Source organism: Trachurus japonicus, chromosome 15 (genome assembly GCF_045865225.1).
Source record: "Trachurus japonicus isolate A0001 chromosome 15, Traja_1.0".
Taxonomy (NCBI): domain Eukaryota; kingdom Metazoa; phylum Chordata; class Actinopteri; order Carangiformes; family Carangidae; genus Trachurus; species Trachurus japonicus.
In genome coordinates this window covers 15,129,173-15,273,351 of record NC_140921.1, presented here as the reverse complement: position 1 = coordinate 15,273,351, position 144,179 = coordinate 15,129,173, and the positions used below count along the sequence as shown (strand labels likewise).

General features: G+C 41.9%; 3 protein-coding genes across 10 annotated transcripts in view; 1 reads left to right on the top strand and 2 right to left on the bottom strand.

Annotated features, from left to right (window-relative positions):
* The window catches only part of LOC146973387 (protocadherin-15-like), a 236,431-nt gene extending 217,206 nt beyond the window's left edge, over window positions 1-19,225 (top strand). For 4 of the 7 annotated variants that reach the window (XM_085799887.1, XM_085799884.1, XM_085799885.1 and 1 more), the window contains 3 exons: window positions 189-365; window positions 2,615-2,833; window positions 3,224-3,399. In XM_085799887.1, coding sequence (XP_085656013.1) covers window positions 189-365; window positions 2,615-2,833; window positions 3,224-3,275 — 448 coding nt within the window. In that variant the 3' untranslated portion in view covers window positions 3,276-3,399. Of the gene's footprint in view, window positions 1-188; window positions 366-2,614; window positions 2,848-3,223; window positions 3,400-4,265; window positions 4,275-5,172; window positions 5,294-12,559; window positions 12,582-13,240; window positions 13,280-13,414; window positions 13,489-15,039; window positions 15,155-17,889 lie in introns of those variants that run through there. The other 3 variants (XM_085799888.1, XM_085799886.1, XM_085799889.1) reach the window with 2 other exon arrangements.
* A 31,117-nt stretch (window positions 19,226-50,342) lies between these two features.
* On the bottom strand, window positions 50,343-52,276 carry dkk1b (dickkopf WNT signaling pathway inhibitor 1b). Its single transcript, XM_085799879.1, has 4 exons — window positions 51,904-52,276; window positions 51,629-51,773; window positions 51,304-51,438; window positions 50,343-51,195 (listed from the first exon to the last, which is right to left on the bottom strand). Exons 1-4 carry the CDS (start codon window positions 52,117-52,119, stop codon window positions 50,930-50,932), a joined length of 762 nt encoding a protein of 253 aa, XP_085656005.1. The 5' UTR covers window positions 52,120-52,276; the 3' UTR covers window positions 50,343-50,929.
* Window positions 52,277-56,868: 4,592 nt separating this feature from the next.
* On the bottom strand, window positions 56,869-141,761 carry LOC146973385 (cGMP-dependent protein kinase 1). Of its 2 annotated transcripts, none has more exons than XM_085799882.1 (18): window positions 141,010-141,761; window positions 128,341-128,507; window positions 111,695-111,808; window positions 84,933-85,038; window positions 81,056-81,119; window positions 76,072-76,149; window positions 74,477-74,571; window positions 67,458-67,523; window positions 65,014-65,088; window positions 60,819-60,915; window positions 60,567-60,706; window positions 59,925-60,014; window positions 59,446-59,587; window positions 58,959-59,122; window positions 57,518-57,640; window positions 57,366-57,428; window positions 57,195-57,261; window positions 56,869-57,055 (listed from the first exon to the last, which is right to left on the bottom strand). In XM_085799882.1, exons 1-18 carry the CDS (start codon window positions 141,264-141,266, stop codon window positions 56,957-56,959), a joined length of 2,007 nt encoding a protein of 668 aa, XP_085656008.1. In that variant the 5' UTR covers window positions 141,267-141,761; the 3' UTR covers window positions 56,869-56,956. The 2 variants fall into 2 exon arrangements, with proteins under 2 accessions (XP_085656008.1, XP_085656007.1); XM_085799881.1 differs by lacking the exon at window positions 141,010-141,761 and adding an exon at window positions 133,627-134,459.
* Between the last annotated feature and the right edge of the window lie 2,418 nt (window positions 141,762-144,179).

Genomic DNA, 144,179 nt, shown 5'->3' with positions numbered 1-144,179 from the left:
CCAGAGTGCAGTACTTAAGATTGGTAGCGCTCATATTGCTTTGGGCATAGCAGTGCCAGAAATTATTTGAACTGATGTGAACCTGTATTTTGGCTAATGTAAGTCTAACCACTTCTTGCTTTTTTTTAGTATTGACATCTATATTGCTGTTCTTATGAGTTTGACTTGTGGTTTTCCGTTCATGTCAGTATTCTGGAGCGCCACGTCCAGGACCAGATTCCAGGTGCCAAGGTGATCGTAGAGGCAATTGGGCCGCGTCGCCATGGCGATGGCTATGAACTAGAGGATTACAGCAAGTCGGACCTGATGGTGTACGCCATTGACCCACTCACCAACAGAGCGATTTCGCGCCAGGAGCTTTTCAAGTGAGTGGGTGAATTTTATTATCAAAAGTCCAGTCCAGCTCTTGGTTTGATTTGATGTCCCCTGTGCCTCTGAAGTGCTGCATGTTTCCGGGCAGTCTCTCTTTGCCCTCTGTCCGTACAGTGAGTCAGCAGATATCTCTTTCTCAGGCTCCGCTTGACTGCATCTCCACTTTTCACTGCCTTTACCTTCTTGATAAGACTTTGATAATCCTGCTGGTGCACCAGATCTGTCATATGTTAAAGGAAAGGGGCAGATTTAAAGGTAAAAGGAAGAGGGGAGGTTATGGGTGGACTCTGAGTGAAGCAAGGTCTATTTCAAGCAGTCCCTCAATACAACCAGTCAAGACAGACTCAGAGGTTGTACAAATTGTTATTATTCCTATTTATTTTTTGTCTTATTCATTTTGTTTGGGAACAGATATAGAGAGAGGATACCTGTGTCCCCAGGGACTGTCTGAAATTGTTTGATAAAATACTGTTTGACCACAGAGAGACCATGTTCTCTTGATATTAAAGCACTGCTGAGAAAAAGTGCCAAGCAGATGCTTTTTCATCTCCTCAGAAGAAAAAAGAATTTGACCTAGGTTTGCACCTGAGGACAATCTTGTGCTTACCTTTTAATGTTTTTTTTAGCTCCCTGATCGATCTGACACCAATCTGAAAAAAGCCAGAGTTGCCAGTCAATATGAACCAGTTTATTCCTTCACTCTCTACAAATATGCTCTCCTGCTAACACTGCGTTGAAATATCTGACACCATCTTCTGTCTTCATTTGTCCGTGTGTGTTGCCAGTTCTGTTTTTCTGCGTGGCTGCTGAGAAAACTCACTTCACTTTTCTTTTCAATAAGAGTTGGACAGTTTGGAGTTGATCTGCAAAACCTCCTTTCAAATGACATTTAGAGAGCTGTGATTAGATTGAAATTTGTGGGTGTGCTGAATTAATCTATGAACATTGAATCAGTGTCCTTGACCATGTGATGAGTGTGTGTCACAGCCTTTTTTTAAGTAGACAGGGTGTTAAGCCTGCCACCATGTAGTGGGCATCTTGAGAATGGCTTTTTTTAAACCTTGACTAGTAATCATCGCTGCAAGTGGCAACTTCTCAGAGAATCAAGCTAATTTTCACTCCTACGTCTCTCCTTTATAAGAATCTTTCTCCTTTGAGAGACTGTCAGGAAAACAATTTAAACTAGACAAGAAAGGCTTTTTTTATGCATGCAGTGCGTGTCTGTCAATGTTGTGGGGTAATTGCATGTTATATATCAGCGACTTTGCTGTCGGATCTTAGAGGGGGGAAAAGAGAAAGACAATATAGGGAGTGGATTCCTGCATTATAAAGTGTCCTTATGCCACCTTGAACGCAGGACTCTCCACCGTTTGAGTTCTCTGGAGGATAGATTGCAAGAGAGGCCGACTAATAACCTTCATCTCCGCTCATTTATTCACCTATAGAAAAACAAAAATGACAGTAATTGAAAGTGACACTCTGCTCTTTCCATTGTGGTTTGAAATGTTTGAGAGCCACTTTGCAGCACCTGGTTATTGTAACAAAATAACACTGGAACAACAGTGGGTGGATTGCTTGGGTGCGCATTTTACTACAACCCTGATGCATATTCTGCCACAGGTCTGCAATTGACACGCTGTTGGACATGAATCAACACATGTTGCTAGAAAGGTCGCCCTGAGTTTGTCATTTATCTTTTCTTGTCAACAAAACCATTTGCACCTACATGAGGACAAAAATAAACATGTGCAAGCAATGTGCCTATCCCTGGCCGCTTTTGCACCACTCAAAATGTGATGATCTAAATTACCAGATGTCACTGACCTTGAAATAATTGTCTCCCAGCAAATGAGCTATTTAAGCAAATGCCCCGCTTTGTTCACCAGCTAGTCGGTAATTGCGTCTGTCTGCTATTTGTTGCTGAGCAGGAAGTGCACAGTGAGTTTTGTGAAGCTTTTTCACTGCAAACAGCTGCCTGCTACCACAAAGGACACTCTGAGGGTGGGGGGAGTGAACAAAATTTGTAAAGTTGTGAGCAAGACAAGTAAACAGTGAGCTACAACTTGCTATAAAGCCTGTTTTCATGTTACCATTTGTACATATTTAGAATTTTAAAAAACATGGGTTATAGAAGCAAATATGATCAAGAGTTTACATCATTGGAATAAATTACAGTGGGTTCATATAGCCAGAAAACCATTTTCCTCCGGTTCTCATTATTTGTAAAAACAAAAATTCACAGATTTCTGGATGGGAACGTGCTAGAGATCAACAAGGAGTTCCAGCCGTACCTTGGCGAAGGCGGCCGCATCTTGGAGATCCGCTCTCCGGACATCGTGGCCAGTGTGAAGAAGGCGGCCCAGGCCGTGGGCTACACAGAGGGAGCTCTTCTGGCTCTGGCCATCATCATCATCCTCTGCTGCATCCCTGCCATCCTCATCGTCATGGTCACCTACAAACAGTGAGTAATCTCATCTCTGGGATGATCACTGGCTTCCTGTAATCGATTAATCATCTTTAACTGGTTGTCATGATACCAACAGGGAAATATATTTTAATTAAGCAGGCCATTATCTCCGGAGATACTGTGCTACACTTGGTTTTAGTCGGAGGTTTGCTCCTCACAGACAAATCAGATATGTATTGTTTGTATTTTGTTTACATCCTCCACCCTGTGGCCTGTAAGAATAGAGCCGGCATAACCACAAACAGTGTTGTTGAAGCGTGTGTTTGTCAACTATTTAAGATAAAGTGACAGAGCTTCTTGCTTGTTTGCTACCTGCGTCTCTCTCTCTCTCTCTCCCTCTCTCTCTCTCTCTGTCTCTCTCTCGCTTCCTCTCTCTGTCATCAGACATGCTGACTGCGCACTCTGCTGGGCTAATCTCCCTGCTCAGGCTCTGTGAAAGCAGATTAATTAACACTCATTTGTGACAAATATCTACAGCCAATTGTGACCGTCACAGTGCGTCTTCACACTACTTAATCATCTCTGCCCGGCACACACGCAGTAAACAGGGCTCCCTCTGTCTCTCCGGCCTTATCGCTCTCATTCACGCATCACACACACTGTGCAGTTTACAGAAAGTATGAATTTAAAAAAAAGGAATCATTCACATCGATGAGGTGACTGAGCTCTTAGTTGGCGTTAGTCGGGTTCTTGCTCCCCTGTAATCATTGGTATGCTGCAAGTGTTCCATAAATGTCGGTGTTTGGGAAATGTTTATTCACGGCAGATGGGCGGAGTGGCTGTCCTTATGCAAATGCGCAGACCAAACACACGGCAGAAAGCTGTTGATGGTGACATTAGACCTAACACGCAAACTGCCGTAGCAGATGGCGCTTTGTTGGTGGCGACTTTACTTTGGTGAAATCGAATGATTCAGGAAATCATTTTCTCATTTCTGTGTCAACATAATTCACCGTCGTCCCCAAATTTGGGAATGAATGTTATATTTAAAACATGAATCTGTTTATTCATGTGGAATAATTGATTTTTTTTTTGTTGTGAATAAGTAATGTAAAAGATTCACTTAAAAGCAGTGGCTACTTTTGCATGTAGCCTTGCGGTCACTCCTTGAGGCTTGAGTGCTTCCTACTTTGCATAGAAATTGGGGGAAACGTACAGAGAGTTGTTTTTTTCCCCTCTCATTCTCCTGTTTAGTGTTTAAATTGGTGGAAGTAGTATTTTACACAAAGATCTGATGGTGCCTCTGTAAGGCTTCTATGAATAGCCTAATGCTCATTAATCCCCTAACATGTTTTGAAAAGACATTAAATACTTTGTATATGAAGTTACAGTTACGCCAAATGATGTAATTATGCATCTTCTTTTGTCTCTATCTCTCTCTCTTCTTGTCTCCTCTCATTTCTGCTGCGCCAAAACCCACCACCAGGTTCAAAGAGTAAGTAATAATTCCTCTTTGTGTCTAACAAGTTCTCAAGTGTGTGTGTGTGTGTGTGTGTGTGTGCATGTCTTTATTCAGTTATTTTAAGATTGGTTGAATGTGTGATAATGAAGCTAACACCATCCTTTTGAAATGTCTCCAGCATAATAATCCAAAGCAGCACTGATTCTTCTTGTAGTTTGTAGAATCAATGTTTGACTTGGCAGAACAACTGCACATAAGATCGCACAAGAAATCAACCCGAAACTAACAAGACTTCGTGGTTCAGAGTGCAGCTGCTAAACATCCTGTCACTCAACTCCAACGCTCCACTTATCGCTCTGTTCAAAACCTCCTGAAAACCTTCTGGTCCCCCTTCAGTTCTCTGGTGTCTCATGTGCAATTTAAAGGTGCAAGCAGCATTGATTAGACTCTCACACCCTTGTGCACATCAGGGGTGCTGGTAGGATGCCAGTTCACACAGCTATATACACCGGACTGGAATTCATGGCAGTGAATATGATGTTTACTAGTGTATCATGGGATGAGGTATAGCTGTATAGGACATCCACAATGAAATCTAAGTCTTTTTCCTATTCCCAGCATTTCTTAAGACATGATGGCACGTAACATCATCGCTAGATTTACCACCAGTGACTCCATGTTTCTCCTCTGTGCAGAAATATCTTGTGAAAACACATGGTTAATTCATGGCATTGACTTCATGCATAAGTGATGTGTGTGGCCTCTGCTTACTTTTAAACCACGCTGTTCCAGGAAGAGTTAATTCTTAACAATATCCAACGTGGAGGAAACAAAAGCCAGTATTTTCAGGGGGGGTTTTGTCATGGGTTTTGTTTTTCATGTGGTCAAAATAACACTTGATTGTGACTGTAAATGTCAACACTGTGCACAGGCGACAGGCAGAGTGTGCCAAAACCGCCAGGATTCAGATGGCTTTACCACCGGGAGGGAAAGCACCTCCTGCGGCTGCTCCCAGCGCTAACCTCTATGAAGAGCTGGGCGACAGCAGCATGTGAGTCAACCCTGACCCTTTGTTTTCCTTCTCCTATCCCACCCATCCCACCTTATCCCATGATGAGCCGGCACTGTATGGTGCTCTGCAGCCTCCTTTCTTTGAATCTCGTCCAATCTACCTGCTGCTACAGAGTATTAGTAGCTGCATCAATGGGTCTTTCTGCTCTTTGGCTTCCAAACCTTGATCCACTGTAGATAAAGCACTCTGTATGTCGCAGCACAGCTGGTGATTAGATTTTAGCTTATGTATGTGTTTCTAATTCGACTGTGTATGCATTTTTGCGTAGGCCCTGTCTCAAGGTAAGTTTGTGTAAAGTTCAATAAGTACCAACAAAAAAACATACTTTACTGGGACTAGAAACAAAAACACCATATGTTGCTTAATTGATGCTGTTTTAATTATCATAAATAGTTTATTAATATCCATATTGAAAGCTTCCAGAGCTTGCCAGGGTGTTTTTACCATCAGCGTGATCAAATATCAGCTTTCATGCTGAATATTACTCAGGTAATGTTACGCTATTGCTTATGGAGCAAATTAGGTTGAATTGAAACTGGAGCCCAGCAGGGTGAAGCAATTTTGATTTACAGCATGTTCAAGTAATACTGCTGCTAACATCACAATTGCTGTTAAAGGAAGAAAAAAAAAGAAAGAAAGAAAATGGAGAGTTAATGGCAAGCTGTATAGAGCTCGAGACAGGATGTTGACCAACACTCGACAACAAGCAGAAGCTTTTGGTCGTGTAGCAGGAGAAAAGGTCTCGTGGGGATTGTATGGTAGCCCAGCATTGTTTATTTAGGGGTTATTTTCCAGCCTGCTCCAGGAGTAAGTGGAGTTGGTCCTATAAACAATCCTATTAAAACACTTTGAAACGTGTGTCTGCAACACAAAGAGGGAGTGTGTTTGCGTGAGTGATTGTGTGCGTGTTGTGTTTGTGCATACTCTCAGAGGCACACGGCGAATAAATCAGTACAGTATTTCCCTGCAGTATGCAGAAACTCGACGTACCCCTGCGCTTCCACTTCCTCCCTGTCTTCATTTTTCGTTAACACCTCTGACATTTCTGCTTTAGTCTTCTTACCATCTGTCTGTGTTTCTATCTTCTCCATCATCTCTATCCCCCTGTGTCTCTGGATTCAGACTGCAGTAAGTAATCCCAACACATATGAAGTCCATGAATATGATCAATAGCTATTATTTGTTAATAAAGCACAGGAGCAGCGCCTTTGCTTTCGCTCTTGCTTAGAGCTTTTGCTGAGCATATTAGCTGAGTATATATGATTACGGTATGTACGCAACCTTTTGGAAAATGGTAATGTTTCTCTTTTTATTATTCATACTCTTGTGTGTTAACACAATTACGACAGGTAATTCCTGTTTTGTTAAGTGACCTTGGTGACTTGGTAGCAGTTGGAGCGCTTTTGTTTTTTCCTAACCTCAGTGAAACCCTTTTACTTCCATGTAGTCAGGAGAAAAGAAGCTTCCTTTGATTATAGGGCCTGCACTTTAGTAGCTATCGCTATTAGCTGTCTCCTCTCCACCTTTCCATTAGACAATTGTCTCCTTTAGTTTTCTGTTGCCTTTAGCATCACATTTCTTTCTTCCCATCTCTCAGTGCTGTGACTCATTGCACAAATGTATCCAGTATGGCTTGATATTGGTAATTTTTATGATCATACAATATATTAAACCAGATAGGTGGTCTAAATGTAGCCATACTATTTCTGTGTTAACATAACATATAACATCGGAAGTGTTTTATTTTATAATAAGTCACAGTATTGAGAGTCATCATAGTGCTACTGCTGCTTGCGCCTCACCCTTTTATCTTAAACCATCAATCTTCATTTGTTTCAAGTTTCTTCTTTCTTTTCCACCTCCACCTTTCACTGGGGCAGGGCTAAAAAGTCTGTCATTCAGGAAGCTGACCAGCAGAGGATTTTTAGCACCTTTGCCCGTCGCACCATCGCACCCCGCGGCAACGGAACACTGCACTCCAACTTACCCAAGTCAGAGAGCAACGTGACCTTCCTCTCTGATCGCAACCCGCTCACAACTCACAACCCTGTCTACGATGACAACAGCCCCCTCAGCAGCCCTGAAGTCTATGCACGGGGGGGGAGTACGTCTAGAAAATGGTTCTCCTACTCTCCCCCCCACACAGCAGGGTCAGGCGGCGTCTGGACCATGCCTGCTCGCATCCACGGAGGGCTGCAGAGCTACGAGGCGCCAAGGAGACAAGCTCTCATGGACCCGTCCGACTGGGAGCTGGAGATACTCCAAGCAGCCATGAGAGGCGAGGGAAGGCCGCAGAGCGCAGACACGCTTCGACTGAGCAGCAGCGCAGACACCAAGCTGTCGGTCCGTGAGCAAGCCCGGCAGTTTGAGCAACAGGCCCGCCAGGAACAGACCCTGAAGCAACACAGAGGCTCCCAAGGCTCACTCTCTACCATCCTTGTCAGAGACAGAGACAGTGATGACATGCTGGAGCTGACACCAGAAGCCCTTTTCTCCATCATGGATTACCCCTACAGCCCCACATCTGTAGGAAGAGACGTGCCTCCCAGTATTATGATTACTCAGGGAGAGGAGTCATGGCCCCTGGCTAGCCAGAGGCCGACTCCACCGGTCCTCCGCAAGTTCAGCTCCAGCATCTCCAGCTACATGACAGTGCAGCCTTGTCAGATCACGGTGGAAATCATACCAGACCCACCAGAGAATCCCCCGCCTCCCCCTCCGCAGAAGCCACGACCGCCTCCGCCTCCCCCACCCACATCCACATCCATATCCATATCTCCTCCCTCCAGTCCACCTCCCCCTCCCCCTCCAGCTCCGACCCCCCGCCCTCCTGAACTACGCATTCCCCCTCCGCCGCCTCCCCCTCCTGAAAGAATACCCCATCCGCCCCCACCTCCGCCGCCTCTCCCTCCCCCTCCCTCCCCCGCCATCAGTGATCAGTCGCGTCCAATTGTCCAGTTTGTTCCGACTTCTTTGCCGCCCGTGTCCTCGCTTCGCCCCGTTTCTGAGCGAAAGCACCCCCCTCCCCTCACCCCATCAGAAACCGACGCCGGGAGGAAGGAGCTTAAAGGGATCTTGAAAAACATCCAGAATCTAGCCGCCATAGAGAGGTCTGTTGCCAACCTGTACAGCCAAGTAGACAAAAATTGCAAGGTGCCCAAGTTTAACAAGAAACCGCAAGTGACTGAGGAATCAGAGGACGCAAACAAACTGCAAAGCTCTGATCCTGATGATGAGCAGAGCATGCCAAAAACAACCAACTCCAGCTCTGCTGTCCAAATCAACTCGACAGCAAGTCTGAACTGTTCTGAAACGAGTCAACTGAACATGGCAGCAGAGGATCAGCAGACGAGCCAACTGAACTCAAACAGCCCAAACACTGCTGAGCACAGTGAACACTTTTCCTCTCAGTCCACAGTGTTCTGACTTTTTTCTCTTTTTTTCTCCAAACTCTCATTATTTATATTCATACATTTCTATGCCTGTGTGTCTGTTCTTTCTAAATACTTTTCTTTTCTTTTGCACAGTTGGTAGTATTTTATATAAGCTGTAACAGAATGCTTTTTTTTTACTCAATACTTTGTGTGAAAATCAAATTTTAGTGCCACCTGCCAAGAAATGTGCTCAGTCCTGCCACACTGACTGTACAATATGCTTACAGGCTTGAATTAGAACATGAAAGAGGCTTGCATACTCAGAATCACTTTGCTTTAGTTTATTTGCATTTTGCTATGAGATCTGTGAAAGTGTAAAGTGCACCCCAGAGTTTCCCAATTAGTCAGTGCATCACATGATAAGTATGTTGTTTATGTTCATAATCATACCATTACCGTTTCATAACCAAAACTGTTTTCATGAAATTACACTTATCGCCAAATTTTTCAAATCCCACACCCCTGAGGTCTGTTTCCCAAACAGTTAACCTCGCTGCATTTTACTGATTTTAAATTTGCTTTCCTCCTTCCTTTACCGACATAAGTGCATGAATATCTCGGACGCTGTTGCTTCTTGCAGAATCCAATTTTAAGGCGGAAGAAAAAGAAATTATGTTAGTTTTTTTTTTCCCCAAATGAGGGAAAAATTACCATAAAAATTTTCCAAAGGTATGCAAATACTGTGAAATAAGCTTCACAGTATTCAGAAAGGATGATCACACATTTGTTGATGAAACATATTCATAAACCTGTTGCAGCGACTTCTGCTTGCATATTGCATTTTTAGGTGTACTTACCAGGAACTACGTGCAATGATGAATGAATGTGACAGACCTCATGAGATACATACACTGAAACATTCATCACAAGTCATAATAAAAATATTGGATACGACGACAGACTATTGAAAATCCTTTAATTTAAATGCAACACAATTCATTGCAGATATGATGGAGCCAGGCACTTCTAAGTGAAGACATCGTCTTATGTTGGACAAAGCATCAGCTAAAAGAATACATTGACTTTGGTTCCCCAACAGACTTGTGTTGAATAAAGAGAGCCAACCTCTGGGGGACCTGTCTGCTCACATGTGTGCAGAGATCCTCCCAGCATGATAAAGTAGTCACTATGATGTTCGGCTGCACACTGGAAAAGGCTAATTAGAGAGCCAATCAATCGTTAACCAGGGCCGCTGCCTGTGGGATTGTCAACTACTGTTACCCTCTCCTTTCCTTTTCCATTGCTCTGACCTTCTGCCTGTCCCATTTGTCTGTGCTTCTCTCGCTCACTTCTTCTCCCCCTGCAGTTAGTTCTAATACTTTCCAAGCCGTGGCGTCTTCTTGTTAATCTTTCCTCTTGGATCTCAGGAGATTCTATTACCTTCTTTGCGCTCATTGCCATGCGGCCTCTGTCCCCTCTTTTCCATTTTTTTCCTGCGCTCAGGTTTTTCACTTCCTCTCTCCTCTCTCTTTCTCCCACATACCCTTCATTCGTTTGTTTCACCCCCCTCCCCCCATGCCCTAAGGCAAATGGTCTTAGCATACCTCCCTTCCAGAGAAATGTAATGTTTGATTCATCACACATTGCCCTGATGGGCAGATCGAAGGCCTGCTAATTCTGTATTCCATGTTCACGACATGGGGTAATCTATTTTGTAAGGAGGCTAGCAGCTCACATACTGTTTCTTTTAACCGAAAGAGCAGTACGCTTGAATGGATGGTATTCTTTATGTTCCATTTTTTTACTATTGGTTTTTTATCAAACTCTTTTTTGTCCCCTGACTGATAATTCAGTGCAAGGGTATGAAAAAAATACACATAAAAGAAACAGAAATCTAACATTTTTCCAATTTGATGATTAAAGTAGTTTTAAACTTCATTTCCAAAGGACATGTCTATGGGCAACTTACAAAGCCACTCAAAAGTAACTGAAATCAAAGAAGCTCAACAATGAAAGTTGAGAAATGTAAAAATTACAGCACTAAGCAGGTCTCGGTATATTACTCTTCAGAAAATTCTAAGGCAGAATATATAGAAGTATTCAGACAGAGAGATCCTTTGTTGCATGAAAACATCCACCCTCTCTAACACCACATAATACATCTTCTACATGTTTTAGTTAAAGGAATAGTTTGGAAAGTTTAGAGATCGGTAAGTTTACTTATCCAGTTTTGTGCTGAGTTTGATAGGAAGGTCACTGCCATATCTGCAGCTAATGGAGCCAGATTACCTAGCTCCATCCAAAGAAAAGAAACTCTGCCTAAAAAAACAAACTATTATGCCTGTTTAAGAAATAGTCCTCCACTGCACAGGTCCTTGTAAATCCACTGTTTTTTTATGTTTTGGTTGTGTATAGTTTTGTACAGATTTAAGAAATTAAACATAGAATCTATTATTGAACCATAGAGGTGTTGGTTTTCTATGCAGAGAACAAGTCTTACCCCTGTTTCCAGTATGTAGTCTATGCAAAACTAAAGTAACTGGCTGCTGGATGTAGATTTATATTCAGTCTGCAGACATGAGGGTGATTTTTATTCAAATATTCAAATCTAACACTTAGAAGAAGACACGTTGCTTTGTTTTACCTTTAGCTGATTCCTGCCACAATGACTTGTCTTTGTTGGTGAATGTATCTGTTGGCAGCATAATAACACCTTCAGTGTGCAGAAAATCCACAGTGACAAACTCTGAAGCTATTTACAGCCAAGAGCCAAGATCCACCTCACCGTTATAGATATAATACACTGATTTCTTCAATATTCAAGTCTTGTTGAAATCCTGACCTCACCTCTCTCACCTCTTTTTCTACAACATTACCTTATCACACATCTTCCCCCAAGTCGTCTCTTGAGCAAACTTCCTATGGCTGCTGTCCACTGAGCCATTTTTCTTGATGTTGTATGAAGCAGCAGTAGCCGGCAGCCAAGCCAACAGGTCATCCATCAGATCCCACTCCCATCATCCACTCTGCCTGGGAGGTGTGGCCATATGGCGGTGCCCTGTCCCCTGGTCCCTGCCCATAATAACAGATTACAGCTCTCCAGAGGAAGCTCACATCATTGCTTGGCCATATATCTGAGTGTGAAAGTCGTCATTATTTATGGGCTCAGACAGGTTACAGTTGTACGCTTGTGAACCTGGAGGTTTCAGCCAGGCTGCTCCATTACTCGCTGTTTCTCATTGACTTCTGCTGAGTGCACTGCAGATGCACTGCCGTTCCCTTCAGGAGCAGCTCTGAGTTGTTGTTTTTTATTTGTTTGATAGAGTGGAATTCCTAAGATTTACTTACTTTAATTTAGAAAAACAAAACAGTGCTGCCTGTGGAGAGAATATTGCACATTATGACATGATAACCAAAGACAATTTTATTAACTTTCTTTGAGTTAGTAATTCCTCCATGAATCACAATGTCCTTTTTATATCTGCTTGGAGATGCTCTAGATATGTCTGTATAAACACTGACTTTTTTCAAACTCCAATCTTCCCGGCCTCTTTGATATTTGCGTTTATTGTATCTTTTTTTTTTCTCCTCCCTGTTTGGATGAGATAACGGGAGAAAAAAAACAGCCCACACCAGCGTGATAACAGTGTGGCCTTAGGCACCCTCTCTTTTAAAACTGAAGAATATCTGCAACTCTTTAATTTAACACATGAAAATGCACAGTAAGTAAAGCTGCAATTTCCTCACTGGTCAGCAGAATGTAGACACACTAGTCCCGTGTACTTAACATTTCTTAATCTAAAAGCACTTTAAACTTTGCTGTCAATCCATATTCATTATTTGTCTTATTTTCTCTTTTCTGCGGCACGCAGGAGGAGAGGCTACGGCAGGCAGGTAAGCATTCCTGTTGTGATGTGTTTTTATCTCATTGTTGTGCCAAGACATTTTGTCACTCTCAAGGCAGCTTGAGGCAGCTTATATCCTATTATTCTTATCTATAACTCGCTTGATGGAAAACACTGAATGAGATTAAGATGAGATCCCGGTGATAGCACTTCTAACACTGACATTACAGTTTAGGTTTGATTTGAAAGTCTGTTGTATTCTCCAATGTTCCTGTCCAATGGCAGATAAGCATTTGGATGAGTTTTTCCTGCTCTGTTGGGAAGAAAACATAATCAGAGACCAAACAAAGCCACTCTGTTTTACAACTTTGACATTAAACTCACTTTTTGTCACCTTCAAGTCATCTATGAAATGTTAACATCCAACAGATGCAGGATTTTTTATGTTTTTGTTGCAATTTCTTACTTTCAATTTCATACTCCATCGCTTGGTTAACTCGTTCCATCCTTTTCCCTGACTCTCCGTCGATATTTCATCAATATTTTCACCTCATGGTGTGTAAGATAGATTTAGCTGTAAACTTAAGAGAGGCCTGCATTTCCTGGCTTTTACATCTGAAATGTGTAGAGTTAACTCTTCCTATGTTTGTGTCTCTCCTGAGCATTCCTTCCATTACCTTATCCTTCTTCTGTACTAATATTTGGCAGCAACAGCAACTGCTGAGACCGTCTCTTCTGAGACCTGAGGTAGAAACTGCTTTTCTTAATTCACAGGGATTGTAGTCAATCTGCTGTATATTTACCCTGTCTGATGCTGCTGCTCTTCTTCTGCTGTCTGTCTGTAGAGAGTGCTGAGTAATTTCTCTTTCTCCCTCACTGCAGGAACTGTCCATGGAGTCAGGTATTGACCCAGGCCAAGACTACTACACACAGGACTACTATAATTATGACCAAGGGTGAGCATGCAGCCCACTGACTCTCTCGTCTCTCTCCACTTTTACTCTAATCCATGGAATTGATCTCCATTGATTAATTTCAAGTGAAGTGAGAAAAAAAAGAATCCATCATTACAACTTATTTATTGTGACCTTGCCTCCCAGCTCCCGTTGCTGGGGTCCTTGGGGAGTGGAAAGCATTGCAAAGGAGTTCAGACTAAAATGATGTGCATAACTTATGCTGCCCCTTCAGCATTATATACCACCACCAGAGTTTTTTTCCCCCATCAAATGAGATCATTTATGCTGCCTTCAATCAGGTACCTGAGGGCCTAAAAGTCTTTCCCTTTTCCCATGGTTCAGTGCTTTTAGGGTGTTTTGACTTGCCTGCTTCATTGCCTATACAGGCTAAAGAGGAAAAAACATCAAGTCAAAGCTGCAACAGCTGCTGAGTAATTGTTATTCATTTAATGCTCCTGCTCTCTTGCAGGTGACTTGCACAACTCTGGTGAATTACACTACAAGTTTATCAAAACAGCGAGAAGCTTTTACACCTGATATTGCTGAAAAAAAATTCTGACTTATGTTAATGTGTTGTAATTGTCTCTGTACAGACTCACCGACCTACCTCTCCTGTCATCTCTAATAACTTAAATTACTGTGTCTGAATCACACAGACCTTCATTTGCAATAGGCTGTAATTATATTTTAATGGTGTGTCACAAACTTCACAGTAAAATCTGCAGTTGCCAGCGAGTGTGTCATCACTCTGATCGGATTCCTTTGATCTCTTTCTATTTGCATTGAGGGGCATACTTTAACAGCAATTAAGCTTTAAATCCAGCCGTCCCCAGGCGTTCACATGTTAAGAGAGTGGCACCAACACCAACCTCTTTCCCTCCTCAAATTTACCGTTGAACAATTCAAAGTATAATTCAGATATTCAGTATCAATGGTCTTTGTCAGTTAAGACCAAAATAATGCCAAATGGTGGACGGTATTTGTCAATTGAAATAAGAAAAAGAATGAGTTATTAAATCTCACCTCTTTTTCTTGTCTCTTAGTGTAATGACAGTTAATTCAAGTGGTGCATTTTAATGTTATGTTCTGATTTATTGGCTTTTGGGCATTACATGTTTGCATTCTTGTGTTAGACTTTGACAAACAAGGACACTGTTACCTACAGTGAAGGATAGTTTGGAAACCATCATGTTTTTTTTCTCATTTATATCCTTCCCAAATTCTCAAAAGTGATTGCTGGGACTTGCAGCAAATTGCCACAACAGTTACTGCCCGTTTTTCAAAGACTGGCAAATCTACAAAAAAGTGAAATATAACAGAGGATTTTTTAGCAGATGGAGTTAAATAACCCTTCAGTTTACCAGCTATATTATGAGCTTAGTGACTCATTCTCACCCTCATAGCAGATATTTAATTTCCATGCTGCCTCTTCTGCTTCGGTCTGTTCCGTCTGTTAAATAATAACAGGTTAAGGCACTATACTTTTGGCAGATGGTTAAGGTAGTTCTTTGTTCATTCTAGAAACCACATTATCCATTATTTGTTCCTCAGGTATGACCTTCCGCAGTACGGCAGTCGGAGGAGGCTGATACCTCCCATGTATGATGAATATGGAGAGGTGATCATGGAGGATGATGGGTATTACTACAGTCCTCATGGCCCTGAGGTATTCAAGAGTAATAATATTCCCTTAATATGTTGTGTGTCCAGTGTAATATTGAAACAGCAGTATCAGCCCTATGTGACATTTCAACACTGTGGCTTTATCATCACAAAAGTTTGCTAAATGATATATGACTGTCTTAGGGCCGGGGCCGTGGCCGAGGCAGGGGCCGTGGCGGCATGCGGGGTAGAGGTTCATCCAAGAAGGTTGCATTTAGGGACGCGCCGCCAGAGGATGAAATCGAACAAGCTGAGCCAGCAGAGCAGGGCGAGCCTTCTAAGGCTGCCAAGAAACTGAAGTCTGTCATGAAACTCAGCAAACTCCTGGCAGCCAGCAAGGGAGGAGCGCAGCCATCTGATGCTGGTCCCTCTGGCGCGTCTCCATGGAAGAAAGCCAAGATGTTCAAGATGTTTGGCGCTGGGACGAAGGACAAGGATTACGCCAAACTGATGTCAGCCCGACGAATTGACAGCCAGGAGAGTCTGACTGACGGACCGGCATTCAGGGGACCAATCGACAGCAAGTCTGACACCCGCAGCCGTCTTGGCAAAGTTCTGAGGAAAATCAACTTAGGCAACAAGTTACAGGTCCGGAGGAAGTCGCAGAGTAGTGTGAGTCGTGGTTCGGCCACAGGCAGCGAGAGAGACGAGGAGGCCTCACAAGTAGCCAGTGAGGATGAAAGGAAATCCAAAGTGTCTATTAGTGTGACAGAAAGTGAGCCAGAAGCAGGTGCAAGTGGAAGCAGTAAGGAGAAAGGCTCTGATGAGGAATCCTCAGAGAAAAGCAGTGTTGACAGAGATCATCTGAAAGTAGATTTAGACCGGGATGATGCCAATGAAAGTACTGTGGACTCAGAGGAAGAGCCTGATGAAGAGCCGGGGGATTCTGATGAGGAAAGCAAGTCCAAATCTGAAGAAGAGGAGACTGAGAAGGAATCTGTCAGTGAGAAAGAATCTGGCACCGAAAAAGAGTCAGAGTCAGATAAAGAGTCGGAGTCAGAGAAGTCATCAGCTTCAGAGAAAGAGTCGGAGACGGAGAAAGAGTCGGAGACGGAGAAAGAGTCGGAGACAGAGAAAGAGTCGGAGACAGAGAAAGAATCAGGGACAGAGAAAGGGTCAGAGTCTGAGTCAGGAACAGGTACGGCAACAGAAAAGGAAACAAGCACAGAGAGGGGTTCAGGAACAGAGAAGGACTCTGATGAAGAGTCTGAAGAGGAAGAGGCTTCAGGAGCCACAGGAGAAAGTGGGTCTTCTGCCCGCTCTTCCATGAGATCATCAGCTACTAAGGCCAGCAGTGCCACAGATGTCAGCGGCAGCGGCAGCGGCAGTGGGAGTGGGAGTGGGAGTGGGAGTGGAAGCAAAGGAAGTGAGAGCGCAGGCGAGAGTGGCAGTGGCAGTGGCAGTGGCAGTGGCAGTGGCACCGCTAGCGGTGCTGAATCTGCACCCGAATCAAGCGTGAGATCTTCCCAGAGAACCAGATCATCAAGAAGTGCAGTGACATCCGAGAAGTCCAGCGAGGAGCTCAGTGAGGCCGAGTCAGGGACAGGGACAGCCAGCGAGCCAGAGTCTGGGAGCGAAGGGTCTTTGTCTCGTGAGTCCAGCCAGAAGAAACCAACCGAGTCTGAGTCCAGCAAAAGGTCTTCTTCTGGCAGTCAGGCGACCGATCAGAGCTCCTTGGGCAGCGAGGAAAGTTCGGCTGGTTCCCGGTCCGCCAGCGGTAGCCGGCGTTCCAAGAAGTCCACACTGAGTCACACTGGGTCTGAAGACAAGATCACAGAGGAGAGCGAAGAGGAGGACAAGGAAGAATCCGAGTCCGCCGATGAGAGCAAGGAGGCCAGCGAGCTCAGTGATGATGCTGCATCCACGACGTCCAGTGTGGCGTCCGGAGACCCGGGGCCCTCCGCCCCCTACACTGCGCCCCCATACACCTCTGAGGTCAGAAGCATCGGGGACACCTCTGTGGAGACATACGGGGGACTGTCCCCTATCACTGAGGTGGACGAAGACGCCATCTCCTCTGACAGGACCTCAGCCGGCGCCTCAAAGGACTCAGAGGCGACGTCGGACGCTGAATCAGAGTCGGAAGGAAACTCTACTGCCTTCTAGAGAGATATATTGTTCACTGTGAAGTAAGAGTGAATAAAATCAATTACCCTTGCATGGGAGTGAAGAAATATTACTTGCCACCACAGAGTGTTTCAAACATCCACCTTTTCCTTATTTCCCTTTAGCGACTAAGAACTTTGATGCTTTCCTGCTGCAAAATATGAGAATTTTGCTCTTTCTTACATCTTTGACTTGCTCTCTTCTCTTTGATGTTTCCTGTGTGACTTTTTATGCCTTTACTGTACTTCATGCTCTTGTTTCTGCTGTGATATTTGGCATGTTGCACTAGTGTCTGCTTTGACTGTTTCTGTCTGATTTTTAAAGTATTATGTCTCCGGAATATACAGTATCACGGATTTCCATGAAAATATTCAGCTCTCACAAAGAACTGCAGATACTTGAGGTTTACTCTGATTTTCTAAATATTCACATTAGTTGGTATATGAATCATTTTTAGCAATACAACAGTTTTTGTCAACAGTTCCTTCTGATCTACCATGATCCTAGTAGCTGATGTACAACCCATCTATCTGCAGTGATTGTGTTGAGAATTTGGCATGCTCTGCACCCTCTGGGAAAAAAAAAATATATATATATATATATATTTACTTTGACCCCTTGTCTCCTCCTCAGCCTGGGAGAAAGAAGCGGATTAAGCTGGTGCTAGATCGGGAGAATGAGACCAGCTCCACAGGAGAGGAGAGCACCACAGAGACCCAGCGGAACCGAATCCCCAACAGCCACAGCCACAGCAACATCAACGGGAATATCTACCTCGCACAAAATGGCACTATCGTCCGAACTAGGAGGCTGCTACACCCAAACAACCTGAAGTTGGGTTCTCCGTGCCGCCTGGGTAAGCATTTTAAAAAACTAGACAAGTTAGGTGTGACTCACGAAGAACCCCCGCCTGTTATTAGCATTGAGGGCTCAGGAAACGAGACAGAAAATGGAACAGGTACTTGTGTTCCCACTAACGTGGACGTCAACCTCAACACCCGGTCCTCCTGTGGCTCCCTGGGATCCACCATCACAGATCTTAAAAGTTTTGGGTCCAAGACCAGTATTGCCAAGGCCTTGATCGACAGAAACAACATTGGTCAGTGTGCCACGGAGGAGCAAGAGACTTCTGTCGACAACCACAAAAACAGTAGGGAGACACTGGAGTCCCAAAGTGACCACACGTTATCAGATGAGGAAGAGTTATGGATGGGACCCTGGAACAGCCTGCACATACCAATGACAAAACTCTGACTGGCCATGCAGAAAATTAATTTCCTTTTTTGTTGTTTTCCTACCTTTGTCATGTTGTTTTTCTTTAGAAAAAGATTATTTAAAAAAAAAAAAGATTGTGTGCCTCAACTGGATAATCTCCGATCACTGTCCACCACCAGCCATTGCACTTACAGTCAGTTTTTATTTAACCACAATACGTTGAAGCTTATTTGTACCAAGCATTTATCACCGACAGGGCTATTACAGACAGAAACATAGAGCTGCAAGGCAATGAGTGCCTCAAAGAAAAATGAAATTTTATGTGAACTGTGCTTGACTGTAATTTTATTATAATTTTTTTAAACACAGAAGATGGGCCTCTTTTGTTGAGCGATTCCATGTTTTGCTTTCCTCTCCCAATTCCCCAATCTCCTCAGTTTTTTATATCCCAAAACAGATCACAAAGAGATTGTCATTTATTTCACTACAGTGTTCAAGATATTTACAGAGAAATCATGGTGAACATATGAAGAAATCGTGATTATATAGTCTATAAAAGTAAAAAGAAACTTATTTTGCTAATAGAATTTTACTTGCAAATAATCAAGATTGTCATTGATTATTTTATGTTGTGATCACTTGACAATGTTTTTGAAAATTTATGGAAAAATATATGAAATTATTTTTGTCTATTTTGTATCTAACAGAGATGAAGAATCTAACATATGACATTAAAAACATAATATCCACACGAGACTGTCATCATTGTATTTCAGCATTGGATTGTGAATGTGGCATTTCAAACCCCTTTACATGATGCAGATTTACTCATTTATCAGGAACCCATGCGTGGGCTTAAGGACTATCCAAAAAATTCATCACACTCAAGAATAAAGATCAAACCTATTTACTGTAAATGTGTGTTGTGAAACCTAATTGCAAGCCTTGACTATATTAGCAACTTTTTCCGTCAAGGTCCTCCAACCGCTTGGATGATGATAATTGCAGCTCACCGTTTTGAAAGTGTCGAAGTGCATCATTGTTTGTCTTTATGAAAATGTGAAGGACATCTGGGGTGATAGAGATACAGTCCATAAATTGCATAACAGGGATGAAAGTTGAGTATAAGGTAACTCACAGCAGTGGAGCTCGACAGTATGCTCATAAAAATACAGTGTCTGCAGAGAGAGGTCTGTCAGAATGAGGCCTCCTCCGTGCAGTGGGCTTTCACTTAAAAGAAGAGCAATGACAGGTCACCAAACAGGGGGATGTGGATAGCTACTGTATCTCTGAAAAGCAGTGGGAAGTATGCCGGGAAGTCTGAGAAACTGACAGTCTTCCTGAGCGCACTTTCTCACCTGTCACCACAAACTGCACGAAAAAAAAAAAACCGAGAAGGAAAAAAGTGTTTAAAGGTGGGGGGTTGCAGTGATTGTAACCAAAAAGGGGGAAGGCAATGAAAATATCTGGCACACTTCTTTTCATTTGTTTCTTGCTATATCTGAGATTGACACATCTGACACATCCACAATGACATTTACAAAAAGTGTCCTGTAGTCAATCAAACCGTGGGAATGCCAATCAAGTTCACAGACTTCTTTGTAGGCTGAAGTTCACAAAGGAGCAGGAGCTGAATGCCAACGTGAAGTAGCATGAAAAGCTGCGCTGAAAATAGGTCACGAGGGAACCTTGTTCCCCCCGACAACAAGCCTGGTGTCCTACAGGATCAAAACAAACCTGTGCACTATGCTGATGGGAAAAGGAAAAAAAAATATGCCTGCAAAAAAAAAAGCATAAAATTCATTTAATTGTCAGCTGCTTTTTTTTTGCAACTGTTGAACATGTGGATTAATTTTTGTGTTCACTGTCTATCGAGCACCACCGGCTTCACCCTGCATTAGCGCTCACGGGAAGCAGCACTTCTGACAGCAGAGCTTGTTAAAAAAAAAAAAAAAAGCCCTTAAAAGGAGAACCTATTTCAAAATATCAGTCGTCTTAACCAGAAACAAAAGCAATTAGCAATAGATATGAAATGCATCTGTGCCCTCAAGGACGTTCCCTACCAATCTCTTTTTAGAATATCCTCCTGATGAATTTGATTAAAGCTTGCCAAACAAAAGATGGAAGCATTTCTACTTAGCATTTCCCTCCATCACAGGATTATGTCCCAAGCCCTTTTTTACTCTTCACTTTGATCATTTCATTCTGTAGATTAAATTGCAGCCCTAGAATGGACACATACAGTATCCCTGTTTTAATAAAAGGTTTTAGAGAACCCACAATCCAATGTCTCCTCAAATGGGATTTACTTGTCATTTGCATTAAATATTTATAGAACAATGCCATATAAAGATGATGATGAAATGTTGCACACCTACAGAAGATTTCGTAGCAAGTCACTACGTTTCACCATCAGTGTTGTCTGCCATTAACAAGGGCCTGTAGAGTCAAGAGACAGGCCAGAAAACACAAAGTGATCATTTGCAACAATACATGTATAATGACCCAATTTTCTGTGATCTACAAAGAACCACAGGCACCACAAGGTCTAGAACAGATTAAAGTCGAATGAGATCAAATTAAATAATACATCTGAACCTAATAAAATACAGAAAATAACTGAATAAAAATAAGTGGCAGAGGGCATAAAGTTTATATGAAAAAAAAGGCTGTATAATCCACTGAGCAAGACAAGATTTCAATATCAGAATCTGGTCAACTATGTTAAAGGTATTCAGAAAAGAAAATTGAATTTGAGTCCATTGTAGGTCTTAACATTAGTGTAATAACTCATCTATCAGACGATGTAGCCAAAACTTTGTGCAAAATTCTATTTTCAAGTAAATCCGGGATGAACGTGGGGTAGTTTTTTTCGCATTGGATAATGCAGGCACACAAATTATGCGTCACGATTCATCAGCCAATGATATTGGATCCGTCATCCGTCAATCAAACGTCTGAGAAACACACACACACACAGCAAGCTCTGTCTTGCCCCAAACATTGAATATCCCGCCCGCTTGATAACGACCAATCAAATTTGTTTTCCTTACTTTGGTAAACTTGTGCGCCAACTCGTGGAAACTTGTAGAAGGAGGCGCGACAAACAGGACAAACGGCCATTTCTGAACACCTTTAAAAACATTTTTCAACATAAAAGCTCTGTCAAAAAAGGGTGGAGCCGACTGCTTCAGTTAACAATTCAGTTCTGAAAACATCCTTATACCTATGTCCTAGAAACACTTGAGATGTGTTAGATTTCACTTCACTCGTTTTTCATCTGTCCTTGTTTTGTTCCAAAGGGGAAAGATTATATATTCCATATCCCATGTGCATCGAATAGTTGAGATCATGACATTTTGCACAAATGGTCAAGCCACTGCTGCTCTTAGCCTCACAGAGCCACTAACGTGACTGTAGACTTTTAAAATTAGTTCTCATGTCTTCCCCTTTAGATTTCAGTAGTATAACACGAGTGCACATGTCTGGGTGCATTTCTATTTATTCCAAAAGCAAATCGTTGAGGTGACAATAGTTTGTGAAAAAAACACATCTTTTCTCATCCTTTGCAGTGCACACATTTAAAAATGTATGACGCCTCCTCTGTGTTTTTGTCTTTACATTGTCATAGTCACAGTGTTCCCAGCTTCATAGTAAACCTCATATGTAAAATTTTGTTTTATGAGCAGATCACAAGCGGTGTTTCTGTACCTGTGTATCGCATAAGCCTCACCTTAGGGTTCATCTAAATGTATTTATACATCCTCTGGAACAGGTTCTGCCACATAAACACTGTTGTTTTTATGCGAAGTCATTTTATGCAACAGTTATTCTGTAATAGACCTATGGCTGTAAATCATGCCACAAAAATACTGCTGCACTTTACAGACATTCATAAATCTCATTAGGCTCTGTGGAGTATGATTATTCATACACCGGGGAATCTGCAAAGTTAGCAGCACTATGTTTGCAACAAACAAAGGTGCAGGGTCATGCTCTTTCTCTGTACTCGCTTGTGACAGCTTGCTTATTCTAATTGGCCTTTTGAGGCCTTGTTTCTGGCCCTTAGTTTAATCAGTGCTACAAGCTCATGCATCCATTCAGATACGCCTGATGCCTCTTTAAAAAGTGAACAAATTCATTTGCTTGCTGGGGATGTAGTATCGCCGCAGCAGATAGAGCCACATAGCTCCTGATACGCCAACATTCTATTTGACAGGAAGAAGAAGTGGGAGCAACTTCACAGAAATGCATCAATATTAAATCACCTTTTAATCAAATATTTATACCGCAATAGGAACGTAAGCTCAATAGAAATTGAGATTCAGATTTTTCTTTTCTTAAATATACAAGTGTCAGTATTGTGATGTGTGTAATAACCCTGTGGAGTAATGACTCCCTGCTGGCATTGTAAGGGCACATTTCTCATGCCGTCTCATTGCATTTAATGTTAGGAAACTATGGGTAGAATAAGGGTCAGGGAAGCACTCTTACATAATGTGATACTATTGCAAGGAGTATAACTCCTATTATCACCACTATCATCTGTTGCATTGGTAATATTCCATAATGAAACCAGGAACTCAGTCTTTCTATTATCATGCACAGATTGGACACACTATTAAGTTTCCTATTTGATTTGTTAGACCCATGTTTGCTGGTCTTTACAACACTGTGTGAGACAGAGCAAACACAGCAGCTACACTTTCATCACGTGTAAACACTGCATGTCATAAATGTGTGTGAGATGTTTGATAGCTGAAGCCATAACATGAGCATGCAGATTTGATTTTCTGTGTGCACAGGAGGAGTGGCTAATACATTAATTCCATCTCCACTTGCTTGGGAATATGCTTGGCAGGTAACAGGTAAGCACCGTTCTCATTCCAAGTTCACCGGTGAGCCTCCTGAGTTTCACCTATTAGCATAGCCTATATAGGATATCCTGGCCTACAGCAGGCAATATGGTAATCTACCCATGACTCATTCTAAAGGAGATTATCACAAATCCCCAACGGAGGCAGGAGGAAACTCCTCATAATACCTATCCGTCACCACTGCTTAGTGCATGCTCAGACCTGAAGGGCAGGACTCTTCGTTTCCTCCTATATCTAACTCCAAAATAAAATGATTCAGTCCCTCAGTTAAAAAATTAGCAGTTGCTTATTTAATTGCTTTTGCAAAAAAAAATAACAACAGCTGAGGATACAAACAGGACCGGAAACAAAGTGGCATGGGAAAAAATGTCATATTACCATATGTTTTTTAATCCAAGGCCCCAAAATACTGAGGTGTTATGTGAGCACACACTGCAGCTAGTGGGGAAATTACAGTTCACGCCATGCATCCAGTATGTTATTATTTTTGTTATTCAGTGAACTCTGGCTTTTTACTCATTAAACTAGATAAGGTCTGCCCTGCAGCCTGCACAGGGACAGATGGGAGTAGTTCAATGTTGCAGGAGACTGAGGCTGGTCGCTGGTTGGTTATTACAGCGGAGCCACATTAGAGGGTGCTGTGCATTACTGTTTATACCAGACATACACCATCTGGTGTAAGGGTAATTTCTTTGATAAATAGCATAACACTCTGGTGAAGGTGTTTTTATTAACATACCAAAACTTATTATTTTCTTTGTAGGTAAACAAGGTCCATGTAAGTATGTTTCCATAGATAGATATTTGGACTTGGATTTGGAGTGGTATATAAGGGGACCACTTGGACACTTGTCTTGTGTTACCATGTAAATTGTATCATCATTGTTGTTGGGAATGGACCCGAAACAGACCCACAACCTCAATCATACCATTGTGGTTTTTTTCATCTTTGAATACGTTTTGTTAAATACAGAGACTGCCAGTGTCATGAAATCAAAACAGCGAAGAAACAAACCATGGTGATCTTGAAAGGTTACCAAGACAACATTTAAGAGCCATTAGTCATCTTACCTTACCTTCAAGCTCAAGCTGAGGAGCTGAGACACAGGTTTGTATTGTCCTTGCTTACTGTCAGATGAGTTCACATACTGTATTGTCATCGTGGCCTTTTCTTTAGTGCTTACGCAGCTGAGACACTTATCGAGTTGTGATGTTTTTGCCACTCTTGATAGTTCATTACTCGTGCAGACAAGCGACGCTACTGAGCTTTGTCCTTTCCTGATCAATGCTAAATTCATCAAAGCTTCCCCATCGGCCATAACTACACTTAAATCCAATTCATAAACATTCTGTGAATTCTCTTGGGGGCACTAATTTTTACTGGTGATCAATTTGGCTCTCACCTTTTCAGTTTTGCCCTGCAGCTCAGCCACCTGTTAAGATTACACTTAACCCTGCTTCTTCACATTTTAGCACATCACTGCGTACTAATTAGATTTCCCTGGGAGTGCAGTGGAGTCGAAATTCTGATGGGAGCGATAGCAGGAGAGCTGAGAATAACTTTAGGAATCCTTGCATGACCCCGTGAAAGTATCCAAAACTGTTAATCCCACTGAGAGAGACTCTGAGAAATGATAAATGGCTAGCAAGAACATCACAAACTGTACTTTTTTTTCTTAAAGGAACAAAGTATTTGCAGCAAAAATGCATTAAGTCTCTCCTCACAGCCTCTTATGCAGGCCTTGCGTTGTATAACTTTTTGTCTCACCAGCAGTATCAGCAGCAACACTTCCAAAAATCCACTAGAATTTCCTTCACCTTTGCTCCTCTTCAAGTGTGACTGTGTGTTATGGTGCTTGATATTCTTTCCGTCGGCCACATTGAAACTTTTTGCACATCTGATTTTCCCACCATAAAAAGGTGAGGCAGCACAGAGGTGATAATGAATATAGCGACGATGTAGAAATGCTGTGTCATGTACTTTCAGACACATTAGTCAGTGTTACATAAACCTTTGCCTCAATGTCACTTTACAAGCTTTTTACACTGTGATGCATTTAATGGAACAACATTACCCCATATAGAGGTTTATAGAGGTTTACAGATGTTGTGCTCCCGTGGCCACAAGATGGCGCCTGTAACTCACAGCTGTGGCTTGACAGCTGCCTGCGAAGTGAAGCAAATGAAGTGATGAAAATTTAAAACATACAAAGAGTACGAGCAAAGGGGAAATAAAAGATAATATATTAGAATTTCTTTTCTTTTTTTTAGACACTAGAAGCCCTGCAGCATGAGCATTCATCTTCTGAGGGTTTATTGCTCAACTAAATGAGGACATGCTGATTCTCTTTACCAAAATCTAAGGGAAATGAAAATACTTTTTTAAATAGCTGTTTGATTGAAATATGTTGCATCTCATGACAACTTTTCTTTTTTCTTGTTGCTAATGATCTGTTTTTTTATTTCTTCCTGGCAGCCCATTAAATATGACTCAAATACCCATCAAATCAATCAATTTCTGATACAGTTATAGCTATGCTGATACTGTTTCACACTAGACTTGTTGCTGCCCCCGCTTGTCTAATTTGTTTACATTTCTTTCAATCTGATTATTTTGTTCCCTTCTTTGCGGCATGTGGAGGACAACAGATCACTCCTATTTTGAGAGAGCAGTGCTTAGGCAGAGGGTAGCTTCAAGTCCATCATCATCTCCTCATTTCCTGCAGCTATTTAAGACTGTGCCTCTCCAAAATAGGCACCCGATGACCGCAGCCAGAGCTATCTGGGGACCTGCCTTCAGACTAATTTGAGGATATTAGGATGTATCCAAATGTTTTGTTTTGACATTTCTATACCTTCATCGGGCAGTCGTGTGCGCAAGGCGTGTGCCATCTGACTTAATGCCATTTTAGAAGTCATCTCAGAGGTTTTTAGGTTTCCATAACTATATATTGTACATCTTGAGTGCTTTATAATTTCTATGCTGCACATTGTTATTTTGGAAATGTACTCAAAACCCAAAGTAAGGTTTAGCTAACAGACAGGTCGTACACACAAACACACACACACACACACACACACACTCAGTGTAGCTCAGTGTCCTGCGACATCCCGCCCAAAGGTTATATTCTATCCGAAATGTTGGGTGTGTAGTAAAATACATGCTCCACACTGTCTGGCTCTCCTAATGAAGGGGTTTATGACTGGTAGTCCTGTGTTTGTACCATGTATCATGCACCGCTCTATCACTGGCTACAAGGTCAGATCATATCTCAGCGTATATCTGCCAGCAGAGCAAGTCAGCAATAGGAGAGCTCAGTCTATTAGACACAGATACATTATTGCAGGGCATGCAGTCAGTTTTTTTTTTTAAGATGTTTTTGATGTGATGAGGTGTGGGTGTGTAAAAATAGAATTTAACACCTTGTGAAGAATTTCTATGCTCATTGTTTTTTTATTTTTATGAACCGCATGTGATGGAGTTCTTCACCAAAAAGGCCTCTTCTGTGTTATTCTGAGTCAGACACTGCTGTACGAAGCCAGACTTGTCAGACTGCGAGCTTTCAGCACCCACAGTGTTAATGTATAATGTCAACACAGTAGGGAGCCTTGTTAAAAAGCAATTAAGCCAAAATGATTTAAACATTGTGCGGTTTGGCCATTGGCGAGCCTCGAGGTACACACTGTGTTGTTGTCTTAAAATGAGAATTTCACTGTCTGCTCACACTGAAAACCGCTATTTGTGTGAGTATAGCTCTAACCACACTTTCCCACACCCGCCAAACCATACCAAACCACAGACTGCAGATGAGTATGCACACCACACACACACACATACACACACTCGCACAAACACACACACACAGTATTCACATGAGGAGTAATTGAGGGGTTTGACTAGTTTTTGGTGCATTAAAACAGTAGCTGTTTAAAATGACAGGGGCTGAGACATACTTGCATTGATGTCTGTGAGGCTGGTAAAGATGGCTGATTACTCAAAGAGGACGTGGCATTCAGTAACTCTTATTATATTCCTCTTTATTCAGTGGAGTTTGACTGAATCGCACCATTTAAGCTGTTCCTGACTGTAATACATTCCTAATCCACGGCTTTCTCGCTCGGTAGATTCATTTCTTGAGTGATTTCGGGCACAAGCCTTTCTGCAAACATTGTTATACTTGGTCTTATTTTTGATAATCAAAACATTACTGCTGACAGTCAAGAGTCTTCAACAGGCAACCCAGAGCTATTAAGTTGTTCGCCCTGTTTCCAAAGCAACAGCTCATCCCATATTCCATGTGATAATTTGCCGTTATGTGTGTGTGTGTGTGTGTGTCTCCCAGTAAGTCTACCAGAGTTACGTAAGCAGCTTCAGTTTTAGTTCCAGTGGCCGTTGTCTTAGACAAAGATTAGTGCTAGGCCATAGTCAGACACATTTTAGCTGTTGGCAGATTGTTAGCTTACACTCTGTGTGCAAATGTGCTCATCACAGCCAGACTGCTTGGATGTGGTTTGGAACATCTGTGTGGTCCCCACTGCAGAAGAAGACAGACAGGGGAGAGACAGGAGAAGGGAGGGGTGGTGGGACCCCAGGGCTGCTCAGAAAGAAGCCCTCAGTTTTTCCATCACTGCTGTTGCGTCTGGGCAGAGCCAGGGGACAGTGTGAGGCAGATGCAAAGTGTGTGTTTGTGTGTCTGCGTGGAGGGGGAAGGGGATGGGGGGTGGGGGGCGACAGAAAGATGGAGGAGCGAAAGCAAGACAGGGACAAAGTGACTGTGTGGGGAGCCGTCAGTCTAGTCGATGACTTATGAAGTTGAAGGTTAGGTCTGGCAAATCTTGGAGCCGCTGGCGGGGGTGGGGAGAGGGGCGTTGAAAGGAGCCTCGGTCCAAAACTGTGGTCGACTCCCCCCACCACCAGCAGCAGCAGCACCACAGCCCAGCTCCCTGCCTGTATGCGTGTGGTGTTTATTTACGAGCCTGTTTAACCACGGCGCGGTCCCTGTGGTGGACTGACACAAGATGACAGCAGCCTAAATGTCTTGCCCTTTAAATCCAGCCTAATGGTCGCTTAGCGCTGTGGAGACAGGCACTGGGATAGGCGCCTGGGGTCTTTTCATAGAGGCCCTCTGAGTAACACATCAGCTAACACATCTATGGGCCACCATCCAGAGCCTTATTACTACCTGCTTCTGCGGCTGTGGCGCCACTGATTTAGCCATGGCTGTGTGTGGAGGGACAATGCTAGCATGGGAATAGACACTATCCACCTATTACAGCTGCTCTAACAATGATTTTGGATGTGAATGTCTTTTTAATATCTGTGTCTGTGGTGTCTGGGACAGTTTGAATAGCCACTGGCTGGCTGGTTATATGTAGCGTTCAAAAAAGAGCAATTTAATATGATGTTTGGGATGTCTGCGCTCCACGAGAGCTGAATTCTTAATTCTAAACCTACAATTTAATTTTTTAGAGCAGAGAAAAACTGCAGTCTTTTTTTGTTGGTGTTGTTTTAAGATTTCATTGCTGTCCAGACAAGATCAGAAAGAGTTAAAATGCTGTATTTTGTAGCCCGAAGTAAGTGGTAAATTAATAGCAGATGTCAGTGTTATTGGGCAAATTCTATGCAATAAGAAAGCAAACATACACTTCACATAAAAACCATTCATAACTGCATACCATTCTGTGTGGGCTTGCCAGCCAATGCAATTAGACGCTTTCTGAGAGGAAGAAAAGATTATCATCCAAAACCTTGCGCCTTGCTCAACTCATGTGAAAAAAGCGATGTTTATTGTGAGTCAGATTCTGCCTGTCAATAATCCACAACAGATCTTAGTTAAAGTCATTCTGATCACACCTCTGGGATCTGTGAGAGGAAACAGGCAAAGGGGGGAAAAAAGTTGGCCACAAATCCCATGGGAATCCATCTCTGCAGAAGAGTCTTCTCCTGAATCACCTGTTGGCCTCGCTCGCTGTTGTTACTCCAACCTCAACTCGTTGCTCAATGCAGCGCACACACTTGCACACAAAGGCTTTGAGCTTCAATCTGCATGCTTCGGTCCTGTGCAAACACAGATCAGACCATACTCATTGGGCCGTGTCTCTGGCACTCATCAGGCTGTTTGTACTGCAATTTCCTCCCCGCTCTTATCCATGTTTTGTCCACTGTCATTCCAGCGGGATTATGGGATGCTTTCATCATGCAGGAACATCAACTGAGGCAGTGGGGGAAATGCAAAGGAGACATGTTGTTTTGCTCCTCTCATCACACATAGTGTTATCATCACATGCCATAATGAATGCCACAGTCTGGAGTTATCCTCAGAACTAATTATTATTTTGTAGCTGCTCTCCTGTCCATCTAAACAAACATGGTATTTATTCATTCCACTCTTCCAGCCACTGGGAAGGCTGCACATTTTCTACATGCCACTTGGTGCACAGGCCAGCATGGGTCCTTTAAAAGCAACAGGTTATACTGTAGGTAGAGATTGTGCAAGTCTCAATAACATTATCATACTTGTCATTATGTCTCGATATTATGTCATTTATGTTTTGCTTTTTTTTCAGCATTCACACAAACACATTAAACCTCAATTGTCACTTTGTAGATGCCTTTAAACCTTAGAAGATAACTATGAAAAATGTAATTTGTGTTTTCTTTGTTTAAATCAGAAGGAGAGTTTATCTAAAGAAAAAAAGAAAGAAAAGCATTTGTGTTTGAGGCTCATGATCCACTACAAGTTGGACCCAAAATACATTAAATTACCCATTAAACCAAACAATTCTCATGCTACTGCTCAGTGTTACCAGAGTATGACAAAAGAAAAAAAACAAAAGGAAAAATACTACCAGCTCCATTGAATTAGTGATTCAGCCAGAAGGACATAATTGCTCCAATTTGAAACCAGTTGACTTTTATAGCGAGTCACCTCAGGGTCAGCTTGGTTTATAATTGATTTTTTTTTTCCTCAAGATTACTTCTGAAACTAATCTATATCACAGAGCTTGAGGGTCCTGAGGCACATCTTTAATAGGCACACCAAAGTCTGGATTAAAAAAACAAGACACAATCTCTTTTTGCTACAAGTGTTTGAAATGAACTGCCGGAGGAGCTCACAACTGTCGTATGTGTCTCGCTGTTGACTTCATGCCGTCAACAAACCTTTATTTTATGCCGGTCGTCTGTTTATTTCTGTGCTTGCTATATTCGAAAGTGCTTTGGCTTTACATAAATTGTCATAAATGTTTTCTGCGCCTGTGTTACCAGGGTGCCTGTGTGCCTCTATGTGTAATCGTCTCCCTAAACTAGACCAGTAACGTCAGTATGTTCATCTGCAAGTTCTTAGAATAAGTCATCAGAGTAGATTAAGGCTCCGTCTAGACACAATCTGTGGTTAGTTTTGTGTTTTCTCTTCATATTAGTTAAGGCTTTGGTGAGGTTGAGATTATCCCAAGTCATTGCTTCGAGGCTTCGGCCACTCATGGCTCTAATCTGTGGGGGGACAGTTTAGTTGATTTAGTCTTTGATGAGGTGCCGTCCGTCTCCAATACTGATGAGCTGTTAGTCGTCACCACTGCCCAGCCTTGCTGCTGTGGTCTAGGCCTGCCGCCTCCCTTCTATCCAAGAGCCTCATTCATCCCAAGACAAACAGACACAGTCATTACAATTAAGCAGTGCTATTAAAGGGACAGGCCACTGGCAGATTAAGAGCGGAGAAATGAAGCGGTTCTTTGTGTTATTGCAAGCAGTCAACTCATTAAAGGTTGAGTTAGTGAAGTTGTGTTTGTTGTCCATGAGTCTAAATATACTTATTATCTTGCATGTGGGGATTTGTGCACAGCACAAAGTCACGCTGCTGGAAAAACAGCTTTGTGACTGGAGAAGGTTTTTCTAAGTTAAAATTGTGCCTTTTTTACTGCTTAGTTTTTCAAGAGCAAATGAAAACAGGCCAGAGGAGACACTGAGGGCTCAGACTCTGCTCTCAAGGGGCCTTGAGACATGAAGGATTAAGATTATGGGGGAGGTTCTTTTTAAATGACTGATAGAACAAAGTGAGAGAGGGAGCAAGGCAGGGCAGGAGCCTGTGTGGCGGACCAGCAGCAGCTTTAGTCTTCAATCAGTGAGATGAAAATTGCCACTCCTGTCAAAGTAGAGGTGTTTACTGAAAGGAGGACAAGGGAGAAAAAGAAATAGAGACCTCTTGAGAGGGAGAGTTATGCAACCTGCATGGTCCAGGTTCCCATGGAGCACCGCTGTTATATTTGACCAATTGAGGCAACAGTGCGTTCCTCTCAAAATCTGCAGAGGTGTTAAGAGGTAGGATTGGATATGATCCCGCAATAATGCGTATTGACACAACCAAATTGCACATCTCCGAATGTGGCAAACCAAATTATAGTTTTCTGGGAATAGAAAAAGGAGCATCTGACTTTTTGGACAGATGAAGGATTCACTCTGGATCTCTTTGCGAAAGCAATTTCACGAGATATCAGTGAAAGTGATGCAGAGGAGCAGCATCTGAAAACTGTTTAAGGCTAAGAGACGCTGTCGACATGTAAAATGTCACTCATGACCTCAGCTCTTAATCATTTACAGAGGTTTCAGCATAAGTGATTTCCATTAAAAGTAGCCTAAAGCAAAGCCTGGTGTGGTTTGGTAGCATGGTGGTCTCAATTGTGATTTATGATACAGTAGGGCCTTGTGGCAATGCTGCCCACAGTGTATTTTGTGTCTGTCTAGATCTCATCGATTGGTGATGTGATGGAGAGCTGCAGTGAGGCTCCTTTGTCAAGGCAGGGTTTCACTGTTAGGGCACTTCAGAAATGTGACAAGGATCACCAAAACTTTTACAACCTCTGTGGCCTTTGCGATGAGTTGATTGCGAAATGTATTTTTAAATGGGAGTTTTAAGCTTTCTTTCAAACTCCGGCGTCACTTTAAAGAACACCATGGCCTCCGTAATTCAGAGCAATTTGCAATTTGATGTCACCAACAAAGGTCGGTAGATTAAATCCTCATCCATTTAGCTTTTTGGGGAAAGTGGATCATATTTTTGCGGGGTGCATTCTGACATCTTCATAAATCAGCCTAATCATAGGGTTGCGGTACACCCCTGCCTTGTTTGTGTCTTTGTTAATGCCATGCACATGTGACCAATGACATGCTTGCATAGATGAGTGAGCGCCAGCGCTGTCTCTCAGCTGTGGAGGCGGTTAGATGTCTGCTTACATTCAGGAACGTACTGTGGGGGGAACATGCCAGACGTTGTTTGGATGTTTGGCTGTAGGCTTTGGCATGAAGCAGTACCCCCAGAGAAGTGAATGCCATTTTTAAAATTTAGATCCGAGCCAAAATGTTAGCTTCAACTATGTGGATTTATTTTGTATAATGCGAAGAATATATGAGTTTATCCTCACTGAAGCTGGCAATCACCTTTATTGCAGCAATATACTGTATTATTCCTGGAAGGACTTGACTTGCTTCGGGCAAAGCGCAGCTGGGCACCACATGCCTCATAACCTTGGTGCCTTCCTTGAACCGTTTAGAGACAAGATACTGCTCCCGTCTTTGTCCCTCTTCACCGGCTTCTCATCTATTTGTGTCTCTTTCTCTTATCCAAAGATTTGTATCACTCACCGTATGTACAGGCCCATCATCAGACACTGCAGTTAAGTTCAAATTCCCTTTAAACAGATCCACGTTGCCTAAAGTGGAGGCAGGCCTCGTTCAGATAGCGGCTGATGAGCACTGGAATTCTTTTAAGTCTTATCATGTTGTTGTCACGATCCAGCCAGAGCACGCCAAGCCAGGGACACACGAGCTAGACGCGACGCCGTCTTGAACTGGAAGCTTTCGCACTTCGCTGTGACTCGCGCTATAAATCAACACTTCCTGCTGCTGCATTTGCAAGCTTCAAGTCACATGCAGGTAATTCCTGTGAGAGCAAGGACAGGGTTTTTCATATCTATACGTAGATTCCTGCTGGAGCATTTAATTTATGTATTTCTGTGTTGAATATGGGTTACTTACTTACTTTACAATTCAGTATAAATAGCCCTTTAAAATGTTAATCTGTCATTTAAGTGCTGTGTGTGCGACACTTTCTGTATTTAAACAGGATGTAGTATTTTCCCTGTGAGATCTGTAGGGAATATTTTTGTTATCTTGTCAGGGTTATTGGGGACAATTTGTTGTACAAAATGCTCCCCAGAATCCTCTTCCTCATTAGTTTGAATGTGCCAGCATGTTTCTTGCATAACTCTTTCTCAGACTGAAGTATCCATTTACTTATATTACGGCTATTTCTGTGCTGTATTTTACAAGGAATGTTACTATAATCATTCGTTATAGCTGACCGCATGAAGAAAACAAAATATTGAATCCAGTGGGTGGATACATTTGGGTTAGTGCTTTTTCTTTTCATACCCAAGAGCGCTGGTGACACAGGCGACAACAGTACGACTGGCTGTCTGTCAAAGTTTCCAGCAGTTGTAGTCGACGGTGAGCATAGATCTGGTTGTGATTACTATAACGGAGACAGTAAATCATGACGCAGCATGAGACTAATTTGTGGTGGGGGGAAAAAAAAGACCTGGCCCTTTCTTTATGGAGTCGCAGTTAACCTCAAAAGACACATTAACATGCGTGAAAGAACGTTTCAGTGGCGGAGAATCCAAATGGTAAATGGAAAGAGAGGTCTACTGCTTTTTCAAGCTCAGGCAATAATATACAGATGGGTGACAAATCGAGGCAAATGCCAACATTAGGTGTCTTTGTAAGGCGCCGGGCCACCATGGCTTGAGGCCTCATGGGTATAAATCCTATAGGTCTCTGAACTTCAGGATCTTCCAAAATATATTCTCAAATTATATTTTAATGGTGGCTGCACCTCCTCAAAAACAGAGCTAGCCATCAGGGCCAATGGTGATTATAGAGATGCAAGCAAGAGATGTTGTAGTTTTGCATGTTATCTTTGTGCTTACTTCTGCAATTTGCTGATGCTGCAGGGGATTCTTGGGAGTGAAGACAACATGAGAAACTTGGGAAAAAAGGCTCAGGAACAAACACCTAACAAAGGCTCATTGTGCATTTGCATTTGTTGTGTCTGCTTCATTTTAGCAGCTTTTTCCTTTAATTTTGTGTGCGTGTGGTGCTGTGCGTATGTCATTCCGAAAAAGCCCTGACTCATCACTCGCCTTAATCTTCTTAATTGCATTACAACCAACAGGAAAAACTGGAAAAATGCAGAATGAGTCATGTTTGTTTGTTAGCTCACCTCACCTGTGCATTTAAACAAGACTCCCTCTGTCTCCGGAGCAGATCTAATAGTGTTTAAGTCAGAATTTTCCACTCTGGTTGGAGACCTAGTGAGTCAGCATCAATAAAAATTTTAGGACCATCATGGCCTCTGTGAGCCAAAATCCTTCACAACAAACAGCAGGCAGATAAAGTGGGATTGCCTCGCATATCATCTTTCTTGGACAGTTTGACTGGTTTATTAGGACACTTAATCCTAGTCTGTTTGTTTTGGAACAAAAATGTTTTTCTTTTTTGATGGCACAACCACAAAATGTTTGACATGGCTCAAAAGAGCATCCTTACACAGAGGCTACAGGGGTGCTGGATAACTAATAGGCATTGGAAAGACTCCTTAATTTTTCTTCCAAAGTCTCCCATAGAACACAAACAATGTTTAGAGAAGTGCTCAGTCTGCCCCTTAATCTTTGGCTGTTGAGATGTTTTTGTCTCTGCTGCTCTGCTTTTCAGTTTTAACTCCTTTGAATCTACCTCTCTGGGTCAAATGATTCCCTGGCTTCACAGCAGTTCTGTGGTGGCTCCACTAATGGCGCTGTAATTTTGCATCTCTTTGAAGTTCTCCCCGACCGTTGTGTTACCTGAAGTCTGCGCTTCTCTGAGGTTTTGGGATGGGGCAGGCTAGCTACCCTCTGCAGCCTAATTAAATGTAATTGCTCCATTTTGTAGTGGTGCCCGTGTGGAGAGGGGAAGCCTTGTAATAAGGGAGATTGCGTGAAGGGTCCGAGGATCACAGACGCCAAAGAGGAGCCACGAGGAGACGATCGGAGACGCTTCCCCCTCTGTCGCCTCCTCTGTCCTGAGCAGACCTAGTCATTACCCCCTCCACTCTTCTCGCTCTGGCTCTGTCTCTCCTTTCCAGTGTTGCTCTCTCTTGCCCCTTTATCCTCTCTGTCATCATCACTCTTTCTTCCATTCACATTCATCCATGCGCAAAGCAAAGAGTGTTTTGCACAGTCTTCCACTCGGAGACACGCTTCATGTGCAGCTCATTTGTTTTTCACCCTGATTCATGTCGCTGCTTGAAGATGAAGCACAGTGTGTGTGCACAGGAAGTGTCTGGTATGATCTGTATGGCATTCCCTCAGGTGGCGTCACAGTTGTGGGTGCAAAAGCTGGAATTCTTGGAATCCTGCAGGCACCTCTGGGACTCCGTAACTGAGTCAGACACCAAAATGGGCTGTTTAGCCCCCTGACACTGACTGGTGGAGCGACAGGAGACACATTCTTTCCGGGAAAGAGGAGAGGAAAAAAAGGAAATTACAGAGCAGGAGAGAGACAACATGACACAGAGAAAGAGGGAGCGCCAGCTTGACCGTGACCCTGTGGGATGATGGGCTGACAAGGGAAGTGTGATGATGTGTGTGCTGTGGGTGCAAAGGTGACTTAGATCGAGGGATAAGCGTCATGCTCCAACTCTGTTGTCTCTTTTTTTTTTTGGGTGGGGGGCAGAAAACTTTCCAATAGGGATGATGACATTCCTTCCTGCCGCCTTAGCTCCACATGCTATTCCTGCATCAGGGTGTCCAGCGATTTGCCTCCCTCTTCCTCCTCCTCCTCCTCCACCCGTCTTCTCCGCTCTGTGGTGCCAGTGCGTCTGCCACACAGCCCGTTAAGACTAATGCGACACAGGCTCCGGCTCACATTTCAGCCTCACATGAACACCCCCCTCTACTTCATCTCCCCCCCACCCCATCGTCATCCTCAACCCCCCACCCCCCACCCTACCCATTTCCTCTCTTCCAAGCTGACCAGGCCTGGCCCAGGAAGTATACATTTGATCGGAGAACACAGATCAATAAAAGTACAGAATCCCAAAGCCATCATTTGGCGTTTTATGATCCAGGAAAGTGTCCGCTAAATGATTTCTCTGCTTGTTAAAATAGTTTTGTGAAGCTGGAAATGGGTGGCAGTAGCCAAGCTTCTGCTACAGATGAAGAGCAAGGATGGGGGGGGGTGCGTGCGTGCGTGTGTGTGTGTGTACGCGTGCGCGCATGCTTTCCTGTCAGTGAGAGTAGGGGTCTCTGGAGGACCAATGATAAAAGTTGAGGAGGGAAACATCAAAAGTGCGGTGGGGAAAGAGTGTGGTGAGATCGCACACAGCGCCGGGCCTGCTGTCTCTCTCATGACCTCCCTGTCATGTGGCTTCCATGAGAACCAAACATCCAGCCACAGTTGTTTCCATACAAAACCAAGCCGCTTTGGTGATCCGAATGCTTTTTTTTCTTCTTCTTCTTCTTCTTCTTCTCCTTCTTCTCTCTTTTACTACCACAAAGCTAATCGTTTGGCTGTTTCTGCACGGCTGCTTTTTTCATCTTATCATGTGTGAACGTCTCAGTATCACACACACACACACACAGTGGCAGATGATATCACTCTCATTTGTTGTAAAACAAGCAAAATGTCACAACAGTCTGCGTCACCTCTGCATTGTGAGCCTAAGTCTCTGTGCTACGTGGTCCAAACCTCACACTCACACGTCACGTTTCTCTCATACCTTTACAGGAAAACGTAGTTGAAAGATAAAACAAAAACAAAAAACACTCAGTGCAGTGGTGTGTGCGTGTACTACCGCGCCATAAATCTGCCAACCTGATCACACTCCCATTCTAAACAGGGGGCAAAACCAATTAACGAGGCCCACACAGTAATTAGCTGTCTGCGTGTTGAATAACTTCTCGCTCCCAGTTCTCATTAGTGGCTTATAGCTGCAGAGGTTCATAATTATACCATGAATTGTATATGTGCTTGATTCGTAATTATACCATCTATGTAATTATAGATTCATGCTTCCTCTGAAACCTGTTTTGACACATATTTCGTGAACTCTTGTGATCAGACATATTGGTGTGTAAATGTTATTGAGTCAGAGATTGCAGCAGATCTTCTGGCAAATATTTTTGTTGTCTCCAAACATTGGGTAAAAACTGTTTTTGGTATTAAAAAAGTGGAAACGCTTCAATCCCCTCTGTGTGAGGATGATACCATAGCCAACCCTGAGATAGAGCAGAGTGGTTCTCACTAATAAAGAGGCTAATTCCCCTCGTTGATTTTTCTATATAATAGCAAAAAGTGTTTTGTTTTTATTTTCCCCAAGCTGATACAACTAGAGTTATGAAGTATATGCAAAATGAAACCGAATATTTTCTAATCACATGTCTAGTGCCTCTTGTCTCCACATTCAAAGTATAGTAGGTGCCCCAGAGTTAATGTAATTGTTTGAAGTGTAAAGTGTAAAATCAGCATCAGATGGTGTTCATTTATGGGCTTATCAAATCCAGATGGAGCCATATTTTACTCAGCATGATTCAAATATCCATCTCTTTGAGTCTGCTTGCAATTAAACCATTCAGTGAATGTTCAACAGCCTGAGAAAAATCTGGTCTTTTGGAATCAGTGCAACACAAAGCAGGGTGAGCCGTTAACAACAGGAAAGACCACCCCTGATTTTGACTGTAAATGATATTATACGTCCGTCAGGGCTCAACATCCTACATCAAAGCAAAGGAGACAATACAACTGTGATGGCTTTTTTTCTTTTTTCCTCCAGTGTGAGAAAATTTAGAAGTGTTTTGAGTGCTGTAGAGTTAATCTCCTCTTTGGATACACAACAGTGATGGCATTCCTCTGGAAGGTACACACTGTAGGCAACGTAGCCAATCAGGTGAAAAATGGAAGGAGTGCCGGAGGACCAATAAAAAAGTGTGTCATTAGAAACTTCAGATGTTTGTCGAGAATCGAGAAAAACAAGAAGAGTCACTGTCAGAAATTGTCCTCAGGCAACATGGGGTTGTAATTTCAACCCCATTAAGATGCATTAGTGTTAATTTGTTTAAAGACAAGGAGCTGTTGTACTGTGAGAAGAAGGCCTATTGTGTTGAGCGCAGGGTGCGGACAGCTCCAGTTAGATTTATCTGCAAATGTTGGCAAATGAACATGTCAACTCTTAATGGATGGAAAATGTTTGTGTGCAATAGCTTAAGAAAATGAATTTAGAATGAATCCACAGACATAGCTAATTAAAAATGTGGTGTGTTTTGCAACGACAGAAGAAAGGTGAGGAAATGTATTAACAGTGATAATGAATGACAGCATGGGGACTGCGTGTGATACAAATAATGTTTTAACCACATAATGAGATGGTATAAACACTTTTCTCCGTGATGACATGCTAATCCTTAAGACAGCAAATCTGTTGTGTATCTTTCTCATGGAGTTCAAAAGGTAAAGCCAAGGGTTTGAACCCTGCATTAAAGCCTCTCTGTTGTTTCCTTTCACTTTCAAATATTTACTGTTTCAAAAGTGGACATAATATAAGATTAGCCAGAAGAGCAGAAACACAGAAATAATGTGCCATGAAAACATGTAGTGGATTAATATTTATTCATTTGATCAGAGAAAAAAAAGAGTATAAAAAAAAGATGAAAGTGGTCAGCTGAGACACAGAGAGTTTCTCACAGGGCCTGAGGTGGACGACTGAGCACTGGATAAGCTTCACAGGTCAAAAGGGCAACATCTAAATGGAAAAAATAAAATACACACTGGCCTCTCTCATTAGCGTGCAGTGCACCGTGGGGACTTCCTGGGTTAATAACTGGGATGGGGTTTACATTACTTTGTGTCTCAGCAGCAGGAGAGGAACACAACCCTTTAATACAGCAGCTTCAATTACACCACATCAGGAAAACGATGTCCTCTTAGATCCCATTAACAAAAATAATACTCAGAATCTGTCTTGTGTGTGAGAGTGTGTTTTTGCCTGAAAGAAATACATTAGTTAATTAAAGTTGGTTTCTTAACCATTAACAATGTGGCTCCTTATATTCAGAGTAAAGCTCCAGAATTTAGAAATTTGTCAGAATTGTCCTTTACCCAGCAATGGAAAGACTGATGTGTTTAAAGGCTCTAACAGTGCCCCAACATCTGTTAAATTGCTGCCATTGATAATCATCACAACTACCGGCAAATTGCTGCATCTTATCGTGGGCAATTAACAAAATACGGAACTTCTAAAACAGCCTCCGGCTGTCTTTTCTCTTCCTGAAATTCTCTCTCTCTCTCTCTCTCTCTCTCTCTCTCTCTCTCTCGGCTACTCAGACATATGTGGCCTCATGTCAGGGGATGCCTCTTGTAGTGAATGCCCATTGAAGGAAGCTATTTTGCCAAATGCCAAAGCCATTGAGTTGCTTCATATCCTGTCAGATAAGCGGCCACAAAGAGCTCTCTTTTTTTTCCCCCATCCTGCTCCCAAAACGTTCTTAACATCTCAACATCCTCCTCTCTTCCTCCCTGCTCCCCTCCTACTCCTCTTGTTAGTTGATAAAGAGCGTTGTAATGTCAGGAAGGACACACATTCCTCCCGATGTACTCACGGATCTCTGAGAAACAGGGGTTAGTTTTCTTGCAATGTGTGTGACAGATCAGAGGGAAGGAGAAGAGGAAGAAGGGAAGAAGAAGAGAGACAGAGATGAGAGGAACAGCAAAGAGAGGGACAGAACACGTGGAGAAATGACGGGTGAGGGACTTGAAAACACAAGGGAAACATGAGAAATGTCAAAACTGAACTGGATTTACAACAAAAATAATAACTCAAAATCTAATAGCACCTGTCATGACTGCAGCCTGAGGCACTTCAAATTATAAATAAACCAAATTCACCTCAACTTTATCATACATAAGCCACTAATTAGCTTTTACAAATGAATCAGCTCTTCTCCTCTGTCGGGAAACTGCAGCTCGGAGGGCCAGACTCTTGGCACCCCGCTGAGCGTCTCACAGCCCTGCACAACATCCAAAGTGCACCAAGTTGAAAAATGTCAGTTTATGTGATTGCACCGCGGGAGTCAACAGTAGCAAGTTTGATTGTAAATTACATGCACAGCACAACAAAAAAGCCTCTGTGTCTCCAGCGAGCCAACGTTTCAAAACCTCCCCTGTGGCAAACTTTTGGACGTCTCGCAAGTAGAGCGCTCAATAAAAAGCAGGCTTGGTACTCAGCCCCAAACCATTAGTAGTGAGCTGAGGCACTCGACATGGTACACAGGCGTTAATTGCCTTGTTGCCTGTAACATTTTTTTTTTTCGATCCCTTTTTCACACTGTTGTTTTTGTAAACAAGGTTGTTTGGACAGCACTGTAAACACCTGTGTGCTGGAAAATATCGTATGTGATCAGAACACTTGCTGAAGAGGCTATCTCCAGCTGCAGCTCTGCTTGTTCACACACTGACAATCTGCGTTATCTCACAGAAGCTTGTGTTTTGTCCATTCCCAGATCTTTCATCAGTTTACTCTCTTTAATCTTTAGGCCACGCTTTGTGTTGTTTTGTTGTTGTTGTTTTTTACTCATCTTACATTCCAAAGCCGGAACTGATCTGGAAACTGTCTCCAGATGCTCCAGTTGTTGTCAGTGACTTTGGTTGTCAAGGCAGGAGAACAAGGAAACTGCCCAATAATGATGCCAAATGACACCATTATTTCATAGTACACCATTGGCGTCACCATTGTTGAGCTCCTTAAAATAACACATTTTTAATAGATCTTCACTCCATGTGGATTCAAATATGGACTTTTTAAAGAAAATTTCTTTCCATCCTTGCCTCAGTAAACCTCAGCTCTTGCTCATTAGATTTACAATCCGTAACCTTTTACAATCCATAACTGCCTCCAGTTTATTTTCATTTTATTTGCACATTTTCAATTTGTCAACATGTACTATTTCAATTTAGTTAGCCCAGCTGACTCTGCAGAAAGGCTGCTATATGTAGGACTAGCAAAAACAGTGTTACATATGAAGCCTTCCCAGTTTGGCTCCTATCAAAATGGCTGAGATTTTTGTGGCTTTGTGATTAAGCTGCTGCAAACCACACAGCCCAGGGAGAGTAAACCCAACATTTAAACCAAAACCCAGATACAGGCAGCCTGGGCAACAACAGTGGCATATTAGTAATTACCCCAAGACAAAATGTCCGTCATTTGTGTGTAACCCACATTCAGGCAGTTCGGCTTCTCAGCACATGGGATTAAGTCTGGGGGGCTTGAGGGGGTTTGGGGTAGTATTATGCAGCCATTTGACAGCCCTGAATTGTCTGGAGGAATTAAGATGACTTGTCGTAAAACTGGCGTGGGTGATTAATGTTCAGATTTTCAGCTTCACTGTGCTGTTGTCACAACTTTTTTTCACAGTTTCATTTAATGTTGTTGGTTTTTGTCTCGCTCTGTTTCCATTGCACTCACTGTCTTATTAATAGTCAAACACAGATCACCTGGTTGTTGGACTTCAAAGCCAGCAACAATTGGATATCAAAAGCGCCATCACTTACTAAGTCCCTGTGAATCCCTCTCTCTCTGACCAGTAGGACCTTGTCTTGAGGGGAAAACAACCCATCTGTCCGGCAAACGCTTCCATATGGACACAAAGAGTGCGGCACATTCTTGTGGAAATGAAAGCAGGTCCTTTAATCTAAGAGACATAATCAATAAATGATAAGGCCTGTAGCCGCAGGGGAAAGCGGTAGTTTGAAGATAACTTAAGACAAGATTAGTGATGGGACAAAATGAGGTGGTGGGGGGTGATGTTGAATTAAAACATTATGCATGGAGGACTGGAGTTAGTTGCTTGGTAATCATGGGTTCCTATCAGCTCTTTAGATCACTTCCTGCAAGCTTAGCTCAGTCGTATTCAAGTGATCATTGTTTTATCTGGAAGGAATGCTAATGAGGGTTGTAGAGAAGCCAGCCCTTGCCGACATCACCAAAATACATTATGTGGTCAGTTTAAATGAGACAATAGATGCTTTCACAACAACTATTATGCAAAGGAGACACTGGAGTACCAATTTGGAATGCAATGCCCATCTAGCAAATATTTACCAGCAGCCAAAGACGGGGGAAAGAGCCTAAGAAACAGCTAGCATGGTTAATGACTGAGTATAGAGAAGGGCTGAAATGTACATTTCAGTAACAGGGGGTTAGACTGAGGCTTCTGAGTGCGATTCAAGCCCCTTGGGAATGTGCTGCGTTGGACATTTGATGCGCAAGATAACCAGAGACGTGGGCATTTTCAATCAACGTGTCAAACCAAATTTCAGCAGAGAGATACAAAAAGAAGACCAAGGATGGAGGGAGGTTTTTGGCTTGGCTTTGATTTCATGGTACTATAGGCTTAAAGACCAGAATTATATTTGAGTGCCAGGAGAATTTGTTCATCTCTGGAGCTGTGTCTAATGATATGGAATGACCCAGACGGGTGCTACTGGTCTTAAAGTCCCTAAAAATAGAAATGCTTATTTGCAATCCCACATTTGGGCCATGCACACAGAGAATGGCAAACTGTGACACCAGGCAAGGAGTCTAATTTTCCCTCTTTTATGGTTATTGCTGAGAATTTGCTCTAACAAGCCTGGCAGCCTTTGAAATAATAAATATGGAAATATATCCTCTGACTTCTGTATTCCTCTGGTTCAGAACAGCAGCTGCACTGAAGCTTGAGACCTTGTGGCATCCACATTATGATTAAATCTTGAGTTACTGAACTGTAAAGAAACTTTTGAATTGTTCCTTTTTTCCCCTCAAACCCTTCTCTTTCTTATTTTACTGTGTGAGTCCTGTGGCTTTAGGATGATGTTAAATGTAACAGTGGATCTCTTCAGCAGATGCATGTGTAGGTTGTGGTTTGTACGAGCAGGAGTGTTTGTGAACGGATCCTTTCAATGTCCACGGTTTATCAAATTAGGGTTAAAGATGACATGCACAATGAACTTAATTCTTTGTTTCTGGCTGTGGCTGACAGTGGGTGCCGGAGTGTGTCCGTGTGTGTGTGTGTGTGTGTGTGTGTGTGATTTATATCTTTCTCTTAATGTCAGCTGTGAGAGTGACAGTAATATGATGTTTCCCACCCACAAAGGAAGAACACACACACAGGCTGCAACCTCAACATGGCTGTTTGCTGCAGCTATAGGGTGTTCCCAATCATTTCCTTTCCCACAACATAGACGATGAGCATACGGCACCATTAAGGGTTGGTCCTGTGAGTGGAAGAACGAGGCAATATTTAAGGAAATAAACTAGGTTTGAGTCAGGCTGTAATTTGTGGAAACCTTGCCGTTTGGAATTAACATTAAGACTTTTTAACTTGTCAACTTGGGGCAGGTTTACTTGTAAACATTAGCAGTGAGGAGGTGAAGAGCTGAGCACACGTCCTGTGGAGAGAAGTGAACTTGACCACTCTGCTCATTTACATTCACTGGGTGTTTCCTTTTGTCAGCTCATTTAGGGCTCCTCAGATGTTGGTGTGAACAAATCAACATTTAGATAGTGTACTAATGTGCCACTGAGAAGAACCCTCTGAAGATAACTACCTTTGATATGACCCCCTGCTACTCACACTGTCCCCAGCTTAGCCCCACCAGCAGGGGCAAGACAATCCAATCCATTTGCCCCCAAGGGAGATCAAAGCCCCGGCCTCCTCCTTTTTCATTCTATTACCAAAGACTCCACCTTCGCAAAGTCACACATGAGATTGTGCGCCGGCCATTTTTTCTTTGGTGGGGTTAAGGACAGTGTTTATGGAAGGAGGAAAAACAAGCAGGGACATTAAAGAGTTTGATGATGAAGGAGAAGAGATGGAGTGGATGAGAGGGTGATGGGTGGGGGGCATGAAAAAAAAACCTCTGAATAAGGCCTGATGACTGTTAGAGGGACAATGGTTGAAGCACTGGGGCCATTACTGTGCCATTGTCTGGTAGGATGCTTCCCTGTTGAGTGAAGGTATGCCATTACACAACAATCGGTGCTTTTGATGCTCTAGCTTAAGCACAGAGATATTTATCCATGTCTGAGGCAGACAGACTCATCTCCTGTTGTGGATGTTTTATAAAAATGAATAAAGGGCTCAGAGACACCTATTTCCTGCTGCTCATAAAAAGTAGTCTGTCTGCTGTGAGCATACTGGATTAGGCATGGTCACCACCACCAATGCCTACTCATGGCGTACGCTCATATTGGGGTTTGCCAATCATTGGTTAAACTGTCTCTCCTCAGTACTATAAGTTATTTTTCAAAGTATACGGTTTCTGTGGTCACCTCTATTCAATCAGCTGTGCTAATTGACTGTGACTCCATAAGCCTGCCATCTTTCAATGTTATATAACTGGATAGAACTTTATTTTTTACTGAATAGCGACTCAGTCCGTGTTAGTTTTCCACCAACTCTCTCACTCTGCAATATATTTTTTTGACTTGTTCGAAAACTTCGTGAATAATGAGTAAATTATATGTGTGAAGCAGCTTTGCGCAATGTGGTTGTGGCTGAAGCAGACTTTACATAGCAGCCAGGAGCTCAGCCAGCTCTGGCCTTGGCCCTTGTCCTAGCCCCAGACCCAGGCCGCCAGCAGCAAGCTTCTGGACCAACCATAATGAAGAGTAGGCATTTTTATCCCCAGCTGTAACTCTGCCCCCCTCCTGGTGCATTTGTTCACTCCCTGCTTGTCTGGCTGAGTGGGCAGACATCGCATATTGGATATTATTTGTATAAACAATGGGCAGATTGTTTGTTTGCACTGAATTGGTCGCAGCTGTGTAAGCACTGGGGTATGATGCACATGGTGGGACTGGAGAGAGTGAGAGAATCCACCTGAAGGGTGCAGGTGGCAGAGGATGAGAGTGAAGTGCCTACATGGTTCCCGAGCCATGCCACCTCTGGCTTTGCAGAAAGAGGCCAGCGGCAAAAGGAAAATAAACATGACTGCATGAGACCAGAAGGCAGCAGAGCATAGCAAAACACAGGGTATTGTGGTCAGGTATCTCTTTCATTCAGCGTTACTGTAACAGGCAGCTTGCTTAACATAATGCAACCACTTGTTTCTGTTTTAGCCCAACACGCTTACCAACCGTGTGGCCTTTTACAGCTGGAGTCAGAGCAGCGGAGTCTCCTTCATGTGGTAAATGGGGACTCAAACATGGTATGACTTCATCAGAGGGAGACCTGAGATCACAGAGGAGGTGTCAGCCAAAGATGGAAGGAACACCAGGAAGGATCAAACCAGTCATCCATGAGCCTCCCCCAGCGAGTGAACCCAGTGTCACAGCACTGTCTCTGGAATAGCAGTGAAAGACAGGCTGGGCCTCATGGTCCTCACTGGGAAAGACCCACACACAGATTAAGGGGAGATGTTTCACAAGAGTGATGTGGATATTTTAAAACCCCAGTTTAGCATTTTTGGGAAAGACACTCACTCTCTGAGACAATTGTGTTTCCCAAGACAAAACCAGCCTTTGTGCTATACTAACCCTATCAGCTTCTGACTGTTGCTTCATATTTAACGAGCAGATATTACAGCGGCATTTATTTTTTCGTCAAACGCATAATGCATTAAACATGCATAAAGATTTACGGCAGGGACAAGAAGCTTGGCTAACTCTTTGTAAAGTGAGCAAGACTAGGTCAGAACCAAGCATATTGCTAAGGTCAAATCCTGATTTTATAACTCTGATGACGTATGACAAAATCACCACACACATAAATTAAAGACAAAGACTGTGCTGTGGTTTCAGCTATATTTACTTGTAAAATGATCACTCTGAGAGAAAGTTAGCAGTGACAGAATATATTTCTTCATCCAGCCTTATTTACCTCAATGCAAAAATGAAACAGACTCTTATTTGTTGCCTCCCTTAGTTTGATATGTATAACTTGTTACAGTTGTATTTTGCTCCAAGGCCTCGTTTTAAGTTGTTGCCACGTTGAAATCGCTTCATTGCATGTTTGCAAATTTTAAATCTCTAGTGCTTCAGAGGGTTAAGCTTAAGAGTGACTTCATTGCTGTGTTGCAACAAGAGTATTTTCACATTTCTGGTTTTCTGGTTCATGCTCCCCAGATTTGGCGTATCTTCCTCCCTCCATCTTTCCTGCTCTCCCTGTTTGGTTCGTTAGATGTTTAGTCATTCCTCCACCTCCTTAAGTCAAAATGATCCATGTTGATGTAATGGAAGCGGTTTATTTGCTGTAATACAGGCAAGACTCAGTGTACCGGAAGTGCTCCTCCACTTCCCCGGTGCTCCCAAGCAGCCAGGAAACCAGAGCAGCCCAGTAAAATGCCCGTAAAAAGACACATAGCCCGCTGCGCCCTTGTGTATGCACACACAGTCCAGCTATATGCTCCGTTTAACCAAGTCAGTGGTCTTTGGCAAAAAGTCTCAACAAGGCTCTAAACTAGCAACAGTACCGGCTGTAAACACCGCCCCAATAGAACCTGTTAACCCGAAACTCCGTAACGTGGCATCTGGCTGACCAGTAGTGGAAATATGATCAGTTTGTCTGTCGATCATCCAGTGGCATTCCAAAATTATTGTGCAGTCCTGCCAAAAATAAACCTACCTGAATCAACACATTGTTTTCTTGTTTGTTCAACAATTTGTGGTTTAAGGCCTTGCTGTACAACTTGCAGGCGTGGTAACTGGGTGTAGCACAACAAAATCTGTTCTCACTAGCTGTACAGGGTGACCTACATTGTGGCTGGAGACAATGCACAAAATGTTGAACAAATGGGTGAAATATTCTTTATGATAAAATACTAACAACACATAAGTGTCCCCAGATGCACGCTTGCTGTATCCCCTCAGCCTCTACGATAAGCTAAAGACATCCTGACTCCAGCTTAGCAGCACTCATACATTAGTGATGTTGATCTTCTTATCTCACCCCTGGAAGGAAAGCTTCTGCCTTTAAAATTAGGCTCAAATCTGTGCAAATACAGAGGCAAAGAGAGGGGAAATACAATACACACATACACGGGAGGTGGGTGAAAACAAATGTCACTGGTGAATTACCTGGAGCATAACATGAAACCCAATCAAAGTGCAATACGTCATCGCCTCACTCTGTGAAAACCCTTGTTTCCCCTGTTGTGTTTACATCATTGAGAAGTTAAATCATTTGAGTAAACCTGTTCTCCACCTGCACTCACACACTCAACGCATTGTCCTCTATGAGTTCTCCTTTGTTTAATTATTATTTCCCAAGGACAGATAGATTTCCCCTTATTGCTCAATCAGGCAGATTGTCATCTCACAAAGATGAATAGTGAGCATTGTGCTTCTCGTCTATGAAGTGATTGTTGCCAGCACCCAGAAGTCTGACACCTCCCTGTGAAATTTTGTTTACATAAGAGCTTGGTTTTGATCCGAATGCTCATTCAAGAAGTATGCCATCTCTTTCATCTGACAAAATAACATGCATTGCCTCTGTGTACACTGCCTCATTTCTTTACCCTTTCATCTCTGATGGTTCACTCATGGGTTTGTTAATTCAGGGATGCCTGTCAAAGGTGTTTGGCAGCGCTTTTAGAATAACAATGGCAGATATGCCAGGTACTCAAGCAGAGAAAAGCTTTATTGTAACTCAGAGATTGGGAAGAAAGATAGCAAATTTCACAACAATAGAATAAACAAATATGCTTTGGGTTTTATTGCTTGTTAAGTGTTTACATAATACACTCAATAAATGTCAGATCAGAGTCTGGTTTGTTTTAAGTTTGGATTTTGCAAATAAAATATTGGTTGAATGCATAGAATGGAAACAGACTTTACAAATGTAATTCAGCATTGCCATAAATCGTAGCTTGCATGCTCTCTGCTGGGATACAAAGTTTGTTGTAGTTACATTTTTCCAGTTTTTGAACGTGTACAGTAGCATGAAAACGCATGTTGGATGGAAATGCTGATTCATTCTTGCGGTATGACAACACTAAATGTTGCTGGTTAGGATGCCATTGTGTGGGCGAGTGTGGTGTCACTCCAAAACCTCTCACACCCCAAGGTTCACCCTTATAAGGGTGTGTGGCTGTGAGTGTGGACATGTGTGGACATGTGTAAGTGTGTTTGTATATGCGTAATAGCTGTTCGGTGGCATGTGGGGGCAAGAGTGTGTGTATGTGTGTGTATGTCTGTTGTCGTGGATGTTGCTGTTGTTGCTATTGTTTCTCTGGAGTTCACACACACACACACACACACACACACACACACACACATGCACACACACATACGCTCACCCTGGTCCTCCTTGAGTTAGGGCACATGCCTGTGGCCTGTGTAAGTCTGTGGTTGTTGTAATGATGACAGACTCACACACACACACACACACACACACACACACAGATTCCAGGACCCCCACAAACATGACTTGGCTGAGCCGGCATGGTCTACTGTACTGCTGACATTTCTCCCATTATTCTTAATTACTCCGAAGAATGGACACTAAATTGTTTAAATGGAGTATGTCTCTCTGTCTGTCTGTCTGTCTGCCTCCTTGACAATTCATCTATTCTAAACAGTGGTGGCGCAACCACTCAAAATGTACCACAATGTAAAAATGCAGTATTACAAAAAAAGCCCTGTTGTTCACTGTGCAAGTACTGTCAGGGATGGTTTAGGCAAAACTGTGAAGTATCATACTGTTATTATAAGTATTGTACTCTGTTTGCGAGCAGAATGGCTCCTGACAGTGTTACATCTTTATATAATATAATATGTATTACATGTAAACAGCTGCTGTTAAAAACTGAATTGTATTTTATAGGTTCTTGGCAGCTGATCCTCAGTGCCACTTGGATACCTCATCTTCCGCAGACAAGCTTCAAATTAATGGATGTAAACAGATAAAGAGGTTATCTAGCCTGGTCAGATATCAAGAGAGTTTCACGCATCTTTTGATCTGACACAAGAATCAGGCAGAAAGTACAGTAATTTCCTCTCCATCTTCTAATCTAAAGAGGTCTAATTACAGACACCAAGGTGTATTTGGGTGTATTCATAACCTACACATTAGAGCACATCCATTGCACAACAGCCGGGAAATGGGACGTGCTGCGCAACTGTACGGACTTTGGAACCAAGATCCTTTTTTTTTTTTTTGAGTTGCATCACAAAAACTCTGAAGTCCTGCGGTGCACCTCATTTCATGAGCGCTGGTGTAGATTGAGTAAGATGAAGTAATTAGAGGCTTTAGCTTGGATAGCTAGCTATCTGCTCTGCTGCACATGAAGGCATGGAAGTTATAATTAGAAAGTAGCCAGCAACACCAAAGAGTTAGGTGGCAAACACTCACCGGGACACACATACTTTGTTATTACCTCCTTGCAGTTATCATTTGATACAGCAGCATCCTGTCCTGTTTTTAATGTTGGTCTGGCATCGCCCTGATGGACCATCCTCTGCCTCCATAGCAGGATGTGGCCTGTTGGGGCACTAGTAATGACTCATAAAAGTAGTATGTTTGTCGTAAGTGTGTTTTCTTGTGAGTGTGTGACGGCACATATTTCAGCAATTGTGCGTAATGGCTTTGAGAAGCGTATCTGGGCCAAACATTTCAACCATCCACTCTGCCTCAACCACTGATTGGGCTCTGAGTTAAACACTGCTGAGTGATTGTTCAAATAACTCTTGCTTTCCAGAAGGGGATGCTTGTCTTGTTTGCCAGATTTTTTTTTTTTTTCCCCCATCCGTACCAACTTTTAAGTGAATATCTGGACTAGATTGCAGAGATTCTGAACTGCTGCAGGAGAGATTATATTCTACACATCCTCACTGAAACAATTTTCTCCAGTAACATATCTTTCAGTTCAGTTTTTGTAGAGCAGTGACAAACTGCTACTACTGCCAAAAAATGAGGGGCAGAAAGAAGAAGTAAGGTTATCACATGATGTTTAATAAAACAAATATATTCAACTTTTCTATATATAACATTTTCTTATAAAACAATATATATAACACATTTACAATGCATGCAGCACCATGTCTTTATAATACTGGTGTTGACAGAATTCAATAGCTCAATTAAGTGCCACCTCCAGGATAATATTTACAATACAGTAATTTACTGTAATAACTGAGGCTTGAAGTTCCATAAAAAGAGAAACAAATCAGTTCTGCCATTACCGACGACATGAATCGATGTTCCAAAGATTTCTGAAATGTCACTTCCTAACTTCCGATTCCTCATCTCTTGATGGGGAATTGGATCAGTCCGCCTTGCACTGTTGCATCCCTCTGGGTGTATCACTTTTCCAGGGGTCATGTCTATCCTTCCGGGTGCTGTGTTTGAGTCAGCAGCTTTGGCAGGAAAGAATGTCTTAGGTGTTAGGTGTCTATGTCTGTGTGTCAGCATCTCTGGTGTATGCAAGGTTGAGAAGTGTTTTTCAGTGTCTCACTGATGTGTGGGTTTGCTTGGTGTGTGTCTGTGTGTGGATTTTTCTGTGTGTGTCCACGTTTATGTCAGCGTCTCTGACAGGTGTGTAGGTTCCGGGCTCCAGTCCTGCTGACACTGTGGTCTCGCTCGCCTTTCTCTGGTCGGCAGGCCAGGCCGTCACCGCAGTCGCAGCGCTGGAAGAGCTCCAAGCCATGTGTGCCTTTCCTGCGGTGGCGTGTACACACCTGACCCTCTGTCAGCACGGGCTTGCAGATACGAGACCAGAAGTGTCTGGCGCAGCACAGGCCCTCTGAACAGTCTGCAGATCTCAAGCAAGTATCCCCCTCCTGGCCTGGAGATAGAAAGAAGACAGTGATGAAACCATGCTGCCTGACACAGAGACCTCAATGAAAGTGTCTTGGGGTGTTAGTTTGAAGCTGATTCTTTGCAGGGCACTCACCTTTCACAGTATGAGGCTGATGGCCGTGGGCAGTGGGGGGCTTCTTGGCTTGATGCTCCATGGTGTTGTTGTGCTTTTGCAAGCCAGTGATGATGGATGCATCTGTACCATCGATATCATTTGCCTGGCAAACACCTAAAAATGTCAAAGGGCAAAAGGGAAAAAAAACTTAGGCTCTGTGCAGGCATCAGGTCATGCAGTCTACTCTATGCCCATTAATGGTTATCAGTAAACATACGAACTAAGCTACGCCATTACAAGCAAACTGGGACTATCAGCAATCATTTCAAATTGTTAGTATTATTTCTGGGATGCATCCGCTTACCATTACTGCAGCGGTTTCCTGCGCAACACATGGAGTCCCGTGCGCAACGTTTCCGGCTCTTACGGCAGGGCAGACAGGCGCCTCGGGCGTCGTTGCAGAATTCATCACCTCCACAGTCTTCATCATCCGTGCAAACACCCAACTGCTATAATACGATAAAAAACAAAGGCAGCGTGTCATTAAAATGTTGAGATATTACCCATAAAAGTTACATTTACGCAGCTCTGTGTGCGTGCAGCGCAGATTTGACTTTTACGCACGGGAAAGTTAATTACCTGCAAGGTGTCTGCCGGTAATTTTTGCCCCACGCTACCGGAGGGTGAGGTGCGCGGACTCGGACTGACAGTATTTGTGCCTTTGCCAGCAGAAGCTCCGGGCAAGTTTTTGATGGCGTTGGAGTTCATCAAGACTGTCCCCGCGTAAACGTCCCCAAGGTATCCAAACAGCGTGAGATACACAGCCAAGAAGCGCTGCGCTGATAACTGCATCATTCTCCCCTTAAACTCTGTTGTGCTGCAAACACACGAGAAAAAAAAAGATCCCTTTCTGTGGCAAAGTCCAAAGTGGCCTTGAATCCTGAATCCCAAAGTTTCCAAAGCGCTTCGACACGATGCTTGGAAAGTCTCCTGCCTCTCAGTCCTGGGATGATCTCTTTATACATGTGGACCTGTTTGTCTTCCCGCCCCTCGCTGTGCACAACAAAAGCGGAGGGTGGAATTTCAAAGAGAGCCCCACTGTACGGAAATGGCCTTCTATTCTCCCTGCACAGGGCTGCGTTTCACAATGTTTGTGTAATGATAATGACCTGCAAAGTCTGTCTGAATGCCCATCACCTAGTGACGCACACTGGAAATAAACTATATCCCCAGACAGGACGTAGCTTCTTAATCTGTTTGGTATCAAATAATATTTTGATTAAAGAAAATGAAAATGAAAAGAAAAGCTCCCTTTTTTAATTTAGTTTATCTCAAAATAAGTATTTTTTCTCTACGATGCTTCGAGTCTGTCTCAACACTTAAGGGAAAACAAACATGACAAACAGAAGTAGCAGTATTATGATATTTTTGTTTTCAAACAAAAAATGATCACGAGACCAAATTGTTAAAAAGTAATTTTCTTATTTTATAGAGCACTTAGTCCAGTATTATACTTTGTTTTCCCAAAAGTAGCCTACCGGTGCCAACAGTTCACGTTTATTAATAGTCTATATTTTATTTTAATGACTTTCAGACTGTTATAGCTGCATGTAGCCTAATTATTCTAAAAGAACAATTGCTATTGCCTTAAAATATTGCAACACATGTTTTATTTGTGAGGTGACTTTGCTTTATAGCTGTAGTAAAAACTCACCAATGTTCCTCACAATGTGGGATTTAGTGCGTTTCTTTCTTCATAAACTCCGTTAGCCCTCTCTATAAAAGCGGTTTGGTTATAGTTTCTTTGACATTCAAGTAGCCTAACTGCCCTTTGGCTGTGTGATGACAAGTGATTGAAGTTACTTGCGTCGATTAACTACTTCATTTGATCCTTCTGATTGCAAAGGGGGCAATTATCCTCCAAAGTGTGCTTGATTACACCAGTGGCGGACATCAATGTGTAGGATATGCAGACCATTAAGGGGTGTGAAAAGTTTACCGAATTAATGGACTTCCGTGGCGAGGCCTTTCAGGGTTGACTGGCACTTTGAGATTAAAGGCAACTCTGATCCGTCCTGCTCCCTGACCCCCTTTGGGATCCTCCACTACAAGAAATGTCCCATTAAGGGGAGATTTATCTTGAAAAATGTTCAGATTAAACCTGAAGAGTGTTCATTGTGACCTAAATCTGCCAAGCAAGCCAGATCATCTCCACCTCTTTCCCCATAGACTTGTTTCAAAAATGTTGCTGTGATCTGATCTTCCCCCCCGTAGCACGATGTTCCCTGACAATCATTAAAATAAGTGAAGCAGCATTTTGAGGGGAAGATTATTCTGTTTTTGCGACAGGAGCATTTGAATATCTCCAAGAAAAGAAGAAACTATAGACTGGGGCTTAATAACTTGTCCTTTTGCATCTTGTGACAAAGTCCAGTCTGATCGGTGTGCTCAGAAATGCTCACAGGTGCTGATGTGCACGATAGGATATCTCTTGGCACTTGGACGTCATCTGCTGGCCATGTGTAGCCCGGGTCTGAGTGTGAGGATGGGTGTGTGTGCATGAGTGAGATGCGCCATAGACACCTGACAAACACACTGTAGCACTTTGCGTGTTTGAATTGCTGTATATCTTTTGAAGTAACTCTTTTATCTCCACTTTACTAAATGTCAGTGCTGGCAAGGTGAGCTCCTTTGATGCACTTTGATCCCCTTTGATCTCCCAGAAGTGTCACCCTGTTGTTATGACTGAAGCCAATTCCCCTGGCTGTCCCCCCCAAACAGATTTGTTGTGTGAATAACACTGAGACCAGAGAAGCTGAATCATCTGCACTTAGGACTAAGTGGATGACATTAACTGTGGGACTGATTATTAGATTTCAGGCGACCCTGAGCCAGTTCACATCAGGATGAGGCAGGTTTTGTTGAGATATCTGTTTTACCTGCAGCTCCCTCTTGTGGCGGTGAAAGCGAACTGTAAAAAATAAAAAAAATAAAAAATAAAAAAGCATCTCCATTGCAGAAGCTTTCAATCAATAACTAAGACAAACACCACTCAAAAGTATTGTTTTTACTCTATAATTTTAAAAATCTTACACATGGTACTTTGCAAAATTAATGTACAGCAGAATAAACAACAGAACACAAGGCAAATATCAGGTAACATTGCAGAAGGCGGTCAGTAATAGACTCATACCAGTAGTTTGTAAAGTGATGACGTACATAAGGCTTTGTGATACAGTGAAATATTTATGGTATGTCTACAGAACTAAATTTCTTTTTCGTGTGTAGCTATCCATCAACGTCGTTGATGTGCGTAATTTAAATGTAAATGTCTGTTTGGCTTTCAGGGATGTGGTGAGTTGTGCTGATCAGCTTTTTTGAAACAAACCATAGCATGAAATGAAAAAGGATGATGATGATGATGCATTTATGAACAATGTTATCATACAGCCAAGCACTGTCAACATTGGCAAATAAGAGTGTTGGGTTTTTTTTCACATTAATGAAAAGCTGCAAATCATTCCTGCTATCCCTAAAGGCTCAGACTCGTGGACTTTGTCGTCTTAAACAGAGGATAGAAAGTCCCTCTGAGCTGTGATTTACTCCTCACCTCATCTCAGACCAGCTGTGGTTGACTTCATAAGATCACAGGGAAAAGCATGTCATTGCAGCAACATCAGTTATGATGGATTTCTATCATTTCACTGTTAATAAATGTTGCAGTGAGAAAAATGAAAAGGGGTAAAGCAGGAGATTTATTTCATACGCACTTATGTCCGCCATCGAATGACTAGAAATTCTCTTTCCAAGGTGATTAATGTATTTATTAGATATAACAAAGGATGAGAAGCAGCCATCTAAGAAGAGGACACGTATGTTTTTTGAGGTGTATATGTGTTCATGCAGCATCAAAAAGGACTTGCGATGTTAATTTTGTATGCCATTGACTTAAGGCACTTACATGTCTTCTGATTTTATGTCATTATGCTTTTTAGGTGATGAGCTGGGTGAGAGATCATGGAGCTAGTGGTCAAAGCTGTGAGCTTCACAAAATATAATCTGCTTTTTTAAATCTGCTTTTGCCGTCTGTCTCAAGGAGAGTGTTTTTTTTTGTTTTTTTTAGTAAGACAATGTATACGTCTAGGAAGTCTTAAGATAATGTAGATGTGGTGAAGTTTGCCTCCAAAGAAGAGGATGGTTAATTTATATGGATAAACTTAACACGGTTTAACCTATTAAAACACCTTGAAAAATACCACTGGGCACAATGTAACATAGTGTCCATGATATTAAACAAATTTTCACTCAAGTTTACAAATTGACACAAGTCTCCAATTTCTAAAGGAAGTCAAGTACGTTACAAAGAAACAAAGCACAAAAAAAATCACTATACAAAAACAATAACCAGTACTGTCATCTCACCATCGCTTATCATAATTTATCAATAACAGCACCAAAGACATTGAAACCATGTTCACAGTAATATCAGAACTATACAGGAGCAAACAGAGGATGTCCTGTTTGATTGAATGTGAAGAGGCATTTGGGTGCTTAAAAAAGGAAAAAAGAAAATTAAGAAGTAGAGAAGCGTTCATATGTGTGTTTAAAAGCATACCAAAGAACAAACAAAGAGTTTTACTTCATCTAGTGAAGCTTAAAATTACCTAGAACTGCTGATTTTCTCAGTTAATGGTCTCAAGTGCATAATGACAGATTGCTTCATGGGAACTCGAGCTGACATTTTATGTGTGTCGGTGTGTGATTCATTAAAATTTAAGCAGGGCACTTGAAGAGTCACGTCTCTTTCGACTGAATGCACAGTGTTTGTGCTTTTCAAGGTAGGTTTATCTGATGTAATGTGTACTAAGTATTTGATTTCAGCCCGGTTATGATCATTTGTGAGAATGTATCTTGATAATTCAAATACTATTGTACCGTACAAACTGTATGCCATATGGATGATAGACGGGAAGGAAATCAGTGACATTCAGGTTAGTCTTGAGCACTTGACTCCAGGTTTACTTGTAAACTGGAGTGTGTAGATCTCTGAAAAGTATCCCAACTTGCAACAAGAAGCTGCATGTCAAAAACTAGGAAACAACTGCAGTAACACATTATAACCTCCCAAAGTCCAGCACAGATTTCACCAAATTTTGCAGAGAAACAAACGGGAAAAAAAAAATCAGTCATCAGCCTCTTCTCTTTCTCAGCAGTCCATCACCACACTTTTCACACTGTTATTTATCCTGGAACCAAAACTTAGACGGACTATCAAACACTCATTCACCAACTAAACATCTTTCCCTGTTAACTGGGAAAACCTGGCTCCATTATCAGCCTCTGTTGTATTGTGATCATGTGTGTGTGTGTTTGTTTGTATGTATGTGTGTGTGTCTGTGCATCTGTGTGTGTGTATCCCTGCACTTTCTTTGTCTGTGCCTTTAGAGCTGAGTGTAAGACAACACTGAAGAAGTGCTACGGCAGTCTCATTATAAATGCTTGATCCAGAGCCACAGTGAAATAAAGGCATATCGGTGACCCAGAGGGGTTGCCATCCATGTGTTTATCTTCTTCTCCATAACCTCTCTTTCATTTTTAATGCAGTTCTTTAACAACGCAGCCATGTCTTCAAGATGGCCTCCAAGCCAACAAAAGATGAGTTCCTTTTGGTTTTTAAGGGGAGCGGAGGACTTCAAAAATCAACGTCCCAGCCGGAGTTGTCGTCAGGAGGTGGGTCCTCGTTGTCTTCTGGGAAGCTGTCGAAGTTACTTGTGTCGACTGCTGATGTGACCTGGTAGAAAGACAGAAAAATCATTCATATAAATAGCACGCAATTGATCCAACATATGAATTGTGCGTAAGACATTAACTACAAAAGAGTAACTGTAAGGACAGCATAACAAGTGAGGCTATAAGCTGTGTACACTTACATTAGGGATAATAGGAGGCGTCAGTGTCCCCTTCTTCAAGCCCTCCCAGTTAAAGCCCTCAAACCATCTAAAAGAAAAAACACAACATTAAGCCCAGTTGATAATTATGTTTTACTGCACAAATTTACCATGAAGACAAAAGAATAATATTTCTTTCTTTCTCATTCTTACTTGTGCTTTTGGATGTCTTTGACACCATTTTTCAAGTTTCCCAGTCTTTCAGAAGGATTATCCCTGTGGTAGAACAGCAACATGATTATTCAGCACACTGACCACTTAAATGAATTACTCTTAGTTAAACTACTAGCAGCAACAACACTTACCTGCATAGCTTTTTGATTAGGTTGGCAGCATTTTTGGTAATTTTCTTTGGAAATTCAATCATGTCAATGCCTCTTAGGATGATGTTGTAGGTTTTCATGGGATCAGGGCCAGAGAATGGAGGGCTACATAACAGAAGTAAACAGAGTGAGGATGAGGATGATTTCAGTGAGGATGATTTTATTCTAAGGAGAGTTAAAGGGATAGTTCACCCAAAATTCAAATTTCACTCATTATCTACTCACCCTCATGTCAACTAAGAGCTGTGAGAAGTTTCAGAGTCCTCCGTGCCTTCTCTGAGTTACAGGGGGGTCCGTGCAGCAGTATTTGTCCATATAATGGTTGTCTTTCTTCGTCCAAAAAGACACACCAAAAAACATCCAAATACTTCCATACTGCTTGTCTGTAATGTCCCTCTTGTATTGAAGCCCCGACATGAAAAATTGTTCCGCCGGTCAGTGCAAATCACACGAGATTTGCACTGACACGGGAAGAGCAGTGAACCAAGACCCTGGGAGCTTCCGCTACAAACAAGCTTAAAATATAGACTTATTAAATTTTTTTCAGAACAATTTCTCATGTCGGGGCTTCAATACACGAGGGACATTACAGACGAGCAGTATGGAGGTATTTGGATGTTTTTTGGTGTGTCTTTTTGGACGAAGAAAGTTGGTATCCATTGACAACCATTATATGGACAAATACTGCTGCACGGACCCCCCGTAACTCAGAGAAGGCACGGAGGACTCCGATAATTCTCACAGCTCTTAGTTGACATGAGGGTGAGTAGATAATGAGTGAAATTTGAATTTTGGGTGAACTATCCCTTTAACATAAGTGCTGTTAAATGGTTGTATTTGCTGTACATATACAGACATGGACAAAATTGTTGGTACCCTTCTGTTAAAGAGAGAAAAACCCACAGTGGTCACTGTCACGGTCATGTGAAACTGACAGCGGATTAAAATCGGACATTGCTTTTGAATTATTTTGAAATACTAAAAAAACACTAACTAATGAAACTGACCTGGACAAAAATCATGGTACCCTTAACTTAGTATTTTGTTACACAACCTTTTGAGGCAATCAGTCACTGTTCAATAGGATTTAGATCAGGGCTCACAGAAGGCCACTTCAGAATTTTTTGTTTGAGGCCATTCTTGAGTGGTTTTAGCTGTGTGTTTTGGGTCATTATCCTGTTGGAGGATCCATGATTTGTGACTGAGACCAAGCTTTCTGACACTTGGCAGCACATTTCACTCCTGAATGCCTTGAGAGTCTTGAGATTTCATTGTACCCTGCACTGAAAGTTATTTCAGTGACCACTGTGGGTTTTTCATTCTTTAACGGAAGGGTGCCAACGATTCTGTCCACGTCTGAATAAACAGGGAATACACTACATGATCAATTAGGTTTCATGGACATGCCCAGACTTGTGTGTACCTGCCAGTTAGAAGCTCAAACATGAGGATTCCTAGGGACCAGTAGTCAGCTGAGATGTCATGGCCCTTGTTCAGAATGATCTCTGGTGCTACATACTCCGGCGTCCCACAGAAGGTCCACGTCTTCTTCCCAAACCCAATCTTCTTGGCAAAGCCAAAGTCCACCTGAAAGAGAGAAAGTTGAGTTGAATAACAATTCAAATTTCTTACATATCAAATTGGTATATTTTAAACTTTTCTACTAGAATAGAAGGAGTTGAGCAGCTAGTTGCTGTCCCGCCAAAAGCTACAAATGAAGTTATCCATGAGAAGAGATACATTAAAAAAACAGAACTTCAGTTGCAGTTATATAATAGATGATAATTATACTTTTATTTACAGTCAACATGAACCAAGTGTTCAAATTCCATTTCATTCTGTTTTAAGTTTTGAATTCACCGAGGGAAATAAAGTGCTGGAGCAGCACTTGCTCCATATTGATCTCTTACCAGTTTGGCATAGCCCCTGTGGTCCAATATAAGGTTCTCTGGTTTGAGGTCCCTGTAGATGATTCCTTTGGAATGCAGGTAGGCGAAGGCCTCGACCACACATGCTGTGTAAAACCTGGTGGTTGAGTCTTCAAACGAACCCCTGGAAACACAGAGTGACAACAGAGGTCAACTGTGAGTAAAGTGAGTACTCACTGCAGACAGGTCCTCACTGCAGAAAACTACAGTAGTCCAACATGGTTTAGTCTCTCACACAATTAAAAATATTTAAACCACACACATTTAACTTGTTATTCATGTTGAGCAATGTGTGGAATTTTGTTAAAATTATGATGTGAATAGTACTGGCAATGTTGTGTATACAATCCTTAAGTTTTCAAGGTTACGGCTGAACTTTTAACACTCTGTTCATCACTCTTTGTGTCAGTAGCAGAAACATAACTATGACAGAGTTCAGTTATAGCTTAAACAGAGCTTACCGGTCTCGAAGAATGGTCCACAACTCTCCTCCTAAACACGCCTCCATCAACATGTAGAGGTACTTGCTGTCCTTGAAGGTTCTGTAGAGTCTGAAAACACAAAAGTGTTATCTCAAATCAGCTGTCAATGCAAAAATATCTGATGAATGCATGGAGAAGTGGAATTATGAAAATAGAGTGTCCAAAATGAAAATATTTTTCTTTTATCTATTTGATTGTAACTGTTGAACTAATGGATTTTAAAGTGTAAGTGAACTTTCACCTTATGCTCTATATAGTGTTACATAATCTTCTACTACTGTATAAACACACAAAAAAAATGATGTGATTTCTTTGTGCCTCTTTATTCTCTTTCAGGGTCACAAGAAGCTGGAGCATAACAGAGAGAGGAGAGGAGAAAAACAGGTTCACACACAATCACTCCCACTCATATTCACTATACACTTACTATACGGTACAATGAAATATACTTGACGTGTATGTGGGAGGAAACCTATTTAACATGACAGAGAACCTTCAAGCTCCACAGAGAAAATCAAGTCCAGGTCCTTCAGGCTCTGAGGTAATAAAGTACCAGTCCTTATGACATGTATAGTAGATTTATTTCTATTGCCTTTCAGTGAAGCGGGTGAGGGGGTGTACCTAACAATGAAGTCAGAGTGGGCCTCCTGCATGATGAGTTTCTCTGAGCGAATGTGCTCTTGCTGTCTCGTGTCAACAATGTGCCGCTTCTTCAAGATCTTCATGGCAAAGGTTTTGTTCTCGTCACTCTTGAGCTGAACCTGTAAAGAGAGAGACAGAGAGGAAGGAATTCAGTTCAGCCTTCACATTCACCTGGTAAGCAATTACAAAGATGTTATCATTTGATCATTTTCACAGTGCAGGGCCTCCTACCAGCTCAACACGTCCAAAGCCACCAACTCCCAGTGTGTCGATGATATTGAAGTCAGCTAGGTTGAGATTGAAGAAAAACGCATTCTCCGCTTCATACCTGTTGTGCCGGAAAAAGCAGGGGAAAAAAACAGAATGGGGGACTGGATTAGAGATGAGAGGGAGGGTGAAAGAAGAGATAATCCACTTCCAACAACCTGAGACAAAGTATCTGTCTCTCCTTGAGCTCATTTGTTTGCAAATCTTAGAGGATTCAACTCATACTAATCTATCAAGGATGTTACTGAGGATGTAGAGTGTGTAAATATAAACACGTGAGCAGGATGTGTTTGTTTTTTCAACCTCCGGTAAAACACTTTGACCTCAGACCAACTGTCCCCAGCCTGTCCCCATTCTTGATAGGCAAGGACAAAGACGCCGTGTCTGGCGGCGCATGAACTGCTCCGTACTCAGATAGCTCAGTTCTGAAGACATGACTTGGCACTGCAACCGACCACTCCAGCGTGCCATTTCTGACCTGCACACGCTGGCAGTTTCCACGTGTCCGCCCCCCTTATCCCCCCGATGCCCCGTGTCTTCTCTGGTTATTGTTTGATCCAGACAGAGTTTCATCAGCTCAGTCTCTGGATCAGTGGGTTTAGGACAGGATCGGAGTCTGGACAGGTTTTTCTGGGTCACTCGGAACTCACTATCATTGTCAGGCCTTTTCCCCTCTCACACACAAAAACAGGTACAGCTGCCAATAACAGACATTTAGCGAAAATACTTTGTCTAGTTTAGGAAAGACTTTCTTCCTACTTCATGGAGCCAGAGGGATTAAGTTTATTTACATGAAAGTAAGTTAATCAATTATTTGTTTTACTTGGCATGTTCCGGATTTGAACCTGATGAATAAAATAGGAAGTGAGGTGTCATACTTCATGCCAAGCTTACATGGAAAGGGACTTTCACCCCGTTAGATCCACTATGTACAATAGTTAAACTGCAAGCTCGAACAATAAAGCCTCTTCCCCGCGGCTGAGTGCCAGTGGGCATTGTGGTTACACGTGGTGGCAGGTTACAGAGCTTGTGTTTCTCGGAAACACATGAGGTTACCGGGGCAGTCACTGTTTATTTGCGTGTGTAACTGTGTATGTGTGTGTATAGGCACTATTACTATCATGTGAGACTCTCAGGTGATCCTTTCATCTTTTTCTCCCCTCCCTTCATCTGGAAGCCAGCCCAGAAAACACTCTGCTCAAGAAAAGGATGAAAGAAGTAATCGAGAGGACACGAATTACTGTGTTTAAGACAGGATTATTAATAAGGTCAAGGTGACCAATACATCCACATTACATGGATTTATGAGTGTACACACACACAGGCATACACAGACAAACACGCGCAAACGTGTGGACATGTGTTTGGGTCCTATTTATGAAGGAGGTCTCGTAAATTCAAAAAGATTTAAAGGGATCAGAGGATCGTTTTACATAGTGAAGGACCTCAAAGAGGTTTAATAGTAGCAGTGGTGTTTGCCCAGCAGATGGCAGTGTTGCTCCATTAGCTGTATCGATGTAGGTAAGCTGACTAACAAGCTGCCCAATTTTGAACCATTGAAATGACGCTCTTGTAATAAGAATTTAATTTAAAAAAAGAAGCAACCCTCATGCCCAGTTCTGAGCAACAGATGAATGAGAATTTAAGGCAACAGAAGAAGACAACCCTGAAACCAGCTGTTGAAGTTTTAATTGAACTGTAATGGACAGTTCTGTCTTAACCAAGGACACACACAGTAGGCTCTCCGGAAATCAGTGATTAGCGGAGAAACTTACTGCAGCTGCAACACAAATGCTTTAATAGATTACTTTTTTTTCCCAGAAAGCAGCACCCGTCTGTGTGTCCTCTGCTGAAACCTTAGATGTTTGAAATAGGAATATGATAGCCTACTGGTGAGCAGACCCAGTGGGACTGATGCCATACATCCACCTTAAATAGATGTCTGAACCCTGACCTTGAATGAAAACTAACACAGAGGTCAGCTGCATCCAGCGCTGTAAGCAAACTCAAAGAGTTTGTTAGTATTTTGCGGGCACTCATACGGGGCTAAAATAGCATGTTAGTTAGAATTGTTACGTGGTAAATCCATTACTAGCACAACACTGCAAGTGCTCCGCTGTGGGTCAAGTAGCACCCCAGTGGGTGATAAGATGTATCAGTAAACGGATGAGATCATATAAAATGATGCAATCCCCCTGTGTTGTAGCGTGTGTGTGTGTGAGAGAGAGTGTGTGAGTGCTATTATCCTCATTTCCTTCACTCCAGTTCTTCTTGGTCTCGCCAGACTCAAGGGAGAGGAAGGAGGAGAAAAGAGCCGTCTCCGACCTTGACGCTGACTCCCGTTAAATGACACTTTTATTTACCAGTAATTTCTGCCTATTGAGCTAGACTTAGGTGCTGAGAAATGCTGAGTCATACTGGCTCACATATTCATAAGAGTTTTGTTGCTGGATGGGCCACATTTAGCAGTAAATGGAAATGTATTTATACTAAATAGAGGACATCTGGAGGTTTCATAAACTTAGATTTGAGGCATTTGGAGGCATAAGTGAGTCAGCAGTCAAGATGGCAGATGACATGCGGGGAGAGAGAAGAGGTGATATGGATGCAAACCAGGGATGTTGCATTTTTAGGTTGGAACTGTAGCTCATAGGCAGAACAGGTATTATGCGTGCAGGGATACAATGGAAACAATAGAACAGAGACGGATGTATTCGCTCTACTTTGTGCAGAGCGCTGTTCCTCCTGCAGAGAGAAGCAGCGGCTTGATCAAAAACAATGTGCACATACATATAGCACATACGAGGGAGGGGGTCTTTGAAGAAAAGACCTGTCAACCTCTCAGAGAGCAGCTGTAGTTTGCGGTATAGCTACAGCGCTTCTGCACAGAGCTTATCCACTGTGACCAATTAGAGATAGTTTCCATCACCGTGGGATCCTGACTCAGGTTTTCCTCACCAAGACATAAATGTGCTCTGCTGGGCGGGGAGGGCCAGCGAAAGACGACACACACACACACACACACACACACACACACACAGAAAGAGCATACGGCAAGAAGCAGCTACCTTAATCAGTGTGAAAATGGCTTTGATGTGGCGGATTTAAGGAAGCAGAGGGAGAGAGTGGCTCTATTTTATGTCAGGTTCTGTAGAGAACAGGGTGGATGGCAAGGTCATAAATGGTCGTTTGTTGTTTATTTGCAAGAAAACAATCTTAGATCTTAAATTAGCTGCTCTATAGACCTAGACATGGGAGGAATAGGAGGTCTCTGTCTATCACACACATCTATTGGCAGAGCACTCATCACTGCTAGTGAGCCATAAGGGGCATCTGGCCAAGACTGGATGCCAGGCACAAGCCGCTGACCCCAACACCCCCAACCCCCCCATAATCCCCATCTGAGTTTCCTCCGTGCCTCTATCCAACACATTAACCAGTGTTATGTTCTGGTCTTTGCTCACCAAATGCCACTGACTTGCAAACATGACTGACACTCAGCAGTCATCTCGAAATCCAACGCACGGCGTAGAAGTCTAGTCTGCTTCGTCACCCGCCTTGTCTCTCACCGTCTCTCCTCACTCCTTGCGTCTATCTACATCAGCTCTCTCCCTCTTTCTCTCTCTCTCTGTGGTGATAAGCTGTTCCTGCTCTGTCGCTCTCTGTAATCTGTCATTACCAGGTTCTTGTTTCTCCTCACCTTGACTTACAACGTGGCACGAAGCGAGCGAGGTATCACATTATGCCAATACGTGGCTGTCTGAACCCAAAGATGCCCACCTCGCTGCCAAGGTGTCCTGTGCCTCCTACAGTGCTATTCTCTTGTTTCCATAGCGACAATAAATAGAGTACATATTAATTCCTCCAGAAATAGAGGTGGAGGTCATAGCCTCTGCTTTCTGGCCTGTCAGCTGGGTATCATGTAGTTATGTAACAGAGCTGAAGGCACAATGCATTAACAGCTGGCCTGGAGCACGTTTCTGTATTAAACATTCAGGCAAGTGTGCAGTCATGAATATGGTGCAATGTTTTAAATTGACTCATTTTAAGTGAAAAATAATTCGTAAAGTTAACCGATTAAAATAAGAAACAAGAGAGAGACAAAGCAATAAGATGAATTTGAGTATGTTATAATACAACATAGTTCAGTGAGTCTTACTTGGCTTTGGCATCAGCATCTTCATGGCCTTTATTGGACACATCCTCCAAACCTCCAATCAGGTGCTTGAATGAACTGCAACAAAGACAGTGAATGTTAAAACAGCCCACAATTGAAATGTTTTGCAGCATGTAGCTGGTTCAATCCAGGGGATAATAAGACATATTCTTGACACTCAGTAAGTGAATGAATAGCTCATGGTTTGAGGGAATAACGCAGTTTGTAAAATTCAGGCGATCTGTCTAAGAAGCTGGTATAATATTTGACCAGACTGTCGTAAAATTCGCTGCCAGTCACTATTAAATATTCATCTGTCTGCTTTTAGAGACAGGCCTCTAACTAGAACTACCAGCTCGTATTTGTGCGCCTCCAGAAACCAAGTTGCTGTTGTCAGCCACGTCTGTCCAGGCTCATATTAAAAAGGTATTAAGCGTAATAAATGTCGAGATTGCGACTTGGCTCACTGAATTCAATTAAATGAACTAAATTAAATTGAATATACTTTATTTCATTAAAACAAATGTTATAAATTGAATAGAAATTTACTTAAGTAAGGCAAGGTAAATTTATTTGTTACACATTATCATACACAGAGGTCATTCAGTGTACTTAAATTAATTAAGCCAAGGGAATGCATTAAAATGAATCAAATATCAATTAAATTAAAAAGAAAATTATTATTAGTTTTACTTAATTCAATTTAACTAATTAATATTAAATAGATCAATGTTCTGTTATATGTTTGGTCCTGAAATTAAAATTTGAGTTAAAACAACCAAATTGAATCATTGATATTACTGCCTTGTGTTTCTATGCCTCCATCAGCTTGGAACTTCCACAGCCTCCAACACTCATGGGGAGATCTGGTACATGAAAAATAACAAGTAAGCTCTGGCTCATTTCTCGCCGAAGTACGGCTGCCTATGTAAATGACTCCAACCAATCCTGGAAGAACAACTAACCGAGACAGTTGTCACGCTAGGCTCATCAAGCTGTCAGCAGAAGATGCAGTACATCTGGTGTTTTCTCCTGTTGAGACCATAATGCCTGCGAGCTGGGACTGTTTCTGAGCTGAGCCTCTCTTTAAATGTTGGGTTTCTAACTGTTTCTACTGCACTGTGCCTGCGACTCCCTGCTGCTTCCTTTTGTTCCGTGCCTCTACCCCATGGTCTCTATCTCCTCCTTTTTCTCTGTAGCTCCTGCAATTATCCCAAGCTTGCCTTACCTTACCTCGCCCTTTCAGCGCTAATGTTTCCGTTTAATGCATTACACATGCACGGGGCACTCAGAAAACACATGAAGATTCACACAGACGAACAAACCCAAATTGGCAGTGTAGCATACAGGCACAAAATGAGCTAGTTTTGTGGGCTGTGAGCTTTTGCTGCTTGCAGCTACAAACAACAGGCAAAGTGAATGGCAGCGGTAATCACCGGTGCTGGATGACTCACTCACTATACCCTCTGCTAGCTCTGAGGATGGCCATTCATGCTTGCTGTGCTCCCTGAGGCCAGAGGGACACCCTGGGTAAAGTGACACCCTCTCTTCCCTATGCTATGCTCAGCATATAAATGAATGTGAAGACAAAAATGCAGATACTGAACTAACATAAACATCTTTGGATCTAGATATGATCCTACCATAAACCGAAGATGATAAAATCAAAAGACACAATATTACTTTTAAAGAAAGGGAAATGTTGAAGCCGGGAAAGTAGACCGTGAAGCTGAAAAATGTGGTTTTGCTCCTTGACTGAAAAGACAGCCCATGTTAGTCATTCCTGTGCAAATCTGGTAAAAAATCTAAATTCTTCGCTGAAGTTGAGCTTAGGACACATTTAACACCTGCCCTCTTGACGTCAGTTAACAAAGCATGTCCAAATCTGGTCAATTTCTTTGTGCCTGTGTCTGGAAAAAATGTACATGAGAATCAGTCGAGTCCTGACCATAGAAGCCAGATCAAACTGAAGCAGTTTAAAGCAAGACTACATAACCCGTGCTGATTGATGGCTATTGCTGCCATTAATGACAATTATACTTCAGAGATAAACAGTAAATTGGAATGTCACATGCAGTCAATAAACTGACTCATTACAAGACATTAATTTAAGATAGAAGAGATTAAATGCATTGTGACAATTGGGATACAAAAATGTGACAGATTGTTTTTCATGAGACCTTAGATTTATATTTTTTATTTTTTTGAAAATTGAAAATTAAATGTGAGCCGTGTTCATCAGAAACAAATAATTCTTGTCTGAAAAGCAAAGTTTAATTTGTGGACAAGTTTTGCACAGTTGCTCATGAAACAGATATGCAATTATTAATTCAGCTCATGTACCACAGAACCAGTGTATTTCTTTTTCATGCGACAGAATAAAAAAAATTATAGGCAATATAAAACAATCAAAATGTTCTGTGGGGATTAAATTTATTGATACTCACTCTCTATCGATGACTAAACAGGTGACCGCCTCTGCTGAAATGACGTTCGCTGTCCTGATGTCCTCCCTGGAAAAAAAAGAGCACACAGACGTTGGCAAAATAGGCACATTTGGTACAGTATGCAGCCAGTTAATCAATTCACATCATTATTTAATTCAAATTCTACACCAGAGCCGAAAATGACAAAATGGCATCAGTCAAAATACTTGCACAGTAACTCAGGCAGTAATGTCTTATTCAACTCCATTTGCTTAACACAATAAAAACATCACTCTCTCAACAGGCAACACACAGCACTGCATGACTGGCATTACTCTTTATATTTGACATCAAGTTCATCCTCCTCTGACGATGATGCTTCTTCAGAGGAGTCTCCCCAGTTGCACAAATCCTCTGAGTCTGTATCCCAAGAATCCATCCTTCAACTGTTAAAACTTTTTCTTCTCTCAGAGTCCCACGGCAATAAGCTCTAACTCTGAACCAGCACAGCGCCCAGGGCAGCCCTCCAACAAAAGACACGACTGTAGTACTTGTATATAGCTCTCCAATACAAGTGTAGTGTTCTCCAATCTAGACACAAACTACAATATTACAAGAAGACAGGAAAGTCGTTGAGGGATTCCCCGTAAGAAGATTATTTCATGCCCCATCTTTAAAAAGAAAGAGGAAAAAAGATCACAATGAATAACATATCAAAAGCTAAACAGGCTCTGCTGTAGATTTGAAAAGATTCTGCTGACAATCACTCTGTGTCTGATCTGAACTTAGACATATGGCAACCTATTTCAATGAGCTGAGGTGATAAATCCTCCTCATGCTACAGTATGTCAACTCCCTCTGCCTTCCTTCTTCCAAATACACACATGCGCAACCCCCAGCTCCCCGTGAACACACTCACGCACATACCCACTGTGCCTCAGTCTTTCTGCTGACCCCTTTGAGTAAAGGCCATAGCTGGTGGCTGAACAACACATTTTGAAAGGTGAGGACTACAGAGAGGGGAAGAGTGAGGGAGGCAGTGTTAGTGTCAGTGGAATGGGATATATTAACAGATGACTCTCTGGCCCTCTGGCTTGAATAACATAGAGTATTTCATTCACCTCTAATAAGCTCCTATGACCTGCATGAGTGATCTTCGCACAATACCTTGGCTAACGATGCTCCACCTGTTCTTGTGTTTGCCCACAACAGCATTCAGTACCGTTTACATCAGAACATTTTATAGCATTGATGAACCAGGTGGGTGGAATGGGTGAAAGAACAACAAGTGTCCCAGTTTGGATGAAGACAATAGTGTTACACCATGGATGCTAATATTGATTGTGTGATAATTAGTGTGGGGAACGAGAGTCTTGAAGAGTGACACTCAGCGGGAATGAGTTCTCAATGGTTCATCACACATGTCTGTTACAGGGTATGACTTAGCTTGAGGCAAATCATCTCTTAAGAGGGAGACTGATTTAATTCATTGAAAAATATGAAGAGAGGAGAAGAGAAGAGAAAAAAAGAGAAAAGAAGAGAAGAGAAGAGAAGAGAAGAGAAGAGAAGAGAAGAGAAGAGAAGAGAAGAGAAGAGAAGAGAAGAGAAGAGAAGAGAAGAGAAGAGAAGAGAAGAGAAGAGAAAAGAGAACTAAATAGGTTCAGTGTGATTATATTATTGGTTTAAGCTGATGATTATTTAAATATTCAGAAGCTGAGTAGGGAATCATCTTGCACTGTTAAGGGCTTTTGAGGCACAAATACTTTTAAAGTGCCAGCTGTGAATTTGCCAGTGACAATCTGCCAGCTGTAGCGTCACTTTACAAAAGCTATCTGTCACACTTCTACACATTTTCTTGCCTCAGTAACTTTTAAAAAAAAAAAAAAAAGGATATGTATATACAGTATACATATATATCCCACAATAATGATTTATTAGTCAATAATACCAGGGTTAAAACAACTTTAAATAACTTTTATGCTAACTTTAACATAATGTTTAACAGATTATAGGCTGCACATCCACACCCATCAGTTTTCTCCTCAGTGATAACGAGCTACAGCGACACCCACAATCTGTTACATGAGTTAATTTGTCTCATAAAAGGAAGTGTGCAGTGTTTATGACATTTACTAACCATGGTGATACAAAACAACACAACACTTTGGGCTATACTGAAATAGTGGTTACATAAGCGTGAATCATCCTCAAGAGACCTCCGGGTTTCATATTAGAGAGCAGTTTGTTACACCTGTCCTCCACTGCTCGACTGTAGCTGAGGAACACAGCCTTGTGCGCCATTGCCTTTTGATACATGGGATGTTCCATGTGAAACACAATCACTAAACAATATCCGTCAGAATGATTCATCTGCGCACTGCTGAGCCAAAGTCATCCACTAAGCCAGAGATGGCTCTGCACTTGTTAATTGCGGCGCAACAAGAAATGCACTGGAAAAAACAGACACATGAACATGCACACACGCACAAGCACAGACACACTAAAAGCAGCTGCATGCTGTGTCTGGAATGTCCTTTGGACTTACACAGGAGGAAGCCTGTGGTGTTGATTTCCAGTAGATGGTTGAAATGAACCTGGTAATTGGACAGTGATCTGATGTCCTGGGAAGAGGGTTATGAAAATAACGCGTTGGCTTGGAGGCTGAGAGCGGGGCAGTAACTAGGGCCTGGAGTGAGGGAAGTGAAGCCGGGGTCAGGACTGGGGCAAGAATAAGGGGGTGGCTGTGGGATACACAATGATTTAAAGCACTTAAGTAAATCACTGGGCCAAAGTTTGTGCAGTTTTTCCCTCCATTTACAACAAATCATGTGTTTTCTTTGTAACAACAAAGTGTGACCACTTTGCATTGCGTACTTTTTTCCATATAGATTTCTTCAGATGCCATCTCATGGAAACTAAGACTGCTTCAAGTGCATTTTCTTACTGGTGTATTCGGGTTTTTTTTTTCAAGTTCAAGCTTCCAAGATTTAAGTGTTGGCTGTGAACATTATTGTAATTAAAAACTATGCTGTTAAAATGACCAAACATGGACAGTAAGAAGAAGATAAAGTGGAGAGTTTACCCTGTAAATGTAAGATGTCTGAGCTTGCCACGAGCACATGATTATGCCAAGTAAATTATTTTAATGGCTTGCCACAAAACAAAACCTTTTGTAGTGTTTGTGTTTCTCACAGTTGACAGATCAGGCAGCCAGAAAGGCACATACTTGTGAAATTGTTGGTTATTTCCTGAATTCTAGCTACAGCTGACTCTTAATACTCAATGCTGTTTTCAGTCCCCAACCCCCACCCCGCCAGCCCCTTGGCTCCCAACACCTAAAATACATTTTTGGCCTGTGGGAAACTCTGACAGAGCGGTCTCTTTTCACATCACAACAATTGTGCGTGTTTCCAAAATAAAACAGGCAGCATGGGATTCACTTTTGCAAAATACTGCTCAAGCGGCAAAAATCTTTGGTAGTTGATTTTCAGGCTGTGGTGGTGTGAAAAGAGAGCTGTAGCTGCATAAAGTTTACATATAAATTTGTATTTAATAGGTTAATGGTGTTAGGTAAAGCTGTGACTCGTGGAAGATGAGCTGTTAACGACTTAAGTTATGGAGTGACATTCTAAGGCTTTGTTGGTTTCTATCACTGTGCAGACGGAGCAGGTGTTAAGTCAAACACAACTTTTGGTGATGCCTGGTGTTTTGGTAATTATGTTATTACAATTTATCTCAGGGGGCTTATGAATTTGTGTACTGAATTTCATGGAAATCCAGTCTATAATTATTGAGATAATTCACTCAAAACCACAACTGTGACCCTCATGGAGGCCCCAGAAATAAAATCACAGTCACCAAAATCATGATCATAATAGTTTGTCCCCTTGAGCTCACTGGTTCAAGTGTGATCTGTCCAATATATGTCACAAATGTCACTGTCAAAACAGAAGAAACTCATGGTGTTGTGTTAACTTTCCAGAGTTGTAAATCCTGAATCATACAGGACAAAAACTGTGCAGTGTAGTCTTGACGTCTGTCACCTGTACTTCATTTCATTTTCTCACCCACACATACCACGCCTGCACAACAGCCTCTCACAATGATTTATGACAGGACTTTTGTTGGTCTGACACTGACACCAATCACATTTCTGTGCCACATCACACTTTTTGTGAAACAATCTCTCAACTCCTTCTTGTGTCTGTGCTACTGATGGATCTGGATTCAGAGTTCACACTTCACCATGACAGGAAGAATGTGACATCAGATATGTTGTTGGCTATGTCAAAACATTGTTTTTCGAACCCAGGCTCCACCTTTTTCTGGAACATCCACCCACTGGGATGAGGCATAATACTCAAGTGTCCATTCAGGGCTATACATACACAAAGCCTTTAGGGAAAACATGTAATCTGATACTTCTTATACACACACATATCACAGACCAGTACTCACACAAGCACTAACAAATCATTATGGCTTGGCAGGAGAACAGACTTTGATTTGTAAATATGTTCTTCTCAATGATCAAAGGCGATGTCTACACATAGACAGAGTAGCCTTTGAGAAGGGGCTATTGAGTTTCATGAGCAAGGACACACGCAGTTAACTTCTAATTAGAAAGACGGCCCTGCAGAAGGGCTCTCTGATCAAAAGCCTTGTTCCAAGATGGTCAGCATCTCAATCATTTAAATTTGCGAGACATGCTTGACCATCAAAGGTGGAGCTGAACAGACATCTCTCGCTCAAGACACTCCAAGACAAAAGCTGTTCTTAACAGCAGATAACAACAATGCCTGACAGATGCTGAGGAGGGGAAAACACTTTGTCACAGCGGGATCTACAAAAGATACGGTTTTCTTGATTAAACAAAGCACGAGATGCTGTCGAAGATGCTTTGAAGAGCTTCTGAAACCTGCACGCTTGAAATCTGACTGAAGAAAAAAGTACAAATGTATCGATGTACAGTACATGCATATTTAAGGATGTGTGATTTACACAGGATATATGTGTCCTATCAAGTTCAACATCATAACCAGTGTTGCGGTTGAGGTAATTTCAACAGAGCTTCCACGAAATCCAAGAAACAGTTCAGCACAAAGGCAGCACAGCTGTTCAATCCATTATAAATTATTACTTTGTGTCACCCTCTCATTCGTCAAACAGCAAGTTTTCTCATTAGTGTAAAAGGATCAAATTTCTTTCTGGAACAACCTACTGCCGAGAGATCAAGCTCCCTGTGCCTCACATGTCCCGCATGCATTTTAATGCTCTGTCATCTTTTATACCCCCTTGTCATTAGCTTCAACATATGGGGAAAGCCCAACCATCTGTGCAATTCCAGCTGTCGACTGATCACCCCCTTTTTATATCCAGAGTGCTCCTTGTGCAGATAAAACTAATGATTTATAGTGTTTTGACAACAAATAAGCTGTCATTCATTTTTCTCACAGGATGCTGCTTTGTTTGAAGGGCTGGGTTTCTTTGTGTTTTGATGTGTTTATAATTTGCGCGTGAGGCGTGATGATTGTTGAGAGCCTGAGAGCTGATGTGAGGTGGTTTGAACTATCAGCGACCACAAGATGGCGACATCTCCATTTTTTTCACATTGGCACTCCAGGCTATGCATGTGCATATGCTCCCAAATGTATGCGCATGAGTGCAAACGGTATGTTATCTATTTCTACCTGACCAGTCTCAGACTTAACACTCCTCCGACTATTTTCCATCTCCATCCCCTCTCTGTTTTAATAATACATTGTCCATGGAAGAGAACAGGCAGAACAAACAGCAGGTTAAAAATACCACATCAGGGCAATGGCAGAATCCATATAAAATGTTTTTATTACTCTCAAGTGTTCTTTCACTGAAAGCATCTGCAGTAGCGGAGGCTGTGAATCACTTGATCTCTGCAGTGTGTATAGCTTGGTTAGTTCAAACTGGCCTCAGTACATCATCACAGCCAGAAAACATATTCCTGGCACAGCCTTACATAGTATAGATGTTTGAAATGCTGGGGACTGTGGATGCTTGGCTTACATCTGCTTATCACAGGTTTATCACTTTGGACAGCAACTATGCTCAAATATTTCACACCAGTGTTGAAACAGAAAATATACTGCTAGCATGAAAAGTCATTATTTCAGTCAAGGACAGCATGGATGTGTCCTTGATATCATCATACTCTGGCAACAGAGACAGAAACTAAAGAGAAGAAACAAATATCGCATTGATACCATTGTCAAAATGAAATGAGTCTTCACTGCAGGCACACTGCATGACTCTCAAAGACAAAAGTCCAGTCACAATAAAACGACTTCTCCTCTCTGTGGTTTCTCGTCTGTGCGACATGGCTGTGTGCTAATTACAGCACAGATGAGTTGTCACTTGGTGTGATGAGAGGAATCTCTGACTGTCGCTCGAGCAAACAAACAATTTTTTTCTTTTAATTAGGAGAAAAATGAACATGTCGGAAGAAGTGTTTTTTTTGCTCTCATTTGTTTTCTTCAAGAAACACTGGAGGTCAAACATCTGCATGTGCAGATGCTGCTTGTGCTGATATAGAACCAGCTAAGGATACTATTATGTAACCAATTATTTAAACTTTTCTGCTCAAAACTTTTCATCTCAACATATTTTGCGAAGCAGGAAAAAAAGATTTCTATGACAGTTTAGACTCTTTCTTTCTGATCTGCTCAAATTTAACAAGCTTTTTTATTTCACAGTTTTATGTCGGATCAGACAAATGTGTCAGTTCAGCCACAGTAAATCAGGCCTGAAGTTGTGTATTGTGTACCCAGCATTTAGCACATTATCACGGCTGAGGAGACGTGAGTGTTGAGAAAAAATAGGGGCAGATAAGAGCGAGAGGCTGATGGAGGGCAAATTATAAAGAGAAGATGCATGTTAAGCATAAGAGGCAGGACGCTAAAGACATATTGGATGTATGGGAGAGAAAGGGGGTGATGGCAGACCCAACCAGTGGGAGAACAGAAGATTTAAATTGGAAGAGGCAGTGTTATTAGGGACCACCTTACCCTTGGAGTGCTTTCTCTCCAAACCAGTCACCTTTTCCAAGGCTGCGCAGGTAGACAGGCTCTCCATTGGGTGAATCTTCCCTGGTCACATTAACCTGGCGGAAAAAATGGAAAGGTTTAGTAGAGGAGTGTAACAGGGAAGAAGATGGGACAGAAGTGAAGATGGAGGAGGTGACGCATAACAATGAAGATTTGTTGTGTGTAGAGGGCACAGGATTTCATCTCATTGACGTTCCGTTCCCCAAAATGTAAAGGATTTAACATGTAAATGGTCACGCAAGGCAACAGGTTAATGATTACAGACACAGAGGAAGTGCTGGTGTGACAGACATCTCACGCATGGGCAGTCTGTTACAACCAGGTGACTGCCATCGCTGTGCAGGTTCTGAAAGGCACTGGTGACCACTTCATTAGCCAGATGACATGTGAGTGATGGCGCAGCGCTGTGCCGCTAGGCTCCAGGAGTCACAGCGAATGGCACTTGAGTACTTTAGAGGAAGTGAATGGAGACGGCTGTTTTGACTAATTAAAGAACCTTGCCTTCATCCATTAGTCAGTTCTGCACAGGTGTTTCAGCAGCATATCCAGCACACGGTGTCTGCACCTGGCTGACAATATTATGATCACGTGGGACAATAACAGACAAAAGACATGAAGTAAAGGGACTGAGAACCTTGAAATGGCAACATGGTGTGTGTGTGTGTGTGTGTGCTATTAGTTGAATGTTCACTGTCTGCCGTCTAGACAGAAACAAACTTAGAGATGTGGAAATAACCAGGCAGGAAACTCTGATAAGGTCAGGAGCTTATGTGTGTCTGTTTATGTTTGTGTCCAGATGATTTGTGTGTGACATTGTTGTGCCATCCTTGCGAAGTGGGTTGCATCCATTTGGGGTCATGGAGGAGTAGAAAAAGACACAGAACACAGTGTATCTTCATCCTTATTACAATGACACTTACATCCTGGACGTGGGTACTAATGGAAAATGCTGTGAATTTGGTTCACTCAAATTTAAATGTGGTGATGTCATTTTTCTGTCTTGGTTATGTTAGAGTAAGTAAGCCATGTTTAAGTCTTACCATTTACGAATTTAAGAGAGTGAAGCTCTAAGGAAACACATTCGTCAGTGAAGGTGAGAGAGGAAGTGAAGGAACAAGTGTAAAATGGACCAGAGGGGAATGTAAAAGGAGAAACAGGAAACTGCTTCTTAAGATGAACATGACCAGGGAGAAGATGAAAAGGAAGAGTGGCCAGCATTGAGGCATCAGAACATGTTAACAATACAGGCACATAGAAGCCCTCCTACAGTGCTGACGCTGTCCAGGACAACATCTCATCTGTGCTCAGTGTGAAAGCCAGCGTTGATGACAGAAAGGTGAAATGAAAGTGACTCCATTCTCCTTTCTCAACGCTGCAAGAGATGATGAAAGAGGCGGTGCTTCGGCCTTGCCAGATGACTGATGACAGCCCATGTCCAACCAAAAATACTTCCACTTTGCTTCAAAGATAGGTGACTTTTGCCGCATGGCATGATGCCCTGCATAGATATGTCAATGATGATTATTTTGGTGGTAGGCTAGAGGCGCTGTTCTTACCTTTCCTTTACTGATGATGAAGAAGGTGTCTCCTCTGGCCCCCTGTCTGATGATGTACTCTCCATCCTCATAATGAGTCTGTCAGAGAGGAGAGGAGAGGAGAGGAGAGGAGAGGAGAGGAGAGGAGAGGAGAGGAGAGGAGAGGAGAGGAGAGGAGAGGAGAGGAGAGGAGGAGACAAGAGTTAGTCTGCCATATTTTCCTCACATTAGAAGACAGACACTTTGCACCCTTCAGATGAAGTGTGGCTGAATTTGGTGCAGTGAGATAAATCACAATTAGATTTTTTTTTCCTTGTTAATACCACAGACTGGCAAGCTGTTCAAGGTGTTTCTATGCCTTCCACCCACTTCTTGCTTGGATATGCTCTGCGACCTTGAACATGAATAAGCAGGTAAAGAAAATGAATGCTACTGCTGAAGCTCCGTTTCCAAGAGAAGAATTAATACAGGATATTCATCCATCAATCCACTTACGGTACCCAGTAATCCTGTTCTGGGTTGGAGGTGCTGGAGTCTATCCCAGCATTCAATGGATAGGCTACACCTTAATCTATTTGCCAGTCTGACACAAAAGACATGGATTGAATAACCCACTCAAACTTACATTCACATTGTGTGGCGAAAATACCCTTAAGTGATGGATAAGTAGCCTACAGGTTCCACGGAGCCATAGCACAATAAGACCAAGTAGTCACTGTCAAACTTAAAGACCACAGGTTAATATGTTTCAGTTTTTGTTTTTCATATAACAAATTCAGGTGGGATTTTCATGCACAATATGCTGCACCTAGGGCCACAAGTCTAGACATAAGACAGGACTCAGGATTTCCTATTGGATCATAAGCAGATTCAACACCAAGGCTGACATTTGCCAGGCTTTTATTCTTGCACCATTTCACCAAGGAAAGGTGGCTTACATCTTACTTCACACTGAGCGGTGTGTTTATGATTCATGGTTGCTGTATGTCACTCAAAAGAAGAGCTTCTATTTTCTTTTTACACCGCAGTTATGTTTAATTCAGGTGTATTTATTTATAACACAGCCATACTTCTCAAGCATGTCTTTGAGGACAGAGAAAAACTAGATAGATTTAACTAATCAAAAATCAATCACAGACTAAAATGAGTGATTATTGTAGAGGACAAGCCTTAGGACAGTGTGATGGATTTAACCATTGCCTGACACGGCAGCAAAGAATCACAGAACAGAAAGGTGTGAATAATGTTGGCACTATCTTCAGTCTTGCTATTTCCTTTATCTATGTAGTTTATTGCTCAATATAAGTCAATAATAAGTCAAATCAACAACCAAACTAACACAACTAAATCTCCCTTTGGATGACAAAGCAGTCACATCAGGCTACGTAGGCTGCATACAGAAAGTCATGCAACCCACCCAACCTAAATGATTAGTCTATCATTAGTTTAATTACTTGCAAAATAGTTTGCAGCTTTCAAATGACCTGTGGTTAAAGAGGATTTGATCACACCTACGTGATGGTTGTTTGGGTCACTACAGGAGCATCATCAATCAGCATCATAGGCTTGTTTTCGATGAGGAATGAGCCGATCTGAAAAGTGTCTTCTGTAATTCAAGAATAAGTAAAACTACTTTTTATGCACTTCTATTCCCTTCCATTCCTAAATTGTGTTTCAACAAGCCTTGCCTCTCTGTAATGAAGTTGTGCATAGATTTCCTTTTCTTGGCTCTCCTGCCCTTCAATATCACAGCCTATTAAGTGTTGGTCAAAAGTATTGGGGCCCATGATTTTACTGTTCAGTAATTTCAAGTTCCTAATTAAGAATATATTCAGAGAGGGACCTTTCACTAATGTTTGGTTGGAGAGCCAGTGCCAACAATGGCAACTTTTAAACATTTCTTCTTTCATTTTAGCATCTGAGTAGTTCCTGTCATTCTTTCACTGCTTTGTGTTTAAACTCTCGACTGGTCTGCTCCTTCATTTTCAATGGGACTTAGGTCAGGGCACATAGCCTACTGTACAAAGTCTGAAACAGTCTATCTTTTCCCTTTCAACCAGCCTTTAGTACCACTGAATATGTTCTGTCAGGAGGTGACCTGTTCAAAGACCCAATACATTTGCCTCAGACCTAGTTTTCTGACACTGGATAACATGTGAAGTTCTAAGTGCCTAATCCTCTGGTTTTATCATTGCTTTGATACATTCACTGTCTCCAGTACCAGATGCAACAGCACAGCCCCACAGCATGATAGAGCCTCCACCAGGTTTTAATGTTAACACAGGGTGTACTTTTCCTTCTGGCCTTCCTTTCATCACCTATAAACAAAATGATACACTGCCTTTCCAAAGAGCCCTACTTTGGTTTCAGACTAGCAGAACAATAAAGGTTGTTTTTTTTTAGTTTTGCCTTTTTTTGTGAGCTTCTTTCAAACATTAGCCGGAGCCCTATACCGTCTAATGTGTGGCATAAGGTAGGCTACAGGCTGAACTCCAGATTGCTCCAGGTGACTTGACAGTTCTTTTTTTTAAGGTAGCCATATTTGAAACAATCATTCATTGAGTCAGGCCATTCTATTTGTTTGAGGGATTTAAACACATCGAAACAGTTAAGTTAGCCCATTATTAATTTACATTTGTGTTAGACCTAGGCTATTTCAATTAGCTAGCCTATAGTGTACGTTTTTTTCCCCTCTCTCTTTTGGTCGGTAGCCTTGGACATTTCAGTTCTTTGGTGTTTTTTTTTTTTAAAGATTCTGAATAGAACTTCAATTTCAGGGGCAATTACCGTACTAATACAGTAGAAGTGTAGCCATTGTAATACAGACACACTGAGTGACTCCACCACTGTTGAAATAGCCTGTATAAGAAAAAAAAACGGTCATTTTGGCCCCTGTTAGCCTACTCTATTAAATGACCACATAGGCCTACCTGTATTGCTTATGGGTTGCGTTTATGGCCGACTGGTGTGGAGAGATTAGCCTTTAAAACAGCCTACAGACCTAGAACTCAACAATCACGCACACGGAGTGGTTTACCTGTGCGCGCGCTGCGACCGTTGCAGTTGCAGCAGTGAACGCATCGTGTCAAACTGACAACAGCGCGTTCTGTGTGCTCGTGAGTTCTTTCTCCTCAGAACGACCAGACCCATGTTCTACAAGTCCGTTCTTGGCCTAGCAAAAGGCCCTAGCAAGTTAGCTAACACGGCGTTCGGCGGACGTAATGTTTTGACGTGAGCAGGTGAGCGAATGATAACGTTAGCTCAAAACTTTCATGAACACAGAGTAACATTAACATACATACCGGTAGGCTATGATCAATTAAATATTCAGTGGGCAGTGAGCACTGTTAGCTAACTATTTCAAAAAATATGTCGTAGGTTGGCCCAAAATAAACGCTGGTTTAACGACGTTCTGCTAACGTTACAAGTAAAAACCGTTTCAGACGCGAGCCAGCAATTTTTATTTGCCGTTTTTCTGAGAATATTAATCTGTTGTAGAAGAGCACTATACATGAGGTAGCTAGGCTAATCATTGTTTTGACAGGTTTACACAAATATGAATTTGCATTTGCAACAAGGAATGCAAGATGTGTTGAATAAGTTACTGTGCCAGTTCAATCGATTTGAACTTGTGAATTTGTGTGTGTGTGTTTTTAGGTGATGTCCGTCTTGGTTTTGTGTCTCTGAAGACAAAATCCCTTTCCCATTCCGGAGATCAGTGAAATACGACTCTGCCCATATAAACATCAGGGTGGATATGAAGGACCTGCTCTGCTAAGATGTTGGACAATGCTGGTATGTAGTCTAAATTTGTTTCTGCGTCTCACTGTTGCTCACAAGGTAGAAAATAACCATAGAAAGCTTACCACAGTTTCTTCATTTTATAATCTATAGTCTAATTATACAAATGAATGAGGAAGAGCTGTTTGCAAATACTCACTTAAGTGACTAATTATATAAATTACACACAAAAAAGGAGTCAAGACAATATTAGAAAGAAGTTCAACATACGAATGCCTCAGTGTTAGGAGCAAACATCAAAAGTCAAAATGAGAATATGTTTGCATAACTGAGTCATGCTGGAGAAAACATCAAACGAAGTAGGGAGCAGATGGGTAGAAAATGTGACGTTGAGACACATCTCAAACTGCAGACTGTCAAAATGTGAGGACAACATTCAGGCAAACTGGAGTTTAAAGAACATACTAATGATATTGCATGTCACTATAATCATACAAATTCAACGTGATTTATAACCATTACAACGTGTTGTCTGGAGTTTGGGGTTTTTGAATTGTGCTTTCCAGGCAGCAATTTTGTTTCATTTGTTTACATAGTGAATGAAGATTAATTGACAGACTCTTGAAACTTTAGTTTTGTAATCCATCATAATATTCTGCACTAATATTTTGTAGATTTATGTTATTGTTATGAGGTAATGCAGTGCAGACCTTGCCATCAATCTAACAGAATTACCAAATTATCAGAATAAAACTTGAAAATAACTTAATTTGAAAGATAACTCCAGTAACATAAGGTTATTTATTTTTCACAGGGAAAATGGCAGGAAAGATTCACAAGAAAAAAAAGAGCGCAAGGAAAGTAGGTTACTATGCTGGCATTTAAGTCAAAATTGATGTCACCTCACAACATTAAATAAACTCAAAGCTGAAATAGTTCCTTGAAGCGATATACTGAATTCTTGAGCAGGTTCATAAATGTAACAGCTCTTACTAGGTGGGCCATTTCATTCAACATCCCTACACTGAGCACAAACTAAAGAGCAACTTTTCCTCTTAAATTCCAGCTGTGCACACTACAACTGCCTACACTCTACAAAATGTCTGGAATACGCGCTAAACCCCACTGAATATGTCTCTCTGGCTCCCTGCTCTCATGTTCTTTTGAGTAAAAGAAAGTGATTGTGAGGAATGGCAATCTGGCAATCTATTAGGATGTGTGGAGTAGGCTGCAGATGTCACAGGCTTTGGAACATGGCTCTTACCTCCTCAAGGACATCGGCAAGCTTGCTCAGAATATCTTCCTGCAGGCCATGGAATGTGGGGACGCTGCGGGAGAAAGAAAAGAAAGCGCTTTTTGATAAATGGATAGATAGGTTCATACATATTCTATCTTCTGTGTTTGCCAGATTAAAAAAAAGTAGTGAGCAGTGTAACCAGCAGCTTATTGGTCAGCAGCTGACCAGAATCAGAGTTGACCTGTGATCTTAAACATAAATACAGGCTGCACAGAAACACACAAAATCAATATTATGGTATGGCACTTGGCCTTCTATGCTGTATTACAGTATGTGTATAAATATTGCAGCACGAACTGGGCAACGTGTCTGGTTACACAGCAGGGCACCAGATCCTGAGGTTGAATACACCAGTATGAGGCTCTGTTTGTTCTGTTTGCTTCCCAGCAGCCTCAGTGAACGCTATCTGCATGTTATCAAGCTTACTAAATAAAACTGGCCCAGTGTTTATCAAGGAGGAGAGAAAATAACCCGCGTTGGTGAACAAAGGTCTTATCTCCCTCGATGATCTCTCTCGCTCTCTCTCAGTCTCTCTCTCTCTCTCTCTCTCCTTCTCTCTCTCTCTCTCTCCTTCTCTCTCTCTCTCTCTCTGTTTCTTCATCTCCCTCTCCCTTGCTCAGCGCCCAATGCAGGCCCTTTGTGTTGTTGCTTCCTCAAGAGGCACTAGCTCACCACCTACACAGTCAACGGATGACCCTACTCTACATGAAACATATGGAGTTTCAACCCTTGAGCAGCGAAACAAATAAAAAGCCTCTGCTCTGGTAAATTTCCAATGCAACCGCTTGATTGCATTACAGAAAATTAATTAATTATACAAGGCCAATGGGGAAGCGCAGTTCCACTAATTATTTAAATAATTCTAACATCATTACAGTCATTGCACTGTGCGGCCCTGAGTAACGCACAAGATAACTGAACAGTTTATATGGCGATCTTAGAAAAACAAGTTCCAGTGACTAGTTGTGTGTTTATATGCTAGACTTTGATATGAAGAGTGAGTTTATATATCAAAGTCCTGTTTTAAAAATGGCAATACATAGCAATTTTGGGATCTGTCAAATGATTTGACATTGCCCTTGAATTTACACTTAATGGAGCATTGTGGTTTAACTAATTAGAAATACATGCTTGGAGGAGGTGATAATAATAAAAGAAAAATCTCCACAGGAATTCTCACTTCCCATATATGGGATTTCTCTTGTCAGTTTTTCATTAGTGTTCCTCCTCCACAACTATTGAGAGCAAATACTGTATATAATTTCACAGCAGTTAAAGAGTGGGTTGAAGACTCACAGGGATCAATATGGGTTTGTTCACTTAAACAACAGGTCTTTTATTAGATCTGCTTCTGGGAAACAAAACTGCAATATAATTATCTACATACTGCGATGAACAAATGTTGCTATAAATCTCTGATTCCCTCCCTAGATACCCTTTTATTTAAACCAAACACACAGTGGGCCCAAACGTACATCTATTAAATATTTACTTATCTGTTGGACTGTTATGCAAGAGCTGCTGAGAGGCAAGAGCTGCCATGCACTGTATTCACATACACTCAGGAAAGAGATAACAAGTCTTTTTTTAGTCAAAGCTGCCACAAAAATAGCTTCAGTCAGGAAAGTCAGATTAATAGTGTTTTTATCTCGTCTGAAATCTATTTTGGGTCACATATGTCTTACAGTCTGCTGAAACGGTACAGCGGATACAGCAAGAGCAGAATTGGTTTCATTGTGACTGACTCCGGTTAGGTATAAGATTGTTTTTCAACAGTTTTTTTTTTTTCTCAGGGCGGCTACAAACTGTATGCATGCACTGGTTTCAAGGTGCAGTAATAGTTTTATCATTAACACTTAAATTGAACACATTAGCATGTTTATTCAGGGACATTTTAACTTGCTTTCTTTGCACTTTTGTTGAGCAGTCAACTCCAATTTGTCTTCTGTAGAATAATTTCACATAGACATTTGACTATCCTGAGTAAAATGTCTTGACCGTAACAGTACTGAGGCCGTTGACATGGGGATACGGTGCAGTCAACTCTCATGTCTCATATAGCCCCCTGCTCCTTTTAGCAACTTTCACTAATTCAGCCGTTGTTCACGTGCTGCTCAGATCAGGTAGTGACTTTATCTTATAACACTGGGAACAAAATTATTGTGTTGCATGAGCGTGGCGGTAGACGTCACTGTGCTGCTGCAGAGAAGAATGTGTGTTCTGTTCACACACTGCTGCTTTACTGCTTTACAGCTCACTCTCTCTACAGAGAGTTTACAGGTTATACTGTACCGCTGCAATAAGACTTCAATCCAGAGGAAGTGCTGAAAGCAACTATCTGGGAGTAGATGATGGGTTGTCACCATTTAGGTGATATTTAACTAACCTTTACTAGGTCGTTCCCAAATGCATTCATACAATACCTTCACTGTAAATGTTGCGCATCAGGAACCACTCAATTTTGGGAAGAGAGAAATAGGTCGTTTTGGATAGTCCTGACATTTCACCTACTTTGTATGAACTTTTGTTGGAAATGTCAAGTGAAAACCTGGTTTCCTGTGTACTGTATCCACCCCCTGCCTTTAAGCTACCATTAGTCAAATGGTAACAGAGCCTGATCACGGTCAGTGATTTCTGAAGTTTTGTTCACCAGAAATAAACATAGGCACAGTGTGCTTTCATGATCTGGGAAATTTAAGCACACACAGAAAAACTGTAGAGTGCATGTGTGTAAGTAAGTGAGAAGATACAGTAGGAGCCCTCCCTATTATATCTTCCAAACTCAAGCGATAATGGAGTGGCATTTGAGGGCTGAAGTTGAAGAGTCTTTTTTGATAAGGTTCCTAACTGAGTGAAATGACTTGAAAGTATCCATATGGCAGCCCTGATTAATGATGATAAATTACCCAAAATTATTTTAATGATCTTGTCCTCATGGCATTTTCTACTGAAGTCAAGAAAAAGTGGTTAGGAAAGTTTTTTTAAATTTTTTTTATTTTATATCAAATCATTTGATATTAGGGATGCACGTTTCAAATTTTGTTTCTGACCGATAACTGACGCTTGTTAACTGATTATTATTAACCGTTAACCGATAAGATTGAAAAACGCTTGCGGGAGCGATCGACAAGGTTTTTGTTTTTGTTTGCCGTTATAAAACACACACACACTTGCTGCAACAGCTGATCAGCGCCACATCCAGTGCTCTGCCTCAGCTGATCACGCTCAGATGGCGGTTAGATCGTCTAGTGTAAAGTGCAGCCAAACACCAGGCTGAAGAGAGGAACAGCAGGCTTCTCTGACAGCTCCTCTGTGGAGCTGCAGGTGAACCGACTGGAGAGCACGTCGTGATCGCGTTTTTATTTTTTTTTTCCAGCACCGTTGTTACAGGTGATGAACATCTTGATGCAGACAAAATGGTTTGGAAAAAGGATTGTATTTATACTGTAATTGCATCTGTGCTCTCCCCGTGTCTTCTGCTGAGTCTGTCTTTTATCCTATACAACATAGAGTACAGGCCCACAAAAGAATCTGATAATAGGTTTCTTTCTTTACAGAGAAAATGTAAAGGCCTACTGTATCTCTGAAACAGAGAGGGATGTTGAAGACAAATGACCAAATGACGAAGGTGTACAATACTTTTCTAGCAGGATGAACAGTTGAGGCATGAGAAATTCATGTTATGTAATTTATTGGCAAAAATTAAGAATAAGGAACCATCTGAGAAACAGCTCAGACACATTCTCCTGAATTCATTTAGTTAATAAATTCATTGCATTTCTGATCAAAGTCCTATTCATATCCCTTTTGAGTCATTCTGAGACACTTCAGCCTGGTTTCTCACCTTTTCAGAAATTCCATGTACTCCGTGTGCTTGATGAGACCCGTCCTCATCATGATCGTCTGAAAACATTGCCGGTCAATGGCCCACAGCTTCACATTCGTTAGAGCTGGAACGAAGAAGACACATAAGCAGTGTCATGAAAGACAATCAAATTAATAAAACAGCACATGCCTGCATAAAGCATGCCCGCCAACAGTATGCACAATGTGAATATCGTGCACTTAAAATAATCTACTATTCAATTTAAAATGCGAGAAGAATCATGTCATGTGCAAGTGAATTTAAGAAAATGAAATCTCTGTTTATGCATGGAGAAATCTGTGAACCTTTAGCTTTGGTTATTTGTTTAGCAGCAATAACTGGCATCCAAATGTTTTTAGCTGCTGATCAGGCCTGAGAGGGAGTTGGTATTTTGGCCAATTTGCTCTTGACTCAGCAGTGCATGGATGGCTTGCTTCAAGTCATGCTGCCGCATTTTAATTGGTTTAAGGTCACAGTAAGACTTGATTAGGCCAATGTCTTTCTTAGTATTTAAAACCCCTTTAGTTACTGATTGCTTTATGTTAAGAGCAATGATCAAACTGTGTGATGGAAATTATGTTAAAATCAAAACCAGCTCCCCTGGTAATTTTCTGTACAATTTCCCAGAACAATTTGAAATTAATTGCACGTCCAGTGATTGCAATGTGCTCTCCCTGAGGCACTAACTCCAAACAGAAATACTGACTGCACATGTGGTGGATGGAGTTTAAAACGTCACTTTTTTTTTTTTTAATGTTTATTTTGTCAAAGCATCTAAGTGCTCATGGTTGGGTATAAGACAGGCCATACTTTGTCTTTTGAGAACAGCAGTGTCCCCTGTAGTATATTTCTCTAGGCAAACACATTGTTGGGAATTTCCTTATTGTAGATCGATGACACACTATTTAGTGAGTGGAAGAGATGCATTGTTCTGATGCTACACTTCCTTGACAGCTGTTGAATAATGTACGATTGCAGCAGTTTTTGTACCCCGCCCTTCAAAGAGGAGAAATGGTGTAAAAATGCTTTCATTTTTTTTTCATTTATATGCCCTGATGTTGATTGATGGAGGCCTGGGTCTTGTCATTTTCAGTGTTTGAAGCATCGGCAGGGCATTTTTGAGGTCCTCTGTAGTCACTTTTGTTGTGAAGAGCTGACTCTGTTGGAGGCCTGGCCATGTGGAATTTTTATTAGAACAATAGACCTATAACCCCCACCCCACCCCCAATGTTTTTGTATTTTCCCATTCAAACCCACATCACAGAAGACATTAGTTTGTTGTGGCACAAACTTTAAAAACATACTAAAACTACATATTCAGTCTAGCTGAGCCACATTTTAAAATTACTTAGACTTCTGTGCTTCACTTTGGTCATAGCAGTGTATGATAATTGCTTCGTAATATATCAGTCATTTCTCCCAAATGCCGTATCATTATCTACAGTGCTTCAATTGTGCAGATCCACAGTAGACTGTGAGGAGTAATAAGAGAGAAGACAGAGAAAATCTATGTCTGACCCCAAAACAAATCTGGAGATATCTCAGGAGCCCCGTGGCCACAGGGATATGCTGTAATATTAGAAGAAGAAAAAATCAGATAAGAGTCTTGGTATTTTGTCTGAGTACCTCTGTCTGTTGCTAGGGCTTGTCATTCTTTTTCTTTCCTGTAGTGAAGCACTTCAATATCAAGTTTTGCTGTTACGCGTGTGGTGTGGTGTTGATCGCAGAGCAATTACTATTCTCACTGTTGTTACCTCTAAAGTCGGGTTTCGTGGAGGTTCAACTATGTAATAGCACCCCTGGGAGTTGAAGGAATTTGTATGTCACTTCAGGAGGATGACTGTCCTGAGTCTGCAGTTTAATACACATCCCTTAGAAGTCTATGTCAGATCATGTCTGATACTCACAGCACACAAACTTTGGTTTCTAAACTCACGTGTAAATAGACTTCCATTTTGTATGAGTCAGGATATTTTTGCAAATGGATTTGAGTCTGGGCTGTACACGTTCAATAGTTTTAAAGAGAGATTTGGGATAGTGACTAAAGCTTTTGCTGAATTTGAAATGTTGTCAGTGATAATCTGGTACATACTACATACACTCACACATGTGCTTGTGTACTCTTAGGTGTGTACTTTTGCATGCATATGCACACACGAGTGAGTGAACACACTCCCTGTAGACACCACAAATCCTTCCTTGTGCAGACCAAGAGTTTGGCAGCAGTTTAAAATAGGGCCAAACCACAGGGGGAATGCCCTCATTACACAGCCTGACACTGTTTTTACGATTAGACACTAAGTTGGAGCAGAAACCCTGAAGCACACTACGTAACATATAAATGTACATATACAGACATCTAGATACACAGATGTACATGCACAGATATTAGATATACACAGATATGCATACAGATTGCACATATGTATACACAAGTGTATGTCTGTCATGCTGTGTGTACCACAGATAAACATTAAGCAGTCATTCGGCATCTAAGTAAAAATATAAAACTAAAACTGTTCACACAGTTGATGCTGTGGTCCAAACTCACAATATTACACATTTTGTTCATCCAAGAAACATTGAATATGGAGGGAGATGGTTCCAGAGAGAAACTATTAGAGCAGCCGTCTAATTTGACCCCGAGGCACCAAGAGTGGGAGGTTAGATGTCATTGCCCACCGTGCAGGGTGCAATGGAGTGTTTTGGCAGAAAGTGGGAGTATGGGGCATTGGGAAATAAGATATGGAGGGAGCCCGCAGCACATTGCAGTAGGTAAACGTATTATTCGGAGGCTTGACTAAATTGCAGTGAGACCCGGGGAGCTAGTTATCCTGTAGTGAGGTCACTGATTAATGTCTTAATGCTCATGGGTTGCCATCTATGAGCTTCACAGCTGTGTGGATGCACGTAACACCTCAGGCAGTGCTGGAGGATGAAGCCTGTAATAGGTTTTGAGGGATTGGGCAGTTTGTTGTTACAGTGGGATGACCATTGGGGCTTCAGCAAGCCCCAAGGAACTATGAAACATGTATACTGAATATATGGGAGGTAGAAAATAAATGAACACTTGTGCAATGAAATGTTATAACACAAGCCCAACAGTAAGTCCTACCTCTGGGAAAATTGGTATTGAGCATATGAAGGCCAGTTGCTTCAGACTGTATCTTATAATTGTATCATATTTTAACAGCTGCTATCATGCCCACTACATGTAACGCACGCACAGGATTCAGTCAAAGTAGCCTACACTAGAATGTGTTGATTTGGGGAGTAAATGTGATTAAATAGGTTCTTTTATAGATGTTGGAAATGTGACCATCAAATCTTGCAATAAATATTTATTTATTGTTCTCAAATGTCACATTGATAGTTCATTTCACAATTGCTGTTTATGTGCATGTTAAGTGCCTACAATGACACTTTATATTTCTATTTTTACTCTGCAAATTAAAATCATGCTTAATATGCACCCTGCCGACTGCTGTTTAACATGCAGCTTTTCTTCGTCCCTGAAATCTTGTCTATAAATTGAATATAGTCCCACCTCAGAGTAAAGAATGGCTATAAAGCCACGCTGCCCACAGCCAAGCACATTATCATTATTATTTGATCGAGGTCCTTCTCTCAGTCCCTCTCCTTGATGCAGTGATTGCAATCCCTCCCCCTTCCTTTTATCCCAATTATATGCAACAACAGATCAATAGTGTTGATTGTCAATACTGGCAGAACTGGCCAACCAGCTGCCTTGGGATGCTAGACCCCAAAACAGAGGTTCTGTGTTTAAGCCCGAGGAAAACGGTAACAGATAGAGATGTGTGTCGCCAACAAGATGCAGGGTGCAGCACGTACACAGTGGAAGGAACCACTCATTCATTTGGATCAGTCATAATTCAACTGTAACTGAATTTCAGCCTGGGGCATTATGTAAATGCTCCATGTATGTTTGTTCTTGTAATCTAATGTTTTTCTCATTAAATTATATAAATATATGATGAGATGGGAGACATTATTTTTCTCTGTACATCTGGTCATGACAGTTTACAAACAATGAGTGTGGGATTTGGAAACATAAACGCTTGTCTCACCATGACAGCAATCTTGATCATAAACAGAGCGGATTGGGACACTTAATGGTCCTTTACCACTAGCGCGACATGGCTCGACACAGTTCTACTTGGGTTTTTTTTTTTTTTTGCTCTTTTGCTTTTCCACTAGCACTTGAGCGTCCGACAAGAATCAAACCCGCTAAGTTTAAAAACACAGCAGTAGCACTCACTGATATGTACTGAGACTGTTGTTATTCTTTGAGTTAACAAGTTGCAAGTGAGCTTGGAGCTGACGAGAGGAGAGAAAAAAAGAGAAGGCGACGACGCAGCTGTAGACGTCATGACCCCGCCCCCGCTATGGATGAACTGTGAAGGACTCAGCTGTGATGGAAAATGACCTAAACCCAGTCGAGTAGAGCTGTAACTTGTGTAGTGGAAAGGGGTGTAATGGTAACTGGTAGTGGAAACCCTGCTTTACATTGTTTTCACATCTAAAAAAAGAGTTATCTTAAAGCAGAAGTAAGTGGTCCGGTCGTTTTCGCTAATGCTGCGTTCCAGGCAGGCTTTTGAAATCGTAAATTACAGCTTCAAGCCACGACTTACGACTTTGTAGCTTTCCAGGCAACCCACTCGTGTTTTTCCGACCTGTTTTACCGGTGAAAGTCACTATAACGGCCACTCGTAACTTCCGACCGGTGAACTCGTACCAGATCGAACTGGTACCACTTCACGGTCGGAAAAATACGAGTTTCCTTGAACGCACCATAACAGTCCTCGTCCCTACGTCGCCACATTCACGGCGTCCCTTGGCTGCACACACAGCCCTTCATGCCGTTCTCTCTCCTCATTGGATAAAAACTGTAGGATACGATAAATGTTTTCTCCTCGGCTCAGAGCAGAGCAGAGGGACTGACAGACCCGTGTTTCAGACCAAACACTCTATGTAAGTGATTGCTGTCGGAAGATATAACTATTTAAGACTTATATTAACACAAATATATCACTTACTTCTGCTTTAAGTCTACCTTTTCTCCAGTAAGTCGCTGCCCTATTTTCCAAGACGACACTCCTCTGAATCTCTGACCTCGTGCCTGAGTGCTTGACATGATGTCACTTTCAAGGCCATGCTTTCGCGAGTAATTAACGTCATATTAACCCCCACCCCCCCAAAGAGTAAGCAAGATAGTTATCTGTAGTTTAGCTTAGTACTTGCAAGTACCCAACCCAGTGCAGGAAGGTGGAGACATGCGGCGGTGGTCTATTTGCGACAATAAAAAGAAAAGAATGGGGCGGTGCCAAGGGGGCAATTGTCGGTCTGAGAAGTGAAGCTCACTTCCGCGTTCAAAAAACTGCAATCCCCTCGGATTCCTCTGGGGGCTGGTGTCAGAAGGGAGCATTCCCCATAGACCCCCATGTTAAAATCGCCGACTTTACATCCTCAGTAAACATGTTAAAAGCCTGGTGTCAGAACGTTTTTTCGTCTCAATCGATAGTTTCTACCCCCGCACACACTCTGAGGGGGGTGAATTTTTTTTTAACTCTATAGTTTTACTCAGAGGCGATTTTAGAGTCTGCTGGGGCCCTAAGCAAAAATCCCCAGGGGGCCCTCCAACCAGTGTTTATCACCGTCATTTTATAAATAATCGAACACCGACAAAAAATGTATGAAATTTAAACTTTTTTTATTCCAAATGTCCAGTTATGGTGTAAGCAGGTGACATGTTGTCTTCATGATGGGCAGGTGTTGCTGTCTCACTGGAGGTGGACGTTCAACTGATAGGCTATATGACAAAAAAACAAAAGACAGTTTTACTTTAATTGATAACATACCATGCCCTCTAAAGATTCTTTATGACAATATAGGCCTACACTTACAGTTTTCACTGTCAGCACTGGGAGGGGGCACTTTGTCCCTTTGTTTTGCTGAGGAGAGATAAGAGAGTGATTTTTAAATGTTTTCCTTGGGCATAGCTTTCATAGCACCAATAGCTTGTTAACTTTTACACTTTCATATTATTATTATAATAATAGGCTACTCACTTCAATACTGTAACATAACTTTACTATGTCACCCTGCTACCTAGCAAGTTAATAGTGTTGTTACTTGCTGCCAAGGAGACCACGTTAAGTTAACTTGCTTTTTTTTTTTGTCGTAACCGAGTGGAGCACCAGAACCGCACGCACCGAGTCCCTCAGTCAGGTGCAGTCCCACTGACTGACTGACTGACTGACTGACTGTAAACGTGAAGTAGCCTGGTCACCACTGGTCTGAAGCTAACATTAGCTGCTATTCAAGTGTCTCCCAGTTAGACTATTAGCATTTGTTCAACAGTTATTTACTGTTCATGTTACACTCTGCTCCACTTACCACCACTGTCTTGCATTCTTTTTTACTTCAGCCTCTTTTTTCTTCTCGTCTTGCTCCCAGGTGGACTCTTCTTTTCCCCTCGGCTTCATTAGAAACTCCCAGTGATAAGGTGCATCATACAGGTTAACGTTAGCTGGGATCAGGTCCGGAGAATGACATGGGGCCCCGTTAGGGGGGTTTCCCACTGAGATGTCATTGCAAATCGACGCTATACGACGATACGGGAAGGGGGGTGCGGTCACTGCGGGTAGCCCATTTTGAGATATTTCTGTCGATAAAACTGCCCTCGGGCCCCGACCCTCGGGGGCCCCCTAATGGCTCGGGGCCCCAAGCAGTTGCCTGCCTTGCCTGTTCACAAACAGCGCCTCTGGTTTTACTGTTATTAGGTTAAAATTCTGGCCAATCAGGGCGCGGAAACGTTGAGTGACAGGTCCGAGCAGCTCCGTGGACAGCTGCTTCGAGGCCAGTGGGCGGGTTCTCGGCCGGCCAATCCAACATGGCGCTGTTCAGGCCGCCATATTTGAGTCACAAAAACGACTCCCCAAAACCAATGGGTGACGTCACGGACGCTACGTCCATTCTTTTTACAGTCTATGGGCGGTGCGTGGCGCAGTGGGTAGAGCGGCCGCCCCATGTAGAGGCTACAGTCCTCGCCGCAGGCGTCCCCGGTTCGAATCCCGCGTCGGGCAGACCTTTCCTGCGTGTCATTCCCCCTCTCTCTGCCTCCCCATTTCCTGTCTATCTCTACTGTCATCACTATCAAATAAAGGCAAAAAGCCGAAAAATATACTTTAAAAAAAAAAAAAAGAAAAGAAAATAATTTTGAAGGAGTGGCAGCTAGGATTTAGGAATGGCGGCCTGCCACTCCAAATGAATGTAGAGGAAACACTGGGGGTTTGAAACGACTGGGAACAGCCTATGCATGGCCCATGATAATTCAGCTGAACTATAAAGCATCTGCCATTTGCCTAGTGGAAAATCCACATTCCTTTCCAATGGCACCACTGGGCCACATGAAAGTGGTACTTAAAGATTACACCAGAGTCCCGAGCAGTGAAGTGGGCAAGGAAACTTGATGTCAAGAAATATATTTTGTTGGTTATATTGTATTAACACTGTTTAATGTACTGCTCGTTATTTCACAGAAGATGCATTATAAAATAAGCTCTGCCCATCTCTCTCTCCACATTCATCTATATAAAGATGCAGGGTGATCTGCATTTATTATCTGCCTACTGCTGTGCCAGAAGGTACATTCTCTGGAGGAAGAAAACCCTGTCATAATAAGATCATGACAGATGATGATATGTATTCTGACACAATACTGTGCATTATTCACGGCAAAGCCTCCCCTTCCCACTTCTGTGTTAGCATGCTGGTAATCAGATCATTGAAAGCAGGAAAAAAAGTGAGAAAACCTTGGAAATATTAATCAAATCAATTGCGAATTATCATTTTAGCACTCGTAGATGATTATCCTGGGGTTATACAGCTCTGAGAGAAGGAGTGGCAACTCCAACCTAATTAGCCTGAACACCAACCCTAAGAATTTCCCCAGTGAAATATTGTTGTAATGTTTGGATGTTTGGGTTTGAGGGCATTTGAATTGGTATTGGGCATTTCATTGTTACAGAAAAGTTTCCCCTGCCAAACCTCTGAGTCGCCTTCCCCTGCAACTTAATTTGTGCCATTAACATTTTCGCCTCAGCTCTTTCCCTCCCTGTAATGTGTAAGAAAATGAGAAAATCAACTATTCCCTACTCACTGACTCTGAGACACACGGTCACATACGCACACTTAAAATCACATAATCACGTAAACTCTACTCCTTTGAGGGTTTCCTACAAGTCTTATTTTGGAAAACGGTAAAAGAGCAATGTCGCCAGGGCTGCGGGGTAGAAGAGTGTAATCTCGTTTCCCCCTAAGTCATTAATAACATCAGCCAAGACTGATTACGTCTGGATGAGCTCTTTAGAGTGTGAGAAACCAGGACAGGTCATTTACAGCAGACAGTGTCACACAGCCTAGAGAAAAAGGAAAACATTTGAATTCTCTTTTATAATTATGTGCTAAATAATGATAATTATTATTATCTAAAGTTCAAATTAACATAACACAGTGTAGGAAAGCAGTTATGCTGGATCATGCTTGGCAGTGAAATATGTCTATTTAAAGTAATAGTATGTACTCCTATGACAGCTCTCACATTTCAATGAATCCCATGGCAGCACTAGCTGACTTAATCAGATGGAATCTCCACATGCCAGTTCTGCCAATAGTCACACCATGAAAGAGACAAGCGTCCGTGGACTTGTGGTAGCAGCTGCTTGAAAAATATTGAACTGAACGTCATCCCACCTGCCATCCACTCACCATGCTCACCCAAGCTAACCCATAATAACCCATATTTAGAGAAGAACATATTTAATTGGTGTTACTGGGTGGTAAAAAATAGTTTTATTTGAGAACTATCTTTGTCTGTCCTAAGAAAAGACAAACAGACATGTGGCAGTCAATATTAGAATGCATAAATTTAACACAGACGGATTACTCTGGTTACATTTTGATCAGAAATTTCCTCTCAGAGGCCGACTATGAATATTTCTAAAAGCGTGCTTTTAGCTTTTTCTGTCTCTGAGTCCCAAGAAAAAAAATGCAATTTACAACTCATCCCTGTATGCAACATTTACAAACCTAACTCCAAACCTTTTATTCAGCTGATCTTGTTTGGAAGGTCATCATAACCATGTAAGCCTTAAGAAGACTAAAGACTTTTAGTATTCATTATCCTGAAGGAGAGTGGTTCATGTGAAATTAACTCTGTGATTGCAGAGTTGGTTCTGCTATTCTATCTCAAGTAAAATGGTAAACATTGACTATTTCCAGCTGGAAGACGTTGACACCTTAAGCAGGACCCTGTCATTTTATAGATACCAATCTTTACTGTTGAAAAGTAAAATTCAGTGGACCTCATCGCACTATCTAATGACATTATTCATCCTTCAAGTGATAGCTTCTCATGACAGGATGTACTGGACAGTCCCCATGGGTTCAATTGTCACAAAAAACACCATTTCCCATTACAGTACTAGAAACTATTTTAAAAACTTAAAATCCACCGAAGAAACAAGTCTAATGGCTAATGAACAGCTCTGTTAGAACATAAATCTCACATCATGCTTAGATACTTCACATAGTAAGTGAAACCTGAACTATAAAGAAAGCCAGATGATCACTGTGTCATTAGTATGAATCCTCTGTAGCATAATTTAGGGTTATCCATTTCACATTGACCCACAAATGTCAAGCTCCTGGTTGTGCAAGAGTAAGTGTCAGTGGATCAGCTAGAATCCATCCTCAGAAAACCTGCATTGACCAAAGTGTTGCACAGACTGACACTGCCACCCCAGAGCCATGCTTCTGGCACCAATAAATGAATACATAAAACACAAGATCAGAGGGGGATTGTAATACCTCCTCATAAATACCTTTATTTTGACTGAACTCCACATTTTCAGGCCAGTGAATAAAGGACAGAATATAGTCACAGGCCAGTACCGTACAATAGTGGTATATGAGAGCCATCTAATCTTAAGCACCTATGTTCTATGGGTGAACAGAGAGTAATCTTAATGTTCCAATGTATGTGAGAAAGAGCAATTATTATATATTGCTGGGATGGTAATTTAATTGTGGGGATAAATTCATAAAATGGCTATAATGGTAATATTGTGAAATATTTTTATTTCACGCATCAGTCTTTCTAGTCCTCCTTATGTTGATGCATGGGGCCCTATTTTCCTGGCGCAACTCGGGGGCGCAGCGAGGCGAGCCCTGGCGCAGCTGGCGCAGTGGCATTTTCCTCCAGTGCAGCAACGTGCGCAGCGGATTCGGTAAATTGGCAGACTGCTGTGAGCCGAGATGGGAGTGGGCGTGCAGCAGGGGGAGGTGTCCACAGATTCACCTTGGCGCAGTGACAATTTGTTGCCGATAGACCGCGCGGAGAGTGCGCCGAAAGCTCGCCAGCTCCAACCTGGTCTACTCTCAGCGCAAGGCGAAGCGCAGCCAGCGGACTGGTATTTTGACTGCCCAGCGCGCAGTGCGCCCACGTCACCAAGACCTCACAGGCAGGTTTCCACAGTTCCAGGCACATTTAAATGCAATTAATAATAATAATTATTATTATTATTATAATAATAATAATAATAATCACAATAACCCTATGTGTGTTTTTTTTTTTTTTACTGGGCAGCTCTCAATATGTCAGAGCAAACCTGGATAACCTCATAACCTATAACCTCCTCCCTCCCAGACTACTTTTGCATCATCAGCCCGTGAGGTCTGTTCGCGCGACCGGACACTGCGAGCTTGGACCGGACCAGAACGTCAGTTTCCTCCCGTCTCACTTGCTGTGAGAGATGATAGTTTATTTGTTTTCAGTTTTATTTGTTATGGTCGCGTGACGATGCGGCTCAATAAATCAATAAGTAAATACCGGTAAATAGATATAGCAGATCATCGCAACGGCACAGTGTGTAGTGTCAACACAGCAGTAATCCATCCTCATCTTTCATCTGTGTTAATTCAGTCAGGCTGAGTTTCCATTACGCATGCCGACAGCCTTTGATCTGTCATCAGTGTGACGGGACAATCGATATAGATAAACGTGTATGCTGATTCAGATAGTTGCAATAAATAGTGGTTATTGTGATTATTAATTCCATTTAAATGTGCCTGGAACTGTGGAAACCTGCCTGTGAGGTCTTGGTGACGTGTGCGCACCAAGTCAATTGCCTCCCTCTTCCACGGTGAAATCAAACGTGCGCCTCGCGCGCGCGGCAGATTTAAAGGCGAGGAGAGGAGCTCATTTGATTGGTGAAGATCTGACTCGGCTGTGTCGAACCCACTCCACGCCTTCTCTCCTCCCTCTATGCCATTTGCGCCGGTGGGAGGGGGGTAGGCGGGATGCGCCCTGCTGCGCTTCGAAGGAAAATTGCAAACTGCTCCTGGACACGCCTTGTTGGCGAAGCGAACGCGAAGCGCAGGCCTGATCCGCTGCGCCTGCGCTAGTTTACGGAAATAGAGCCCATGGAGTTAAAAGGGTAGACTGCCGCTGCAATAATTCCAGTCAGATTCATAGTGTTGAATTTTAATGAAACCATTTCATAAAACGTGATGTCTCTAGTGATACATGTTTCACCTGAAACGGGGAAGCAAAGTTAAAGATCCCTCTGAGAAGGAGTTAATGAATGGAACAAGAACAAGAACAAGAAAAGAGCAAATCTTGTTGAAAATGTTTTTCTTTTTAAAGTCTTTAATCATCATTATCAATTTTACCAGGCTTCAGTTGAGAACATTATTCATTTAAAAGAAGTCATCTCTTTTTTTCTGCACAAATTACATTTCATGGTGTCATGATGCAAGTGCTACTACCTCAGGTGATGACGTCAATGTTAAGGATTACTGCTCCTCTGAAAAGGGGATAAGGAAAACATCTCTGCCTTTCAGTGCCTGCTGCACCTGAACAACACCAATAAAAAAAATTACCTTTTCAGCATAAATTGTATTCTCACCGGTTTGTGAGATAAATTTTAATTGTTTGTTGTCCTCGTCATTATGGACAATCAACCAGAAACTATTTGCCACAGAGGAAATCAGTTTGAATAACCTGATAAATTTCAGGCTGCCCGGCTGTAGAAAATCAAATGGAGGAAATGAGGTGTGTTTGCTGTTCATCAACAAGTGGGTTATTTTTAGGCCTCGGTCCAGGTCGTATCATGTCGAACATTTCTCTATATAACTGTTCTGTGGACTTGTCAAACCCCACTCTGAAATATCAATTAATTGATGAGGCAGGATGCTGAGTATCCTGAGAACAATGTGGAACTGTGTGTGACACATTGTCAGTCAGTTTTTGTCATTTAATATCTTAAGATGATATCGCACCGGATGAATTACCCACCAAAAAGAGGAAATGACTTGTTGTGTCATTGTTGGATTTCATGAGTCCCTCTGTCAGTCAACGGTGATGTTCTGTAACCCACAGAGAGGAAACATCACATCTCTGCACCAAAAAATACAGAGTGAAGCCAGGGTGATAATTCCCTTTTCTGCTTTGCCAGAATGTGATGAATACCTGTTTCTGTGTGTGAGTGACGCCAGCATGTGTGCACCTAGTCATCAATGCGTTATGTGTGTATGCCATTCTTTTTCTTTTCCTTTTTCCTAAAGAAACAGCCATTATTCTGACAAGAGGCCTCTTAACTCTGCAGGAGACCTAGATTCAGCTCACTTTCTGTGAAAGCCTTGGAGAAGCTGTTCATTATAGCCGGAGTAGAATAACCACACAGACATTAATCAAACCAGCAAGCTTCCCTGAGATTAAATGTATTTAATTTCCACAAGTCTTAAAAACATTAAAAAAAAAAAAAAAAAAAAGTTCCTCTATATTGGCTAAACAACATTGGTAGCATGTTAAGCGCCCTCCTGGCATGAGAAACAAAACTAATTAGACCAACAGACTTCTGTGAATCTACAGTAGTTTCCATGTGTTAAACTCATTACCCTAACCCTAAGTTTACTGTATAAGCGTAAATTGAGGTTAAGAAAGTAGTTTATGTTATATCATTTTAAAAACTTAACTCTTCAACTTAATTGTACACATAGAGCAGAGTCTTTAAAATATACATTATAAATGATGGAAAATATCATAGTTTATTCATTATCACCAACTTCAATGGGGTATGACATCAAGCTTTCAGTGGTTTTTAAGGGGTGAGAGTCAGCAAATAGAAATTCAATAGACATTCACTGCCTCTCAGTCAGTTGCTTTCTTTATATTTCTATGGTAGCATACATCAAGGCCACCAAAGCACTGCCTCTACGGTCAGCAGCAGTCGGCAGGACAATATTGAAAAAGTCAGGCAGACCAGAAATATTGTAGGCAAGAATGTAAGTATAAGCTGTTTGAGTAGGCGCTTGGTTATATTATCTTCCACAAATGTAAAATGATTGGACATAAAATGTATTGTCTGTTCTAACCATTTCCTTTGCATTTAAAGCTATAGTGCGTGACTTCTACGTGTCTGTAAATATCCGTTTCACCCAAGCCACTACAAGAGGAGATGATACAACGCTGATTAAGCCGTTCGGCTCCTCAAACGCCTCGCGGTATTTTTCAGTATTTGTTCTTTTTGTATTTACTGTCTTGGAGCGACTTTCCCGCGCTGGCGGACAGGAAACGACCGAAACGACGTGTTTTACCTGACAACGAGAAGGGAGGAGGGAGGAGAGCGCTCCGCAGCTGCTAGAAGCAACACCTGTTAGCAGCCTGGTGTTAGCCACATCGTTACCAGTAAGTTACAAGGTGTGTAGCCCGTGTTGCTGTGTGTAACTTACTGCGGGGAGTCTGTGTGCTGTGACGAGCAGTGTGCGGCGAGTCGAGAGTGTTATAGTCCGTGAACAGCAGCATGTGGTGTGTTGCGAGTGTCACCGTATTTTCCGGACTATATGTCACACCTGAGTATTAGCCGCATCTGCCTAAAAATACGTCATGAAGAGGAAAAAAACATATATAAGTCGCACCGGTTTATAAGTCGCATTTATTTTTCAAACATTTAATTAATAGCCGGGTGTCATATAATGACCAGGCTTTGTTTAAAGGCCGGCACCTATAGCGCGCGCTGCTGTTATGCATGCGCGTTTCTCTGTGGTGTGTAGCCTATGTGTGTGTGAGGATGCGGAGATGAATGAAGGCGATCGTCCCAAGGGGGAGGGGGGGGGGGGGGGGGGGGGGGGCGGCGGCGGCGGCGGTGGTGAATTTTTTTTTTTTTAACACGTTAGTTTAGGTGGCAGCACTGGAAACCCTGTGATCAGAAACTCTTTGTGGACTGTCTGTGAAGACGGACGGGAGTGAAGCCGACCTCTCCTCTGCTTCAGAGAGGGACAGCCCTGCACTGTCGGACCTGGGTCTCTGCTCCGTGTCCGGAGCCCAGTCGGGACCGGAGCAGAGACCGAAGACGGGCCGCAGAATACGCTGTGAAAATACTCTGAATTGACGGAGTGAAGCGCTACGGCGCAACGGAGACAGGTCAGACAGCGCAGCGAGGAGAACAGCACATGAGGAAGATGAAGATGAGCCACTGAATGAGGAGGGATTTAGAAATAAAAGCCGTGCTTCCCTCTTGTGGTCATAGCGTAGGGTTTTTTTTTAAATATATAAGTCGCTTCTGAATATAGGTCGCATGGCCAGCCAAACTAGAAAAAAACCGCGACTTATAGTCCGGAAAATACGGTACTGTTACTGTGTGTGATGTGCATTACCGGTATCATGCAGCTACAGGGGTAGCGGTGGGGAGAGGAGGGGAGGGGAGGGTTACACCGGGCCATAGGTGCCGGCCGTATCGTTGTAATAACGCAGAAATCCTTTAGGGGGCGACAGAAGTTACGCACTATAGCTTTAATGCAAGGATGTGTTTTCACTATCCAGCTAAGAAACAACGATCAGTCGCTCTTGGATGAAAGGTCAGTCCCACCTTGTCTCTCAGATTGTTTCAACATCAGTGAATCCAGCAGTCTGGCTGCAAGTGGCTACATGGCTGGACCACACGTATCTGATCTTTGCTCTGGGAGAGTCAAACTGTATTCCATATTTAAATCTTTAACAAGTGTGTTTCATATTTATCAGCATTGATTCTTGCAGCTACATTCTCTGTGTGAGAAACTTCTTCTCAAGTTCATAATACCAGTCCACAATCTTACTACAGGTTTGAGTTTTTCGGTTTCAGTTTATATCCCTCTCAAGCTACTTGAAATTATCTTTTCTATTCTTAGTAGTATTATATGATGTATTTTTTGTGCCTATTATGTCTGTCCTTTTCAGTCGTCTCATATCCAGATAAAAGCCAGATGAGATTTAAGTCACTTTCCACATATAACAAATCTGATTGCGATCCATTTTTCCAAGGCTGAACGCAAATCCGGCTTGGCCCTTCTCCATTTTAGAGGGTGGTAGTAATGCACCTGAAGTGGTTTCGTGACTGCCAAAATTGCCAAAGGGATGAATAACTTCTGCACTTTAGTAGCTAGAGATCCGGTTAAGCTACAACAGCACGTCAGACATTTCAGTGCATCTTTTATTGGAAAGTTCAATTCAGTTCGACTTAACTGTCATTATCACGGGAAGAGCTTGTAGAGACATCAGCCTCACAGATAGATACTGACATTGTTACACTTGAACAAACTGTTATATTCATACCAGCTGAACATGTGACTAGAGTGCATATTGGTGGGGATTTGAGCAAGTGAACTTTTAATCTATCCTGAATACTTTTTGGAAGCATTTTTTCATTACCTTTTTTTTTTTCAATCTGCCTAAATTGCCCAAACTAAGTGTAACTAGACCATGAGAAAATGCAGATAAGAAAAGCAGCACTTCCAAATCTCGTGAGCTATTTTCCTCCCACGGATACTCTTGTACAACAAGCAAATAACATTTTTGTAAAGCAAATGTGTCCCTGGCATTGTGTCACAGAAGGCAACCAATGCAAATCTACACTTAATAATGCAAAACAGGTGGAAAGGTACAAATATAATCCTTCTGTGCAGGATTTGCCTCGGTTATGTTCATACATACTAGCACGAAAAAATGTCCAAGAAAAGCACTTGATAATAGCTGCACCTGCGGGGCTGTTTTCTTACTGACTGCCTGTGTATTGCTACTGACTGAGGTTGCCTCTCTCTGGGTGTTTTAACCTTTCCAGCCTTGTAGAGCCCCAGAAGAGCCTTTTCCTCCAGGCTCACACCTGCGCTCCAACTGAGAATCAGGACAGCAGCAGCAGCAGGGGCCCTCAGCCCAAACATATACACACAGACAGCACACATACGCACATACACTCTCTGGGACAACCATTAACAACTGCACAAACACACAAAAGCCAATAGGAAGTCAAATGCCTTTATCCAACTAAAATAAACCCCTCTGTCAAGTTGAAGACACCGGAATCGGGATGCAGTGATGAACACAACAACCGTGACAGAAAACAGCTGGCTGAGGACTACCCTGCCACCATCACCATTTTACCATCACATTTCTTGCTGCACTCTGGCAACAGTGTTACCATGGCAGCCTTGGAAACAGAGAAGATTTCCCTCCACTCAGTCCCACTGGAATTCTGTCTGCCAAAGCAAGTCTTCTTTCTATCTCTCTGTCTGCATTTTCTTTGGTTATCGGATGAATTCCTTCATCCAGGGGAAATGTAGTTCCCTTGAACTGTTGAACACGGCAGCATGCTGTGTTGAAGGGAGATTAATGGTGCCTTAACTTTTACAACAGAATATCTAGTCATCATTACGGACATGAAAATTCATGTTCACAATGATGTCTCATTTGCATCTCATCCCCTGTCAGTCACGACAAACGAGATGCCATTTTTTTTCTAGCTCCTTCTTTGTGAACATCATTTGTAATTTTGGGTAGTTTTGTGCAGCACAATTTTAGTTTTGTGTAGCACAATTTTAGATATTTGTGTTATCTCGGTTTCACTGCTTGTCGAATTGTGGCTGTGCATTCCAATGTGGCATGCCTACATAAACCGTATAGTACATTGAGTATTTCGCGGATTCGTACATTCTTCCTTCCATTCATTTGTATGTATGCCTCGTCAGTTTTTCATTTCCCAGCACTTGGTTGCATCACAATTATTGTGGGTATCCGAAGAATGGAAAAACGCAGCACTATGATACATTGTGGCTCTGTTTTCCTTTTTTAAGAGTGCACTCAATACTGTCTCTGATTCTAAGAGCCCTTATATCCAGTTCCTCACAGAGTTGCGTAATGATGGTGCTCAGGTCCATATGCAACCACCCTGAATGAATCATATCAATTGTTTCTCTAAAATAAAATCTCTACAATACATCATAGACTTGTAATACTCAGTCACAGTGTACATTTCTGAAGTCATCAGTCCATTCACGCAACAATTCATTAAGAAATCGGGCTCTTCTTTCACACCTCAAATACAGAGTCTTAATATTAAGACGGTCTGCCACTACCATACTTAAAATTCCATATTCTATACTCAATGTACAGCATATACAGCCATAACTCTATAGATACAGGCAGAGTTCCTGAAGGTATCCTAAAGAAATATCTCATTGAGTTCAATCTATTGATTTAACGTAAATAAGCAATGGAAAAGCATCAACTATTACAAACGTGTTATAGTAGTCAGTATAAACAAATGGTGGTTGAGCTAAAACGACAGTTCTATCGAACCTGATACAAAGGTTGTAAGTGCTCTACTTTTTTTTCTTCTTCAGAATTAGACATTTATTTTGAGGCCGGCTGATGTCTGTGACTCAAGTCTAAAATTTTTGACAGCATGTGAGGCATAGATTGTCACCAACATGTTTGCTCTCAGAAATACTTACTCACTCTGCCTGTGCCACCACAGATGTTTTTAACCTTAATTTTATCTTGAAATTTGAGATGATAGATACAGATAGTAGATAATGGTGCTGTGCCCCAGGCAGCAGGAACAATAGCAGCATGTGACTGCATTAATGGCTCATTCTAGAAAACCTGTTTAGCTGACTAAAGAGAACAAAGTAGCGCTATATCCAGCTTATAAATCCTCTTCGGGGGACCAGAGCAGGAGAGGCGCAAACAGCTGTTAAACGTCACTGCAGACAAATGCTTATGCTTATATTATATCATCAGCAAGATAATGCAGTTTGCAAAATGTGGCTAACATAACTGTTTACGTGTTACTTGCTCACTTCATCACATTTCCTACATTAACATGCAAATTTTAGCCTAGTGTAGGATGCATAGCTGTTTGTCTTAGGAAACTGACATTTAAAATGCAATGAAAGTACCCTTAATGCACTAATGACGACTTTCAGGGTGTCAGGCTGCTCTGATGGTCTGTATTCACTATAAAAACATAAAACATACTTCTGTTTTTCTCTGCTCTCACGGCAAATAGCTGATGTGTGGTATTCAACAGCAGATCCCACATGAGAGCAGTTCACTTGAGTGGGTAGAGGTCAAGACAAAGTACTGATGTCTTAGAATCAGCTAGAGGTGATCTCACTTTCTATTATCATAGACGTGATGTTAAAAAATGTTAATGTTTTGTAGGGGCTTTTCTTCGTGACGCAAAAGTTGAAGCAGATATGTCATAGACACAAGGGAAACAGTCAGGGAAGTAATTATGGAAGAGATCTGAGACATTTACTCTCTCTCTCACTCACACACACACACACAAAGTGGACCCAAGAGTAAGAGACTTAGAGGGCACAGTGACAGTCTTACAAGCAACATGTTTTATTATTTAAACACAACCTAAAGCCACAATTCTCTGTCTTCCGCACTGGTCGTGATGTTTAACTTGGTACCTGGTTCTCCAAGGAGCTGAACCTGTAACTTATCTCTTACTGCCTAAACAAGATTCGCTCACTGGGAATAGGGTGATTCCTGACACTGAGCAGATGTGGTGGACTACACACTCACACTCACACATTTACACACAATCACATGCACATTTTTCTCGCTCAGACTGATTAGAAAGACAAGTGTTTGTTCACTCGAAGCGGAAGGAAGGTTTTTTTCATACAGTTGAGCTATTACTCTGTTACAAAGGGGCCATTCTTAGAAGTCTCCAGAACAACGCTGCTGCTTTGGCTTTTTTCTTTCTTTTCTCTGTGGTACCATGACATCAAGTGCTGTTTTAATGGTGTGTGTGTTCTGCTACTCTGCTAGATGTCATCATTCACCTATAGAACATGTTGAAGTAAAAGTAAGTAAAGTAAAAATTTTATTTATATAGCACTTCTCACAGAGAAGACTCACAAAGTGCTTCACAGATACATAAAAAATACAAACATCATACCACTATTATACAAAATAAATAACAACAAAGCAGCAGCACACAAAAGATAGTTCCTCAAAAATTGCACCTGTCAAAATGCCGGTTAGAGCATATCATTATATTAAGACTTATGAAAGCCTGTGCTGACCTATTCAGAAAGTTCATTCATTATTTTAACCGAGAACTGAATTCAGCCATATGTCATGGAAAAACAATTGCCATAGAGAAGTAAGCAGACCCTAAAATCCTGACAGTAATGTGTTCAGAGCTCTAAATTCATGACTCATTGGTGCATGGTGCTAGGCCATAAGTCATTAACCTTTTTTAAATCATTTTTAGGCTTTTTTTTGGTAGGCAGCGCGAAGTCAGACAGGAGACTTGGGAAAAGAGGATAGGGGAATCACATGCACTAAATGCTCCATCCTGGAATCAAACCAGTCATTTGCTGCTCAATGCTTGTGTGTTGCTTCTCTCAACTATCGGGTCACCCAAAACGGCAGTAATCTCAAAGCATGATTCAGTCATGGCTTGGATGGCTGCCATCAATGGGAAATGAAAAACCCTCTATCAATTTAATTGAAACTTCTGTTCTCCTTTGTATGTCAAGTCCCCGTTTGCTGAGAGAGATTATGTATAAATATCAAATAATGAGATCATTAGAGAAAGGAAGTGTCACTCAGAGATGGATAACTGATGTGCAATATGTAATGTAAATGTATAGACTCAATCAATATGCATCTAATGCATTTATGCATTAGATGGCCATGTTTTTAGGCAGATGTAGCTCCAGAACCTTGACAGATGAAAATACTCCTTCACAGACACAGTATGTTATACTAGAATAGAATGGATTTTAAACATATTTAAGATTATTTAAAAATATCTTAATATTATTTATGTGGATTTTGTTACTTTTCCGGTAGCTTTTTATCTTTGACTTCTCTGCAACTATGATTTTCATGTCTATCCTGTTCTGAATATAAATACTGTATATGGATTATCATTATTAACATTACAAATTAATCAACTCCACAATCTTCCAAAGATCTGCTGGGATACACAATTGGATGAGGAAAACTGCATTATATTTTAAAAACACAGGTCCCAGTACAGTATAATGAAGCACACATTCTTCTATTGCCCTTCCAGTGGTTAATTACTGCCAATTTCAAATGTATCATCTTCAGCCCATTTGTGCTGTCACAGAATGACCCCTGCCAGCATTAAATGAAGCTTTTAGCTCTCTACAAGATATGGAAAACCAATTCTTCTTTCACTTTCCAGGCAACAGCTCTTTAGTTTTTAATCCCCTGTCATTTAGTTTCCAGTCAATTTAATGCTACCATGTCTTAGCCATGGTTGTTGTTCCCAATGCCTGCACACTCATTGTAATTAAACAGCTGAAATCAACATCTAAAATGTGCAGAGAAGAGTAAAAAGGAACACAGGCTAGTTTAAAAAAAAATGGTGATCCCATGTATGGACATTGATCGTGATGGAAATAAATGCCTGTTCAATCTGACAGCACAATACAAAAATCAATCTGTATGTGAGAGAGCAAGTTACATAGACTCACTCAGATACTGTATGAAATGTGTGTGTGTTTGTGTGTGCCTGTGTATTTGCTGCTGCCCAACAGCTGATAATATGCTTGATTGTTACAACTAAAATAGGAACTAAATGGGATTTCCTTTCAAATGCACTCTGCCCGGCTCCTCACCTGGATCTCCCTCTGAATGCTCTGTGTAACCTGGTACTTCTCAAAATGATTTATGACATTGCTATTATTCGAAAAGTATTATGATCTAGTAATATGCCAAAGCATTTGTGTGTATTAGATATGAGCCGCACTAAGAGCAGCTGAGCTCCTGCGATGACGTCTGAGACTGCTTTTCCACCGCTATCATTAAGATGGAGCTTACAGATAATCAGTCCACTGATTATGTTAGTAGTGACTGGCAGTGACCTCACAAGAGATGAGTGGTCCAAAACAATGTCAGGATTCCCGATGCTTGTTTAACAACATGCTTTTGTGTGTGCGTATCATGTTTATTAAACTTTATTTTCTAAAGTTTAATTTAATTTTGCTAATAAGAAAAAAACATCTATATTTGAATATGAAAGGTCATTGCTTAATGAGTTTAACAAATAAAAAAAATCTTAACTCAGGCTTCTCTTTTTTCACATCTGTTGGCCTTTGAATGACTGAGATACTTTAAAAGTCTATGAACGCTCAGAACTGGATCTCGAGTTAAGATTCTTTTTCAAAGGGGATCAATATGTTCATTATTTAATTTGTAAATGTCATCTGAGGCCCTGTTTACATGACAAAGCTCGCAGATGAAAACGGCAAAATATTTAATCGGATGTGCCTTTCGTTTAGACGGCGACAGCGTTTTGGGAGCTTGAAAACGCAAAAAAGTGAAACCACCCTCCAGATTGGAAATCTTAAAAACGCTCCACCGTTGCGTCCCCATGTAAAGGGTGAAAACGCAAAAGTCTGGATTGTACACAGGCCTGCGGACTTGGTGGTGGTGTGGCACACTGCCACCTAGGCGCCTGGCATGCATACAACATTGAATTCCACAGACTTTTGCGTCACCATATGCACCCAGATTTCCACCTCAAAAACGCTTGTCTAAATGTGAAATAAAAAGTGAGAATGCAACGCGTTTCCGTGTAAATGTAGCCTGACTGTTGAGAATAGCCTTTAAGCCTACAGAGTAAAGAACATTGGTATTGATCTTGAATCCATTGACAGCAAAATAACTAGTAACTATTTTGATTACCAGTTAATTGCTTAAGACTTTCTTCACACAAAAATGCTAGTTTGTGCTGAGTCATCACTTCTCCAAGTAAAGATTTGCTGCTTTTTAGTTTAGTTTTGTTGTTTGTTTCCAACATTTATATACCAAATGATTAAATGAATTGACAGATTAATTGATCACGAAAGTGTTAGTTTGAACCTTGTTTGTGAATGAACATTCACCATTATTTGAAGTTTTCATTTATTTACTGGGATTCCATTGCTTGTGGGCATTTCCAGAATTGGACTAAGCCACAACGGCAGTATTGTTTCAAACAATCTCTCTCCTGCTGTTGTAATATAGTGCAGTGATGCTCGCTATTGTCAAGTGCTGCAGCCTGTATGCCACACTGTGCTCAATTGGGTCCTGAATCTATAAATTATATTTTTAGCAGTCCCTCTCTCTTGTCTGTCTGCAGACAAAAAAAAAACAAACAATTTTATTGTGCTTCCCTTGAGGTGGTTCCCTCATTTCGCTGTCACTGCTGTCCTGTATTTATCACCTCTCTCTTTTGTGTCTCTCCTTTTTTTCAGCCAGCATCTTCTCAATTGTTGTTGTGTGAAAGTGTTGTGATCTGGATTTCATGGCAAATACTTTTTTTTTCATACTCCATGCAAAATCCCACCCCATTTGCCAAGACTGGAGGAGCCAAATCTCAACAAATTGAAGCAATAAATCTACACTTAAGTGTCTTTATCCTGAAACTTAATATAGCATATTGACTGGTGGAGCTGGTTGTGGGTACTACAGAGCCTTGGAGTAAGTGCTTCTGGCAAAGCTTATGTTTGGGCAGGAGAGCAAATAGATAGTTGAGAGGGATCTTTTTCTTTTGGTAGAGTGCAAGTGTTAACACATGCAATCACACAGAATGAAAAGAAGGGTGGGATGATAGAAAACGAAGAACCTTGTCAGTTCCTCGAGGAATTTGTAATTATGCAAACACAGGAATTAATTCAACTAATCCTTGTATTATAAGGGAGATCTTGAAATTTTGTCTAATCCCTGCAGTGCAGCTATAAAAAGTGTGTAATTAGACAAACTATTGAACATGCCCAATGCCCATTCAAAACAACTTTCTGTATGAAGTGGCCCGATGGAGTTGACTTTATTATTATAAATGTAGAATGTAGCCTGATTTATTGATTTAGCGTGTTATTTATTTGTTTCAGTGGGCCTTCCTTGGCGAATTGTCATGTTGAAGCTTCAGTTGGTACCAATATTCAGTCATATTTGCTGGAACTGTCACTATATTCCGATAGTAGGACATGGAATGGGTCATTTAGGACCAAATCCAACTACTTTGGCTCCACCTACAGCCTATAATCGTATTTGCCCAAATCCACCGGGACCGAAGATTTTCCTCCTGTCAGGTAGAAGGAGCTGGAGGAGCAGCCAATCATGCCCGCCCACCCCCACCCCCACCCCCGAGCATCGCTATTGCAATGGTGGAGCAGCCAAAAAATGTGAAACTGTCGGTGCCACCGTGGACATCGAGCGTTTACAAAGCAGAAACAAGTAATAAGAAGACTGTTGTTGTTACAGTGAGCTCACTTCACTGTGTGTTTCATGCTGAGAGACGTGAGATCGTTTTGGAGTCACCAGTTGCTATGGATATGGTACGGCTCTTGAGTGTGTGCTTTGGCTACTTCGTATGTGTGTTGGGGGGGGGGGGGGCTTGGAAGAGGTTCATAGATGGACCTGATGGTGTATCCTCTTGAAATTTCCGACAAAGTCACAGACTTTACTTTCACTTTCGTCAAATGGCCAGCTGTAGCTTTAACTGAACCGGCCGCAGTGAAGCAGTGATTTTTGCCTATTTTAGACTTTCACTATAAATCACAGATACAACTTCATTCCATTACTGCAAACCATTTTCCAAATCGTGTCTTTCCTTCTTTCCAGAAAGCCACTGCTTTCAATTCAGACAACTTGTGTGTGTGATAGATAATATATCATTGTGAACATTATGTCTGCCACTGCCACTATGCCTTTCATTGTTGGCACAGTCATGTTCTCCTTTTGATTTATTGCCAAAATCAAGCCAGTTGTAAGCCTGTGATTTTCATTGTGCTTTGACATGGAGAGAGACTAAATGCCTGATGGCTGAAAGAAAGGAGAGGCACTGAAAAACCTAAAACTCTGTGGAATGCATTGGGGATGGTTGGCACCAGGGCTGATCGATTCATCTTATTCTCATTGTCATCGCGATGCACGATTAACACATCGCAAAAGGTTGCCTTAAACGCAATGTGTACATTTTATTTACAGGCGCCATGCCTTCACACTCATACACCTCATACCTATAACCTGAGCTACACCGCTACGCGTAATGTAACGTAACAACAACAATGGCGGACTTTCGTCGAGTCCCTTGGATACAGCGCCTGAAACGTGTCCACATGGCATCAATCGGCACATTTGTATTGACACGACTTCAAATGCAAGCTTCCACTCGTCTTCTCTGTTTTTGGTGTATTTGTGTGGCAGTGTTACAGCGCCACCACAGGCCTGATGTATGTACTACAGCGTATTGGGTCATTTTCAGAAAGACACAGGAACTGTATGGTTAATATGCACACTTGAATATTTGCTTATTTCATATTTGCTTAAGTCATATCGTTGTCATGATATTGAACATTGTTATCACATATTGGACATTTCGCTGATATCATGCAGGTCTAGTTGGTACCAAATGAATCGATGTGGTTTAGGAACTGAAAGATTTCAAGTAAATTTTACTCTCACTGCAACTAATTATTTTTTGTTTATTTCACCCCGACTTAAAGTTAAATTTGAAACATTTCTCTTGTTTGACTGCAGTGTAACTAAATATTGCATGCTACTCCACAGTTACCGGTATAGAAACAGAAACAATGGTATTGGCTTGCTAACAACAAAGCCACCAGTTACTCCTGATTGGTTTGAGTGTGTTCATAATCATAATCATAACTGCACACGTTTTCTCTAAATGAGTTGTTGCACATAATTGGCTCCTAATTGTTTCTGTGAGTTTTCTTAATAGGTGACAGACTCCAATAATCTCTTCATTATCATTGTTAGCAATAATGTCATTATATTCTTGAGGTAGCTTTGCAGACTAAGGGTAGTGGCTGATGTTGTGCACCGTTTTACGGATGAGTTTGCATTACCGGGCTCATCATCTAAATTCTGCCAGGATGTAATTACTCATGCATGTAACTTAGGAGACGAAGCAATGTAAATTGAAATTACACTAAGGAGAAAGGTTCCATGCACAGATCAAATTAAAGTGGCTTATTGGAAGCTGAAGGCTCAAGCACACCATTGGAGCCAACGCGCCCGCTGAATTTCCCGGGACATTCTTGTGTAGAGTACGTTAAAACAAAGACAAGTGGAGAAACAGTGCCAGTGACCCCGTTAGTCTGCAAACATACTTCTGTCCATGTAGACAATTACATCATTTGTTCCATGCGGAGTTTTTATAGAGCAGCCACATCACCAGCGAAGCATTGACTAATAGTAATAAAAAAAACTGTGGCGGGAAGTATGGGGCCGGTGGCAGGCAAAAGAATATACAAAAGAAAGAGACAGACACTCTGTCGCCAGTGGGAAGGGGAAAAGAGTTGGCTCATCTCCCTGTGAGCACTTGTTGCCATAGCAACGGGAGCTGGGAGTTCTGTCAGGTTGGCTCCTCGGTGGTGGGGGTATCATGGGACATGAAAGGGGTCAGCAAGGGCCGTGCAACCTCCCCGCGACCACAGTCCACCCTGTTTCCCCCCACACTTCCAGCTCACACCTTCTTGCCCTCGACTTCAGGCCCTGCAGTCCCGCTGCCCTTCATGCATTCATTCATTCATTCATTCATTCATTCACACCCTGGGTCACAGATTTCCACCACAAGCGGAAAAAGCTGAAAAAGCTCACACAGTGTAGAATTATTTACCAGGTCAGCGGTGATTACACTGAATTATGAAAGTATGTTCCTCCTTAGTGCCAACTGCAACGCCGACCTACATTGATTTACTTTATAATGAACTGCATTTATGTGCGCTCCTTCAGACACCAGACCTTATCTCATCTCACCTTTTGTCTATTTATTATTCCACCCAAACACACATTTCTATTTCCCAGTTCCTGCCTGACATAAACACATATTCTTCATCCAGACAAGCTCTTACAGCACACTAGTTTTCTCAAATGTGCACGGCCCACCATCTGTCCTGTCCCTCCTCAGCCTCCTCCCCCCTCCGTCTATTAGGCTGACTATTCAGATTGCCAGTCTGAGAGACCACCTACTCACCCACTGTGCATCACTCATTGCCGGAGCTTTGACACATGAAAAGGCAAAGGCAGTAAACCTTGACATTCAGCTCAGTAGGGGTCTCGCAACACACTTAACTCTGAGTGTTGTGAAAACGCAGGCCGATGATAGGCAGTGTTTCATCGCGACTGAGTAACAATGCTATCTCTGTGCTCCACGCACCCATTCATACAGTGGCGGTGTGATCCCTCCATGTGTCAAAGTAGGAAAGATAACTTACTGTTTGTGTGCGTGATAGTGAACAGGTGACATCTGTCACCTGGTGGAACATGTGTGGACATTCAACACAGTCTCATGCGTGCACTTTTTGTTTTTTTTTCTCTCCAAGTGTCTGTGGAAACTCACTCTTGACAGTGGCAGTCCTGGTGCAGTTGTAGAGAATAGCCAGCTCTCCAAACACCTTCCCCGGCCCCATGGTGCAGAGTTTCAGGCTCTCCTTCGTCACCTCCACCTTCCCGTCTGCAACGTGGACAGAAACACAGGTGCGCTGTTAGGCATCATGCCATACAAATTACACATTCATTTCCCTGCCTGATGATCACTCAAGTGCGACTCTTCTGCACTGATGAATATGTGTAGCATACAAAGTTTCAGTGATGAAATGGAGTCAGTGATAGGTGTCTTAAGGCTTGTGCTTTATTTTTGGAGGCGCCCTGCTGGACTGCTCTTGACTCACTGGGCCAGAAAAAAATAAGATTATGGTGTAATGTGGATTTTCGAAGGGCTACTGGCGTCCTACCAAGGCAATGTCACAGCACAGACATGAGAAAAATAGGCTTAAAGCTTATCACTCCGTAACTTACAGACACTGTATGGTATGCCTGAAAAATAGGACTATGAAATCAATCTGCTGTATTTGAAAACATGTGGCTGTCACCAGGTATTCACAAAGAGTGTTCTTCAGTATTGTTTTTACAGGATGTGTGGCCAGATCCGTTTCCAAAGTAGACATCAATCTTGGCATTAAGGAAAAAGTATCTTCTTTTAACAGGGCCCTTTTACCCAAAAAACAAGAGCCCAAAAAATCCCCGTAAAGCAGGAAACATGCTGCTTTAAATGGTTCCCACCTTTTTGTTGGTCTGAAATCCTGTCAAGAAGTTTTTTTTTATTTTGTCAGACAGAGCTTGAGCACACATTTCATCATAATACTGTGATCTTTGAGCACAGCACAGGAAACTAAATCTCTCTTCAAGACACTCAATATCTCCGCCACATTGATAAATCCAAATTGCTTTCGCATTATTCTCACAAATGTAATCTATTATTAACACTGACACTGAGATTAAATTGATGTTTGTTTTCTGTTTTACTAATCTATATCTTCATCATAACGTGGAAGGACACGGTTTCCTAGTATGTCTGTCAGTTGCAACGATATTACCACCATCTGTACAAGGACAAAAGATCCATACATGAGTGTGTTTTAATGACACCTGTGTGCTTTTGTTTAAGTGCAGCTCAGACAAGCGTGATTGCATTTCTAGGCAAGTTACTCCATATTCATTTTTGAAGGATGTATGCATTCCTGGAAACTCGGGGATCCAGTGAGAACTGTGATTCACCGCGAGCAGACCTCAAGAAAACAGTTTACCAGTCAGCTCAGGCAACTGAAATATTACAAGATGATAAGGGCGTCATCCACGGAAGAAACAGTTGGACATATTTTTATCTTGTTAGAGAGGGTAGTAACACCTCTTTGATAAATAAAAACCCTCACAAGACAGGACCGTCTCCTCTCCACTTCAGTTTTTTTCCCACCCTTCACGAACTACGACGCAACGTCTTTAAACAACACATCATCCATTAACACCCACCATGAAATTGTACACAGGAAAAAAAATTCTCATCTCTTTACTGTAAGTACGCCACCATCTTGCAGTCTTCTTCTGCTGTTTTCATTACTCCTGTTCAACAGCCTTTCTCTCATGTCAGAAACATCCTGTTTCTGGAGAAACAACTGGAGATTTAAAAAAAAACAACAACAAAAAAAAACCAAATACTAAAGGTGGCTTTTAGATGTTTGAGAGGTGCCTTTTATGTGTCTGTGCTTCTTTCATATTATCAGCCTTCATAAGATGGTTCTCAGATTGCTTAAACAACAAAAGCACAATAAATCTGTTACAGTAAATATCTATTTCAGGTGTCTCATTAAAATCCAATATGTACAATACTTCATACAAAGCCAACTGTGTGATCAAATTTGATTTTAATTTGAAACTTTAATGTAAACTTAAACATGAAACAGTGCTGTTATGGCACCCTTATAATTTGTGTTTCTTTTCTTTCTTTTACTGGAACCAAACATGCTTTTATTTTCCTTTTAATGCTTTTCAAAACCTTTGAATATGTTCCTGTACACCTCAGGATTTTTCCCTGCTCTAAAATGTTTCATTTGCTGAGTGCAGCTGAAAACATTCCTGTAGTGCCAGTCAAGCCCCATAGAGTCTGTATATAAAAACTATAATTTGTGAGTTCAATTTACTGCAAGACTAAAGTCCTGATAGCCATTGAGAATAGAGGCCAAAGAATATGTGCCAGACTATGGTAATCAGGAAACAGTGTGAAATGTTGTTGATGATGATGATGTGACTCACAACCTCTCAAACTCCTGAGCTCTTATTATGAACTATTAAACCTTGGTGTCACAGATGAAATTAATAATGACTAGTTTCAGGAGAGAGAAACTGCAAACAAAGCAAGTCTGTGCAGTGATTTATGGATCAAAATAAGTAAACAGTACCAGTCAAGTAAAGCCAAAGTGCGCAAGTTTGATTGACACTTTTTATTATCAGTGTCTATACAGACACTTCCTGCGTTATTCAAAAGGATGCAGGACACAAACCTTGATTACGCGCAAAGAAGGGCAGCCTGTGATGCAATGCCGGCAGTAACTCATAAATAAAAGCAGGCCACACTTGCTTGACTGTGAACGATGCTAATAGTTTTTCTGTGAGCACCCAGTCCATTAATATTCTGAGTCTGAAGAAGATGAGTAGTAGCACATAGTCCTTGTTTTGGACAAGTCACTGTTGGCGAGCTGTGAGGGAATTGCTTGGAAATGAACTAATCCATCATTCAGTTATTAGGATTCCACTTTTTAGAAACTTTCTTCAGAAGTTCACATTTATTCATACACACACACACGCATGCAACACATGGTCCAGCTCATTTCCTGTTTTGTGCCCTGCTGCATCACAGTCCTTTATTAAAGCAGCTCTAATTTCAATTGGAATACACCTCTCACATGTAAGTGCTATGCAAATCTCATTCAAATAACAACACAACAGGCGCATACACGCGCTCTCATTGCTCAGATGATCTGATATCCAAGTGCAGCACATTTACATCTCACGGGGGCCATAACAACAGCTGTGTACTGTTGTCTAAAAGCAAATTAAAAACTGTGATAAGAAGAAGAAATGAAAAATTCAAAATGCCCAAAATAGTGCTTGCATAATGTTAACTGCCATTAGGGTTTGCACTGGTGATGTATCACAGCATGTCTTCTTCGCTTGAGGCAGTGTAGCTGTGTTAATGGCTGATCATTTGAATGTACACGGTTGTGTGCTCCATATAGCAGGGCGTCAGTAGAGACCTCTGAGTGAGCAGACATCGCTCTTGTTCAAGATCAGATGTGACTCTGGCTGCATGCCACAAAAAAAGCTGCTGTCTTTGACTTTATCTCACACTGGAGCTGTGGACTTTGCAGATAAGTGGTTATGTGAATGCTAACCCTCTGATAATGAATATAAATGATCCTCTGTGATCTAGAAAGATATCTGTCAAAACTATATTTTTTCTATTAAGAAATCTATCTGAAACAAGACTTGTTTGTGCCACTGCAAACAACATGTAACACAAGGCTTTTTATTACAAGGACATCTGTTAACTTCCACCCAAGGTCTTTCACACTGAAGTCATTAGACTGTTTCTATAAATAAAGCTGAATTTCAGGGGGTCAGGCACAGTCTAACTCTTCCGTGTGCCTCTCCCCCATTGATACTTTTTATGTTTTTCAAGCCGCAACACAGTGGACATCAAGAAACAGGATGCGGGGGAGTTCCAGTCCCATAGAGGATAACAACCAACCAGCTATCCCATCATGATCGGCCTTGTTCTTCCGCCACAGCTCAGGGGTCAGATTTCCCAATGCTGTCTCAATCCATTCGAGCGATGGAGAAACACTGATACTAGATCAAGAAGGACGTTTCATACTGCTCCCACCGGCCAAAAAATAAAATAAAATAGGTGTTACGGGCTCAGGCTGACATTTGAGACATGGGGTTAGCTAACTATTTGTGTGTGATGAAAATAAAAGTCCTGGTAATAGTTTGAATGGTTATTTGGAGAAAAATCCAAGGGGAAAACAAGACTGATGCTAAGAGCTCTTTTGAGTGCGGCATCTATTCAACAGGGCCTGAAATTCCTGAATTTAAAAATCCCCACTCGCTCTTTGTTATTTTTAAAGATGTGGTTTGAGCGATATCTGCAATTGTATTTCATTCACGTTTGATTGCAATAGGCTGGAAATGGTAGCCTTTGATAATACATCAGCTCCAAGCAGCGTTTTTACTGTGTTTTCAAAAGCACACTGTGTGAATCTAAAAAACCCAGACACTTTCAGTAGGAAAAAAAAAAATTCATAGCTGTCCAGTTATGAATATTGAGACACATGCATCAACACAGTGAGCAAACAACAACAAAATGAAAAATAAATCCAATAGATCTCAAGATTAAGGCTGCACTCCTCTCCACATGTAGTTATTATAAATTCAAAAATGGCAACAAGTCAGTGTTTGGGTCTGAGGCTGATTAAAAGTGGACCCTAATTAAAATAATCAAAGTTATTAAGAATTGCTAATTCCTCTAAATCACACAACTGTGACTATGTTCAATAATGAGGGCCGGTTGCTCTGCAGCGGTGTATAAGCTCCAGTAATACATTTTTTCTCTCCGGTTAAAAACAAAATAAACCTCAGAGTTAAAGAAAATAAGGATGTGAGCTGAAGCCAGCAGCAAGAACAAACACAAAGTGAGGCAGAAAGAGAGAGAGAGAGCAAAAGCAAAAGCACTGTTGTGTCATTAATCAGAGAGGGTGGCTCAGTAAAGACTTGTGTTAAGTTCACCCTGGCACCCTGGCAAATAACAAACACGACGGTGTTGTTGTCTCAGGGAATCCCTGTTCGTCTTAACAGCTGGCTGAAAGAATGCAAGCAGCAGGACGATCATGGCTGCTGTGCTGACTGCAGAAACAGGGACAGAGTGCATCAGCAGTGGGGTTCGAAAGAAGTGTTAACTTGTGGAATATAAATGTTAATACATTTTCAGATGGCGAACGGTTACTGCTGTGTCTGTCACTCAGCAGTGTTGGTCCTCTGAATGTTGAATGGGCAACAGCAGGGTGCCTCCCTGCTGTAACAGCTAACAGCTTCATAAGATCAACCTTTACCATACTCCACAGGCTGCTGCTACCGACGTGCTACTCACGTCATCTCCTTGCTAAAAGAAAATAAGCATGTGGCTTAGAATAGACTATCGTAAGCACCAATATAACACAAGTAATGTTGTATTAATTGGATTTATTTGATGTATTTGTTCAAAGCTTGTGGCACAGAAAAGTTATATATAACTAAACTAAATTTTTTTTATTCTGCATTGTTCTGTTAGGTGTGATTGTGAGATGCTGCAGAGGAAAGTTCTAAAACGTTCAAACAAATTCAGCTCAGCTGGCAGCGACTAACAGCCAGACTGCAAAATCCAATTTCTGGGAAAATATTTCACATGGGCTTTCTTTAGCATAAGACAAATTGTATTGCCACCGCAGTAAATGAGGTTCACTTGATAACATTTCAACCCACCAGAAGTACTATTCTTGTTACTCGACAACAAAACCTCACGGAGTAGTAATACCTGTGCAGAGCTTTGCCTAAAATGGTTTTGAACCTACATAAGATCAAAGCTGATCATTAAGCCGTTCTTATCAACTGCTTACTAATCGTGAAAACTCTTGATAAACACTACCAGAGGCTGTGTGAAAGTGCTTTTTGTTATCGCACAGGTTAGTGAGGATTCAAAGCAGCCGATAGAGAGCCAAACACAAAGGCACTTTCTTCAATAGCCCTGCTCCACAGACGCCACAGCATCACCACAAACTATGCTTTTTGACAGTGATCGGCTTTCTGTGGACAAACTGCAGTCTGCAGCTTCGGGATTCTCACAGCTGAAGATTGAATACAAAGTGCGCAGTTCATGTAATGTGGAGCTGAAATCCACGAATGTTGATGCTGTAAGAAGTTGTAAAAACCCTTCAACATCTGATACAGATCTTTGCCATGCGAGGTGGTGCACAGAAGTAGATTGAAGGTTGAGTCAAAAAATCTGCTGATCCACAAGTGGGGCACAAATTTCAATAGTTATAAGTTCACTTTAATATTTTGTGTCCTGTCAGAAACATTGCTGCCGTCCCCTTGAAATTGACAGGAAATGTCAGTTTTGTATATATGCACTGCTCTGTGGGTTGAATCCGAGTGCAAACAAGTTGCCGTCAAACTGTCTTCTTAAATGTTTTCCATTTCTACTACAGGGATATGATAGGAAGAAGAAACAAATCAGGCAGAGGGAAAGGAATAGAGTACGATATGGAGGAAGGCAGAGCTGAAGAGAGGAGTGGAGAGACAGCAGGGGAGAAAGATGCAGGGAGATGAGGAAGGACACCTGATGCTATAGGGAGAAATGTAGAACATCATATGATTAGCGATGAGAGCACTTAACCATCTTTAACCAAGGCACCTGTACCTTGCTTAGGTATTCCTGTCATCAAGCACAGGGGGAAAATTACACTGCAGTTGCAAGTGGATTGTGCGACCTAAAGACGCTAATCATTGTGTCGTCAATGGGATAAGGACACCAGCCGGTTTCATCCTTTTTACATCATTATACCTTGGAGACAGCCCCTCAGTGAAGGCTACTTTCTTTCAGTGGGAGTAAAAAGGACATGTGAGGTGAGATGGGACAGTTAAATTCCCACGTCTGGAGCCCCCACTCTCCTATCTCTGCTTTCATTAAAACATTATAATAGAACTTTAGTCTCTGCTACTCTCCCAGTCATCAAACTCCGATTATGGCTCCTGTGTTGACAAGGTGATCGATAGCCCGGGCAGGGGGCAGTGAAAATTATCATTTTGTATTCACAGAACAAATCACTCCATTGTAATTAGGAGCTAACGTCCATGTTATGCGCACATACTGTAGCTTTCCTTTCATACCGACCAGACTTAATTAGACAGTTTCAACATCAGAATATAGATTAATATGGCATCTTAAGTACCACAATAATGGGCCTGTCTCATTTCCACAGCTTCTACTGTAATTTCAGTCGCCACAGACAGGATGGAGATTTGGATTCACTCTCAGTCTCCCTTAAAAGTGAAAGGGACACAGATAATTACCCAAACATACATGTAAGTGAGTGTGCAGTCATGCCAGCAGCTCTGCGAGGCTGTACTCTGCACTGTGGGTATAATGAACTAAATCCCAGCGTGCTAATATCACCAAAGTTTTTGACTATTCATTCTGAATGTCACTAACAAATTTCATGGTCATCCATCCAATTGTCCACGATGCTAGAGGAAAAATTTGGGGGAACACCAAAGTCATTAGGTTACATCCTCAGGCCATTATGAATATCAATCAGGACCTCTGTGCAGTCTAAGACGTGCTTGTGGTACTAGATGAAACGTTACGGGATCACATTAGGTTTCCAGGGAGACCTGTGCCATACTTCACAGCAATATATCCAGTCATTGTTGAGATATTTCCATCTGGACCAAAATGGCGGGTTGATAGACCCACAGAGCCATTTTTCTGTACTTTCAGTGTGATAAAAATCTCACATGTCCAACTTTCCATATTCATAAATTGCTTAAGGATTATGTGCTGCTTGATGTGCCGAGAATTGTTTAACTGTCGGGTCTCATGGAAACGTCTTAGAAATCATTCGGATAATGTCCAAAGAGCTTTGTTATCAAGTTTAAAACAAGGCAGTTTGTCTTTACACACACAAAGTCATTTTATAGTAGTGATTCGTGACTTATACATTGCGCAAACGAAATATGAGAATTCCTATGCTCTGATATTTCAGAGCCAATCAAAGTTCAAAAAGAGATCAAAGAGATGAATTTTAACTCAGGAGAGTCAATGAAAGAAAAAAACTCCTCAGTGAGAGAAGAATCATTTCAAAGAAACCCTTATCTCAAAAGTCCTGTAAACCTTGACTTGACTCCAGTGACAATGGCTGATGAAACGGACCTTTCCAGTGTAGCATATTCACGTTTGTTAAAAGTCTGTCAATTAACCATAAAAGCCGAGACCAATGATCAAGGGTCAGAGCTGGACATGGTCACACTGTCCCCAGGTATCAGTGTTGGTTAGAGCTGGTGTGTGCAAAGTTTTCATTATTTTTTCAGCAATTCCGCATGTACTTACACTGCATGTGTGTGTGTGTCTGTCTGTGTGTGTGTACAGTGCTGTGCCTAGAGGTGAAGGGATTTGTCCGTTACTGTAGCAGAGCAGATTACCCATGCCCTATCTTGTATCCTCAGTCTGAACCTCGGCAAACACAGAGCTTATCCAGTCACAGCAGCCTCTCAGCATTACTCCAAGTCTGTGACCATCACCTCCTCACCTCCCTTCACACACACACGCACACACAAATTCACAGACAATTGCACAGCAGTAAGCATATATAACTGTGCGATTTATACGCGAGTCAAAGCAAAGAATAGAATTTCAAACATTAGCATAATATTCAGCTTATAGGATGCATGTGAGTGCTTATTTTGTCTGTCTCTACCACCCCCTCCTCCTTAAACACACACACAGCTTTCCAGATGAGGAACTCTCAAAAGCAGAGTTAACCACAGAGGAGATTAAGGCTCAGGGATCACTCACAAATTACTCATTAATTCTTACTCTGAGGTGTCTTCACGGGTCTCTGTGGAGTGAAAGGGCTCAGTTCTTATTCTAGATATCATTGGGGGGGGGGGGGAACAAAAGGGCCAGCTCACATTAATCACAGAGAGGGAAAAGACAGGGAAAGGAAAGAAAGGCAGCGGACATAAAGAGAAACAAAATGAAAAGGAGGGGAGATAAGTGAAAACTAAGAAAGTGGCTTGAGACAGAAGAGACAGACAAGAGATGATGGACAGGTGAAGAAAGATGGTGACAAGAGGAGATATTGGGGTCAAAGTCAAAAAATGCGAGTGAGTGAGTGATGGAGGAAAAAGGTGCGTGGCTCTGTTCTCATATTTGGGCACTTTGAATTGATAACTTGCACTGGTGTGGGTGTGAGAGTGGGAGAATGAAAAGGAGAGACAGTGACAAAGGGAACAACTTGGAGGTAGCAGGGGCAAATGAGAAAAGACACTTGCCAGAGAAGAGTATTTCCAATTGGAGTTCAGAGCAGACGCTGCACTGCTCAGTATAGGTGGGATTATTAGACTGCAGCACACGCGTACAAACCATTTGCACATAAATGGCACATTAGCTGAAGTTATATTCTTCCTGATAGATGTATTTCAGATTATTAAGCTATTGTGTGTTAGCAAATGCAGCTGGATGTTTACCCACACCACCATCTTGAGAATCAATAGGCTACCCACCTATAGCGCCTGGAAAACTATTTCCTGCTTTTACTTTGCCCATATTTTCCTCTCTTTTCACCGCCTCTTCTAAATAAATAAAAAACATCATTCTTCATGTAGCGCTGATCTATTAAAGATTTGCATCTGGTTAATTCATTGTTACAGTCTCAGCTTTAAATTAGAAATCAAAGAGCGCGTTGCCAGGAAGTTGAACATATTTTTATGCCTGCGCTCTTTCATAATAATTGATTTCCCATGTCTGAATACCACATCAACAATGTCGTCAGTCAAGTGAATGTAAAGAACTGAGCTCAGTGGAGGTATATGGATTTCCAAAGGTTAAAGTTAATTGATATATCTCTCTCTCTTTGACCTTTCAGCAAAGAAGAATGACATTATACACATATTTCATTTAATAACGTGCAACTTTGTCACTCATGGTGACCACATGTAAGTTGGACAGATACAGGGGCTGCCACCTCAGCCCAACACGTTCTTTTGACATGTGTGAGATAACTACTGAGGATATTTAAATGTCATTTCAATTACACTGCCCTCAGTTTTTCTTCACCATGACACCTTAATAATCCTCCACTGAGAGCCTCATTAGAATCATCATAGGAGACGGCCTTTAGGAGGGACAGCTATATGGGAGTCAGTGTAGTGGTAATAATAATGTATGCCATGTCACATAAAGTGATACACACAGACACACATTCACACACTCAGAGTTGATATTTAATTTGATGTAAGTGCAAGTAGTTGAAATTGAGTTCTCAGAGATGTCTTTTCAGCAGACGAGGAGAGCGGGTTAGGGTCCATTATTAACCTACAACTATCTGCTACGGTGCTGTCACGATATAATGAGCTGCGGTTATTGTGTCGGATGTCTGCTACATGCTCTAGCCTCCTACGCCCATCAAACCTAAATTTGTGATTGTCAACATTTTTACTTTGCTGAGTCTCCTACCCCCCCTCCAACAAGATGCTACTTTGACAGCAACAGCAGCAACAGCTTTAGGTCTGCATTAGTTAAGTTGCCAGGCAACAATGCAGTCCAATGGGTTTGTATGCTCATGTTTCTGCAGCCCAATTCAGTCCTTATTTTCATATCACCTTATTAATATGCAAATATATCACAATAATTACAACAATCACCCAATAGTTTAACAACTATAGCTGCAGTAGGTGCAGTGATAACTAGGAAGGAGAAGTAATCGTAGAATCAATGGCAACACAAGATAGTGCATCTTATTTGCTTTACACATTATGTCCTCACATTCACACCTACACACCAGTGAAATATTAAATAAAAAATCCAACATGAAGTGTTTCAGGAAGGTGTTGGGCCAGAAATCCGTGTGCTGCCAGAACAGCTAATGGAGAGATGAACAGCTATGAACAAATACTCCTTCATTGGGTGTTTTGATGATGGTAGAACAGAGATCAGAGCATGTGATTTTCTTCATCTTCATATTCCTAAAAACCAGTTAGTGACTCCTTGTGCCCTATGAATGGCAGCACGGTCCTGTTTCTCCACTGATTTTTCTGGTGGTTTTTGTTACTCTTCTACGGGACACCGAGTCACACTCAGTTTCCCCAGTTGATTCCATCTCTAAGCTCTGCTCAGGATGAGAGAGGAGCCCATATTCTTTCACTCTGCCTCATTGGTCATTGAGCACAGAGAGCAGCTCCCTGCAGAATACGCCTATACCACAGTGAGAGGATGAGTCCTACAAACCGTAACAGCTGTCAGAGTGTCAAAGAGAGATATTCATTTATTTGGTCTTCTAGAGATAATTAGGCAGCTCAAGGAATGGCCAGCTGATAGTCGGAGTTATTAAAACCTGACATGAAGTAGCCACTTGACAAGTAGCGACAGTGAGTGTTAGTTACAATGATTGTTAGTTTGAAGAGCTGATTCATTTTATACACAGATGGATGACAGTTATCCAAAAAGTATTGCAACAAAGAAAGAATGCTGTAAAGCTCTGAGGATATATTTCTATGTCAGGTTTTGATGACGTAGCCTGTAAAGTAGACTACAAGGAGACAGAGTGGTGATAAGGTGCTAGTAGAGACTTAAGGGGATTAACACAACGTAAAATATGCAGTGAAATGAAATGTAAATGGAACCCCGTACCTCTCATTTCCCAGTGCTGTTTATATTTGATTAGAGATAAGGGAAAACAAATCAGTGTCTGATTCTTACACATGCAATTATTTCTACCGAGCATCTTGTGTAGGATCATGAAGAGTCAAAAACCATCAGATTAAAGAAAGAAAGAAGCGAGTATTGAGCCACAGTGGGTTAACATTGGTATTCATTGTTATTCAGAGGTATATCTCAGCAAAACAGCGAGAAAAGGAGAATAACTGTCAGGAAGTGGTTCAGCATAAGCCTCAAAACACTACTTTGTTTATTTCTGTCATATTCAGACATTGACGGATACCATTTAAGCCAAACTTAAACACAAGTCTTCGTGGAGAAATCTGTCAGAATATTATGTTTGCCGTTGCTTTACAGCAGGTCAAATAAAATAATTGGAACTCTATCCAATTTATGAAGAGAAAACGTCAAATCCTGTGTGTATTCTCAAATCCCCTGAACACTTCCACCTGAATAAGCTGGTCTACAATGCATCAATGGTTGCGTCGAAGGGTAGCCTGTCAAAGAAGCCATCAATGTGCTGGTTCTGAGGTTTTACTGTAACTCATACTCAAACTGTAACATTGCCAGTGTCTCCTCACTTTCCTCTCCCCTTTTTTATGTCCTCGCCGTGCACTTGTGTAAAGTAAGGACATAAAAAAAAACTTCTATAACGGTGACTGTAAAACTAATAAAATATACAGCGAAGCCAGACGGCTAGATCTCCCTAAAACATAATAAAAGGAAAAACAATAGATATTTCAAAATCAGAGTCACGTCTTCCGGCACCTTCCAGGTTTTTCTTTTTTCCTTTGAATACATTTCTCTCTCATACAAGGTGAAAGATACAAAACAAAGTGGGAATCTAAGTGAATATAATATCAAATATAAATGCGGAGTTGGGAGCAGCAGGGACTTAATACAGCCTGTTGCCTTGATGAATTCATCAAACTGAAGAAACCTGCTCAGATACGCTTTTTGCCTTTGTCCAAATTGTAGTCAGAAGTAGAAAATACAAGTACAAATTAACAACACAAAATCATTGAACTTAATCCAAGAGGCAATTTGTTTTACTAAAACTAAATGTCAAAAAATAGGGGGGAAACATCACTATAGGAAACTGTGAAGGGCATTTCTAGACTAAATGATTCATTAATTGAGGATAGAAGAGGCAGATTAATCAATCATGAAAATGTCGCCTGCATTGCATGAACATAAATATTTTGAAAACCAGACATAAAGCTATCCAGATTAGGCAGCTCAGTCACTTCCCATGATTCATTTGTGAGATTAAGTTAAACTTCAAATCTCAGGCGCTCAGGTGGCTCACAGAGCAGGTACCATTAATAAGGCTTAAGGCCTAATCAAGTCCGACCTGTGGCCCTTCGCTGCATATCGTCCCCTCTGTCTCAGTCTCACTGTGGTCTGTTTGTTATAGGAAAAAACAAATACAGGTTTACTCTGGTCAACAACACAAAAGCATTTACTGTGAGTAATTTTCAAATTCCCCAGCTGACAGGTGCAATGATCACCATTTCCATTGCCAAACTGGATTAAACCAGTGTGTTCTCCACAGGCCTCAGCCCAGTACTCTGTGTGTTTATGCCATCCGAACTTATCTAAACACTGCTCTCAAAGCAGAGGATTAGAGAATGTGCGTGTGATACCTTTAACAAGTTTACTTCTGACATTGTTTACACTTATAATATAGCCTGTCTTGGCATACACACTTTTACGAACGATGACTGTGGAAGAATTTGAGAGGTTTTTTTTTGTCGTGTCAGTGAAATAACTTCATAATAACTGGATGTGATGATTACACTAGCTATTATCATCATTAACCACCTGTGCGGATCTCGCGTACGGACGCAGCCAATCAAAATCAATCTCATCTCCATGGAGATGAGAGCTTTTGTCTCAGCTGCAATCAATATTTAAAAGAGGCCCGATGTCAGTTACAGCCTGGTGCGACCAAAACACAACAAACACTCATTATGGTAGCTACGGCCAAGCAGGCGGCCTCATCAGAGCAGCGAGCCAGTGCCAGGATCCATTCTCTTCTCTACTGCTCCTGTTTTGTCTGATCTTTAATTATCAGGTGCATCAGCAACAAAGGCTAACTACGCTGAGGTTGTTAAAAAAAAAAGGGAGGCTGATATTCTCTGCGATATCGGACTATGCTCTCATCATCAAAAAAAAACCAAAAACGTTTGAAGCGAGAGCAATAATGTAATGCACCATTATGTTGCCACTGTTATTATTATTATTATCATCCCCATTATTATTGTTACTAATATTATTGCTGCAGTTTATACTTGTGCTTTACATGTTGCATGACAAAGGATTTCAGCCCCATGGCAACATGTTAATGGTTAGCCAGCAGTGCATCAATAAAAAATGACACTAGTGCCCGAGCTGTGAACATGTCATTTGCTAGGAAAATGATGTACAATGTTGAGCTAATGAGGCCGCGTGTTTTCATATGCCACAGTAAAGTCAGAGCGCCTGTCAGAGCGGTTAAAAAAAAAAAAGGTGAACTGTGATGCGTTTCCACAGACCTTGGCACATGGTCACTGCCCCTTGGACCAAAGGTTTTGAAATTTGTTTTTTATGCAAAACAAGTCAAAGCCAGGGACGGTGAGGGTGAAAATTACGGGCCAAGGAACACACTGGGACATGAGAGAGAAACAGAGCGTGAAATAGAAAAGCTTTTGATGATTTTAATTGAAGATAAATATATTAATCCTACCCTAAGGATTGGAAAATGGCGAATAATTAACAAAAGATTTGATATTAGTGACATATGACCACTGCTAAATTGAAGCCACGTTTCCAGTTGCACTGCAATTCCTTCCTCTATCACTGTCAGAGAGGAAATCACAAAGCCCCTCAACAATTATTTCTCTTACAGATTTGTATCTTTCGTTTCCTTTCTTTTATTGCAGTCAAGAGGAACCTATTCATCATGTCATTGTGATGCCTGCTCATTTGTGACCTGGCATGACGAGTCACCTCTGGGACAATCATCTTCTCACAGCCTTTGTCGCAGGGGGAGGTTCAAATCTACTCACTACCTAAAGTACAGGTTGACAGTAAAAGACCAAAAAATTCGAGTCCATTGCCTCAGCTGTTCCTTTTTTTCTTTTTTCATCCAAAGGCCTTACATTCACACAATAAACAAATACATCCCTGGTTCTGTCACGGCATTGCAACACCTTTCCAAATTTCCAAATTTCACCTCAGGTCACTGTTGTACCATCCACGGTTGCATTTTGCATTTCATTTGCATTATGCCAGTTACATGTAAGCCTCTTTGCATATCAGACTTCTCTCTGCACTGTGCAGATAAGAGTGACAAGTGATGTCCTTCTTGCAATAGGGATGTGAATAGTGTCGACAGAAGGAGTAAGATCCCTTACTTAAATAAAAGTACTAACACCAAGCTGTAAAATCCATCACAGGTGAAAGTGCTTCACTGAAATCCCACTTGGGTATATATATAAAAAAAGGAACAGAGGTATTACTAGCAAAATCTGCTTACATCTGCAGAGAAATGGCCCTGTGACTGCTGTATTATTATACAACAGAGTAGCATTTCACCGTTGGATCGGGGTAATAACTGTGGGGGATTCACACATATGAGAAGAGTCTACAGCCAAGCAGCATATCAGCTTTGTATATTAGCATGCCAACCTTTACTAATTGGTCAAACTGAGCCCAATGGGAATTAGTTCAGCGGGTATTTCATCCTAAAGTTATATTATACCTGTGGGCACCATTAGGGCTCTGTACACAAATTTATGGAACTGGCATTGTCATCCCTAGAGCCGTGTAGCTACCGCAGCTTTAAAGTTCAGCCCAACAACATTTTTATTGATCAAGCAATGCAGCCATTCTTTTGTTTATATCATACTTTATATGATTACACTGAGTCATTTCCCTGATACAGTAACCTTTGAAGTCACGATTCTCAGACGGGGTATGAAATGTTTTTGATTTCAGACCTGGTGACTCAATGAAGATCAGATGAAGACAGAGAGCAGCCATAATATTTCTGTTGGCATCCCAAAAGACACACAGCCTGTCTCCAGAGTCCTCTCAGATGTGACAAATCCTACCTGCTTCAGGAACGCCGAACACAGGGGAGATTTGTGATTCAATTAAACTAAAAAAAAGGTGTCACTTAGTTTGATAATATTGCTGCTTTGTTGTTTTAAATGCACTCTGCCACAGATCTGTTCTCAATAATATTGGCTGAATGAGACATCAAGGAAATATCTTGCCAGTAATCAAAGTAGGCGGCCACAGTGAAACAATAGGACTAACAATATCATTAATCTTCCTTTTAAAATATTATCCTTTGAAATGCCACTATCAGTGTATATACCAACCAATAGATTTAAAGAATATTGCCTCTCAGTCTCTGTATTGTTTTGTTGTTAGGGTTTTAAAACATTCTTAATCCTTACTCCTTTGTCAAAGGCAAATTATATCAGTTGTAGAGAAAAAGCAAAACATAATTGTAATTTATACATTCTATAACTCTGCATTTTAATCCACATTATGTCTGTGGATGGTCATATTCACCTCTATATAATGATCAATTATACTGTGCTGGCACTGTGTGAGACCATTTTGCTCTAAGTCAGATCTATGTGTCTCTGTGTCAGGGATGATGGCCCCCTGGACATTTCACTCCACTATCACTTGTCACAAACCATGTTGTAAATATGCTTTTTTCGCAAATCCCATCAGCACCAGAGTGGACGTTGTGCTGTTGCTGCTTTCAACGGAGCTCTCACACTTTATACGCTCTCACACAAATGCTGGAACCACACTGCTAAACACAATGACACATGAAGGGCGCAGGCGGCACGCAGGCTTAGACATAATAAAATCAGTGGGAAGAAGTAAACGTTAAAACATCACAAATTGTTGCAGTTTTGACTTTAAGTTCTTTGCCCTGCAGAAACTCAACAACAACAGTAATGCACTTTCATTTCTTTTTCATCATTGTTATGACAAGGTTTTAAAGGTCTCCAGACACAGCCCTGCAGATTCAGTTAAATCTTTTAAAAAGAGTCATTATTTACTTCTTTTTCGACTATTTCTTGCCCACTTTCCCTGCCCAAGGTTTTCATTTGAATTGATTTGGGCTTTTGCTGGATAAATATTTAACCTCTGTGCATGTGTGATGTTACCTTCCATGACATAGACCAGGGAGCCCACATCGCCCTCCTTAATGATGCAGCTATCCTTTCCATACTCCACAGGGTACATGCAGTCCACAATCTCTTGGATCTGCGACAGCTCCAGGTTCTTCATGAAGTCATTGTCCAAGATGGCTTCCTTGATCAGATCCTTGGACCTGGAGATCAGGTGATATAAAATGAGAGCATTGTTTTAACAAACTTGTGTGCCATTGGTGTTGCTTTGATGCAGAAAAAACATAATGAGGGAGAAGAACTTAAGACATTAGAGCCAGCGTTAACTGTAATATCTAGTGAAGGATTTTGACCAGTTCACCTTCAGAGATGTTGCTTATTTCTATGGCAATAAAAGTCTTATTCAAAGAAGCGCAAAGCAGCTTTTCAAAAAAACATATCTATCCTTATTTCAAATACATCAAGGTGAAGAATTGTATTTTTACTCCCAATGCTAGAACAAGTCAATAAAAGACGAAGTCTATGTCTAACGGAAACAGATGATTTCCATTCGGGGATGCACCTCTGAAAGCCTAACTGGCCTTCAGAGTCGAGTCATTAGGACGTTCTGCAGGTAAGTATTTCCTGCAATGACTATTTACGCCAGGGAGTGAATTTAATTAGCTGAAAAACTAATGTGCAGATATCGAGCTGCAGCTCTGTGGGCAGGTGGGCTATAAAGAAAAGCAGCTATGGCAAATAAAAACATATAACAGACATTATGGAAGTGCACATTGTGTTTAAAATGATCATGAAAAACAACAAGTACACATGCAACAGTGTTGTATGATGTACCACAGATGGAGGAGAGACGTTTGTTCATGTAAGTTGTCCATGTTTTGACAACAGGTGAACGCGGGCCAGAAGCAATGAAGTCTGAGACTGTCAACGCGCGCGTCAGGCTGATGCTCTGACACAATGCTGTGTCAGGAGATGGGGGAGAAATCTTGAGGCAGACCGGATCCTGTGTGTGCAGTGAGTCAAGATCACTCATTCATTGAAGCATGTCATCACCAGAGTCTTGAATTGCTGTGCTGAGTGTTGTGTGGCTGATTTTGAGACAGAGTGTCAGTTGGATGAATGAGGTTAATAATATGGATCAGGGTTAATCCAACAAGGAGTCCCCTCCTGCTGAGAAGGGAAGCTTTTATACCCTTATTCATAAAAAAGGAAGTAGACACAGGAAGTACTCGCTCTCTGTTCTGTGCTAGCAGGACTCAAAGGCACTGGTAAACTGCTTCTTGCCTTTTTGCGCTTGCTGCCCTTTTCAGAGGCCGATTTCTAGGAGCGTTGTTGACGCTGATCACCTGAGGAGCTTATAGCTAAAAGGGCAAATAACCACAAAGGCATTTTATGAACCAGTGCTCCCACTACACACACAGGCGTTTCAGTCCAGCTCCCAACCCGCAGGAAAGTCTGACACAAATGTCTCCTATGACGACAGCACCAGCAGTGATAATGTTTTGTTTTGTTTTGTTTTTTTTTAATTTACGCACTGAGCCCTCTGGATGTCTTTTTACTCCAAGCTCTACAAACTCCTCTGAACATTCATGTGTGTGTGTGTGTGTGTGTGTGTGTGTGTGTGTGTGTGTGTGTGTGTGAGTGTGTGTGTGTCAGTGTGTTTGTGTGTGAGGTAATGTTTTATGCTCTTCAAGGCTTCACTGCAATCTTCTATGGACACATGAATGTCTCTCTGTTAAATATTGACACACTTCATCACTTTAATATCACCAAAAAAAACAAACTTTGTTGCTCCTTCAGATGAAAAACTACCACAACTGTGAAAAAATCTCCCCTGAATAGCAGCTATCACTGTGTGGCACATAAACACAAATTTTAACCACCGGCCAGCATCTACAGATTTCAACCATGTCAATTTTACTGAATGATTAGTTTTGCCTCGAGTTTCAAATAGTATGTTAAGATCTCAATAACGTGGTTCTCATAATGTGTGTTTTGCATTCCAGAGTCTGACGAATTTTCAATTAGGGGCTTCAAGGCCTGTGCATATCTGACGGCAGCGACACTGGTGGATATAAATGAGAACATAAAATACTTGAACATCAACTATCAACATCGCTATCTGTTTAAAAACACTGATTACTTAGCATAGCTAATAGACAATGTGCAGTCAAGTAGAACAAAATATTGTATTGTCTCAGCCGTCTCTCTTACAATTCTCAAGTGAGATCCCACTTTATTACATTTTCTGACAGGAAAGGCCATGAATAAGCCCACTCAGATTGATTTCACAAGGTAGGGTCATTGCTCCAGACCCCCCTGTCATTTGTGGACTTGCCTTAGAAGAATGTATTTAAAAGAGCTTTTCCTTTGTTCGACTATTTACAGATATGAGAAAACACAAGCAACACAGAAGGGTAACTAACAGATAAAGGACTTTAAGTTGGATTTGATCCAGATCATATATTTTCTTGAGAAGGGGAAGATTTAAGTGTTGTGCCTCTTTTTAAATTCCCACCCTTTCATCTAGGCTATGTTCAGATGAGCTCTGTGTTTCCCAAACCCCTCTCCCTGTTTCAGCAGGAGAAAATCATTTGGATTTCATCTTAACTACTATAATTAGAGTCAGTTTGAGTATATGCGCGCGTGTGTGCGTGATGATCGTCATGATCATTGGTTAATTAGCAATACTTCAAAATAATGTTTCATTTTTTTTACGCAGATCTGGCAGACTCCTTTTTGTTGTGTGTCTTTTCTTTTTGGTTTTGTCTCTAAGTGACTAAATGATGTAAATAAACATCCGTCGTAAACAAACAGGAACAAGCTGAAAATCCATTATGTTCCCAAAGCTGACCCTTCCTGTGGAAATGTGCCTCATTGACCCTGTCTCTGTTACATTTACACCCGGGAGATTTCTGGCCTTTTCAACCCTCGCCCGGGACCCCCCGACTCGAGCCTCAGATGGCAACATTGAGCAACGTCTTCTAACCAGACCGCTATAAAAACATCTGCCTTCCTCCCTTTTGTGAGGATGATATATTTGCCTTCATCCACCAGTGATGTTTGGGGCTGAGCAAGTCCAGTCTTCCTTAAAAGGAGAAAATATGCTCGTTTAGGAGGAAAAAAGAAAGGGGTGGCAGAAAAGTGGGAGAGGCTAACAGAAAAAAAAAAAAAACGAGGCAGCCAGAGGGAGAGGGATGGATGGGGAATGAGTAAGGAACGCTATATGGGCCTTGTAAAGAAGATAAAGTGGGGGGAGAACGAGAAGAAAATATAAACATTTAGCCAAACCCAAGAGGCATTATCTCCACACTTCAATAAGCAAAACAAAATGAGAATGTAATGGACCAGTTTTTATCCAACGAGAGCACTTACGTATTTTATAAAAAAGTAAACCTCTCTATTCTCTCCGGAGTGACAAATTATAAATACTAAGTCAGTAAAGGTCTCACTAAATCAAAAATAACTTTGTTTTCATGTCCAAACAAATTGAATAATGATAATTATGTTGAACTAATAAGAGAACAGTGCCCATACACGCTCAAGTCATTTGCATCCAAATGTCTGTTTGCTTTTCCATCATAATGTTTTCTATGCACATGAGCTCATTAAAATAGAAGCACTGAACAAAATGTCATTCTCTCAGATGGAGAGTGTGAACCGGTGTGGCAGACGCTCCGCGGGAACATTAAAGCTCGAGTTGAGAGGCTTTAAAAGTAGTTTAAACGACCTCTCGGTGTGAAAAAAAGTATATTTTTTAGTTCCATCGTGAAATTTCCTTTCATTCCCCTGTGGGGATTATCGCCACAAGTCATGCAGCCATTCAAAACCACTGTCAAATCTCAAACTACCCATTTCCCCTCATAACTGACTAAAGATCACACTGAGACTCTTCAGTGGCGGATATATCAGATGCTCGGTTGGATAAAATGTCAAACTACATGACAAAATGCAGAACACACCAGTTTTTTCTTTTTTGAAGAAGAATAATTTACATTTCCCCTGTCAAGGTAAAAAGCCTCTATGGGAAATCTCCTAATGGAAAAGAACACGTATACAGTGAAAGGTTTAGAATGAGGATGATTATCATAATTTAACGGTCGCTCGGTTGTGTTTTCCTCATCTGCAATTCCAAGCCAGCGAAAAACTAGATTTCACATTTATTTACAACTGAAACCGGAAAAAAAAAAAAAAAAGCGCACAAGGAAAGAGTCTGCTTTTCTGTGTTTTATTCCAGCACACAGAGCTGACAGGTATAACAAAGAGTAATGACCTGCTCCTGCTCAGATAAATAAAACCCTCTTCAGTTTTGACTCTTCTTTGATGAAATCCTTGGAGCTTTGTTTGTTTTGCATGTCAGCAGAGTAATGACTTTCATATCTGACACATCTGATCAGTAAAGACTGATGGGTGCTTCCCCCCCTCGAGCATTGAGCACTGCCTTGAGAAAAGCGATGGTACAATTAATACTCTAATGGATTTTAAAGGTAGATAACGCATCAGCAATTTTAAGTTAAATACACCGGTTCTGCCGATGATGAGTAATTTCAGGGGCACTGCTTCTCATTTCAGATTTAGTTTTGAAAATGTATTGATGAAATGAAGGACAGATAAATTCTCTCTGTCCACCAGCTGGGGGGTAAGTGTATTGATTCATAATATCACAACCTTTGAGTTCAAACCCAACAGACAGCTGGGTTGTTTCAGAAAGGAGAGCGAGTTCAGTGCCAGTTTCATCGTGAGAAGCAGACCTCATGTTGGAGAGCAAGTTGAGCAGGAGAACGGTGTTTGTTTGAGACTTTGAAGAGAGAGGGAGAGAGAGAGAGAGAGGAAGAGAGGGGGCAGCTCTTGAAAAATCATAAGGTAAACACGCACAGAGAGCCTATGAGACTGCCTGTCGCAGAATCACAGCTTGTATAAAACAGGCACTGGTACATTACACAGAGCTGCAGCCACCAGCTCTCTAAACCTATAATTCCCCTTCACTGGATGAATTTTGATTTCTCTCTCATGTCAGTCAGCCTGATCATCAAGCTTATTGATATTCAGTCTTTCCCAGGTTGAAGGCAGCATATCACCTTCCCCAGCATGTGTGGGTGTGTGGGTGTGTAGCTGTGTGCGTGTGTTTAGAGGAACAGCATCGCATCCTTATGTGCTACAGGTCCTCTACCTGCTGCGCCACACGTAAAATTACGCACAGGAATCAGAAAAGGTGACAAAAGGTGAATGAACTTGTTACTGGAGTGCAACAGTTAATGAAAAAAAAAATTACATCATCGTTATGGAAAGTGAATATGGCGAGGTCATCATTTGGACACCTACTGTGGGCTTTTGGGGTAGAAAGGTAGGGTGACATGGCTGAGGTCTTGGATGTCGAAGGCGGTGGGCTCGGCGGAGATCGCCTGCCTCTTCGTCCTCTGCTGCTCGTTCAGCTCGTTCTGCTTGTGGACCTGCTGGGTCGCCGGTTTGATAACGGAGCGGTATTTGTCCAGCTCGTTCTGCAGTCTCTGTATCAGCTCGTCTTTCTGGTCGAGCTCCAGTTCCAGCTCGTCGATGAGCGCGTCCCTCTGCCTCAGCTCCTCGATCTTCTCCTGCAGCGCGTACTGGAGGTCGCGCAAGGTGCCCATTTCAAAACGTGTGGCGACGGGGCGACTTCCCGATAAGTTTACCGAAAGGTATGCAGTCGCGTCTGTGTCCTCTCTTCCTCTGCCACGCTGCTCATAAACTTTATCCGGCATGAACAGCTTCAGAGGATGCAGCCCCTATCTCCACTGAGGGGGGGGGGAACTCCACGCCGCTCTCCGTCGCCAGCGGATGTTGGGAATTTGAGCGAAGGTATGTTCGGTGGTTTCCGCGATTTCCAAGGTGAGCCCTTAAAGCGCCTCAGCCACAATCACGCAAAGTTTGCCCTCTCTCTCTCTCTCTCTCTCTCTCTCTCTCTCTCTCTCTCTCTCTCTCTTTCTCTCTCTCCCTCCCTCGCCTGTGTGACAGCGGAGGACCGTCCTCCCCGAGTGCGTCAGGCTGCGACCCGGCGAGAGCGCATGGCGAGAAGGGCGCCTACAGGAATTTGTGGCACGGTGCAGCCTGCCACCACCAGTGAGTGCTACACGCTCGTCTCACATGAATAATGGACTCAGCGAGAGAGTCACTGCTCGTCATTCCTCTGTAACTCGTCCTGGGGCTACTGGGTTACGAATGGATGAGCACCGGTGCCTTAATGGAAGTGGAAGGTGACGGAAGCTTAATGAACCACGATGCAAAAATAAACAAACGCTGGTTTGTTATCTGGAAGGAAATGAGGCTTCTGCTGCTCCTGTCGCGTTTGACTTCTTGTGTATTTTTGTCAACATGGACAAAAGTGCAAATGTGCTTCATTGCTATATTTGAACTAGCATACAATACTTGCCAAAGTGTGGCCAGGTTACCAAACCCCTGTGCAGCAACTATTCATTTTGACAAAACAAAAAAAAAAAAAACAGCAAGTAAAGGTGCCAAAGGCAAACAAACGATGATCTTCCAGATTGTCAAACAGAGACAGCAGAGGGGGTTAAATGCCAAAGCTCCTGAGGCTCTGCAGTCTCTACAGCACCTCCACTCCACTCTCCTCATCTAATTTTGGTGGCTGTCCACATTATTGAGTCTTTTGAAGCTCAGCGAGCAGCATTTGGCCTCATGAGCTCTGCACAAATTCAGAGGGGGATAAACTGCCAATCTAATAGGTTGAGGAGTTACTGAGGCTGAAACAGCAAATGACTGTGCTGGGGAGAGGGGGCGGTGGTGTTGGAGAGCATGGGGCGGTGGATCACAGGCAAGGTCAGGAGGATTTCTACACCTGACAGATTGGTGTTTTTGGTGTGGCAGTAAAAAAAAAAAAGAAAGAAAGAAAGAAAGAAAGAAGAAGCATCTTTTCCACTTACACACAAACCCACTGTGAACAATCTTAGAGTGAGACACTTGGGCTAAGAAAAGATCACAGCTGCCCTCTTGTGGTGGATTGTAGGATCAACTCAGGCAAATAACGAGAAGGTGGCATATCTCTGCCTTAGGCCAAAAACATGTCTAACACGACCCATACTGTTGTGTAATATCCATCAGTGTGTGTCCGTGTGTGTGTGTTAAGGAAATGGCTTGTTTAATTAACAGTGAGTTGTAGGATTTGCAATGACTGATTTGCACAGCTTTGCACAAACTGCAGCATACTGCTCACACTGTGAGACTTTAAAGGGGATGTAACAGTTGTGTGGAACACCTGTTCAACACACCAGTCATTAACATAAAAAAGAAACACTTTTCCACTGCTACTGTCTGAATTCAATCACCAAGTGAAAGCAGGGCAGCCTCTAATTAGAAGTCACTTTTTAGCATCTTCTTCAAGGGGAGGGTGAAGGGCACAGAGTTTTTACAGCAACTTTCCTTCATGAAACTGCAGGTGCCTGGAGATGTCAGACTCTCTCCACAGTCCATTGTTGCATCCACATCCTCCCATCATCAAAAGGCCCTCCCACTGTCCTTCAAAGCACCTCTGAGCTTTAAATTTCACCTCTCCAACCATCCAGTTCAGCCCTTTTCCTATGCAGATCAATAGAAACAGGATCCGTTGCTCCATGCTGCGGTAATCCGATGAGCGGGGCTGGGCCGCCGGCTGGTGCCACGTCCTGACTCTAATGGGGAGGAGGGGGTCACAGCGTCTCCGACCCCGGCGCTGAGGCGCAGCAGCAGCAGCAGCAGCAGCGGGCACGGCGGCGCACGTCTCCTCCAGACACCTGGTAGAAATCCTGTCATCACCGGTGCTTTCGTTGTTGTTGTTGTTGTTTTTGCAAGCACATACAGTACAGCTTTACTTCAGTTTCACTGTGCAGAGTGTATGGCCACATGCAATCAGCCTATGTGTCCACTGAAGGGCTATTCAAGCACTTTTTGTGCCTCATCAGCTGAGTAAAGGCTGAACATAATTTGACCATGCTTTCCAGAACGCACCCTGGGCCTATGGTAAGGTCAGATGATAGACAATTGGTATAGACTACTTGATTATTTTAGCCTTGAATGTAGGCTTTCTTGTTGGTCATCCGTTCTCTGTGAACATGGGTCACCTCCATCTCATTATCTCCTCAAGTCTTTCCATTTCATTCTTCTTGGCTCACGACTCCGTGGACTTCAGTGTGTTTGTTTGAAGGCACATTGAGCATCGGTTAATGAGTGCAAATAAGGACCTGTCCTGTCTGCAATTTATTAATGCAAATGAAGTGTGTGTGTTGTGTTTCTGTGTGTGTGTGTGTGTGCGTGTGTGTGTGTGTCAATATAACAAGTAATTTATGCTGATGAGATTATGTTAATAGAAATGGAGAAGAAAATAAACTAGAAAATTTCCTCTCGGGAAATTTTGAATGGGCCACGGGAGCTACTGCGGGTTGTGCCATCTCTGTCAACATGGGAATCAAACCCACGATCTTAAGGTCAAGACAGAGCTGATCAGACAGACACATGATCATCTTTCTATAAGCACTGATATGGAGGAGCTGTAACCACATTAGGTTACCTGTGTGTGTGTGTGTGTGTGTGTGTGTGTGTGTGTGTGTGTGTGTGTGTGTGTGTGACTGTAATCACATGAAGCTGGCTCTAGAGTCTGTGTGTGTGTTGTAGTTAGTTAGTAGCTGCATCCTGTGTCAGTCTGATTTAGCTGTGTCTGTGTTTATAAACATTTAAACGAGCGCCAGGTGGATTGTTTATGAAGTTAACGAGCCCTGGCCTGAGGATCAAAGAGGTTACCACGGCGATAGGGGCCCCCGCAGGCTGAGACAGACAGAAACGTGGAGAAAAACAGCCATTTTCTGCCTCTAAACCGGTCTCACAATTAGGCTTAGCATGACAAAACGGTAACTCCTATCAGAACAAAACACAGATCAATGTTGCTCTAAGGACTTACTGAAAATTTCGGTACGATTTGGTGTTTCTACAGTAAATATTTTGGCGACGCTGGCAGTTTTAAAACATCAGGCCGTTCTGCTCCTCTCAGAAAATATTTGTATTGGACTCAATGAGGAGCAGGGACAGACGTGGCCGCACTCAGAGGCTGATTCTGTAAGTTCTGTAAGTCTCTCTGATATTTTGAGCACATGACATGAGAGATAACAAGTTTGTCTTACAAATTCTGAAAAAATTATGTCTGTAGAGTGTAAATTGTGGCCGTGGTGGCAATTTATCCAGAAAAAATACAGAATGTTTCTTCACTCTCTCCCACTCTAACCGATGATGTCACGCACTCTGACACGAACATTCCATGCAATACACACCCATTATAAACTCATAATTTCTCCAAAAATGATCATGGTCATTGATCAGGGATTGATCAAAAACTATATGACCTATCAAAACGTGGAGTAATACGACAATACACAAGACTTGTGTCTACTGTTTAAAGTTTAAATGGAGTCTCTAGGTGAAAGTATGCCTGAGCAGTAGACGTTTGTTAAACTCCAATGATTGGTCTTTTTCGGTCTTTTTTTTCCGCCCGTCCCATTGACTTACATGCAAAAATTTTGCGCAGTAAATCGCGACTTACGTCGCGAAAAATTCGTAAACTGTTGAGAAAAGTAATAGCACACCGATCCCGATCAAGCCGCACGTTTTGATATATAATATGTCCTGCAACTCTTCGAGTTGCAGGACTAGTAGCGAACCGAAAAAGCGTCCGGAAGATTCTAGAAAAAGATAGCATTTCCTGCAGAAAATGCGTGTGAATGCTGAAAGCAGCTGAACGCTGTTGCTGAAGCAATGCTGAATGAGCTGAAGAAATTGTTGAATTAATGCTAAATTAGTTGACGAAACTGCTAAAGCAATGTTGAAAAGACTCATGCTAGAGTAGAGTAGAGAGTAGATGAATACTTTATTCATCCCTAGGAGGGAAAAAGCTGAAACATGTAACTTGTAGTGTGAGATGAATGCCTTTTTAAAGGTAAAAAGCAGTAGAAATGCTAAAGGGAGAAGAAAACATTGAAATTCTGCATGTTTAAATGTAATGGTTAAATAGTTGAAATCTGCAGCTAACCTGACAGGAAGGACAACTGATGAACCAGCACTAACATAGCCGAAGCAATGGCTGAGAATATATTTAAAAGTAGAAGATGTGAGACTTTCTATGAAATGGCTGGAAATTACTTGAATTGTCAAAGAAGAGTTTGAAAAATTCCTGAATTAGGAAAAAAGTTAATGCCTACTGAAATACATTGTAAACTGACAGCAGAAGAACATTGTTGAAGAATATAGATGGAGCATTAGCTGAGGAGTAGAACATGTAAACAGCGGGTTTAATGGTGTGAAATGGTTGAGAAGAGCCTCAGTAGTTTAGGATACGTGTAAAACAATGTGTTCAACATGACCAAAATGGGGAAATGTGTATTTTCAGTTTAAATAGCTAAAGAACAAAATTAACAGCAACGAGTCCATTAACTACAACAGGAAGATAGAGAGGTACATACAAAACAGTCAGACAACTGTAGGAAAAGTGTGTGTGTGTGTGTGTGTGTGTGTGTGTGTGCGCGTGTGTGTGTGTGTGTGTCTGTGTGTGTGTGTGTGTGTGTGTGTGTGTGTGTGTGTGTGTGTGTGTGTGTGTGTGTGTGTGTGTGTGTGTGTGTGTGTGTGTGTGTGAGAGTGTGTGTGGTAGTTAATGTGTGTTCATTTGTGTGTGTGTGTGTGTGAGAGAGTGTGTGTGTGTGTGTGTGTGTGTGTGTGTGTGAGTGTGTGTGGTAGTTAATGTGTGTGTGTGTGTGTGTGTGTGTGTGTGTGTGTGTGTGTGTGTGTGTGTGTGTGTGTGTGTGAGTGTGTGTGGTAGTTAATGTGTGTTCATTTGTGTGTGTGTGTGTGTGTGTGTGTGTGTGCCTATGTAACATGTAACTGGTGGCTTTAAGGTATGGTGGCAGCTTTAACCATAGGCTTTAACTGCTCTGTGACACCCTCAAACAGATCTAATGTGAGACTTATCTGTACTTAGTACGAGCAAAAGGTTTACATTTTCCGAACCATAAGACCTTGCTGAACGCGTCCGTGTCACTTTGGTGTTTCTAGAGTAAAAATTGTTGATTGTGTCGCAGGTTGGAGACTTTGGGACGTTTAGAAAATCAGCGCCTACTTTTGAATGGGAGTCAATGAGAGGAGAGGGGGAACTGGCCGCACTCAGAGGCTCCCAGTTTAAATTGTGTTCGTCTCTCTGGTTTTTTGAGCACATGAAGAGATCAAGGATGAGCTTGTCTACAACCGTGACCGAAATTATGTGTGTAGAGTGTAATCTGTGGCCGTGCTGACAGGATAGAGAGAAAAATGTGAGAGGATTTTTAGACCCTCTGTCACTCTACCAACTGCCAACGTCCGAACATTCCGTCCCATTGACTTTCATGTTAAATCTGAATTTTGTCAGAAATTTTAATGATTTTAAAACTATACATATATCTGAAACTGTTGAAGATATCAATAAGCTGAGATATAGCTGAATAGTTGAAAGGTTTGTGAACAGTTTAAAAGTTGAATGAAGTCTGTAGCTGAAAGTATGCTGAAGCTATTAGAGGCTGAATGAAGCAGAAAATTTGAAGAGTTTGAAGACTGTTTCAATGTATTCCTATGGGAGAAAAATTGCAGAAAAAGTTAAATATTTTAAAAAGTATAAATAGTTGAAAAGAGTAAAATAATAGCAGAATTGTCCAGAAAAAGCTGCACGTTTTGATATATGAATTGTTGAAATAGCACAAAGTATGAAGGAGCAGAAAACTGCTGAAAAAGGGAAGAAGAAGTAAGAATAATAATAATAATAATAATAATAATAATAATAATAATAAGTATAAAGATTTGAATAACAATAGTGTGAATGCTTCCAGCATTCACACTAATAAGAAAAAATCCACACAATAACAGTAGTGCCCGGGCTTCGCCCGGGCACTGGTCCCTGCAGCTATTTCATAGCTGTTGGGACCAGTGCCCGGTGCGATTGCCCGTGGCCCTAATTAAAAAGATGGAGACATTGTTTTTGCTCACAGCTAAATCAAGCTGACTGGACTGACGCAAAGTGAAAGTCACAGCTGATAACCAATCAAACACAGGCCTCACGTGAAACCCTCCAGATCAGCTCAGCCAGGGGCTACTGTGAACTAAAACGGGCACCCAAAGGTGATGAGGGAAGCATATGGTCAAACAAAGCGTTTTCTAATGGAGTATTAAATATCGTCAGACATGCACTTCGGGTCCTCAGCGTCCAGCTACTAAAAGCCAATAATGCATCGCACTTCCTCCTGTCTGTGTCCTCAGGGACTGCCATGATGGATCTGATCAATTAGGAGCTCTTTTCTGAAGCTCGCCTTTGAGCTGCGTCATCGCCCCCCAAGAATGAAAGTGCTCGTCCATTCATGGCAAACATCTCCATCTTTCATTTAGAAAAAAAAAAAGAGGGAAGAGAAAAGGTAGAAAACAGACAGAAAGCTGTGTGGAGAGAGGACACAAAACTAGTACAAGAAGTGTGATTGTAAGTAGCAGGTAGTGGGGCAATCAGCACTTGCACATTTATTTTCAGCCATAAGTGCAGAGAGTTGTGTGGGACATATCGATCCGTATCTTTCATTGCAAACATTTTTTGATTCATGTTAGTGAAGAGGAAAACACTCCGACAGACATTTTTAAAGATGGGACACAAAGCTCCCACAGTAAAGCAACAAACAGTCTTACCAGTCGGACTTGGCATATCTCCGAAACGGCTGCCTTGACAGGTCCTGGTGCGTCTGAGGCTCCGCGGAGATGCCCTGCGCCCTGCGGGTCCTCGGTCCAATAAGTTGAGCGCTGGGCAGAACAGACTGACATTTGTGTAATTTTCTCTTCAGTTCTTGAATCTCGTCCTCTCTGTCCGCCAGCCGCCTCTCCAAGTCCCGTATCCGCTCCTCCTTTAGCAGCAGGATCTTGGCAAAGTCGTCCTCCAGGTCACTCATGTCGAAATCTGCGTTAAACTTTGCCGCGATTCCCCCTGCGCGATGTGGACAAAAAGCGATTAGTAACTCCCAGCAGCACTCGCACAGGTTGCGAAAACGATCACAAATACCGGCAAGCCCCTTCTAAATACGCGCACAGGATGGTGATGATGATGCTCCGAGAACCCCCCCCTTTCACTGTCCACTTGTTTATTTCAGAGGAAAAGAGCAAAGCGGTGTTTAAAGCCGGGCAGCAGACGATTGATGGAGCGGCGCTACGCTACAGTCCACCAAGCCTCCGGGGAGCTGCTGATGATCCTTCATTGAGAAACCAATTACAGCAGCTCTTCCTCTCCGAGGACGCAGGCAGGCCGTCAAACTGGGCACTAAAGAGCCGAGACAACTCCTGCAGTTCACCGCCTCTCACCCTGCAGACACACCACAGAGGAAACCCAGTCCTGCTGCTGCTGTCAAATATTTGTTTACCGTCTATCTGCGCAGCCCTCTTGGCCCCTCTTGGAGCGACAAAAGTGCAACGTTAAACACCCAGATCACCTCCCCGACCGAAGCTACTGCAAAAAAAAAAAAAAAAAATCAATTTTCCCTGCTTCACAGAACAGGACAGGGCGCTATAGCTTGTTGGCAATAGTCACGTTATATGTTGTAAGCACAGATAATAGTGAAATGAAAGTGAAATGATCACCCTGTAAGGAAAAATGTCCTTGAAGGTTTTTACTATGGTGATTTATTCTAATGTGATGCAAACTTATACAAACTCAAACATTTAGGCAAAGTTAATACACACAGCAAAAATGATGTGAGATATCCAATTCAGGCACTTTTATTGGGCAAAATAGGTCTTAAAATGAAATTAAAAATGCTAAATCATCAAAATTTAAGTGAAAGTGCAAAAAAGAATAAAGTGAATGAACCAAATCATAAACAGAGCCTGATATTATGCATCCAGCGCTGAGGTAAAATTAAAGTCAATTACTCAACAGATCCAGGCTGTTATCTCTTACTGATTAGAGTAATCAGTAATTACATACTCTGGCAACATTGCTCATCACTTTCATCCTCAGTGCGCTTGTGCAGCCTGAAGAGACTTTCAGCAATAGATCATCACTTCTCTCGCTGCAATATTAATCTGCAAACCCAGCCAGTCATCTCTATGCACCATTTTTCATTCTGCTGCCTAAATCTGTTTCAACTCAATGAATTCATTGAGAGAAAAAGCGGAGCTCATGGGCGCTGGGGGGATGTTTCATTAACATTCTGGGTTAAAAATAGAGTGAACAGATCTTCCCTTTGCTGGTGTAGTTCAACATATCTCACCCTTGTCTAATACTCGCCTTAATTCTTATTATCCAACCTCCCCTTGTTGGGGCGGGAGATGAATGCTGAAATTATTTCCTTTTCTGTCTGTCTTTCTTTTTTTAAATCCGCAGCTCTCCAAGTGCATCTTGGACCTGCTCTTAAACCTTCGTCACCCATGTGTGGCTTGTGATAACCCCCCGTCACCTGGTTTGATAATTACACCGAGCGCCATCAGGTGTAGGTTGCGACGGCTCTCGTCATGGATCACACATATGATCTTCCTGCTGGCTGCTTGCTGCCCCTCTCTGTGCAGTGAGTGCAACCAGCATTCAAAGACAAGGGTGAGTTGTGCTGTTATCAGCGTTGGAAAACAGTGATTGATTAATTATGTATGCAGCAGACACTGTGCCCATTATAACAGTGGTCAATTAAGTGTCACCTTCTGTGACCCTATCCATATCCACGGAGAATATGGCTGCAGTGGAAAAGCACTACAGATATATCCCATTCAAGAAAAGGGTATTCATGTGTTTGTACAAAAAAAGCAGCAGAATATCATCAATAAGGTGTCTTTGATCTTGTGCTCTCGCCAAAATCAATATCCACTATCAGCGCCTGTACCTACACGCACTGTTACGTCATTATCGCCATGGCTATATCAGCATCATTTGCTTAAAATGTGTATCTGCTTTGCCTCCACACTCGACTATTTCCATGTTTACACAGAGCGAGTTATGCTGCGCTACCAGTTTGAGCTCGTGTTGTCTGAGCGCTGCATGGGTCATCTCCCTTGGATGTTGTGGGTTAGGTAATGGGCAGCAAGTTAACCTTCCGGCACCCAGAGATAGATGCTCTGACTGCACACAAGAGTGGCTGTTCATGGGCGTCACTGAGTTTGTGATTGCTGAGTCTGGTTGCGCTGTAATAAAGGCTCCATGTGCTTTTTGCCTTTGCAGTGTTTTTAAAACGTCTCTGGGCACAGAAAAGCCGGTGCCCTCTTATTTGCCTCGGGGACAGATCGGCTTACGGAAGAGAAGAGGGCAGACATTAGTCACTGTTTTCCTGTAATACACTCACACACACACACACACATACACACACATACACGCGCACAAGAAATAGAGAGAGGTATCTTGGGTATACCCAGACATATGCTTGCACATCATTATCACCCACGCACACTCTTGCATACAAAGATTTATGTAACCATCCACAAAGCTAAAATCCCTGCAGACACAAACATGGTCATGCCAGCAGCCTGTATGGAAACCTAAGAGGGGGATTACTGTAAGTGCATTGGTAGGAAGGATATGTTTCTGTGTCTCAAGAGAACCGTCTCCCTAAAGCCCCGGACGTCTTTGATACTACATCTGACTGTGCTCTCGGTGTCTCTGCTGCCAGTCCCTGTGAGACACCACCAGCTGGCCGCCTGCCTGCATGGGCCTGCAGTCCCAGGAGAGGTGCGATGAGCACTGGGAGAAGGTGAAAGAAGGAGAGAGACATCACTGGAGGAGGACAGGAGAGATGCTCCAACCCCAGAGCAATCTATTTCTGTGCCTCTCTGGTCCCATAAAAAAATAAAATAAAAAAAACTTCAGCAAATATGCACTTAAGCAG

Coding starts and splice junctions, on each gene's coding strand:
- LOC146973385 (XM_085799881.1), bottom strand. CDS start 134,042: ATGCCGGATAAAGTTTATGAGCAGCGTGGCAGAGGAAGAGAGGACACA. Junction 111,809..128,340: donor CCTGGTCTATGTCATGGAAG/GTAACATCACAC, acceptor TCCACGTTGCAG/ACGGGAAGGTGGAGGTGACG. Junction 74,572..76,071: donor TCATCATCAGTAAAGGAAAG/GTAAGAACAGCG, acceptor TTTTTCCGCCAG/GTTAATGTGACCAGGGAAGA.
- dkk1b (XM_085799879.1), bottom strand. CDS start 52,119: ATGATGCAGTTATCAGCGCAGCGCTTCTTGGCTGTGTATCTCACGCTG. Junction 51,439..51,628: donor AGGAAACCGCTGCAGTAATG/GTAAGCGGATGC, acceptor TGACATTTTTAG/GTGTTTGCCAGGCAAATGAT. Junction 51,196..51,303: donor TCAGCCTCATACTGTGAAAG/GTGAGTGCCCTG, acceptor TTCTATCTCCAG/GCCAGGAGGGGGATACTTGC.